Consider the following 144,179-nt stretch of genomic DNA (forward strand, 5'->3'; position numbering starts at 1 on the left):
TTCCAACTGATCAAGCTAAAGTAGCTTTCGTGCTTTCGTACCTTAGTGGCAATGCGGCAGACTGGTCGATCCCTCTAGTAAATCAAGATGATCCGGTCCTCCATGATTTTCAAGCTTTTCAGCTCAGTATGGAAAAACTGTTCGCAAGACATTCACAGGGGCAGGCCTTGGACAATGAGCTTCTTTCGTTGCGACAAGGTAATCAAGACCTTTTGGCTTATATTGCGTCTTTCAACAGACTGATAGTGGAAACTCAATGGCCTGAGGACAAAAGGATTACGCTGTTTTATAGAGGTCTACGTGGAGAGCTCAAAGATGTGTTAGCCCAAGTAGTGAATCCCCCACAAGATTGTTCGGACTATATAGACTTAGTCGTTCAAATAGATCACAGACTGCAGAACAGGAAGGCCGATCGTTCCAAGTTTGATGCTCGAGTATTTTCCAAACCGCCAACTCCTTCCAAAGGAGTAGACTCCGGGGAACCCATGCAAATCGGGGGTCTGAAAGGTCCTCTAACACAAAAGGAGCGGGAAAGGAGAAAACAGTTGCAATTATGCCTCTATTGCGGAAACTCAGGGCACTTTCTTCGAGACTGTCCGGTGAAACCTGCTAAGAAGGCAGTAGGAGCTGCAGTTACCAAAGTTACAAACTCTGAGCAGGGAAACGACCTCGCCCGACAAGAATAGAGGTCCTCTTGCCGAGCGTGAAAACCAGTTCCGTGACCTCGCATTTCGTGATACCTATGGTCCTCATTAGCCCTGATAATCCGGATCGATTACATGCAATTGAAGCTTACGTCGACAGCGGTGCCATCGGCAATTATGTGGATCATGAAATGGTTTTGAGGATGAATCTAACTCTTTGTCCCAAGGCTGTAAAGGACGTCATTACTACGGTGGATGGTACGGAGATAGCCTCCGGGCCAGTAACGCATACCACTCAAGAAGTGACGCTAATAAGTCAAGATGGACACCATGAGAAGATCGTGTTCGATGTGATCAAGGCCCCTCAGTTTCAGATTATTCTAGGAATACCTTGGTTAGAGAAACACAATCCTCTGATCGATTGGCGAGCAAGAACGGTCCAGTTTCCAGAATGTGTCTCTACTTGTCACCCTCCACCTGGTGTTGCACTGGCAGCAATTTCTTCAGAGACTCCCCAGTTACCTCCCGAATACCTAGAATACCAAGATGTTTTCCGGAAGGATCAGGCTAACTCCCTACCTCCTCATAGGTCTTATGACTGCCAGATAGACCTGATATCTGGATCTACTCCTCCTTGTAGTAGAATTTATGCCCTCACCGAGCCTGAGAACCTTCACCTTCGACAATACCTGGATCAATACCTGGCAAATGGGTTTATTCGTCCTTCCAAGTCCCCTGCTTCTTCAGCTTTGTTCTTCGTTCCAAAAAAGGAAGGAGACCTTAGAACTTGTATAGATTATCGCTCCCTGAACCAGATCACCGTTAAGAATAGATATCCGTTACCTTTGATCCCTGAACTCCTGGACCAAGTCAGAAAAGCATGCATATATACAAAGCTGGATCTTAGAGGAGCTTACCACTTGGTACGAGTAAAAGAGGGCGATGAATGGAAGACGGCCTTCCGCACCAAGTATGGGCTATTTGAATATCAGGTCATGCCCTTCGGACTTTGCAATGCCCCGGCCGCCTTTCAATATTTTATGAACGATGTCCTCAGAGAGCTCATAGATGTGTGTGTTGTTGTTTACATTGACAACATCCTCGTTTATTCTTCATCGGAATCTGAACATCGGAAACACGTGAAAATGGTCCTCGAAAGATTGCGTCAACACAAACTTTTCGCTAAGTTGGAAAAATGTGTTTTCAACGTGACTGAAGTTGAATTCTTGGGATTCATATTATCACCTGACGGAGTGCGTATGGATTCAAAGAAGGTCGATGCAGTTCTCAAATGGCCATCACCATCCTCCGTAAAAGGTGTGCAAAGCATGTTAGGCTTTGCTAACTTTTACCGCAGGTTTATCCCCGAATTCTCTCGAATAGTCCAGCCCATCACTGCCTTGTTAAAGAAAAACAAACGTTTTGAATGGTCTACCGAGGCGGAACAAGCTTTCCAGGATTTGAAGACTAAATTTATCTCTGCACCAATCTTAAAACACCCTCGCCCCGAACTCCCCTACATCGTGGAAACTGATGCTTCAAGCCTTGCCATGGGGGCAGTTCTATCACAAAAGGACCCGGTCACCAATCAGTTGCATCCCGTGGCATTTTGGTCCCGCAAATTCTCGCCTCCTGAAATCAATTACACGATTACTGACAAGGAACTTCTGGCTATCAAGTCTGCCTTTAAGGCTTGGCGGCATTATCTGCTGGGGGCCCGACACACCGTTACTGTGATTACGGATCACCCAAACCTGCAATATTTGAAAACCGCAAAAGCCCAATCCTCTAGACAACTCCTTTGGGCATTATTCTTTGCCGAGTTTGACTTCATAATTACCTATCGACCTGGTACAAAAAACGGTAAAGCTGATGCCCTTTCTCGGATGGGAGTGGAAGAACACTTGATCAACCCTAAACCTGTACCAATCATTCCCGAACAAAGAATTCTGGGTGTAATCGCCACACAATCCATAGAGGAAGTTAAGGATAAAGCCAGGCAACTTGTAACTCCAGCAGACATACAGAATTGGCATCTGCAAGGAAAGGACTTTGCAGTAAAGGACAACTTATTGTATTTCCAAGAACGATTATACCTACCCAGCACAGATTTACAGAAAGAAGTAATCTCTTGTTATCACGATTCTTTAATGGAAGGACATCCCGGTATAGCCAAGACCTCAGAAAAGATCAAGCGCTACTTCTGGTGGCCGTCTTGGAAAAAAGATATCAGAGACTTTATAATGTCCTGTGGAGTATGCGCCCAAAACAAGAGTCAAAAGGAAAGACCAGCAGGCCTCTTACGCCCTATTGACATCCCACCTCGCCCTTGGCATACGCTTTCTATGGACTTCATCACCGATCTACCTCCATGCTCCGGATACAATACGATTCTAGTAATCGTGGACTTATTCTCCAAGATGGCGCATTTCATTCCGCGCAAAGGCTTGCCAACAGCAGCAACTCTGGCCCGAGAATTCCTCGAAAACATCGTCCGACTGCACGGTTTTCCTTCGGTTCTAATTTCGGATCGAGGTAGTCAATTTATTTCTCATTTTTAGCGAAGTTGCTGTCGGTCGGCTCAAATTGATGTGAGACTATCGACCAGTCACCACCCTCAGACCGACGGACAAACCGAGAGGACCAATCAAACTCTGGAACAGTATTTACACTGCATGCTGCAACAAACTGAAAAAACTTGGAAAGACATCCTTTGGATAGCCGAATATGCCTACAATAACTCTGTCCATTCGGGAACTGGGAAAACCCTGTTTTTTCTTTTGTACGGCAGTCACCCTCGAACCTTGGAGTTGGATCCCCTCCAAGATCTTGAAACACCAGCAGTAGACTACCTGCATTCTACAATCACCCAAGCCTTTAAGGAAGCTGTTTCTCACCTTCAAAGGGCTAAAGAACAATATAAGAAAGGAGCAGATCAACATCGGAAGGAAGCCCCTCAATATCGAGTAGGGGATCAAGTCTGGTTATCCACCAAATATCTACCTCTAAAAGGGCCACGCACATTCAACCCAAGATACCTTGGTCCCTATTCCATCACTACCATAGTAAACCCAGTAGCGGTCAAGTTGGACTTGCCCCCGCACATGAAGATACATCCGGTCTTCCACGTCTCTCTATTAAAACCCGTGCAACCTCAAACCCGACTAACTAAATCTCCAAAACCTATCCTAGTTGATGGGGAACTCGAGTTTGAAGTCAAAAGCATTCTGGACTCCAAGATCTCCAAATCTAAACTATTTTACCTAATTGACTGGAAAGGCTACGGCCCCCAAGAGAGATCCTGGGAACCTGCTGAATATGTCCACGCTCCTCGCCTAATCAAAAGATTTCACCGAACATTTCCTGACAAGCCAAAACCCCCGCAGAAGCCCGGTTTGGGAGGGGCCTTGAGGGGGGGGTACTGTCATGATCTCTGCTTCCAAAAGGTCAGGGTTTTGCCAACTCCCTTGGAAGCAGATTCATAACCCAGGTTCCGAGTGCCAACCAGTCCCAATTGGGACCTTTTGGACCCAGTCCTGGCGCCAGTGGCACCAGGCTCATAAATATGCCCAGTCCCAGCGCTGGAAGCGCCGGGCTCATAATGCTTGGGTGGACTTACCTGCAGCAGACCATGCTGCTTACTTGCCTGCCAGTTGAGCCTCTGATCCTCTTCTGTTTGGAACTACTTTTCCTGTTGGGTGGGGCAGGAGCCACTCCCTAGGTTCAGAACACTGGAACTCTTCTGGAAAGCAGGAACTCTTTTCTTACCTAGGCGTGGCTGTGGAAGGAGGCTCCTAAGCACTACAGGAGGCTATTTAAACCACACCCGATGGATGAATCTTGCTTTGCGTTATTCTGCATCCTCTGCAGCAGAACGCTCATCGTGTCTTCTGCATCTGATCCTGGGCCTAAGGAAAAAGGCTTACCATCCTGAATCCAGTCTTCAGCAACACCTATAAAGACAAGAAAGAACAGGTTAGCATTACGGTCTTCAGTGACAACTCTTCACTTACCTGGGCCATCGGCTGTCACCAACGCCTCGCGCTGCATACTGAAAGACCAAGGCTTACCTACTCTTCGTGCGCTCCGGAGGTCTTCACACTGCATTCCGGCATCTGAAAGACAAAAGCTTACCAACTCTTTGCACGCTCCGGAGGCCTTCGGCGCTCCATCCCGCATCTGAAAGACAAAACAAGGTGCGTTTAAAGACATTGGGGAACTTTAATACTCACGTGCCATTACTCCTTTCCACATCTAACCCAGTGGGTATTCCGGCACCCTGCAGCCGCTCCGAACTTGTACCTGCAAAATAAAAAGACAGTTAGAGCGCATCGTGAAGCAGGCAACAAGCGCTTACTTACGTGCTTCCAGGCGCTTCTATTCATCACACGGCTCCATCTTCAACTCACTTCAGCCCGTCATCCACCATCGCCGGAACCCTGCAAAACAAGAGACATCATTACTAAAGACTTTAAAGACATTAGAATTACTCGAAACTTACCGTTCGTGCAGTAAACGACGGACAGCAGTCCTCTGAAGTCAAGAGGCCTGCTCCCCTTATCCAGTGAAGAAACTGGTTACAGCACCCTGCCCCAAGGCAGATGGAGAGCACGTCGTTCTCTTACCTAAGGTGAGAGCATTAACCTTCGGGGTTCTACAGGAGAAGAGAAAGGGAAGAAGAGAGAGACATTCAATAACCCAGTTCATTAGTCCCATATTTTCTATCTGCAGACATCTTACCCTTCGAGTCAAACATACAGTGCACAGAGGTCCAGCCCAAAGAGCCAGCCGTGTGTTACACATCACCTTTGAAGATACGGTATACGCCCAGTCAAGACCGGCGCCTCTACGGGAATCAGGTGAGTGTTACATAAAACCCCAGTTCATGCTCTGGGGCATTTCTGTGCTTTTTGAAGATGAGGAAGGCGAGTGGAAGAACAGTCGTTATGTTTTTGCCTCCCTTTTCGCCTCCACATCCACAAACTATTTGATACTTTGATAGGATGGCATTTTCACGCTGCTGTAAAACACAAGGGATTCATATGGAATCTGCTAGCTTTTTATATACATTGGTAAGGCTGCCTGCCATGCATAAACGGTGGGTGGCATTTACTCATTTTGCACTGCAGAGTGCAAAAGAGAGGATTAGCGACACTCCTACCACCATCTTTAAACAGAGTCTCTTCCCCTTGAGCTGGTGGGGACAACCAGTTTGCTTTCCTCTTCGCCTACCAGGACGTCTAGTGGTCGAATTGCCCGTGCCAAGCACCCCAGCAACCGGATAGCCACTTACCACTGAACTGCGAATAAAAGGACCGCTCCTTTGAATCGAGAAACTCTGCGGCTGGTTTCTTCCCTGGCAGCACAACGACTTCCTGCTTTCCTCCCCGACGAGATCTTCTCTTCTGCCGGACAAAGCAACGACTCGCAACCGCTGCCAGGAACAACTGCCCCCGCTGGAGTGTTCTCACCATTTCAAGGTACTGTGAACGCCTGGCCTCCCTTTCTATAGATTGCTACAAGGTGACAGTAAATCCTTAACCTTCTAGACTGGGCTGGTCTCTTGACCATCTAACTGGTCCCTTTCATTTGGTCCAACTCCTTTCTGAACCTTTTTGAGACTCTTGTGCACTTTTCAACCGTGTGACCTTGGACACATTTCGTTCTGATCCTCTTAAAGTGGATCCGGCTTTCTGGAACTCTAACTTTGCGGTTTTATTCTGCCTTCCTCTCTTGCTTTGTTCTTTTGAAAGTGTTGGGATCTGTTTCAATTTATGCTCTGCCTTTCTCTCCCTTTTAACAGAATTATTAGAGTGCCATCTGCGTTAAGCGCTCACCGCTGTCTGAAAATAAGTGGTGCTTTACTTAAGACTTGTCTAATATTCTCTTAAGGGAGTGCATATACTTGAGTGACTGTGTTTTTGAACTTGCTTGATATTAGTGCCAGTGTGTTTTTATAGATGAGTTTTTAAATAAATAATTATATATCTTTTACACCAAAGCTCTGGTCAGTGTTTGATTGCTCTACTGTATTTACCTGCCTTATTGTGTATGCTCGGTATACTGCCTAACTCTTCTTGAGAGAAGTCTGACTGCTCAGCCACAGCTACCAGGTAAATCTGGGTGGTGCAGACTGCTACCAATTGGGTTTACTGCTAACTCCTGTAGTCTTAAACTTTTTGCAGTGGTCTCTAAGGGAACTGCACAGGTTTCTGCCTAACAGTGAGTGAGATCAAACAAACTACGCCTCTGTGTCGACATGAGAGTAGCCAACACTGCCATAGAGAGGGAGAGACACTCAGGGCCCAGAATTGAAGACATGATTGTCAGCCTGAACTGCACCACAACATTCTCAAAACTTGACCTCAATCAGGGGTACCACCAGCTCGAGCTCCCCCCCCCCCGATTCCAGAGAGATCACAACATTTGCATGGCGTGAAGCCTCTTTCTGTTTAACAGCCACAAATTCCAGAGCTTTGCAAGACACCTATGATTCAACCATCAGCGGATAACACCACGATGGCTGCAGGCCAAAAGTATGGCGGAGTGGTTCGTGCAACCAATCAAAGGAACCATCAAAAAGGCAGCCGTCAAGGGGATGCCAATCCAACAGGCCCTATGCTGTATGCTCCATCACTACAGACACACACTAGATTTGGTGACCGGAGTGCCACCCGGGGACCTGATGAAGACATACCAGGCCAAGACTTGTCTACCCTAGGGGGCCATAAAGACTCAGATCAGCCTGGAAGACCAAGCAGCACTAGAAGACGAGGTCAGATAGCGGGATGCTGCAGCAAAGGAAGCAGCCAAAGAAAGGACAGACCAGATCCAGGGAGCAAAGGAGAAAACCTTTGAAGGAGAAGAAGTTCTAGTGAAACAACACAGGCAGAGGAAAATGGACACATGGTACAACAGCAACCCTCTCCGAGCAGCAGAAATAAAAGGGACCATGATAACAGCCGTCAACGCACAGAAGGACATCACAAGGACCACGTCATTCTTTAAATATTTCAAGCCTGAGGTCGACACTAGGCAAGGGACAAACATACCCGGAGAAGAGATCGAAGAGACAGAGGGACCTCCCCCGACCCCAGAGGGAGTAGGGGAAAGAGACCCAGCTGAGGGCCAGCCACGGCAACTCATCAAGAGACCATGCAGACTCATCGAAGAATTATAACATGGAGGTAAGGAGATATGTGAGGGGAAGAATTTATGAAAGAGAAGGAGGACCACAAAGGGTTAAATTAAGTGAGAGGTGGGAGGAGAACGAGGAGGAGCCTGCCAAGGGAAGGGAAGTCAGTTAATTAAATAAATGGGGAAGGGAGCAGACATGTCCTATCATCCTTCCATCCCTCATAAGGGACAAATGCTTCTAACACCATCCATACTCCCTATCAATTGAGCCTTTGCTTCAAACACTTTGGCGTCTGTAACTCTGGGCATTCATGAGCTGTTTCTCTCTGCTTTCAAATGACTTCAGAAAAATGGTGGGGAAAAAGTGAATAGGCATCTGAGTTGATAAGTTGCTTGTGCTGGAAATGAAACAAGGCACGTCTCGAGGTGATGTGACCTGCGTACAGATCCCATTATAGCAGGTCACACACATGCAGACGCCACCACCGCCCTCTGATCTTCCTCTGAGGACAGGAGTCTGAATATGTTTTTCTTTCATCCCTTCATCTATTATGTTCCTTCATTTGGCTTATTACATCCATCCTACACCTCAAGTGGTAGGCTATTTAGCTTGCACAGAGATTCTAATCATTGGGAGGTGTGAGCCATTTTAAAGCTGAGCGGAGCAGTCCCAGTTAGGTATTTGGGTTCATGATGTGGTATATTGATATTGTTGTATGGTGTGTGCTTGCCAGGGCCCACACCAGCATTCACACTCAGCCACGCATTCACTCGCCAGGGACCACACGGGACACGTGTGTGCTGCTCAGGTCCCCGGCTCGAACTGCCGGGCTGACCGTCTTTATTTTTAACATGCAAGCGCAAGCCTCATAGTCGCTCGCGCATGCGTAAACAATGCGTATGCACTACGCAACATCCCTCCTTTTCCCCCAAACAAGAACACGTTATAACAAGTAAACTTGGCGTTAACAATTCAAACTTAAACGCGCAGTCTTCCACCTGTTACCAGGCAGAGTCCATGATAAAGTCTTGAAACCTCTGCGGCGGCTTGCGCCCCGCCCGGCTCGAGTACCTGCGTTCTTCTTCAGTGGGCATCCCTGGTGTCCCTGGAGCCTCTGGCGGTCCATCGTTTCGTGGTGGATCTCCTGCGTCGGACTCTGGCTCATTCGCGTTACTCGCCTCAGGGTTTGGTGCTGCCTCTATCCGCTTGAAGAACGATGCATTCCTCGTGACAGTTCCTCAGGCATTGGCTGCGGTGATCATGGACCCCTTGACGTGGGTCACTCCCAGCGGCTGCGCCTCGTAGGGCAAAGACAACTTTCCTTCCGGCCTTCGATTCCGTACCAGCACAGTGTCCCCCACGGCAATCACCTTCTCCGGTAACCTTCGTCGGACACTCTTCCGCTCATTCTGGGTGGCCCTTTCCGCTCGCATCCGGTTGTTAACAATCTCCCCCAGAAAGCGGCCTTCTACCTCGGGCAGTAGCCCACGGGGAGCTTGTTTGAAGAGGGCCTCCGCTGGCGCGATCCCAGTGGACTGATGTGGGGTCGTGCGGTATTCGTGCAGAAAGTCAAACAGGTTTCGCCGAAGTTCCTCCCCTCCATTCAGTGATAGGCAGAACACCTTATTGAGAGTCTGCATGAAGCGTTCCACCTCCCCATTTGCTCTCGGCCAGAGTGGGGTGACTTTCCGATGCTTGATCCCTCTTTCCACACAGTACTGAGCAAACTGCTGCCCCATAAACGGCGCTCCGTTGTCCGAACATATCTCAATGGGGAAACCATGGGTGGCAAACATTTTCTCCAGGGCCAGGATGGTGTGGTCACTGGCTGTGGATTCAACCAGCTCCACCTCAGGATAGCATGACCACTGGTCTACCACCGCCAAAAAGTACACCCCTCGGCCAATGGATCCGAAGTCGGCATGCACCGTCCCCCACGGGCGTTCACTCCTTTCCATGGCCTGGATGGGCGGCCCTCTCTCCACTGGACTTGCTGCTTGGCAAGGTATGCATGCTCTCACAAACTCATCCACCCTACTCTCCAGGTCCGGGAACCATACTTTCAACCTGAGACGGGCCTTCATCTTCGCCGTCTCCTGGTACCCTTTGTGAGCGAGTTGCAGCACCTTGCCCACCAGTGCACGTGGAATCACAATCTGGTGCCCCCTCAGCAAAAGACCGTCCTCAGCCACCGACAGCTCATGGCGTGCCCTCCAGAGAGATTGTAGGTCCTTCTGTGTGCCAGCGTCCCTCCTGGCATTGTTCATGAGCACTTTGTGCCACTCTCCACTGGCCACAGCCTCCTTTATTATCTGGAATACATCGTCCGCATTCGATTCCTCCGCAATCTCTTGGCGCGCCAGGGTGACAGGCAGCGCTGATTCCACCACCAGGTGCACCGCGTCTACACAATCTGCCACTTCTGCCGAGTCTCGGGGGCGCCCCGCTCCCGGGTGGCAGGACAGATAGTCTGCTGGATTCTGGATGCCAGGACGGTACAGCAACTTGACCCTGTACTCCATGAGCGAGAGCATCCACCTCTCAATACGTGGCGGTGGCTTGGAGGATGCCCCGGACATGATTGGGATCAGGGGCTTGTGGTCCGTCACGACGACTACAGGCTTTCGTAAGATGTAGATCTGAAAGTGCTTGCAGCCCCACAAGATAGCCAGGGCTTTGCGCTAAATTTGCGAATAACGCTTTTCAGTCCGGTGAGCGCCTTGCTGGCATAGGCAATGGGTCGCATGATCCCCTGTGTGTCCGCCTGCATGAGGACTGCCCCTAGACCCACCGGGCTGGCGTCTACCACGATCTCCGACTCCCGGTCCAGATTAAAATGAGCCATAGTGTCTTGCCCCGACAGGGCGTTCTTGATGGCGGTGAATGCTCTTTGTTCATTTCCTGTCCAGGTCCAGGCCATATCAGTTCTGGTCAGCACCCGCAAGAGTTCCGACAGCGAGGCCAAATCGCGAATAAATCGGCCACAATAGTTGACCATGCCCAGAAAGCTCCTGATTTCTACAGGCGATTTCGGCGCGCCGCCTCTTGAATATCCTTCACTTTCTCCGGGTCCAGTGAGATGCCGCCGGCATGGAACACAAACCCAAAAATTCACTTTTGCTGGTGCAGGGTTAGGCCCAGGCTATGGAGTCTTTCCAGGGTGCACTCCAGGCACTTCAAATGCTCCGCTTCTGATCTTGCGAATACCAGGATGTCGTCCGACATGTTGATCACGCCTTTTAGCTATGACAGGGCTCCCCTAATGGCGTTCTGGAAAACTTCAGCTGCCGAAGAGACCCCGAGCTGAGCCTCTTAAACTGGTATAGCCCCTCGTGAGTCGTAAAGGTGGTAATGTATCTTGACTTGGGGTGGAGCTCCAGTTGATGGTAGCCGGACCTCATATCCAGTTTAGAAAAGACTCTCGCCCCATGTAGTTCGCCGACAATGTCATCTAGGGTGGCCGTGAGATGACGTTCCCTTTTGATAGCTGTCATGATGCCTACCCCCGAGCAGCAGGACAGGCCCAGCACCCCTGGGAGCAGGCATCATGCTCTCGGGTAAAAGCCCAGCGGCCCCTAATAGGGGCTCTTTGGACTTTGTCCTGGCGCCTTTGGCGCCAGGCTCATGTTGGACATCAGTCCTGGCGCCATAGGCGCCAGGCTCATAAAAAAGGGTGTTTGGTGCACTTACCTGACGCAGACCATGCTGCATGAAGCCTCAAGCCAAATGAGGCTTAGGAGGGACTATTTTATCAAAGGAACTATTTTACTTGGGTGGGGACCATCGAAGAATACTTACCTGGAACTTCTTCCAAGGCTATTTAAACCACGCCCGGACTGCCACACGTGCTTCGCGTTGCTCTGCATCTAGCAGTTGAACGCTCACCGTGCCTGCTCCTGCATCTTGCTTCCAGCCACGCCCGCCTCGATCTTGGGATACCTGAAAGGAAGGAAGGGAAGAGAAAAGGTGAAAACCAAGAACTTAATCTAACTTCCTACCTGTGTCCGGAACCATCACGCCAGCGATCCTGAAGATAGACATTCTTTAAAAGCATCGTGCTACTTGTTGCAGCGCAGCGCATCACTCACCTGCCTCGTGGGCTCTTCACTATCCACTGCGACCTTCTGGGCATTACGCCACATCTCTGCACCTGCAGGGGAGAAGAAGAGGCAAAAGGTGAGCAGGAGGAACAAATGAGGAAAGCCTGATTTTCCGTCACAAGACTTACCTGGCCATATTTGACGGAACCACTCCTCATTTCGGGTCGGCGCCACTTCTTGGCCTGGTACCGCACCCCGGCCCCTAAGGGGAAAAAAGAAAGACATTACTAGAGGGATTCAAAGACATTTAAAGGGATCATTTTATCACAAACTCACCTGAGTTTATCTCCGGCAATATCCCTCGAAGCATCACTTCCACTCTGCACCTGAAAATAAGGACAGATCGCAGGTTAAGAAAAGCAAACAAAGAGAAGACTCTACCTCTGGAACATTTTAAACTGCATACTTACGGCATTTCGCCTTCCGAAACCAGTGAAGTACCTGGTCAAATACGCGCCCCTGCACCAGAAGCAGGATTGAGAGCTCATCCATTCGAACATCAAGGTGAGCCTTGATTGGGGATTCCGGAGGTGGTCAGAGAAGAGCAAAGGGGAGGTGGTAAGCAATCACAATACTCTGCAGTCAGTTAATCCCCTTTCTCCACCTACAGAAAGATTTTTCTACGGGCCAGACAAGCCAGATTTGGGGGTCCAGTTCAGTCAGTGTTTCGAATCCTGCGCATCACGCTTGAAGAGGTCACAGCAATCCAGACCAGGTCAGCGCCTCCGTGGGAGCCAGGTGAGCGTTACAGAACGCGAAGCCTTCCTACAAATTCCCACCCAGGCACTATGGAAACCTCTGAGACTGATATGTTGGCCCAATTACTGGGGGAATTACGGGCCGAAGTACATGCCGCTCGTCAAGAGACTAATGCCCTCAGGAGGGAACTAATCGTATCTAAGGAACAAACTGATGACCTGGCTAGGCAGGTATTGCAAGGTCAAGCTGGGCAAACCCCTCTACCTGGTTCCGGGGGGAATTCTGTTCCTGTGGCTTCAAGTAACCCTGTGCAAATCAATCTACCTGGAAATATGCCGCTGGCCCCACCTGAACGCTTTGCTGGGGACCCCAAACGGTTCGCCGTATTCATGAATCAATGTCGTTTGCACTTCCTATGCAGACCTGGGGCCTTCCCTAATGACCAGACCAAGGTAGCTTTTGTGTTGTCATACCTTAGCGGATGTGCTGCCGATTAGTCAGTACCACTGGTTCCTCAAGATGACCCAATCCTCCGGGATTTCCAAGGATTTCAAGCAAGCATGGAGAGATTATTTGCTCGACATTCTCAGGGACAAGCTCTGGATGATGAACTTCTATCCGTGCGACAGGGCAACCAAGACCTCCTCTCCTACATAGCAACCTTTTACAGACTAATTGTGGAAACTGGGTGGCCAGAGGATAAAAGAATCACAATATTCTATTGGGGTCTACGCGGAGAACTTAAAGATGTCTTGGCCCAAGTTGTAAATCCGCCCCAAGAATGCACAGAATATATAGACTTAGTGGTCCAATTGGATCACAGGCTCCAAAACCGAAAAGCGGATCGGTCCAAGTTTGAAACCCGGGTGTTGGTCAAGACCCACATCACTCCCAAGGGTGCCGATGTCTCCGAGCCTATGCAAATTGGAGGGGTTAGAGGACCTTTAACCCAAAAGGAACGTGAAAGGAGGCGGCAGTTAAAATTATGTCTTTATTGTGGGAACTCTGGACACTTTCTACGAGATTGCCCGGCAAAACCGCCCAAGAAGGTGGTAGGAGCCGCTGATAAAAACCATGAAGACTCTGTTTCGGGAAACGACTCCGCCCGACAAGCGTAGGGGTCCGCTTTCCGAGCTTGAAAACTAACTCTCAGACCTCGCATTTCATTGTGCCAATGGTTCTCGTAGATCCGGAACAGCCTAAGCGGTTGCATGCAATAAAGGCATACATCGATAGTGGGGCTATAGGAAACTATGTGGATCGTGAATTGGTCTCTAGGATTAACCTCCCTCTGCGTCCAAAAACCAGCAAAGATGTCATCACCACAGTCGATGGAACTGAAATTGCCTCAGGACCGGTAACACATTCCACTACTGAGGTGACTCTTATTGGTCCGGACGGCCATCGGGAGGCAGTTGTGTTTGACGTAATCAAGGCCCCACAGTTTCAGGTTATTCTTGGAATTCCTTGGTTAGAGACACATAATCCTCAAATTGATTGGCGAGCAAAGAGAATAACCTTCCCGGATTGTGCACAAACCTGCTACCCAGAAAATCTGAAGATTAGTCTAGCATCTGTAACCTCTGTCTCCATGCAACTACCTCCGGAATACCAAGACTTTCAGGACGTCTTCCAAAAGGAACAGGCCAACACGTTACCCCCCCACAGATCGTACGATTGCCAAATCGATCTGGTGCCTGGTGCACAACCCCCTTGTAGCAGGATTTATGCCCTTACTGAACCTGAGAACCGGCATTTGAGACAATATTTAGATCAATACCTAGCCAATGGTTTCATTCGCCCGTCAAAGTCCCCGGCATCCTCGGCTTTGTTCTTCGTGCCCAAAAAAGAAGGCGACCTTAGAACTTGTATCGACTACCGCGCATTGAACCAGATAACGGTTAAAAACCGTTACCCTCTGCCTTTGATCCCTGAACTCCTTGACCAGGTGAAGGATGCTTGCGTATACACCAAGTTACATCTCCGGGGGGCTTATCATCTGGTGCGAGTAAAAGAAGGCGACGAATGGAAAACGGCCTTCCGTACAAAATATGGTTTATTCGAATACCAGGTGATGCCTTTTGGGTTGTGCAACGCGCCTGCTGCCTTCCAATTCTTCATGAACGATGTCCTTCGGGAACTTATCAATGTTTGTGTTGTCGTATATATCGATGACATTCTTGTGTACTCCTCTTCGGAATCTGATCACAGAAAGCATGTCCGGGCCGTCCTTGAGAAATTGCGCCAGCACAAACTGTTTGCTAAGCTGGAAAAGTGTGTTTTCCATACCACCGAGGTGGAGTTTCTTGGATTCATCCTGACACCTAATGGGGTCCGAATGGACTCACGGAAAGTGGAGGCCATCCTCAAATGGCCATCTCCTAGCTCGGTAAAAGGGGTCCAAAACATGCTTGGTTTTGCCAATTTTTATCGCAGATTTATTCCGGAATTTTCACATGTAGTACAACCCATCACTGCACTTTTGCGGAAAAATAAACGTTTCGAATGGACCAAGGAAGCCGAACAGGCCTTTCAGGAATTGAAAGCTAAATTCACGTCTGCACCTATTTTGAAGCACCCGCGTCCCGATCTCCCATACATAGTCGAAACTGACGCATCCAGTTTAGCCATGGGAGCTGTCCTGTCTCAGAGAGACCCTGAAACCAACCAACTGCATCCTGTAGCATTTTGGTCCAGAAAGTTCTCACCGCCTGAGGTAAATTATGCAATTACCGATAAGGTATTATTAGCCATTAAGTCCGCCTTTAAGGCTTGGCGGCATTATCTTCTTGGCGCCAGGCACACCATCACCGTGATCACTGATCACCGAAATTTACAATATTTATAGACTGCCAAGGCTCAATCATCACGTCAGCTCCGATGGGCTTTGTTCTTTGCTGAGTTTGATTTCGTAATCATCTACCGTCCCGGCTGTAAGAATGGCAAAGCAGACGCACTATCTAGAATAGGAATGGGAGAAATAGACAGTAATTCAGAACCTGTGCCGATCATTCCCGAACAAAGAATTTTGGGATTAACCTCCTTACAAACCTTTGAAGACATTCAAGCACGAGTAAAACAACTCCTGGACTCTACCGCCTTGCAGGATTGGATCCAAAGGGGGTCTTACTTTTCAGTCAACGATGGCCTACCTTACTTCCAAGGACGCTTATTTCTGCCAGAAAAGGAATTACAAGAACTGGTTATTTTCCGTCATCATGATACCCTGATGGAAGGACATCCTGGCATTGCCAAAACTGAGGAAAAAATTAAACGACAATTCTGGTGGCCTTCCTGGCGAAAGGATATTAAATCTTTCGTGATGTCCTGTGGAGTTTGCGCCCAAAACAAAGGCCAAAAGACAAAACCCGCCGGTCTTCTTCAGCCTTTAGACATTCCACCAGCGCCTTGGCACACCTTGTCACTAGATTTTATCACGGACCTGCCCCCTTGTAATGGCTCATTTTATTCCGTTGAAAGGATTACCTTCAGCTTCTGTCCTTGCTAAGGAATTCCTGGAAAATATCATCCGCTTGCATGGATTCCCGTCCATATTAGTCTCCGACCGGGGAAGCCAGTTTATTTCACATTTTTGGAAAAGGTGTTGTCAACTGGCACAAATCGACGTAAGACTCTCAACCAGCCATCACCCACAGACCGATGGTCAGACGGTGGTCAGACGGAGAGAACGAACCAGACCCTTGAACAATACCTACAGTGTATGTTGCACCAATCGGAGGGTAATTGGAAGGATTTGTTGTGGGTGGCCGAATATGCATACAATAACCCGGTGCACTCTGGAACTGGACAAAGCCCCTTTTACACCCTATATGGACATCACCCTCGTACTTCAGACCTGGACTCTCCTCTGAGCCTTGAAATGCCCGCAGTAGACCATTTGCATTCCACTATAACTCAAGCATTCAAGAATGCAACTGCCCATTTGCAACAAGCGAAAGAAAAATACAAGAAAAATGCAGATCTGCATCGGAAGGAGGCGCCTTCATACCAAATAGGAGACCAAGTATGGTTGGCTACCAAACATTTATTGCTCAAGGGACCTCGAACTTTTAATCCAAGGTATTTGGGCCCTTATTCGATCAAAGCTATCATTAATCCAGTGGCAGTCAAGCTCGATCTGCCAGCTAACATGCGGATTCATCCCGTTTTTCATGTGTCACTTTTGAAACCAGTGCAACCAGGACCCAGATTAATAAAGCCACCAGAACCAATTCAGATAGATGGGGAGCCTGAATTTGAGGTGAAGAACATTTTGGATTCTAAAATTTCAAAACCAAAACTTTTCTATCTAATTGATTGGAAAGGGTACGGGCCTCAGGAAAGGTCTTGGGAACCCAGCGACCACGTACATGCACCTCGGCTGGTAAAAAAGTTCCATCGGGATTTCCCAAACAAACCGAAACCTCTAGAGAGAACAACCTTGGGAGGGGCCTTGGGGGGGAGTGCTGTCATGATGCCTACCCCCGGAGCACCAGGACAGGCCCAGCACCCCCGGGAGCAGGCATCATGCCCTCGGGTAAAAGCCCAGCGGCCCCTAATAGCTCATGTTGGACATCAGTCCTGGCGCCATAGGCGCCAGGTTCATGAAAGAGGGTGTTTGGTGCACTTACCTGACGCAGACCATGCTGCATGAAGCCTCAAGCCAAATGAGGCTTAGGAGGGACTATTTTATCAAAGGAACTATTTTACTTGGGTGGGGACCGTCGAAGAATACTTACCTGGAACTTCTTCCAAGGCTATTTAAACCACGCCCGGACTGCCACACGTGCTTCGTGTTGCTCTGCATCTAGCAGCTGAACGGTCACCGTGCCCGCTCCTGCATCTTGCCTCCAGCCACGCCCGCCTCGATCTTGGGATACCTGAAAGGAAGGAAGGGAAGAGAAAAGGTGAAAACCAAGAACTTAATCTAACTTCCTACCTGTGTCCGGAACCATCACGCCAGCGATCCTGAAGATAGACATTCTTTAAAAGCATCGTGCTACTTGTTGCAGCGCAGCGCATCACTCACCTGCCTCGTGGGCTCTTCACTATCCACTGCGACCTTCTGGGCATTACGCCACATCTCTGCACCTGCAGGGGAGAAGAAGAGACAAAAGGTGAGCAGGGGGAACAAATGAGGAAAGCCTGATTTTCCGTCACAAGACTCAGCTGACCATATTTGACGGAACCACTCCTCATTTCGGGTCGGCGCCACTTCTTGGCCTGGTACCGCACCCCAGCCCCTAAGGGGAAAAAAGAAAGACATTACTAGAGGGATTCAAAGACATTTAAAAGGATCATTTTATCACGAACTCACCTGAGTTTATCTCCGGCAATATCCCTCGAAGCATCACTTCCACTCTGCACCTGAAAATAAGGACAGATCGCAGGTTAAGATAAGCAAACAAAGAGAAGACTCTATTCTGGAACTTTTTAAACTGCATACTTACGGCATTTTGCCTTTCCGAAACCAGTGAAGTAACTGGTCAAATACACACCCCTGCACCAGAAGCAGGATGGAGAGCTCATCCGTTCAAACATCAAGGTGAGCCTTGATTGGGGATTCCGGAGGTGTTCAGAGAAGAGCAAAGGGGAGGTGGGAAGCAATCACAATACTCTGCAGTCAGTTAATCCCCTTTCTCCACCTACAGAAAGATTTTTCTACGGGCCAGACAAGCCAGATTTGGGGGTCCAGTTCAGTCGGTGTTTCGAATCCTGCGCATCACGCTTGAAGAGGTCACAGCAATCCAGACCAGGTCAGCGCCTCCGTGGGAGCCAGGTGAGCGTTACAATCGCCATGTTTGGCAACCTCATGTCCACGCAGATACGGACTGCTCCCGGCTGTTTGGGCTTTGGAGCGACCACGATCGGAGAAACCCTCGGAGTCGGGCCTTCCACTCTCTCAATAATGTCTAGGTCAACAAGTGTTTGTAACTCCTTCTCCACCTGTGCCCTCAGGTGGAACGGGATGCATTGATGCTTGAGTGCTGTTGGTCTCACCGACTCATCAATGTGGAGCCTGATGGGGTCCCCTTTTAGCTTCCCTATCCCATGAAAGATGGTGTCAAAACGCAGCAGCAGGCGTTCTAGGTCCGTGTGATAAACAGCAAGCGTGAAATGCACAATATTTAGTGCTTCGGAGGCGGCACAGCTGAGGAGGGAGTGCGGGCTCACGCTTGTCACGAAGAATCTCGCCTTAATCCTGCTCTGTCCATGGGACACTGTCGCCACGAACACCCCCTGGATTGGAAGTGGCGTGTCTCCGCCGAAGGCATAGATCAGCGCCTTGGATTCCGCCAACTCGGGAGGGCCTGTGGGGTCTTCATAATGTTCAGTCGCTAGAACACAAACTGACTCCCCCGTATCTATGAGAACTGGGGTGGGGACCTCTCCAATGTTTACTGTGCATGTCGGTTGTCGGCTTCCTCTGGGACCAGTGGCAATGCTTGAGATGAAGAAGATTTCCTCTTCTTCCTCTTCCTCCTCTGCTATGTTCAAGTCCTGCAGGCCTTGCTCGACTGACGCCACACCCCTCACCCTTTGGGTATTGCTCCCACCAATTCTCGCTGGCCCTCTTGAGGCCGCTACCGCGGTGGATGCCCTGCACACCCTCGCGTAATGTCCCTGTGTGCCGCACCGGCCGCAGACCCTCGACTTCGCTGGGCACTCCCTCACGTGCAGCAGGTCATACCCGCAATAGGGACACGACTGAGTATTTCCAGGCGCTGAAGGGCCATCCCCTCTCCTTGGTGTCCATCTCTTTCTCCCTGGAGCAGAGCGTCCAATGGCAAATGCCTCTTCGCCCTTGTGGCGGCATCCATCTTCGCCCCCCTGGCCTCCGCCAGTTTGTACGCTCTCCCTGTGTCCAGGATCTGCTGTAGGTTCAAACCAGGCTCTCTCAACACCTGCCTCCTTAACTTTCCCGAACTGCACCCTTGCTGCAGCTGGTTTCGGACCATCTCCTCCTCATTCATCCTCCTGCAGGAACTTGCCAGGTGCCTCAGCTGCGCACAGAACTGGTCCAGCGACTCTTCCTCTAACTGCTTCTCTGCACACATGACAAACCTGTCAAAGTCCACATTTGCCATGGGTAGAAAATGGTCTCGAATAGCCTGTTTCACAGCGTCATACGTGACCACCGGGATGTTGAGAGAGTCATAGATTCTGTGGACCTCCGTCCCTGCAGAGTACACCATGATGGCAATTTTCGCTTCGTCATCCGTCTCCCCAGAAGCCCTGAAAAACATTTCTAGTTTCTTGACCCACAAGAGCCATTTCGGGCCTAATTTAGATGGTGGGCCAGTGGTATCAAATTCAGGCATGGGGGCTTAACGTGCTGTGCATCCTGCATGGGATGGGTGCGGGGGCTTCCTCTCCTTCGCCTTCCTCACCCATGGTGGTGGCTGGATGTAGTACTCACAGATTGCTGCCCCACGAGGGTGTAGAGATGGTTAAATCACCAGGTGTGACGGCGGAAGTCCAACACCACTTGTCGAGTATGGCACCAAACCTTGTGGGTGTAGGTGTGGGAAGGTCTGGGCTCTCCTCCAGTTCTTCTAGTCCTCCTTCTTCCTTTTTTTTCCCCCACAGCCCTGCTGCAGGCTAGGACTGTGAAAGGTTCCAAAAATTACTGTCCAGGCACTGGGGATCGCAGCCGGTGCACTAGCACCCTCCTAGCCGCTACCGGCGTGATTCGTGTGTGAAAACCAAGATGGCCGCCGGCCGTGCACGCGAGTCCGTGTCGACACGGAGCAAAACCCTCAGGCTCCGAAGCCGTCGGAGCGGAGATGTAAAACTCCGGAGTCGTCCTCGTCACCAATGTTGTATGGTGTGGGCTTGCCAGGGCCCACACCAGCATTCACACTCAGCCACGCATTCACTCGCCAGGGACCACACGGGACACGTGTGTGCTGCTCAGATCCCCGGCTCGAACTGCCGGGCTGACCGTCTTTATTTTTAACGCGCATGCGCAAGCCTCATTGTCGCTCGCGCATGCGTAAACAATGTGTATGCACTACGCAACAGATATGGACAGGGCATACTTCAAGCTGCTGCGCTGCCAATTTGTGTTTGTTGCTGTCCCCTGTTAAAGATTATTAAAACACTCGCTGATCTCACACGTGAGAGGTTTGAAAGGCTCTTGCTGTAGCATGCCACTTCCGAATTTTGGCTGGGCTTCAAATCCCCTCATCCCCAAGACAGTGGCTGGCTCGGCCACTGCCTAAGAAAATGGCCCAAAACCAAAGTAAGAGCCCTTAAATGGCGTTGTTGCAAGAAGTAACATGGAGAAAATAAGGCACATCTGAATGACAAAGTTAAGGACACAGCATGAAGTATTTCAAAGACTTTATTCACAGTGCCAGGTCAGACTGCTACATAAAATAGGCCAGGTACCAATAAGAAAGTGTCCCACAGTAGCAAATTGCTATTTGTTACTTTTTTGGCAAGAACCAGGGTACATTGCTGTTAAAATGTGTAACATACAGTGTATTTTAATGTACATTGGGTCACTAACACTGGTCACAACTACCAGTTCCAAAACTATCAGTTGCATCAACTCAGTGAACAGTCCCACATTGTAAACAAGAGTTGCCCACACTAGCTAAATAGTGCGGCCCTTCAGGCCATGTTCTGGTGACCCATAGACCAGCCTGACCCTGGATCTCCCAATCTATATGTCCCGAAACACCAGATTGTGGAATATCTACCCATTGATGTGTGCAGAGACCCTACAGAAGGCAAGTGACATTTACAACACACCCAGCAGGCTCAACCCTCTGAATAAAACCTTTCCAAAGAGAAATCTGTTGAGTGGCAATTTTCCACTGATGAAAGAGGAAAGGTGAGCGCCCTTCTGCTGTGTAGACCACAATTGATGTACAGCCTTTAAAGGTCATTAACATCCCTCTAATTTGAATAATTGTGTCCAATTATTTTTGATCTCCAGAAAATAATGATCTGTTTCACAATGTTCCATTTTTGGCTAATACATGTTTTTATTGAAAACTATTTCCTTGGCATTTAATCCCCCCGTGTTTAATGTAGGCCGGGCATACAGTTAACTGTTTTTGGAAACCCAATACAAAATGAGTGTGATAAGTGCATAATGAATACTTACATTTTTGTACATGTCAGTAGCTTAACATGGTGCTTGTTCCATGAAAAGTTAGTAGAGATTTTTCTAAACCAAGAAAAGGTTCCACATCATTTTCTTTTTTTATTTGACCTTTTATTTTATTGTGCAATGTTCTAGGGACAGCAAAGAGGTCAATAATTGATATAACAATCTATGTAAAATTACTTTCAATGGACTAAGTTTAAGAAGTAAGTGACTTTGAGAACCAGAGTGAAGTCTAAGGGAAAATAATATAAGATGAAAAGCACGAGAACCTGGGAAAGGTTGAGTTGGGCACCAAATTGGGGTAACCCCATGAATCACAACCTTAAAATGTCCGAATTCCATATACTAGATGGACCTATGAATGCATTTGAAACTAGAAATCCAGTTCATATATATACATAGGGCCTCATCACGAGTTGGGCCATAGCCCTTAAATGTGGCGGTAATGATATTACCACTCCATTTAAGGGCTGGCCCGATCACGAGTTGGGTGCTAAATGGGCTGTTTTGACTCCATCTTTTTTCTGAAGGTGAAAATTCCATTTAGTGCCCTGTATTACTGCTGGCTGTATTAGCATGCAGTATTAGCACCGAAAATGCCCCATTGGAACCAACTCGCGATCCGACGGTAATGATGCCGGACCGGTGGGCGCTAACGCTATTACAGTTGGGCGGTATTATACCTGGGATACCACCCAACTCGTGATGAGGGCCATAGTGTTTACAGTGCTACCTAATAGCCAAAACTAAAAAAAAACATATGCCTTATGTATAATTTTGAATGATGTCTAAAGAAAATTAAACAAAATTACTTCAAGCAGTAGACAAAATAGAACAATCTAGAACCCAATTGACAAAAAATGCATAGTACAAAGACTGCACCGCGCAAAAACGTGTAGCAGACGAACCAGCACACCAACCTGATTCACAGAATATAGTTAGAGCAGAATCCAACAGCGCAAAGGTACATCTATTGCTCCAGCCATGCCCACAACACTCCCCAAACGCACAACCACATAGTGTTGTGTATTCGCATTGCATCGAGATGGAAAGTGCTAAACAGGAATTAGCATGTGGCAATTATACAGAAGGAATGGACGAATTGCTTACTCATAATCACTAGTAATTCCACACCTACTCTTCCTCATCAAAGTATTTTCAACCTAACATGAAGGCACTCCTACATGAAGGTGCCCTCTAACAACCATGCACCTGGAAAGCACATTACTCCTACACCTACGCATCCTCCTCACAGTACATACGCCATGAAGGTGCTCCTATCATCCACATTACTTCTACACTTACTATTCCTCCTCACAGAAACTGCAGCATGAATGTGCTCCCTAGTAATCATGCTGCGGCTAGCCACATTACTCCTACACCTATACCTACACTTCCTCCTCACAGTACTTACACTATGAAGGCACTCCGGCACAGTCATGCACCACTCATCCAGATTACTAATACACCATCTCTTCCTCTACTTATACTAGAAAGATGTACCATGGCAATCATGCACCCATAATCCACATTACACATAAATCTATTCTTTCTCGTTGCAACACTTACGCTATGAAGGTACTCAGGTGCTCAAGCAAAATCATACTACAACACATAGATATTCTTAGCAAGTCGCTCATGGTGATTTCAGTTATTGTGAAATGCCAGTTAATGATCAATGCATTTAGGTAATCATAATGTGGAACAGAACATGAATTCTTCTGTTTTTTCATAGATACAAGTTGCGATACACCAAAAGACCGTGACATTTTTACTTAATTTGTATGCAAATTAATTACATTGACCAACAGAAATATAGGTTAGAATCCACTCTTTAACAAGGATGCAGAGAAAGCATTATCAACAAGGTACACTCGGATAACAGTAGGTGTGAGAGAACAGGGGCCAAGTTTCAAGTTCTCTACAAATTAGGGCCTATGGCTATCAAAGTTTCCTCTGTGCAGACGCTACATGCGTGTGAAATACACAAAAGTGGTGATGACATCCCAAAGAGGTATAATCTAAACCAGGGTCAATGCTAACCTGTAATGTAGAAGCTGTATACACTACAGTGAAAGTGTTACTGGATGTTTCGGCGAAGAAGGCATAGATCATTTGCCTTCGTCAGGACCATGTGCAAAGTTTAAAACAATGGGGCTATGAATAGCAAATATAGGCTGCCACTACAGATGGAAATTAGCAGTGACATGACTCACCATGTGGTAGACACATATGGGGTGCACATTCTCGTTTGAAGTGTAGGTGGCTTTGAATGATGTAAAATAGATCAAAATGTTGGAACTTTTGTGGTTGAAAAAGTTCTGGAGAAAAAAATAACAATGCTATGCCATCAAGATAATGAAACAAGTCTCATGGTTTGTTTTCCTGAGACTGACAAGGGAAGGTTATATTTTTGTGGTGAAACTGGTACTTACATTAGAGTCACGATTGTAGCTTACAGGTAGACCTGCAGATAAAGCAGAATAGTTTGCTATAAATCACATAGCTGAACTGTACATTTAATGGTGTCTCAAAATAGTCGTGAGCCCATGTGGCACTTACTTGAAATGTCTTAGAGGAAGAAAAGCTGCATGGAAGCATAGACTGTTTATGTGGAACGGGGTCCCCGATATTATGTATACCCGTATATATATATATATATATATATCAGCGAGAGATCTGGGATGTTACATGCTAGGGCATTAGTGAACATTTTGATAATTAAGCTATTCACAATGGGAAGGTCTAATATTGGCGGGGCAGCTGTTCGTTGTGACCTGACACGTGTGTCTGCATATGTTGAATCCACCAGGCTTCTTTGTGGAGGAGGGACCATTGTATATTGGTTGAAGATTTGAGGATGTCTAGTACTCACTAAAATATGGCATCTGGTGTGTGGTATTGTTCGACATATTGTGACACCATTGCTGCTGCTGTGCTCTTGCACCGAATTCAGGAATGGATTTCTGCTATCCTTATGTGTGCTGCATGACTTGGCGGTCCAATGTACCTTAGTCCACAGGGGCATTGGATGCAGTAAGTTATTTTTGTGGTCTTGCAGTTGGAGAGGTGACAGTGATTCCAATCCTTATTACCTACCGAGAATGTTTGCATTTTTGAAGAGATTTGCATGCCGTGAACTTGCCACAGGGGAAATGTCCCACCAGGGGGCGTAAGTCCCACAGTATATTTCAGGGTTTGTGTGTGCTGTATTGTGAGTGTACTAAGTATTCACATAGGTTTTCAATCATTTAAGTGCCACTCTGGGAATCGGTTCAGCTAGCAGGATAAGTAGTACAAGAGGCCTGTACTTTTTTACCAGTTATCTAGGATCTGAGGTTTTCGGGTAGTATGTCGGGACACATGTTATTCTTTGCTGGGGGGCCAGGTCTGTCCCTAGGTGTTAGTAGGAATTCCCAGGGGGTATATCAGGCCCTTTTTTGGAGTGTCTCAGCAGTTTTTTAGTTTATCCTCTTGAAGTCTGTCATTTAGGGTACTTGCATTAGAATGTAAATCTGTGAGGTCTGTGCAATTCCATTGCACCATGATTTATTGTTCGTAAGGCAAATTCTCTTTGAGGATCCTTCCGTGGAAGCTGTTAAAGTGTAGTATTGTGTTGCGATCTGTAGGCTTCCTAAATAATGTTCACCCCAGTATAATTATAATTACAGATGTTTTTTTTATAACGCGCTTATTAATAAGAGGTTTCTAAGCACGGACCCAGGATTGAACCTTTGTAACTTCGTGCCATGTTGCTTGTTGCCACTGAGCTATCCTCCAGACACATCCCTTTGCTGCTCTTCAGGGTGAGATCTAAGAAGTTGATGTGACTGAAGTTGCTTTACAGTGTCAATTGTATATCGGTATTTCTGTCATTTAGCCATTTTTGAAAATCTAACAGGCATTCAATAGTTTCTTTCCAAATGAAGACTATGGGCCTCATCACAAGTTGGGCGGTAACCCTTGAAAGTGGCAGTAACGGAATTAGCGCTGCCAATACCGCTCTGCCGGATCACGAGCTGGCGCAAATACCACTGACTGTAAAATCAGTCCACCGCTATTACATCCAGCACTTTTACAGCCGGCGGTATCTGCACCAGAAAGTTCAAGCGCAATCACAGTTGTATCACAAATCCATGTGCAGCCGTATTAGTGCCAAAAACCTGCACTATTATAGGAAGGCCGATAGACAACTCAGCATGCCACATGCACGAGAGCAATAGATAACCACAAGACACCCACCAGGAACACATGTCACCAACAGACACATCATAAAACATCTTTTGCAACGTAACAGGGTGCATGTGATGACAAATCAATGCATGATACCAGTGACACAGCATGAACAGCCATTGCAGGGGCACCTGCCATGGGATGAAGCCCCATATCCATGCACATGATGACAATTGCCATGATACTGTGTAGGTCCACCCCACACATTTCACAGTGACTAATGTCTGTGCCTCTCCCCATGCAGGTGACTCCGGAGACAAGCAGATGACTTAGCTAATGAGACGTGTGCATGATCCATGAACTATGCACAACATAGCCTACAACCAGGCACACAGCCGGACCCATGTGTGCATTGAGCATACCTTTGGACTCCTGAAGGCCTATTTTTGCTGCCTAGATCATCCCTTATGTATGCTCCAGAGAAAGTAGGAAAAATAGTGCTTGTGTGTGCCATACTACACTACATCTGCATAAGGAGGTATGTACCCCTACCCCCTGATGTGGACATGCCACCGCCAGATGATGATGATGAAGTGCCTGAGGCAGCGGCCACAGCGGGCAACGTCAGAGATGATGTGAGGGATAGGAGACCTAACACTGGTTGACAATTTCTTTTAGGTAATTTCCCTGGCACAAGCCATGCACCACTGTGTGACAGTCACTTCTGTAAATAAACTCCACAATGACACAATGAAGAATGTTCTTGCATTCATGTAGTTCAACTGTTTTATTCTAACTATGTACCCTGACTATCCCCCTCCCTCTTCTCACCACCAACTTCCCAGCACACTATCCTCCTCCCTCCTCCCGCCACCAACTCCCCAGCACAATACCCCCATTCCCTCCTCCCACCACCAACTCCCCAGCATGCTATCCCCTTCTTTCCTCCCACCACCAACACCCCAGCACACCAATCCCCTCTCCCCTCCCACCACCAACTCCCCAGCACACTATCCCCCCCCTTTTCCAACCACTAACTCCCAAGCTCAAAATCTCCTCCCTCCACCCACCAGCAACTCCCCATCATTGCCTCTCAGGGCAATAACTGTCTCAATGTTGTCTGCCTGCCAACCCCCAGTGATCTATGGTGCAGATGGCGCTCGGACTGACTCCTCGGTGTGCTCTGCTGAGACGTCTCTGTGGGAGATGTAGAACTGGGAGGGGTGCAGCCTGGCCCCTGGAGCTGTTGGTGTGTCAATGTGTTGCTCTGCTGGATGGCCTCAGCGAGTGCCGAGATACCTTCGGACATCTTACTGACCCCTGCCCGTATACTGTTAGGGTGGCTGTACTGGTAATTGCATCTGCCGGGCTGCTCATCATGTTCTGCATAATCCTGCGGCTGGCCCCTTGTAGGCAGTCACAGATTGCCTGCAGGTGTTCAGAGTGTGTGTGCCCTATTGCCTCGTTCTCCCTCTGTCTGTGCTCCATCTCTTCCACCCTCTGTGGCACAGTGCTGATTGGTGGTGTGTGGGTTATGGCAGAGGGGCTGTGCATTGGCCCTTGGCTGTATTCAGGTAAGCCATAAGAGGGTGTGTCAACATCCGGATCAGGAGTCTGAGCACACTGGCAGTGGCAAGGGCTGACCAGGGTCTGTGGGCACTGGTGGCGGGGAGGGATCTAAGGGGTCTGCGGATGCTGGCAGAAGGGAGGGATCTCCAGGGTTTGCGGAATCTCTGTAGGTGGTGACACTGGGCTCATGTCCCCCTGTGTCGCCACAGTCACCCTGCCAGCAGGTGTGGCCTTAGTGTGTGACCCTCCAGCTGTGGGAATGGGTGCAGTGTGGCCTGCTCTGGTTCTGGTGGGCTGTGGAGTGGACGTTGGCTTGGCCCTGCTGGGTTGCAGTGTCTCACAGCTGGACATCTGCCTTGGCTTAGCCTGACAGAACCTTTTCAGGGTGGTGGTAGTGGCAGACCTTGAGGGCCTGGATGAGCCACTCCCATATGGGCCTGTAACCTCCTCTTCCTCTAATGCCTCTGGCGATGTGTGAGTGCCTTTAGGGGACATAGGAAATATTGTCAGGTATGGTTCCACCACATGTGTTAACATGCAAGACACATCTGAGTGGGAACCTACACATATGAACAAATGGGCATGGTCAGTCAGGGGAGATTGCATGTGGGCCCATCATCATGGGGATGCTTGTAGCAATGAGTGCCCTGAGGACCTAAGGGCTGTGGACTCCTCTGTTTGGCTGTGGCGAGTGACCCTACCTGGAGGAGAAGTGGTGTATTGAGGTGTATTGAGGTGCGTGTGCCTGTACCTTTAACAACTGACCCAGGTCACCTGGTACAAAAGGCCGCCTCTGCCGCCCTTGCGGCGCTAAGCCCTGAGGACCAAAGGGCTGTGGACTCTACTGTTTGGCTGTGGCGAGTGACCCTACCTGGAGGAGAAGTGGTGTATTGAGGTGCGTGTGCCTGTACCTTTAACAACTGACCCAGGTCACCTCGCACAAAAGGCCGCCTCTGCCGCCCTTGCGGCGCTAAGCCCTGAGGACCAAAGGGCTGTGGACTCTACTGTTTGGGTGTGGCGAGTGACCCTACCTAGAGGAGAAGTGGTGTATTGAGGTGCGTGTGCCTGTACCTTTAACAACTGACCCAGGTCACCTGGTACAAAAGGACGCCTCTGCCGCCCTTGCGGCGCTAAGCCCTGAGGACCAAAGGGCTGTGGACTCTACTGTTTGGCTGTTTGGCGAGTGGCACAGGGTGCCTTCCCGCTGTGAGACACCAAGGATGGATACAGCCGTTCTATCTTCAAGAACTAGAGCCCAAATTAAACGCTTGGCTATACAAGAAGATCACCCTGTTAAGCAAGCACGACAGCAATAGGTGAGCCAGTACTTTTCATGTGGCTCAATAACTGAAATAACTGAAGAACCGACAGCAGTGACGGTTGAAGATGTTTGTGAAGTTTTCCAAACAGAAGCTATTGAACACCCTAGACTAGATTGCGAGCTATCTGTTCCTTTTGTACACTCACAAACAGGCGCTATCACCGCTACTCTGCCCCCGCCCCCCCTCCCAAATATCATTCAGTCAGTGGCGAGTACGAACGCTATATCAAGCACTGTTAACGATATTAATTGTACAGTACGGGATGGCGTCCACTCCGGCGGAGGTTGAGGCGGGCTCTGTACTGGTGCCGTGGTCATTGTCTGGGGGGAGCGGGGCAAGCATGGAGCCTATGGGTATTTTGTGTGGGGACGCCGTTGTAGCTCCAGCTCCGGTGGCTGTGTTGCTGGCCCCGGTCGCATCTGATGATGCAGCTGGGTGTGGCAAGGCATCAAACGCGGTGGCCGCGAGCTATGAGGGGGAAGTCTCTGAAGCCCTGCAGCGCCAGTTGGACATGGCAGAAGCGCGCCTGATCAGTCGATCGCACAGCCTCGCCGAGTTGGCGGGGGGCACCGCGGCTGTCTCTTCTGGGAGTTGCAGCGCGGGAAGTGCGGAAGAAATGAAAGTAAGTGCTATTGCTGATCTGCCTGTATGTTCAAACTCACAATTGAATGGAACTTCGTGCATCGGCCAATGTGAGGTAACCAGTGTACTTGTCTCACCAGAGATAGCTCACATAGCCCCTGCCCAAAATTTAATGGACCTTTATTCTAAACCAGCATTGTCCAATGTATCCAATGTATCATTACAAAACGAACGTTGGCAGGGGGTTGAAGGGGATGGCGCTTCTTATACTGGTAGAAGAAACTCCTTGGAGGTGGTTTCTTCAGTGCTACAAAACTTGATCGAATTAAACAAATCTCGTTCTTGCAAACGGATGTGCCTGTCTACCCCTGATCAGAATATGACACAAAAAGCTACTCAGAAAAGACAATGTATAAATGTGACCGATGTGAATAGAGATATATGGGGGTCTGGCAACAACAAAAGAGCTAAGACACGAGAGTTTGTGATGTTTCAGCGCAGTCACCGGATGGAAAGGTTGCTAACTCGCAGAAAAGGCTGTCCTTCTATAATGATGCAAGGCATTGCTTTAGGAGGCGACCCCAAATTCAATCTACTCAAAATTCAAATAGTGATGATTCATCAGACAAACCTATTTCCAGGGACTCATCATTTGTAGAGCGACCATTCCCGAAAGTTAGGAGGGAACGAGCCCGCTTTGCTCGAGCCGCACGTGATCCACAAGGAAGAGTTAGAGGTGGAGGTCTAGCCCCTTGTGTACATGTGCCTTCAAACGAACTCCTAATAGCCTTGACTTCTGCGATGGCAATTTCCCTCACACCATTCACTAAACTTTATGAAACACTAAACGAAAATGTGAAAGATGTCACGACTCTACTGGCCCTGATGAACTCAAAACTTTTACATCTAGAGGTAATCCATGGAGCTCAGAAGACCAAACAAGAAGAGATAAATCAAAATTTACTGGCGGGCCTTGAATCAGATAAAGATGGTAAACGAAACGATATGATTGATAAAAAATTGTTTGCAGAGGTCGCAAAGGAAGCGCTGTCTCTTTTCCGCAATTCACATATGGAACAAAGAGGTGGGGAGATGGGTGGTGTTGGCAATATGCCTCACATGTCAACGAAAGAGCAGTCATCCCCCTTGCTGCTCCCACCTAATACTGTAAGGACAGCAGAGAATATATCTGGTCAAAGGCAGTTATCTCAATCTGAGAACCATACTCCCCAACCCATCACGATTCCGGAAAGCCCTCTAATGGAATCTAATGGCCTATTGAATATGGTGCCCACGGGTCCTCCTTCTCAGAGGGTAACTGAGGTGGAAAATCCTAAGAATACGAGTGACGTACATGGCAAAGGTGAAGGTCAGAGTAACATACTTGAAACTTCGTTTCATACAGCATTCTTGCAAGATAGAAATGCAACAAATCCTGCCTTGCTGGATTGCCAAAAGGCATCTGTTTCATCGCTTCAAACACAAGCGGGGGATCAAGTACACAGTCCTAAAGAGGTGTCTGTTGACATCATAAAGCCCGCTGGCTTATTTTCAATCTTTGGAGTTCCAGAGGTTGAAGATCAACATAAAACCAATGGCGAAGTTAAAATAAATCCCCCCTAAATGAAAAAGCAAAAAAATATGCCAGCTCGTAAAGAACCTCAACAAAGAGGGGCCCGAAAATGTCTTCGCAACATCAATATGATTCAACTTGTGGACAAAGCGATCACAACTAGATTAAAGTTAGATGAAACAATTAAGGAGAATAAAAAGGCACAAATAGATTCAGTGGAAAATGATGTGAAAGCAGCCGAAGTCCCTCCTGAGGAAGCCGTGATGGCTGATCATGATGAGTTAATGGAACTATCAATTTATGAGGATCCTGTGGAAGAGGCAGGTGAACCTGTGAAAGTACCTCCTGATGCTTCGACCATCTTAGAAGTAGTCATGTTGCCAACGACAGCAAGAGAGAACAGTGAATCTAGGAACTCGATAACAGGTTCGCTGATTCCTAAACTGCCTATGCCAAAGGAGCAACAAGTACTACTAAATAATATAACACCAGAGACCAGAGGCAGGATGTGCGTGATAATTCCACCTGATGTACAGGTACGAATAGGGAGCCCGGAGTTCATTACTTTACAAGAAAAATGAGAACGCTTGAGGACAAGCTTGCAAACCATGCACCAAGATGGTGGGGGAATACTTCAGCCTGCTCGGAACGGTGTGAATTTTGCAAGAAGAAACGGGGAGCCAGTGGTGGCATTGATGGCTGCTGATGCATCCATTCCACGGAAAACTGAATATCAACAGTCGGAGGCGACAGCAAAAAAACAGAAGGCAGGAATAGACAGGAAACAGCCTGTGACTTAGAGTCGACTCTAGCGATCAAATTGATGCTGGAGAGGCTGGAGTGTGGTGATAAATTAATTTTGAACCGAAGAAATGTGCTAAGATTGCTTCATCACGTACCTCGCCTGCGTTCCCTAGAATCTAAAGACCTGAAAATCGGTGAATTCCCGGACGACCTATGTACTGACAAGGTGATTCTACATGTTAATTCCAACATAATTGCAAATGTAATCCTGGAAGCAGACGAAGAGCTGTTGTCGTTGGGTTTTGATACTTATAAAATAATAGAACCCGAAAGGTGCAATAAAGTGGAGACGAAAGATGGAGCAGGTGAAGCATGGGCCATGCAAAAGGTTAGCTTAAAGCCCATTGAGAGTTCACAAAAACATGCACAAATAGAACAAACCCTGCAGGAACAGCTTGGTCGGAATGGGCTGGCTCTTAAAGATGGGTTATCAGCCCCTGTACTCCAAAGTGCATTGGTATCTGAGCAGGAGGTGCCTCCCAGAACCAGTCCAATGGAGAAAATCAAAATCACCATAAATAATGGCTGCTCATCCAATAAGAACGTTTCTACATCAATAAGTAGCCTATTGGATAAAGAAAACACTCAAGACTGGAAATGGCTGGCCACGGCTTTGAACTCCAATACTTGCAGCTAATGCCCGAAGGCCAGCGGGGATCAGGATTGTTCCTTTGCTTCATGGAACACACGCGGCTTTATGCATTTGCTAAACAATGACTGGCTTCATGACCTACAATTAATTTGTCTACATGAAACCTGGATGTGCGAAATGCCAGTGATCTCAGAATTTGAATGCGCATTGAATCCAGCTATCAAGGCTGAAAAGGGGTGTCCATTAGCAGGGCTCTTAACTATGATCAAACAGTCTTCAGGCTACCGGTTGTTTAATTCAAAGAACCATACGCCCTATATTCAAGTCTGTGAGATAGGTAAAATCAACGATGCACTGAAAGTGTTGGATGTGATCCATATAATAAACCTGTATTGGAATCACTGATGGACGGGAACACACTCATTCATCGACCAGGTTACAACAATAATTGATAACCTGCTGGAGGTAAACAGAGGGGGCGCAATGATAGTTTGTGGTGATTTAAACATTTATTTTTTTAAACCACAGAATTCCGCCAAAGGACAACTATCCCAAAACTGGTCGGAAGAATTGAACGCAAGAGGTCTATCAATGTTAAATGATTGTACGCAAGGAGATATCCCGGCGAAGCCCACGTGGCACCGGGAATGGCAATCGTCAACCATTGAGTATATCTTTGTTTCGGACACTATGCATGCGAGGGTAACAACCATGAAAATTTGCATAGTGGGTAATAGTGATCAGGAAATGTTGGAGCTAAAATTTCAAGACTCAATATGTGTACAAAGTCAAAAATGGGGAACAAAAGTTCTGGTGGAATCAAATCGCCTACGTGTGATGCTGGATGAAGGTGATGCGGCTAATATATGCTCTCAATTCAAGTCGAACCCGGAGGAGATCGAATATGCTTCTATACTGTCGCAAATTAAAGCCAAAAACATTGGGCTGAAAAATTGGTCATTTCAGAGGAATCATTGCTTCGACTTGATGGTGATGCAGCGTAAAAGAACAATGAGAGCTGAAATTCGGAAAAACAAGCTTGGGCCCAGGAATGAAATACTGTCAAGTAACAGAGTAACTAAACAATCTTATAAAAACTGGATTAAAAGCCACACATTCCTACTACATCAGAAAGATGCTGAGGCAATGTTAAAGACCCTAACAAATAAGAACAGTGGAGAGTTCTGCCGAGTTATCAATCGTATGAAAAGTTCGCAGGAGGCCTTGCAAGTGTGCCTGGTACCAGAAGTTGAGTGGGTGCAGCATTTCACTGCTGTGTACTATAAAAATCTTGTTCCTAAATCTCCAACATATAACCAACCATCATGGGACTTACACTTTGCAAGGGAGGATATTCGAGAGGTAATCATGAGAGGTAAAAACTCTAGGGCCCCTGGCCCTGTTGGCCTGTCGAACTTTATGATTAAACAGTTCCCTGAACTTTGGTCTGTTCTGTGTTTTGATCTATTTGCAAGAATCAACATGCAAAAACAAGTGCCAATCTCATGGAAGACAGGGATAATTGTCCCAATGTTCAAGAAAGGAGACAGATTGTCACCGAAAAATTATCGACCTGTAGCATTGCTTGATATCTTGGGCAAGATTTATGCCTCTTTGTTACAAAAAAAATGGATCAACTGGGCCCGTTCAGTAAAAAGAGTGGATGAAAGACAAGCAGGATTCGTAAAATTTGTTTGGTGCTCTTTGAACCTGCTTGTCCTAAATCTACTGAAAATGGAAGCCCTGCGATCAAACACAAAAGTGTACCTTGCTTTTGTTGACTTTTCGAGTGCCTTTGATATGATTAATCGCGATCTACTTTGGCAAAAAATGGAATTGTGGGGTTGTCCGGCAGGCCTATTAGCGGCCATTAAAGAACTTCACACGGACACTTCCATAGCAATTCGTCTAGATCAATCAGGTTCCTTGTCAGCACAGATCAAGACGCACAAGGGGGTTAAACAGGGCTACCCGTTGGCAGTCGCAATCTTTAGTCTTTTCATCTCAGACATCGGAGAGGCTATACACTCAATGAGAGCGTTTCCACCAAAGCTCCACCTATCTCAGATAAGCTGGTTGTTGTATGCCGATGATTTAGTTATCTTGGATTCAACCCCGATTTGCCTACAACATAAACTTGAGGCAGTGCAAAGATATGTGAGCATGAATAACCTGAAAATCAACGCAGCAAAGACTGAAATACTGGTGTTTCAGAACTTAAGAGCAACTCAAAAGTCAAAGGCATCAAAGTTTGTATGGAAACTAGATCAAGACCAACTATGTATATCAAAAAGTGTAAAGTACCTGGGTATGATATTGAATTCCAGCATTTCTGATGATCCCTGAATAGTCGAATCCAAGAGGAAATGTGGTCAGCTGGCATGTCAGGGTCTATTGATACATAGAAAGTTTGGCCGATTTTCTATGTGACCGCTGCAAAACTTCTATGAACAGAAAGTGTCGCTGATCCTGACATACGGTACAGAAAACACTTTTGGATGCTCACCTAATCATTGGGCATCACTAGAACACATGTTCTGGACCAAAGCGTTAAGTTTACCGATTGGAATCTCGACAGCCGGTTTAAGGTATGAAATTGCCCTAATCTCATTGCATGCTCGGATCAGCTGGAATCAACTGGCTTTATTTCGGAAATCCAGAGCAGAGGAAGGAATTTTGCAATTTAAGATTTTGCACAATGCGACATCAAGAGGTTCTGACATTTTGTCTCAATGGGTGAAACGTTGTGAAGATCTTTTGCTAATATATAATATAAGCTTGGAAACTCTCCATTCAAATCCCACGGCAGCGAAAGTGAAGATCTGGCATGCCGATTGGGTGATTACGTGTAGTGAGCGCTATTCCGCCAGTGCCATGAAAGACTCACCTGCTGAAGCAAGAGGTTTTAACGTGCTTCAAAAATAGCTGCATCGATTTCCAAACTCGAAAGCCAGAAGACTTTTCATGCTATTCTGCTTAAATGCTATCAAAACCAAAGAGTGGACCAGCCACTGGTCATGTAACATAGGATCAAACTCCTCTTGTCGCTTTTGTGATGAAGAAGCTGAATCACTTAAGCATATCGTGCTATCTGTCCCGAACTAAAAGATGTAAGATCAATCCATTTGGGCCAGTGGAATGATAATCATCCGACTGTGTGCGCAGAAGAATGGTGGCAGAAAATGTGGAATGGAGTGGACATGCAATTAATTATGCCACTAACTTCTTTTTTGGCTGCAATCGAAGAGAGATTAAATGTGTTTGATCGTCCGCCAACTAACGATGTTAAGCAGACCTAAGGATGACTCATTTATGTCAAGTAAACTGCAATAATATGGCATTGGATGTGGGAAGGGAGGAGTATGTCATGTGATGTGTTAAGTGTGTGTTAATTGTTTGTGTTGTTTTGTGTAATATCTTAAAGGTTTGAATTTAAACCAATAAAATCATTAAAAAAAATTAAAGAAAAGTGTGTGACACATGGCAAGTTGATCATTGGTCTGTGTGTGGGGAGGGCAGGGTGTCCATGCTGGGGCAGCTGATCTATGGCATGCATGCTTGTGGTACTTCATGCACCCACATCCCCTTCCTGGGTGGCACTCACATGGTGGGGGTGTGGCTGGTGGCTTACTTCATGGCACTGGTATGGCTCTATGGGGCACTGCTGTACAGAGATTGGCAAGCTGATCACATGTCAGTGTAGGGGGATGTGTACTTCCCAGTGGCTTGTCTGCCTATACAACATGGGACTGGCCAATTGGGCTAGTAACATGCTGGTATGACTGCTGCACGGTGTCGTGGTCATTCACACACCACAATCCCGCTGGCATTGGGTGCACCAGCAGGGGTGTGGTGTGCATGGCATTTGGATAGGTCACTTGCCACCCCATCCTGCTGTTGTGATGCTCAGGGGTGCCCTTGTTGCCCTGCCACATGGCTGCTGGAATGTTGGAATGCCCAGATTCTGGGTCTGCTAACATGTGTCCATGTCCACTGTGGCATCTTATGATGGGCTGTCATTTGAGCATGCACTTGTGTTGGGGGGGGTCACCGCCTGCCTCCTGGCTGCTGACAGCGTCCTTCACACCGCTGACTCCCTCTATTACTTGCATATCCAGCACCGTGCTGTGGGATATATTGCCCCACTCAACAGTATTTCCCCACATCACCAAGATGCATTTGTGCAGGAACAGCAAAATGGCTGTGCTGGCTCCTGTGAGCGCCATGGCCTCAAACTGCATTTTGCAGCAACAAAAGGAAGGCTGCACCTTCTTGTCAAGAACACAGGGGCCACCATAAACTTCCAGGACACAAAAGTGAAAATTGCTATCTTGAAAAACTTTGAATGGACCAAGACAAAGAAAGTTCACATGCTCGTCAGACATTGTCTGTGCACACAGGGCTGAAGTGACAAAGGATTGCCATTTGCTTCCAGGACCATTTCATAAATGAACTTTAAGGACGTTTATCTCTGCAGCAGACTTTTTAAAAATTTTACAATTTTACAGTTTAAAATAGATTTTATGGGTTTTCTCTTAAGACATGGTAGAATTCACTGACACTTAGGGGACAGAAATGGCAAGGTATTGCGAATTACAAGAAAAGCATCTGGTAGAAGGGCGAAACAAGGTCTCACAAATTGGAGGATTGGACTGCCATGTACTGCATAAAATATGTAACCTGCTTATGTAAGTGTTTAGATGTTTCCACTGTATGATGGTGCCATTTAGGGCAAAAATGGATTTTAAGTAAAGTAATTGTGGGAGGTTTTGTACATTGCAAAACTCACATCATAAATCTGGCATCATTTTCCTGAAATACAACCAGCTGAGAGCAAGGCAGAGACTATCACCCTTGTCCAATCCCATTGTTATAGGCGTGTTTAGTTAAGCCTGCCCCAGCCATATACTTTGATGATGTGGCTATGGATTATAAATAAGAGTCCCTAACAAGACTCTAGACAGACACACTCTTCTTGATTTTCCTGCTCCGGCGTCCTGTTCAATTCATCATCTAGATTCCAGATCCCAACTACGAGGCCAAAGCATTGCTGACCATACTCCAGGGCCCACTGCAAAACCCAAGCATTGCTGATCCTATTCCCAGCAAGGCCTCAATTCTTAAAACTCACTAATCTCCCATTAAGAAGGGGAAAGCTGTGGTATTCTTTTGGGAAGCATTCTGAACCAACCTGGTTTGCTGCCACCTAACATCATGCCATCCTGCCATCTTGCCATCCTGCTGACCTTTAGCATCCAGTGACCAGAATTGCCATTCCAGTCCAGTACCATTTGGTGACCTGAACTGCCCAGCTGTTTGTTTGCCAGGCACGCTGCCGTGTGGTGACCAGAACCTATTGACGGTCCCAAAATCCCAAAACCAAAAGGTGGACTGTGAGTATAAATCACAACTCCATAGAAATCCATAGTATACCCTGTCTTGCATTGGTCCTTATTGCACTCTCTAAGTCATCCTATCCTTATCCTGATAACTTGTTGAAACTGTCAGACTCATTCTTGCCACCCTGCCCTTGATTTCTAGTGCTAGCGCCATCTCTAATAATGTTGCCTTGTGTAATCCTAAGCCATTAGTCCCTCTTTGTTGGGCTAGCCTTAATACTCTAGTTTAAAGTAAACTGTTCTTGTCACAACTGATTTCCTTTCCTATTTCACGGCTTCATTTTACTCAAAGCGACCTTTTTACATCTTGTATAGCTCCTCCAATTTACCAGCTAGAGACCTCGTTTCACGTCTATAGTATACCTGGGATATGTCTCTATCCACCAGCCCAAAAACACTCCAAATCAATGTATTTCACCCATTTTTTATTAAAAACCACTTTTAAAAAACTAATTTCAGGCGAGATTTGAAAAATGTGCAAAGTTTCCAACGTTTCCATTTTGCTGCAATCTGCTTTAAACTGTCCACTTGTTTTCGAACTGTATGCTTTTGGTAATCCATTCTTTGAGATTGTTAGTGTCTTTGCATTGTTTTGATTGTTTTGATTGATTTATTGATTGATATTTTATTTCTATCGCGCTCGTACACAAGTGTTTCAGAGAGCGACAAGGCAAGGGAGGGGAACATGGGAGAACAAAACAGCGATCTTACCAGGCCCAGTGACATTGAGAACGCACAAGTGCATTGGAGAGGGGGAGGGGAAAAGTTCATGGAAGGAGTGAGAAGTGGAAAGTGCGAAGCAGAGGAGAAACAGATAAATAACAATACATAAATAATAAAGGCAACAAACAGTGGTAATGCAGCCAGCAATTTGCAAGTGCTAGGTTAAAGGCAGCAGACAGGGTAGGTCCAATAAGTGCAGGAAGAAAAAGGGGGGGCTGTATGGGTACAGACCAACATAAATTGGATGAACAGAACAGGGAATAGCCTCTCAAAACATTTATTTATTCATAAATACCAATAAATGTTCAATTATCGATTTCTAAAAACCTTTATTCACATATCAACATTTCATATAAAATATAAATAAAACATTTTACAAAAACAAATATCTACAAAATACATTCATACAGATTCACTCCTACCATTCTTTCTACTCTTTACTTTGTTACCTTGTCATTGGCATATATGTCTTTTGGCCTCCTATATGGACAGCCTCAAATTCTATTTACACAGTGAACAAAAGTCCTCCATCCAATCATCTGATGGTACCGTCTGTGTGTTCCTAATCACACCGACCTATGTCTACACGTGTTTCGGTTGTCTTTTCGGGCATCAACATTCGTTGCCCCTTAGTTCTTGCAACCTTCTTCAGGACAGAAATTCGGGAGTTTCCTTATTCCCGTAAGCATCAAGTAGGGTGAGTATCACCACCTAAAATACAATACAAAATATCAAAACTCACATAAACCCACTCTATCATGAATATATTCTATCTAATCACCATAGGCTATTCCCTCTTATTTTTACCACACTTAATGTGAAGAAATGATTCTAAACAGTAATCATTGTATCAATGTCTATGAGTGATAGTTTTCTAACACCCATTTGCATTGTTTGCCGGATTAATCCTATCTGCATCTCTGCACGATGGCCACCCTAATCTATCCACATCCAAGATGCAAATAAACCAGTATAAGCATAGTTTTTCAAGGAATGCACTTACTCAAATTGGTTATATCTCAGTGTTCATAATTATTGCATTTCATAGGGACTCTGTCTTCAAGAGAGTTTCTTCACAATAAAACAGGGCTATTGATTGCAATTAGCTCCTACAAGGAAAGGGGGACTCATTCAGAGGAGATTTTTGGTAACCTTCACAATTATTATTAATGTTATTAATGAGGTGGAAAATCTGTTTAAAGGGGACTGTCATCATACTTACACCCGTCTCTGAACGTATTCTACATAGAGTGTTTTCTGATTTTCAACCTGCAGCCACAATGTTCAGCCATGGTGATAATCCTAAAACTGGATCTGCAAACAGATTTAAGGAACAGACTAAGTTCTGGCCTTTTAAAACTCACATCATTGCAATAAACAATTACTTCTAAATTTCAACTCCAAAATTAACATTAGGTTGATAGAGCCATATCTATATAGCCTGTCATTGCCCTTCTCTGTTCTTCATATATAATAACTCCCATCTCCATGTGTGCCCTCTTGTGCACTTCTAGTTAGTTTATAGAATATCTTATCCATATAGAGCACCTATCATAATTGTTCTTGGTGTTGAACACACTCACTCTATTATATTTCCCACTTAATTAATTTGTTATGTCCCGGACAACGATCAACCCTCTCCTGCTTACCTTGTTTGTATTACTTTCAGAGCCCGTCTGAGTACCGTCTCACGTTCGTCTTCCAGCGCTGTTTTAGTGCATGCATCGCGTGTTTACTTATACTCGCGCAACAGTCGAGGAAGAAAGAGGACTACCTCTCACGACTCTCTATTTGTTTACATGCAACGAATGCGAGATGGCATTCAGACGGGCTCGGAAAGTAATACAAACAAGGTAAGTAGTCCCTTCTTTGTGTTCATATATGGAACATTAGAGGTAGTCCTCTTTCTTCACCGATTTTCAGGAGAGCAATTTCTGTGCTTCTGGCAGCTCTGAAGCCAGACTGGTGGCCATGGAGACAGCCAATAGAATTGGAATGAAGGTTAAGCTGAGAGATGGCCAACTTTTCCAGGAGTTTGCCAAGAAAGGGAGCAATGGAAATTGGGCTATAGTTAGCTGGACAAGAAGGATCAGCTGTGGGTTTCTTGAGTAGAGGATGCACAAAGGAGTGCTTCAGAGGGGAGAGGAAGGATCCCAAGGCAAAGGAGTGGTTGCAAAAATCAGCAAGGGCCGGAGCGAGGGTGTCAATGTGGTCCTTGATGGTTTTAGAGGAACAGGGATGAACCTGTTTTGACGAGGCTTTCATAGATCGGACTTATCTAGTGACCTCGTCAGCGGTGAAAAGAGGAAAGGACGAGAAGGATGGTGGGAGGGTGGCTGAAGGAGGGTCAGCAAGCACAGATGGAGAGGGGAGAGGAGGGGTGTGGGTGGAGAGGGTGGACAGGATGTCCTGAGTTTTTTAAATGAAGTGGGCAATTGCCTGGGAGGCCACAGGAGGGGTACAGACTGCAGCAGGGTTGGCCAGCTCCTTGCAGATTTTAAAGAGTTCGGCCGAGTTGTTAGATGCCACAGAGACACAAGCTTGAATGTGTACTCTCTTCTTGGTGAGGACAGAGAGTCGCTATTGCCTTTGTAGCAGGCGACAGGCCAGTTTGTCAGAGGATGAACAGGAAGTCCTCCATTTCCTCTCAGCTGCCCTACACTTACGTTTAAGTGTAGCTAGGTCAGAGTCATACTAGGAATTGCACTTGGCTTTGGAATTCAAACGGATCCTCTTGACAGGGGCAAGAGCATCAAGCGTATCAGAAATTGAAGAGTAGAGCAGAGACAGGGCTGTGTCAAGATGTGAGACAGCCAAAAGTGGAGGGGGAAGAGAAAGTGGCGGCAAAAACCTCAACTGACACTGTTGCTTTAGTTAGGAATTATATTTGCTTCAAGGTTTTTAACACCATTCATTTTTTGTCCATTTCCGAGTGTCATTTCATATCACTGCAAGGGGTTTTAAATCTGTTTTTTTCCTCTTATTTGGGGAGGGAAGTTCAGATTTGGATTCGGTTTCCTGTTTCTTATTCCTGATTACCTGCTGGTTCTGTTTATCCACTCAGAACTGATTATGTGTGGGTTGGGGGAGCATTTCAGGGGGAAATCCTAACTTGGGTGCTATCTTTCCTAAATCAAAAAGTGCTCCTATTCCGCTGTGCTGTGTATATGTTCCACTCGAAGGTTAAACCCAGGCCATTGTTCACATTCCCATTGTAATTATCACCCCATTGGTGATTGCCTCACCATATTAAAAAGTGCATGATTTCTTTTGAATTTTAAAATAAATAAATAAATATTGCATTTTACCAGCCAGCCTCGTTCATGGTCCATTGCAACCCGGGGTATTTGAAAAGGGGGTGTGATATGAGTGGTGTACCATATCAAAATTGAATCTATATAATCTAAAGTGATAAGCATTTAACTTGTGCGCTCCATACTAGGCCAAGACCAAGGTATGTGTCGCCTGATTGAAATCCTTAACAGTGCTACACTTTTCCTCCAAGGCGGTGCAGACCAGTGGCTCCACAGTACCTCCTCCAGTAGCAAGGGACTCCTGGTGGTGTTGTGACAGCAGTCCCCGCACCCTGACCCTCAGTTCGTTCTACTGCTTACGGCAGTCCTCTCCGTCACAGGCCATTGCAATCACCTTCTGTCTGCCATATAGTTCATCACAGTGGGAAATGACCTCATCTGTGAGGACCACCAGCTCCCCAACACTAAACATCAGTTTCCACAGACAATTTTCTGCCACTGATCCTCTCCTGAGGCATTCTAGCTTCTTTCCAGGATCGGATGGCTGCAGGAAGTGGAGATATTCGATGGATTGCATTTTTCCAAATGGCCACCTCAATGCTTCCCATTCTGGCGATGATGCAATTTCCACTAGTGCTAATAGCGCCATGGGTCTGCGATAGTAGCACTATTAGCTATTTCAGCAGTAATCCTTATTTCGGCACAGTTTCTGCCCAGCGCTTGTACTGTTACCGCTGAAATCAGGCACACATTCTGGCCTGGATGGGGATTCAGTGCTAATACCGCCACATGACCCAGTGGTAATGCAATTTCCAATGGGTGGAAATTGCACCGGATTACTGCCGGACTTGTGATTGAGCCCAATGTCATCTATGTACCTTTTCCAAAGGAAAATATTTGCTCAAAAGAGATTGGGCCTCATTACAAATGTGGCCGTACAGTGACAACGGTGCCGGTAGTGATGCCGGCGCCATTATCACTGTACTGCCACAATTCGAGTTCTGCTAGCGGGTGGCGCTCTTCACGCCTGGTCAGACCAGGCGTGCAGAGCGGCACCTGTGAGCAGAACAGGATGGTATCAACGGTACCCTTATGAACAGTATCGCTGCTACATCCTCTCCATTCCCATTGAGCCCTATAGGGGCTCGAATGGGAATGGGGACGTACCGACTATGGGTCCCGTGAAAGCGGAATTACCAGGCCCTCCGAGGTTTGAATGGCGCGGTAATTCCCCTTTTGCGGGACCCGGAGCCAGATCCGAGTTTGGGGGCATGGCTACCTCCAAACTCGTAATGAGGCCCATTTTCTTGATGGAATATGCGAGTGTCTTCAAATGTGGCCATAAATAATATGGCCAAACTAGGAGCAAAGTCTGCTCCAATAGCCGTGACTTGGATTTGAAGGTAATTGTGTTCATCAATCCTAAAGAAATTGTCCTTAAGACCTATTAACATGAGTTCAACAATGAAGTTTGTGGGGACCCTATCCTGAATATTTTGTTATGTGAGGTGGTTACGGATACATTCTATGGCTTCCTCCTAAGGGATACTGGTATATAAATCTTTAATGTCCATAGTAGCCATTATTTCATTTTCAGGGTCAAATGGGGTTCCTTAAAAACTGTCTATAACCAATGTGGAGTCTTTTAAGTAGGAGGTGGTGTTCTGACTCAGTGACTTTAAGAAACAGTCCACAAATGTGCATACAGGTTCTGTTATGGACCCAGAGCCTATCAGCTTGCCTCGAAGCGTATGTGTGTCTTTGTGGATTTCGGTTATGGTGTAAAAAGATGGTATGTGCTCTTGTGAGTTATTTAGGTATTCAGATTCATGCTTAAATAGCCAATTGAGCCTCATTACAAGTTCGGCTGTAACCCGCCGGTGCTACAGACGGGTTGCTGACGAAGTCGTAACACCATTTTGGCTGCCTGATATCCCGGTGCCACTGTGACATTGCAAGTCCCGGCGTCCTGGGATATTCGACCGTGGAAAGTGGAGTCTCATAGTACTCCATGGGAATGGGGACATGAAAGCACTTGCACCATTGCTAACAGTGACGGTGCTTCTGTAACAACTCTGCCTCCCAGGACCATTGCGCCTGGCAGGTCAGACCCGCTGGGCGCAACAGCCCCAGAAGGAAGAGTTGCAGTGTAGAGGTCTGGAAAGGGGGCTGCTACGGTGCAACCGGCACCCTTATTTCCAGACTGCCACACTTGGAATGAACCCAATGTCTTTGGTATCCAAACAGAGTTGTTTCTGAAATGATCTGTGTAATGTCCTTAGGGGGTCCTTTTCTTAATTGGACCCACTCCTCAGTATCACTAAGGAGGTCTAGTACCATTTGTTTGTATTGGTCACTACTAAACACTACTATGCTGCCTTTTGTATTGGATGGTTTTATTACTAAATTGGGGTCTGCGCTAAAGGTCTTTAAAGCAGACCTTTAATTGTTGGTGAGGTTATGTCTAATGTTTCTGGGTTTGCATCGTTTGTTTTGAAGATTTTTCAGAACACATTTCTTGAAGGCTATAATCACCCTGGGAACCTGATTATCTGAAGGAGTAAAGGTGGATGCTGGGTGTAGGCCTACATCTTCCTCTTCTTCAGGTTTGCTGTGGTTCTGAAAATATGTCTTAAGCCTAATCATGTGGAAAAATAATTGTATTTCTGTTTCTGTTTGCTACCAGTTGGCTGGGTTGGTAGGTAAAAAGAAAGGCCTTTGGATAACACTGGTATCAGGTCTTATGTGAGAAACGTGGTGGATAGGTTAAACACCGGCATTGGTTATAGACTAGGTTACCATCTGGGGAAGCTCCTGTTTGGGCGATGTTGTCTCTGTCACTGATACTTGGAATCCTTTGGGTAGAATGGATCCCATTGGCGTCCTCTGCAACCTCCTTGTCCTAAATAAGGATGGGGGCCTGGTTGCTATAGAAAAGGAAGTAGCTATAATCATAGTGGTCTTCCGACTGTGAGTCTGAACTGGATGTGTTGAAAAAGGTAACCCACCGCCTGTGATTGCCTGGTCTGTCGTAGAGTGAGTTGGACCTTTCATTGTTGCAGCTATCCAGGTAGTCTTCAGCTATGTAGGGGTAAATAGTTTCTGCTTTCAATGCACGTATCTCTTTAGATTGTATCAAGTTTTTTTAATCTAAGATGGTGGATTTGAATTGGTTGATTTGTACATTGATTTCCCTGAGTTTTTCTCTAGCGTTGGTGATGGCGGAGTTGTTGCAACATTTTTGTTCCTCCTGATCTAGGTCTCTTTGTATTTTAGTGCTTATGCACCGCCCTGTTGTGATGATCAGTACCATGAGGTTTCGGCTACATTTGGTAGCAATGTAACTGAAGTTGGTCTTACATTCAGTGACATTGAGGAATAGGCAAGCCTCATTCCTTACTGAAAGTCTGACGGCATGATATTGGCATTAAGAAATTCACACAACAAATGCCAGTGTAATTCTGTGCGTAAGCACTTATTTTTTAATTTCAAATCTTCCTCACTGTAATTGAAGTTGGAGGTTGGCTGAGTACCTCCTGTAGGGTTGATTAATGATGGGCCATTGATAGCATCCGAGGTTCGTTCATTGCCATAGCTTAATATCGCTTGTTCAGCAATATTCTTTTTTTTTCCCCAACATCTCTTTATTGGCATTTTGATTTATCACAAAAGCGAACAGAATAACTAACCACACTACTAACCCCCTCACCCACTAGCCATTCACCATCGTTTCTAATCTCCCTTTCTCCCCCTCCTCCTGTGCAAGACTAGGCAGGCATGTCCAAGGTCTGGTTTAGCTGATGCACATGAGTCGTAGTTTGCGAGGGCAGTAGGGCTCATTATAGTTATCATGTAAGAAGGACAATACAAGCTCCCATTCATTAGAGAATTTAGCTCATTCCCCCTGTATTGTGTATGTGATCCATTTCATGCAAACAAAGTTCCAAACCTTGGCAAACAAGTCTTGAACATGAGGAACATCTTTGGATATCCTTGAATGGCAAAAACCTGTAGCATATGATTGTCAATTGCGACCCAGTATTGTTTCAGCTTCGGGCACCCCCACTTTATATGCAGCCAAAACCCCCTTTACCGGCAGTCCCTCCAAAATTTATCAAGAATTCCAGGATTCATTGTATGTAAGCATGCCGGTGTGTAATGCCATTGGGTCATTAGCTTGTACCAGAATGTGTGGATTTGTATGGAGCGTGTAAGTTTAGGGATGTCAACCCATAGCTTTTCCCATTCCTCTTCTGAGATAAGTACCCAGAGGGTGGATTCCCATTTGCGTTTGTATTTAACCGCTTCTTTGGTGGTTTCATCTAGTAGGAGTCTGTATAAGTTGGAAATCAGATGTTTATCCCCGGGTTCAAGAGCAGGAATTTCTCAAATGGAGTTAGAGGTCTGGTCGCTGCACTCTTATTGGGGGGCTATCAGCCAGTGCCGAAGTTGGAAATAATGTGGTCTATTTTCCTCTGAAAGACCTAATTTGGACTTGCATTGTTCAAAAGATTTAATGTCGACCCCCTGGAACATGTCCCTCAATTTTCTACAGCCTTCAACTTTCCAGAGGGCAAAGGAGCCCCCTCCATGCCCGGGGGGGAATTGCGGATTGTGGAATATTGAGGGAAGGGGGACGGAAAGGAGGTGAATCAATGTTGCTAAATAAGCCTGTCCCACATGTCATCTACCAATCTCATAATCAGGGGTGGACTGGGAACCAAAAGAGGCACTGGAAATATTTTGCTAAGTGGCCCCATGTTATACATAGCTGCAAACCCAACCCTTTTCCTATGAGAACATTAGAAAATAAAATAGGTTACCACGCAAAGTGGCCGAGGCTGCAGAGACCACTGGGAAATCTCCAGCGTTTCCTATAGAGCAGTCCATCACTGCTCATAATCCTGCTGATATGCATATTTTAAGGGTGGTAGGGTCTGTGTATCCATAGCGTCTCTCCCCGCTATCGCCTGTTTCATTTGTACCCATCTTTTCTCTAAGCCCTCCGTGAACCAGTCTTTTATCACCTGCAGTTGGGCGGCTTGATAGTATTTGTAGAAATCGGGTAGGCTAAACCCTTCTTTTTGTGTAGGTAGCACCAACTTTTTTAATGCTATGCAGGGGTTTTTATTGTTCCACACAAAGACCGATATCATTTTGTTCAGTGTGCAAAAGAAAGTGTTGCGGGCTGGAATGCAGAGTGCCTGAAACAAATAAAGGACCTTGGGCAAAATGGCCGCTTTATCTATGTTTATCTGACCGACGCAGGAGAATGCCGACGGCACCCATTTTTACAGTTGTTGCCTGAGGCTATGAAGGAGCGTCTGGTAATTTGCTGACTACAACTCGTTCAGTGTCCGAGTTATAGTGACTGCTAAAAGCTTAATGCCCCATTGAACCAATCGAAATTGGGTCGCCTCCTTAGCCCTGCTCAACCCTTCCTGTGTTAGTGATAGGTTCAAGATTTCAGATTTAGTGATATTGATTTGTAGTCCCGCTACAGCTCCGAACTCGCGAACGACCGTTGGCAGAGAGTGTTCGGGGGAAGTAGTAGTGAAAAGCATGTCATCTGAGTATGCCATAACTTTATGATTATCATTCCTGAGGGGGATCCCCTCACCTATTCGGACAATCGCATTTTGGTGAAAAGGGGTTCAAGGTGTAGTGCGCATGTAAGATGGGTGAGAGGGGGCAGCTTTGTTTGGCCCCTCATTGCAGTGGGATCGCTTTGGACAGCTGGCCGTTAATAAGAAGCCGGTCTGTGGGGAGTTGTAATTTACCCGAATTTTGTTTAGAAACTCTGCGGCAGCCCCATCCTTTCCCTAGTGTGGAAAAGAAGGGACCACTCGACTCTTTCAATGACTTTTCCGCATCTAACGATAGGAGTATAGCTGGGACTCTTTTTAGGGAAACTTTCTCTATTAAGTGGCAGGATCTCCGAATAGTGTTGTGGTTTGCCGCTGCTGAATAAACCCTGTCTGATCTGGTTGGATTAATTTCAATAATAGGGAATCTAATCTGTTGGGCAGTATTTTTGTGTATATTTTAGCATCCAGGTATATAAGGGCAATCGGCCGGTATGATCCACAGAGAGTACCATCCTTGTTGAGCTTGGGGAAATGTATCGTTTTGGCCTCTACAATTGAAGAGGTCATGTGACCACTGTTTCCAAATGAGTTAAATAACTGGACTAACTTCGGGACAAGTATGGCTGGATATGTCTGGACCTGGAGATTTATTCAACGGTATATTCCAGATTACATGTTGCTCTTCCTCTAGGGTGATAGCCCCTTCCAATGATTCCCTATCTGCTGGGGTGATCTGCGGCAAGGGAATGGATTATAGATATTCTCTCTGCAATTAGTGGTGTAGATAGTCCGACTTATAGAGTGAAGTGTAAAACTCCCTAATTGCGCTATGATCTCAGGTGCCGTCATGACTTCACAGCCATGTGTGTCCTCTATCCCCTTTACAGTCTGAGAGGCTCTCTCTTTTTGTTTCAGTTGTCTAGCTAGCAGCCAGTCAGCCTTACTGGCATGGACATCATATTTCTGCATCAAATGGATCAGGTTTTTCTCAGCTTTTTTACTTTGAAACAGATCTAATCTCCCTCTAGCATTCCTGTATGCTTTGTATAGGATCTGCTAGCAGTTCTCCTGGGAACCACCAGGTCCAAAGCCCTGGTTTCATGTGCCGAAGATTCATTTTCATTGAGATGGGAGAATGATCCGAGATTGTTATTGTGTGCAATTCTACGTGTGTCATGCTACCTAGTAGCATAGCTGAGGCCCAGACATAGTCAATGCGTGAGAAGGATCTATGTATGTGTGAATAGAAAGTATATCCCCTTCTCATTTCCCCTAAGTGAGGGCCAGACGTCCTTCAGTGCAAGGTGGTCTATTGTTGTTCTGAGGGATTGCATTGAGGGGCTGACCAAACTGTGTACTTGAGCTTCGGTGTCATTGCGGGACCCATGCTGGGTTGAAATCTACCATTACCAACAGCTCCCCTGTGCAAAAGAACTCTAATTCAGAGAGGACTGATCTCAAAAAGCAGTCTTGGCCCACATTTAGTGCATGAATAGAATGTAAGGGTCGGCACCCCTACCTGAATCTTGAGAAAGAGATATCCCCCATCCCCGCTATCTGCCTGTGTTTTCAGGTTCTGGATCGGGGTGCCTGACTTTAATGCTATGAGCATGTACGCTACCTTGCCCGATGCGTTAGTGTGGTATATCGTGGGATAATGTTTCAAAGAGAGTCTGTGCCTGTCTAGGCATTTGATATGCATCTCAAGTCTGGTTGTTGATGAGCGAGAACCCTTTCGAGCTTCTTCCTTTTAACGGGGGTGTTCAAGCTCTGTATATTAAGCGTTAGGCATGTGAATGCAAGGATCTAGGCCGTCGGGATGTACAGTCCTCCCTCATCCCTTCTTGGCATCTCAGTTAGACCACCGACCCCGCAGTGCATACGCATTTCCCAACCCCCGCAACATCCCTCCAAACTCCCTCCTCTCCAATACGCCACTCCCCACCCCAAATTGGGAATGTTCCTCCCTTGCCCCCCTGGTGCAAGCCATCGTACCTAGATTGTATGAGGGCTTGTGACCCGCAGTGATGACCTACCAACAGAATAAACTACCAGGGACAACTCATGCGGTATCCTAAAACCCTTGAGGTAACCTCTTGTTGGATTCCAGGGCGACGAGCTACCGCCACCGTTGTGACCTTCAGACGTGGTTATTGTTGTAAGGCTGTGTTTCAGAAGTTTGCCAATGTGACAGTCTGTCGGAGGGATTGCCTATAATTTCACTGGGTTGACCTTTTCATATTTACTCTATTCGACATTGGTTCCATTTTTGATTGTGACCATTCCCACCATTTAGTCTTCTGGAAGAGGCAAGTTCCCTCCATCCATTTAGGGCGTGCTGCCGCTTCTTTGTTGATCTATAATAGTTGGGTCCTCTCTTCCCTCATCGTTATCCTGTGTTGCCTGCTATCTCAAGTGAAGAGGAGACCAAAGGGAAAAGTCCACTTATACTTTATCTTTCTAGCTTGCAGTGTCTTGACCAACATACCTGTGTCTCTGTGCTTTTGCAAGGTGGATTGGGAAAGGTCTTGGTAGAGCTGGATCTCCAACCCTTTGCATGTATGGGCTCCGCTTGTCTGGCTGCCTGTAGTATCTGCAGTTTTTTGGGTTAGCGTGCTAGCGCTACCAGTGTGTCTCTTGGTCGTGCCCCTGGTTCCAGATGTTTGAGAACAACTCTATGGACCCTGTCTAGGGGGATATTAGTCACCTCATCCCCACTCAGAGATCGAGAGAACTCCAAGGACTTCCTCCATTAAGTCTGCATCACCCACCGTCTCTGGTAGATTCTTTATGCAAATGTTCAACCTTCTAGACCTGTTCTCAGGTCTTCGCACTGCAGCTCCACATTAATGGTGATCCTGCCCAGGTCGTCAAGGGCTTTGTCTGTCTTTCGGTTATCCTGTACCATCTCTTGTAGGGTCCTTTCAGTGATTTTCTGTTCGATCCCCCAGGGATGCAACCTCCTTTTTCAGTTCCAACAAAGCTTGTTTGACCTCTGACGTGAACATTGCGAACTGCGTCTGGAATGACAAAGTTAATTTCTCTTGGAAGCCAAGAAAGCATGTCTCAAAGTCAGCTTTTGTCACCATTATGCTGGAGGTGGTCTTGTGCCCTGCTTCCCCTTGAGGAATTTCTGCAGTGCCAGGGTGAGGTGGGGTTTCCTAAGGAGTGGCTGCTTGTGTTTGTTTGCCCAGGGTGTTCTTCTCTTTACCCCCGGCATTAGGCAGTGTTTCTTCTGGGGTCAGAAGGTTGCTGTTGGGACAAAACACCCTGTTGGTTGTCTTGGGGCCTGCGCCAGTTACTGAGTGCTGTCTGCCCCCGTGTGGTCTCCAAGAGGTTCTCCCCCAGAGCGTTGGACCTGGCCCCTCCTGCTCCTACAAGATTTCCACTTCAAGGCACTGTGATGCGAGGGTTGCTGGTGCGTAGATGATTGCTGCCTTCATGCCATGGTGGAGGGAAGCCCCTGCCATGAGGACCGCCCTTCAGCAGGGCCTACGTATTACACCGCCGCTGGTGGGTGCTGTGTCACCTTCCCCGAGCAGATCCTCGGTGCCCGGTGCCAGCCCCGATGGTCTGAGAGATGACTCCTGTGTCTTCCTCTGCCACCACTGACCACTGCTTGGCAGGATTGGGGGGCAGCAGTTTGAGTGAGCCCTGGCCCGTGCTGTGGCTGCTTTTTCCAGAAGGCATTGAACAGCAGATGATGGCTGCACGCCCGGGAGGTCTGTGTGGGTCTCTGTGCTGCTGCTCTTGGTGCACCCGACAGGGGCGGAGCAGTCTGCTGTCTTGGCTGGGTCGGGAGCTCACGGGAGACAAGGCGGGCCCTCCTGCCCAGCGTCAGTGATTGGGACTGTGGCAGAGCAGGTGTATGGGGCTCACCCCACCCGTTACGTGATCCCGTCTCTGTGTCTGCCTTCACTGACACACTGCTGTTGTTGCTTTCAGATCCAGAGTAGCCTGCCCGCTCTCCCCCACCAGCAGTCCTTCTCTAGTACTGAGGTGATTGTGGCAGCTTTGGGGGCGAAGCAGAGCTGTGGGTTTCTCCAAATAATGCCTTGCCTGACATCATAGGCCACCGCAGAGGCGGAGCATGGTTCTCACATGTCCATATTCTAAACAAGTGCTGGGTGTGCTTTAAGGTGAGGTCCTGGGATCAAGTAAGGCATCTAGCTGATGATTAGTGTTGTGGTTGGAAGTCGAGAATGCACAAATACGATGAAGGTGGGTCAGAGATGGGGACACTAGTGTTTGTGTTAAATTCAGCCTCTTGTACTGCTGTGGAGAAGAACAAAGAAACAAATCTGTTTAAAATGTTCTGAACTGTGTTTAGGTCTATTACAGATGCAATTTAATGTGAATAGAGTTCACTAAAGGGTAAGTCCCCTAGACCTAGGAAATCGGTACATCTTTGTTTTTCATTATGCTCTCGCCAGTTCCTACCTGTAGGGGAACTGCCGTTTAGTAAACTCAGGCACAATCATACACCTATTCCTCCCACTCACAGTACCCACTCCAGGAAGCATAGCAATCATGGAAATATTGGACAGGCACATATTAGCACAGCTATCAATTTCCATCCCCCTCTGCTCAATTGAGGCAATGCACATCCCATGGACAGACACAAGCACCCTCTACCCCCAAAGGGAGAGAGGGAACTGCAAAGAACATTCCTCACAACAGTAGACCCACCTGAGAGTGGCAAAAGCCTTTCACAATTGATAGACACATATGCAATCTGTTCAACAGGCCTATGTCAGGCTGCCCGAGGCTCGGACAGTCCAAATTTACACACCATAGAGAATCACAGAAGCCACAAGCAAAGACTTTGAAAGAAAGCAACCCTATCCCATGTCCCAACTCCCTGAGTCCTCAACAACAATCAAGCAAGAAAGCACCCCCTGCCATATAGAAGGGCAACAACAGCAATCTTATTCCCAGAGCCAGATCACCAGGAAGAGCTTTCCAGAAACATCCCCATCCAACAACATTCCCCTGTTGCTGAGTAAAAGTGAATCAAAAAGGATTCCAGGTGTGCTCTTGATGACAGAGCAACAGGGAAGATCAGCACACATAGGATTAGTTGGGTGGCATACGCTGATGACGTTTTATTACTGGATTTTGCTCCAGGAGGAATCCAGCAATTGTTGGGGGCAATGAGTGAATATGCAGACAAGAACGAAATGGTGATCAATCCAGGCAAGACCAGCATCATGAGGTTTGTGACAACCAAGAAGAAGGGGCCTTTGTTTAGATGGTCCATGGAGTTCAAATTTATCCAGACAGTTTTGGAAACCATTTATGTGGGTTTTAGACTTACATCTTACCCAAATAAGAAGCAGGTGGAGGTAATATTGAAAACTAAGATATATCAACTGGTTGCCCAGATGAAGTATATTCAAAGTAGTCTTTGTAGATTCTCCTTAATTACTTTGCTAACGTTTTATAAGGGCAAAGTGATCCCAACTATGTCCTATGGTATGGATCTAGAATCCCAGGCATGTCATCTTGACTGGGATCATTTAGAGGAAAGGCTCTGGAAAAAGGTCCTGTGCTGCCTTTATCCCTACCAATAGTCTTGCTCTGGTATGAGCTTGGTCTTAACTTACTTAGGGCAAGTCTGGAGTGGAGACTGTTACAAATGTATAGGTTAAACAAGTCGCCTAAGGAAAACTCTCTTTATATGGATATCCATGAGGAAGAGGCGAGACAATATAATCATTTCATGAGGAACTCAACAAAGAAATTGGAGGACGTTTTGGCGAATATTCCAAAAACAGTGGTTGATCTGATCCAAGATCTGACAAAAATTTAAAAGTTGCTATATGAAAGAGATTGGATTAGAACAATCACAGGAATGCAAATGTCAACGCTTCAGAGGAACCTTTCCAGGTTGGATGAACCTAGTGGGGCCCTGCCTAATTACATGATCAAATTACCAGATAGTCGAGGAAGACAAGCACTTCTAATGTTCTGGATAAATGTTCTCCCAACTGGTGAAACCCTGGCTTGTAGATCTAGGGTAGGACCAATTAAGAACTCGTGTCCTGTGTGTAAAAATGAAACTCGCCAGTCTTTGTTTCATATAATGATTGAATGTCAAGGGCTAAGAGAAATTATTACCTCTGCATTTAGTCAATTTGTAAGTGCCCAGTGGTGGCTACAGATGATGGACCTTTGGCACCGACTGTTCCCAGGGCATGAAATCTTCCTGTCACTAGAACTTGTAAACATCTTGAAATTGCTGGATTTGTATAATGAGTATCCCTGAGGACACTTTCTTTTTAGATATATTTAGTGAGGATAATTTTACATGGTGAACATTTTATGTGTCTTGTTGATATATGAAAAGTCAACTGTATTGCATGTTGCATATTAATAATTAAAAAAGAAAACAGGGAAGACACCTCCCAGAGAAGCATTGCTGGAGCTCATACAAGCCTGACCCTCACTATGGTCCATAAACAATGAACAATGGTCACTGGGGACAGAAAAGCCATGCTGAAGACTGCATACCCAGTGACATGTGCCTCAAAAATAGAAAGCAGGTCACCTAGGGCACCAACATGCATTTTCTAGAGCTGCATCTCATGTGAGCTGAACAAGCAGACATAAAGATGGCCAGAAACAGGAGCCAAAGTTCCCAGATTCTGATCCACATCCAACATGTTGCCCAAGCAGAAATGGTCTGCTACTGCTGAACGAAAGACATGAGGTACAGACCTACAGCACACCTCAAGGCAGGAGCCTCGCAACATTTCAAAATGGCGTACCCCACCACAGACCCTCCGATAATGCCTGCTGGCACCCAGCTTCATTGACTGTGGTGCCGACATACATGCAACCTGATTGGCCGCTTCCAAGATTTGTCCTGCCCCCTCCAAGTCGACCGGCAAAGCCGACTCATGCGAAGGCACGGGCAAAGCCTCACTTCACCAGCCTGTCTGCGCTTGTCCACACAGGGCAAGCCGCCTGCTGCAGACTTGATCCTCTCTGTGGGGTGCCCCTCTGCTTCTTCCTCCTCAGAAGCCACCCTCCACTTGCGTGATCAATCTCACTGCCCTGCTGGCCATGTTGCTTGCCTTCATTGCACCTTTAGGTAAGCCCTGTTGCTTGTTACTCTATCAAGCACTCATCAATTTCTCCTGTCTCCTTTCAAGCCTCTGAACTTTCACTGCCCTTCCCCCTCACCTACCACACTTCCTTGTCCCCCCATCTGCCAGTGTTGTAAGCACCTTCTACTCTCCACGACCCTCTCTCATGGTCCAACTACCGACCTAGTCAGACTGGCATCCCCTCAATTTGACTTTGCACAGCTTTTGCACTATGCCGTCACCCTTATCTTGTCAGCCTGGGTGGCCTCTGCAATCCCACCTACCTACTATTCATTGACTTCTGACTCTTACTTAGCTTGTGCCGTCAATACCCCATACCATGAGGCGAGGCTATGCCAGCATGTCAATCCCTAACTATTATGACTATTATGCCTACCTGCAAGCGTGAAACAGTGCGCCTTATCATGAGGTGAGGCTGTGCCAGTTTGTCAATGCCTAGCTATCATGACCATTAAATTTATATGCATGCATTAATTAGTCCCCCGTACCAGTAGGCGAGGCTGTGCCAGTATATAACTGCCTACCCATTATGACTATTATGCCCACCTGCATTGGTAAAACAGTCCCCCGTACCACGAGGCGAGGTTGTGCCAGTATGTAAATGACTACTTATTATGACTATTATGCCCACCTGCATGCATAAAGCAGTCCTCCATACCACAAGGCGAGGCTGTGCCAGTATGTAAATGACTACCTAATATGACTATTATGCCCACCTGCATGCGTGAAACAGTCCCCCGTACCATGAGGCGAAGTGGCACCAGTATTTAAATGCCTGCCTACTATGATTATTATGCCTATCTGTATGCATGCTGTAACTTAAACGTGTATTCTTGCACTTTGTAAATTATACCATGTACTATGCACTTTCTGTAACTAGCACCTAGATGCCTCAGGGCTTTGTGCGCTGAAATAAATAAATAAATAAATAAAATGAGGTGGGATTTTAAGGATGAGCATACCTAGAGTGAGAACGACCTCACACTCACAAATAAAAGAATAGTGTTGAAGGACTGACAGGGAGAAACCTATCAACTATGTTCCAAAATGCCAAACCAGGCACACTCACTACCATACATCAACAGCAGGACACATGCTTTCAGCAGCCAGAGGGTCTGACAGTGGTGTGCACACAGGGCTGTCAGAAGATGTGGTGAGGCCCTGGGCAAAACATTTGGTGAGGCCCCCTTACAATTTTTTGCACTCAGCCAGCGGTGGCACCTCCGCAAACAGGAGATTCGAGAAATCTTCCTTTGAGTTTGTGTGCAGGATCCCAAATATGGTTTATTAATACAACTACAAATCAACTACAGCAAAGTTATATTTCTCTACTGAAGAAAGGTTTATGCCGGACTAACTTTTGTATCATATGCATACATATATATAGGATGGCATGAGCTCTCCACTCCGCCACCTCCACTCTCTGAGGGTCAGTCACTTTTCCAAGCAAAGAGTTGAGTGTAGATCCCTTTCTTCGGCTGGGGCCTCCCTCTGAAAACAGCCTCCCTGCCTCTCTTAAACTTGAGCAGAACCATCTCCGGTTCCGGAAGCAACTCAAGACATGTCTCGTTGCTTCTGCCTTCTCTCTTCCTCTCCCTTGATGATCACCTGCCTGATCCATGCATTGGTCACCTGGTCAAGCTCTGAATTCGGACCCAGGTCACTGCCTGTCTTGTTGCAATCCTGCACTGCCTCTTGGCTCCCCTGCACTTGTGGTCTGTATCTGTAACCCTACAGTCCCTCTCTTGCACTTATTCTCCACCCGTTGGCTGCACTTATGAGTACCCACACTTGCCACCCATTGACTACACTCTTGTTTCTTCTTTGTTCCTGCACTTCGGCATGCATCCTATTCCTACCCCACCTTCTGCACTTCTACCCTCCCCCCTTCCATGCTCTTGCGCGATCTGAATGACACAAGGCCTAGTAAGATCTGTGTTTTGTCCTACTCTTTTGTTTCCCCTCCTTGCCTTGTCGTGCCTAGAAACACTTGTGTATAGGCACGTTATAAATGCCATATCATATAATTAAGGAGCACACTGCCCCTGTGTGCACATTACAACACACATCATACACAGTGACAAATGATGTACAGTGGAGGCTGGTACATTTCTGAACTTAAAAGGCTTAAAAGTTTGTGCCAATTAGGCATGATCAACAGAGCACAGTGAGGGAGCCCAAACCAAACAAGGGTTGCTTGAGGTGGGGTTCTCACTCACAAGAAAACGTTTGAAACATTGGGTTAACATTATGCATCTTACAGCACTTTCTTTGCAAAATTGGGTAGAAATCCATACAGTTTGAAATTGGTTTTGTATGGAAGCACAGGGATAATCCCAATAGTTGCAAATCACAAACCGTGCACAGGAAAACTTTCCAATACATTTCATGACGCCTTCCCACACAAGATATGCTAGTATAAAAATATATTCATGCTGGTTGTTCTCATGTATGTCCATACAGGCTGCATAAATATATGCCATTGTTACCATGTACGAACTCACAGCCAGTAAAAAATGCCCTGCCACAGAAAGTATATCCAGGCTGACTTGGTACCATAAGTGTTATTACTGGCTAGATTGGCCTACATTCAATGTGGCCAATTTAGCCAAGTAGTATGTTTGCTTTAACCTTGATGCATAGTCCTGTGCATCAAGGGTAAAGCAAAAAGAGCACTGGCAATGCTAACAGTTTGGGCATTCGTTTAGGCATGGGAAAGACACTTCTGTATTGGTATTTGCTGGCCATTAATAGTGCCGGTGCAAAATGGTTTGAGTACCTGAGCAGCTAATAGCAGTGCCTAGCAAAGGCCTAATGCTTATACACAAGCCAAAACTATAGGCTTTGCCAATGCTTGTTTTTAACAGGACTTCAGCGAAAGACGTGCAGGGTATTTTAAAATCGAGTGGCTAAAGGCAGACCTGATTAAGACATTTTTATTACACCAGTTCCGTGTTTACAACTCCAATGAAGTCATGAACTCTCAGAAGATTCTTTTGAGAAAACACTTGCAGGCACATTGAGGGCAACGTTTGATGGCAAAACGTGTTTAAAGCTAGCTCAAAGAGTTTCAGTGAGGAGGTGTTTTGGGTGGGGAGGGCAGGAACTTGGTGAGAATTGCCATAGGGATTATCCTGGCCATGAGAAGTCAATGGGTGGGCAAATGACTAAACAACATCTACAAGTCCCTCATCATATTGCATTTCTTCCTATCTGTACTCAATGCTATCATTGGGACGGATCTTCCCAGACCCAGGATCTGGCAAATAGTTACTCACCAGATTGGAACTACAGCTCCACAATCTGGGAAGTCTGTGCACTATATGTTTATTTTAGAATGCTCTGGTGTGTTCGTGCTTTAAACTATATTGGGCAGAGATTTAAACTGTGGCCGCTAGGTTCCAAAGTGAGACACTTCCCTACAAGACCACTTGAGGGTCTGAGCGGGACCCCTCTGAAATCCCTTGCAATGTTGCACTGCACTGGAAATATTGATGTGCATTTTTTAGGTTTAAAAGGGGTGCAGATTTTGAACTTTGCTGATGATAAATCCTCTGAGTGGAAGAGGCAAATGTTCATGAGATGAATAGGTAAAATACCTGCCCTACACCCTCCTAATCCTTCCGTCGCTGGGCCCGCCCTCTTTCACTGCGGTAGGAGGGATGCCCTAGAAAAAAAGTCTATTTCCACCACTGTCTGTTCGCTAAAGCAATAGTTTTGGCTTATTAGTGGCACACCTAATTTTAAAGACCGGAGGGGTGGTCTGCACTTCTGCTCTCTATATGGTAGAGGGGAGGCACAGAGACCCCTGCCAAGATTCTCTATTATTGGTACGTGGTCGAGCAATCAAGGCCTAGCTTCTCAGGAGGTGATGCAAGATGGTTTTTAAGTACAGTGTAGTCCCCAAGCACCCACAAAGGAATGTCCACACACTGTATCAGTTACAACACAGTCTTTATATAATTAATGTTCAAGGTCATATACACGATCACGATAACTCACTTTGTACTCCGAAAATCAACAATGGCAAATATGTACAATTCTAAAGTGGTACCACTAACGTTATTAGATCTCATTAAAGTGCATTCGGTCAGAATGACACCCAGATCAAAATAAAGAGGAAACCAGCAGTAGAGAGAGGAAGGAAAGCAAGTTGGTTGAGCAATAGGAAGAATACTGGTAACTACCGTTAAACACAGTTCTGTGTGGAGATTCCCCACCTGGGCAACCTGTAGAAGAAAGATACAAGATTGACGGCCCTTCTTGAGTGTTCTCCCTTTCAGGCAGGAGTCACGGGTCGTAGAACGTCCGACGGAGAACAGGTTGAGCTATGACGGCTGCGTCGTTCCTAGCAGTGCTCGTTGATGGGGAAGTGTAAACGTCCTGCCAGGAAGAGGCGTGCGGGGCACCTCGGTGTCGATAGTTCTGGACCGCAAAGAGTTGAAGAACTGTGGCCCAGCAAGGCCGTTGAGTCGTCGGTGTCTCTCTAGTCTTTGGGTGGCGGGAAACCCACCGGTGGATACTCCTCAGCGCGTCGACAGTCAGGCCTTCTCCAGCAGGATACAGCAGCGACGATGCGGACGAGAGCATCCTGGGATCAATGAAGTTCTTAGGCAACGGCAGCACGGCGGCTCCAGTCGGCGACGGCGGTCGTCGACAGTGGCGGACAACAGTCCGGGCGCTTCTCCGTGGAGTTCCGCAGCAATTCCCGTATCGGGTCGGCAGCCTGCCGAAGGTCTGCCTACCAGGGAGCTTAGGCAAAGATCAGCTGTGCACGATGGTCACTCGTAGCTCGGGAAGAGGGCACCGTACCAGGTCCTCTCTGGGTCAGTTCTTGAAGCACAGCAGCTTTCAGATTGCGAAGGAGAGCAACAGCAATTCTTCTTGTCCAGCAGGGTTTCAAGATCAAGCTTCAGTTACTCCAGTTACTCATCGTCGTGGACTTCAGCTTCTGAACATGATTCCTAGCAGTAAAAGGTCCCCAGATATACTGTTGATCTCCCATTCATTCCCCTGGGTCACACTCAAGCATCCAATCACGACTACGGTCATTCATGCAGGCAGGCAGCCAATCAGGCACACAGGGCATTCAGGCCATTCACTTCTCTCCAGACACTCACAACAAGTTATGTGTATTGGAACAAGTACCGAGCCATTCAACACTCCAAGCTGCATTCATACCGGTTTCGGGTAGGGCTGTCTCAACCATTGTGTCAACCACCAGATACTAGACAGCCACAACATAGAAAGTATATTCGTCACACACTCGATTTACCCAGGTCCCACCCACAGGCTTGCCCACAACATACAGTCGTTGAGAAGGCTCCAGCCAGTCTGGTCGGCACTTCCCCACACTACCATATATGGAACTTCCACCCAACAGCCAGTCAGGGGAAAGGGACTTTGGGAAGATCAAGGTAACAGGTGATGGAAGGCAAGAGGTCATGGGGGCCATCTTGTCTCCATCCGGAATCTACCGATTCCAATGACAGGGCCTGGGCATCCCAAGCTGCCACCAGCCCATACCTTGCTCTGTGGGTCACCCATAGGTGCCCAAAAACATACACTAGGGGCGCAGGGTTGCACCCCTACCCATGGGTGCCATAAGGGTATCCCATGGGTTGGTTCACCAAACCAAAAGAGAGAGAGCTGCTCTGCCAGGAGTCCCACATGAACTCCTGTGCAGAAAACACGACACAACACATGATAAAAAGCAGTATAAAAAAGGGTACGGAGGCCCTGTCCCTCCGATGCATTTCCAGCATCACAGTCGCCCCCCACAGACTGAGGTTAGGGTGCCTAATCTCCCATGGGATAGGCACCCTCATCCAGACGGTCAACATACCTTCTGGAAAGGCCATCTGCGTTATCGTGGCTCTTCCCTGGTCTGTGCTCAATGGTAAAGTCTAATCCTTGCAGACTAACAGACCACCTGAGCAGTTTCAGGTTTTCACCCTTCATCTGCATAAGCCACTTAAGGGGCTTATGATCTGTTTAGACCTTGAAGGTAGACCCGGTAAGGCAGGGTCTAAAACGCCTAAGGCTCCAAACTATACTAAAACATTCCTTTTCAACAGTAGCCCACCTAAATTCCCTACCCTTGAGTTGTCTAATATGATCGGATGTTCTCTTCCTTTGTCATCTAACTGGGACAAGACTGCACCAATTCCGGTGTCGCAGGCGTCAGTTTGAATGATAAAGGGCTTGCTGTAATCAGGCGCACACAACACGGGTGCCCAACACAGACATCCTTTCAAGCCATAGAAGGCCCTCTGACAGTCTTCCGTCCAATTAACCTTCCTCGGTTGCTAGGGTGAAGTCAGAGCTGTCAGGGGTGCAGCTATGGTTCCATAGTCTGCCATGAAATTGTGATAATACCCTGTGAGGCCCAAAAAGGCTGTCACCTGGGTTTCAGTAGTGGGAGTCTCCCAGTCCTGTACATCCTGTAGTTTACTGGGGAGAGGTTGGATCTGACCCCCTCCTACCTCATGACCAAGATATACGTGACTTTCCCCTGAGCTATCTGGCACTTGGTGACCTTGATAGTGAGGTTAGCCCTTTTAACGCTGCAACACTTTATCCAGATGAGTCAAATGCTCTTCCTAGGTGGAACTGTAGACGGCAATGTCGTCTAAGTAGGCCACACAAAAGGCTTCCAGCCCACTGAGCGCATGGTTGACTAATCTCTGGAAAGTGGCAGGGGCGTTCTTCAACCCGAAAGGCATGACTCTAAACTGGTAGAGTCCCTCTGGTGTTGAGAACGCCATCTTTTTCTTGGCATGGTCCGTCAGAGCTATTTGCCAATAGCCTGAGGTAAGGTCGAAGGTGCTCACAAATTTGGCAGCACCTATTGTGTCCACAAGCTCATCAGCCCGGGGCAGTGGGTGCGCGTCAGTTTTGGTGACGGCGTTGACTCCTCGGTAGTCCACACAGAACCTCCAATCTTTGGTACCTGCCTGGGAACTTGCCTTGGGGACAAGGACCACAGGACTGGACCAGGGACTGGTTGAGGGTTCAATAACACCCATATCCAACATCTTGGTGACCTCGCCCTGGATGTGGTTCTTGACGGTATCTGACATACGGTAGCACCTGCTTTTGACAGGCACACTGTCACCAGTGTCAATCTCGTGCCTACACCATGGTGTAAGGCCTGGTGTCAGTGAAAACAGAGAGGCGTACTGCCGGAGCAGAGCTCTGCAGGCCCTCTGCTGCTCTGTTGTCAGATCGGGAGAGAGATGTACTCCCTCCACGGAGCCATCCTGAGGGTTGCTATGTAGCAAATCAGGAAGGAGCTCACTTTCATCCTCTTCTTGCCCTGAAGCTAGCAAGAGGCATGAGACTTCGGCCCGCCTGTTGAAAGGAATGAGCCTGTTTAAATGGAGTACCCGAGCTGCTACCCCAGAGGCTCCCATGTCAACCAGATAATTGACTTTGCCCATCTTGGAGATGATCCTGAAGGGTCCAGTCCATTTATCTGCCAAAGCCTGAGGCTTGGTAGGCTCCATCACGAGGGCCTTGTGTCCCGGAGTCCAATCCACTTGCGAGATGCTTTAAGGTCGTGCCAGTATTTATTCAATTCCTGGCTGACCTTAAGATTCGCTTTTGCTTGACCCATCATCTGTGTCATCCTCCGTCTGAGGCCTAACACATAGTCCCCCACTTGGTTGGCGGGATCTGGAGGGGTGGCCTCCCAACCTTTTCGGATCAAGGCGAGGGGCCCCCTCATGGGATGTCCAAAGAGTAACTCAAAGAGGCTGAAACCAACACCCTCTTGAGGAACCTCTCTGTAAGAAAACAGCAGGCATGGCAGGAGAAGATCCCACTTCTTCCTGAGGGGCTCTTCCAAAACGCCTAACATTCCCTTGAGAGTTTTGTTAAATCTCTCAACCAAACGTTAGTCTGAGTTGGTAAGAGGTGGAGAATTTGTAAATTACTCCGCATTCTTTCCACATGGTTTTCATGTAACTTGACATGAAGTTGGATCCTCCGTCAGAGACAACCTCCTTAGGGAATGCAACATGGGTGAAAATGCTCAGGAGAGCCCTGGCAACCACCTTGGCCGTAACTGTCCAAAGGGGTATAGCCTCAGGGTACCTGGTGGCATGATCTACCAAGACTAGGATGAACCGATGTCCACCGACGTGGGAGGGTCAAGGGGACCGACGATGTCGGTGCCCACCCTCTCAAACGGTGTGCCAACCACTGGCAATGGTTGCAGTGGGGCGATGACTCTGCCTCCAGTCTTGTCAGACAACTGACAAGTTGGGCAGGTCCTGCAGTGGGACTCCACTTCTACTCCCATCTGTGGCCAGTAGAAATGGGCCGAGAGCCTCTGCTTCATCTTCTTGGTCCCAAAATGACCAGCTAAGGGAACCTCATGTGCCAACTGCAGCAGGAAGGGCCTTTAAACCTGGGGTACCACCAACCTCTTGAGGGCACCAGGTTCAGGCTTAGTGGGCTCACTAACAAAGAGCTCACCCTCCCAATAAATCCAAAATGTCCTAGGCACTTCTCCTTGTGCCTGGGACAGGGCCTGTGTCCTCAGACCCTGGAGAGAGTGGCACTCTCTCTGTCCCTTACAGAAGTTGGCACGGGAGGGTCCCCCTTCAGCCAACAAGCGTTGAAGGTCGGGATGATCCTCCGGGTTAAGAGCCTCTCCCACAGGAAAGTCTTCTGGCTCGTCTCCCACAGGAGTCGAGACAGGAATTACCACTGGACCCAGCCCGTCCGGAGCATGGATTCCAATGGGTGCTTTTGGAACAGCGGGACGAGCAGGGGCTCCCTCCACAGGGGCAGCCTTCTTACTCCTCCTTTTCTTTCGTGCCTTGGGTTTCCCCGATGGCAAGGGTACCGGGCTCGCAGCCGGACCCTGTGTGACCTGCAATCAGGTGACTGCCACAGCAGCCATGGGTAGACCATCCGTGATCATCCCCAATTCGACCAAATCGTTTCCCATTAAAATGTCTGCAGGCACGTTGTCCTGAACCAGGACCGGAAGCTTTGCTGTCTTGTCTCCAATCGTGATGTTGACTAAGACTAAGGCTACAGGTGATAATTTGGGAGGCCCACCAGCTAACCTGGTGGTTCTCAGAGGAGCACCTACATAGTCCTCTGGCTTGAGCAGAGTCCTGTCCACCACTGTCATGCTTGCCCCAGTGTCTCTCAAACCAGTAGAAGGCTGGCCATTCAAGAGGACACTTCTCAAAAACCTATGAGTGTTTTGTGGGATAGTCACCAGTACTTCTGCATATGGGTCCCAGGCCCCAAGGGACACTAAGGAAATCTCTACGGGAGCACCGAAAGTGATCCCAGTAGAGGAGGGGAGGACAGTGGCCTCCACCTCAGGTACGGAGTAGGGGTAGGTCAGGCTGGCAGCCTGGACTCCAAGTGCCTTACCCTTACACTTGGGGTCACCCCTTCGGTGGTCCAGAACCCCACAATCCCAACAAGTTCCAGGAGTGCGGGGTACGGAACTGGAGCCACTGGGACCCTGCTTTGCAGCAGGCGGACCACTACTCTTACTCTCACCCACAACAGACTTATCCCCACTAGGTTTTTGGGTCTTCGGAGAGAAAGGTTTTGTTTGGTCTACCCGACTGTGACTGCTTTTGGGACTCCTCAGCTTTCTGAGAGGCCCCCTTTTCTTTGTCCTTGTCCTTCCCACTGGAGTCCTTAGGGGACACCTGGTGGGAGACGCACTTGTCTGCCAACCTAGCCAGCTTAAAGGGATCCAAAATGTTCTGGTCAGCAACATACTGACGCAGCTCCGGTGAACACGCTTCTGAAAAATGCTAAAAAAACAAGAGGTAAGACAATTCAACAAATGTTTTCACTTTGTAACCATCAATCCACCCCATCATGGTCATGTGCGCAGCACTCACCCAGTCAATCCAAGACACATTCTCTCGTTTCTTAAAATCCCTGAACCGCTTAAGATATTGGGTGGGCGTTTTGCCAAACTTGGCGATTAAGGCAGACTTCATGCACTCATACTGACCCCTTTCTTCCACACTCAGTTTCAGAATACAGTCATATCCAGTTTGATGCACTCTGCTTAACAAACACTTAGCCCAATCTCTTTTATCAACATCGTGAATTGCACAAGCCATATCAAACGCTTCAATCCATTGGAGGATATCAGAACGCTCTGCATACACACCAACCAAATCTTTCATGAACTTGGTTGCTGGGGACCTGACACTCTCAACTGGTTTCGCTGAAGTCTCCACTCGAGCTCTCTCTAACTGGATTCGCTGACATTCAGTGTCCTTGTCTTTGAGTTCAAGTTCCCTATTTTTGAGTTCCACTTGCTGTGTCAACTCCTCTTTCTTAAGCTCAGCATCAATTTCCAACTTGCGATATTCAAAGGCCAACTTCATCCTTAATAACTGAAGTTCCCTGCTGGGGTTTGGAACAGAGGCAGCAGGAATGGTGGCATTCCCAGAATCAGATTCGACGACAAGCCTCGGGGTAGAGTCCTCATTGGTTGCATCCCCCCCTTCAAAAGTTTCACAATCGATCTGGTAGTCCACCAGGACAGCTATCAGCTCAGCCCTAACTCCCCACAAAGTCTAACTCCCCGGCTTCACAAGCACTCTGGAGAGCCTCTAAGCTCCTCCGAGTCAAGTTACCATTCGCAATAGATTCCATTGCTTGTAATGCAGTTATCTTGTACACGACTAAACCTTAATTTAACAAAGTGCAGATAGCCTTCGTAAGTGGCACGTTATACACTGAGTCTTAAAACCATAAGCATGCCACCAGCTGTAAAGACCGGAAGGGGGGTCTGCACTTCCACTCTCTATATGGCAGAGGGGAGGCACAGAGACCCCAGAGACCCCAGCCAAGATTCTCTATTATTGGTACGTGGTCAAGCAATCAAGGCCTAGCTTCTCAGGAGGTGATGCGAGCTGGTTCTTAAGTACAGTGTAGCCCCAAGCACCCACTAAGGAATGTCCACACACTGTATCGGTTACAACACAGTCTTTATATAATTAATGTTCAAGGTCATATACACGATCACGATAACTCACTTTGTACTCCAAAATCAACAATGGCAAATATGTACAATTCTAAAGTGATACCACTAACGTTATTGGATCTCATTAAAGTGCATACGGTCAGAATGACACCCAGATCAAAATAAAGAGGAAACCAGCAGTAGAGAGAGGAAGGAAAGCAAGATGGTTGAGCAATAGGCAGAATACTGGTAACTACCGTTAAACACAGTTCTGTGTGAAGATCCCCACACCTGGGCAACCTGTAGAAGAAAGATACAAGCCCAGTCCATATATTGTTCACACTAGACTTTCCAATAGTTCTGCAACCCCAAAGTCCCTGACGTTATAGTGTTCCGCGTAGGGGAATCGACGTTCCTTCTTGAGTGTCCTCCCTTTCAGGCAGGAGTCACGGGTCGTCGAACGTCCGACGGAGAACAGGTCGAGCTACGACGGTGAAGTGGCAGCATTGTTCCTAGCGGTGCTCGTTGACAGGGAAGCGTAAACATCCTGCCAGGAAGAGGCGTGCGGGGCACCTCGGTGTCGATAGTTCTGGACCGCAAAGAGTAGAAGAACTGTGGCCCAGCAAGGGTGTCGAGTCGTCAGCGTCTCTGTGGTCTTTGGGTGGCGGGAAACCCACCGGTGGATGCTCCTCGGCGCGTCGACGGTCAGGCCTTCTCCAGCAGGATACAGCAGCGACGATGCAGACGAGAGCATCCTTGGATCAATGAAGTTCTTAGGCAACGGGAGCACGGCGGCTCCAGTCGGCGATGGCGGTCGTCGACAGTGGCGGACAATAGTCTGGGTGCTTCTCCTTGGAGTTCCGCAGCAATCCCCGTATCGGGTTGGCAGCCTGTCGAAGGTCTGTCTACCAGGGAGCTTAGGCAAAGATCAGCTGTGGATGATGGTCCCTCATAGCTCGGGAAGAGGGCGCCTTACCAGGTCCTCTCTGGGTCAGTTCTTGAAGCACAGCAGCTTTCAGATTGCGAATGAGAGCAACAGCAATTCTTCTTGTCCAGCAGGGTTTCAAGATCAAGCTTCAGTTACTCCAGTTACTCGTCGTAGTGGACTTCAGCTTCTGAACATGATTCCTAGCAGTGAGAGGTCCTCAGATATACTGTTGATCTCCCATTCATTCCGCTGGGTCACACTCAAGCATCCAATCACGACTACGGTCATTCATGCAGGCAGGCAGCCAATCAGGCACACGGGGCATTCAGGCCATTCACTTCTCTCCAGACTCTCACAACAAGTTATGTGTATTGGAACATGTACCGAGCCATTCAACGCTCCAAGCTGCATTCATACCGGTTTCAACCATTGTGTCAACCACAAGATACTAGACAGCCACAACATATAATGTATATTCGTCACACACTCCATTCACCCAGGTCCCACCCACAGGCGTACCCACAACATATGGTCGTTGAGAAGGCTCCAGCCAGTCTGGTCGGCACTTCCCCACACTACCATATATGGAACTTCCACCCAACAGCCAGTCAGGGGGAAGGGACAGAGGCAGGGCTTCCCGGGACTTCGGGAAGATCAAGGTAACAGGTATTGGAAGGCAAGAGGCCATGGGGGCCATTTTGTCTCCATCCGGAATCTACCGATTCCAATGACAGGGCCTGGGCATCCCAAAATGGAGGACACTCAGGGCACCAGGCATTTCAGCACGGAGCTGCCACCAGCCCGTACCCTGCTCTGTGGGTCACCCACAGGTGCCCAAAAACATACACTAGGGGCGCAGGGTTGCACCCCTACCCATGGGTGCCATAAGGGTATCCCATGGGTCGGTTCACCAAACCATAAGAGAGAGAGATGCTCTGCCAGGAGTCCCACATGAACTCTTGCACAGAAAACACAACAGAACACACAATAAAAAGCAGTAAAGGACAAGCATATGGAGGCCCAGTCCCTCCGATGCATTTCCAGCATCACACTATAACCCAAACAAAAAGAATGCCAGGCAGATGCGCAACACCATTGAGCAGATCGGGCTCTAGCCCCTTCCTGAAATGTTGGGCTTTGTTGACCTGGCTCCATGGGCGGCGCCAGCCCCTGGCTACTTTGAGGCAGAAGGCCTCTTTCGATATGTCGCCAGCCCGTAGCACTCCTTAAGGAACAGCATCAGCATCAAACATGCAGAGCACACAAACCTATTCATGCGATATCAACAGACTCACTTTGATGAAGCCAAAGTCTTAACTTCTGGTCTCAGCTTTTAGATGGCCCACCTCTCCAGAGATTAGCATATCACTATGAAAGTAAACAGCCTCTGAATTGGGGTGAAAGTTACAACTTCTGGCCAAAGGGAAGGTGAAATAGCTTTTCAGCTTCCTAGCTGGGCTCAGGGAATTCAGAGGGAAATAGGAGCAGGGCTGGCTAAAGATGTGTCAGGGCTGGTGGGGTCCCATTTCTTTTTTATGTTTGGGGCACCCCTAACTGATTAGAACAATGGTCCAAGGCACCTGTGGAGTGCTTAAATCAATAGTAAAGTCAAAATAATACAGCAAAGAGGTTCAAAGCTGCATATTATACGTAGGTTTCTGAGTCATAGGACCGCCGACATTGGGGAAGCTACTTGGGTGCCCATTTCAACTTTAATAGGTGAAAGACCCAGATGCAATCCCTCAGAGGGGAGACCAAAAGTGCAATTGATTTATTGGCCGCACTCACAATCCATTTTCAAAACGGTCAACCAGCCTCTGCCAGACTAACCGGCAGAGCCGTGGTCAGACCGAACAGGACACAAACGTTAAATGGTGCCTTGGCTATTCTGTTAACAAAGGCCCTGCAATTACTAACATAAAACATTTGACTGTTAGCACCTGCATTCATATGCATACATTTTTAGGTGATTGAAATCGTGATGTGGGGTTAGCACTTGCATGCTAGGGGAGTGATTAGAAGGGAAGTGGTGACATAAGACATGCAGTCCTTAAGTGTGATGTTTCAGAAATGAAGGCGAGAGGTAGCTGCTTGTAAAATTGAAGCTTCACCAGAATAGTTAAATCGAGTGTGAAAAGATGTTAGATGGACCCACACAAGGAAGTCTGTCCCTCACTGCCTCTGATGTTAGCGCCTCTCCCAACATTTAAAGTGTTAGTCAACACCCCCCACCCACCTCTACCCCAGACATTTTAGCCTAGGTGCACCTCTGATGCCATGAACCCACCACCTAATGAAGTGGCTAAATTTAGGGGTGGGGCTGAACACACATTCACATAAAGCACTTTCACCCATGCATTCATCCACCAGTTACACTTCTCAATACATACATGCATGCATACATAAAACCAAACACAGCATTGACACAAACACCAACATGCATGCATGCATTCATACATACACATATACATACTAATTTATTTTAAATACACATATATACACATTTAAGTTAAAATAAAAAAACACTTACCTTACCTCCATTCACCCTTCAAAAGCATCCACGCAGCTGACACGTAGACATGCTGCCTGACAAGAGAGAACTCCTCTCCCATTAGTCAGCGTGATCACGCTGACACCATGAACACACTGACTGACAGGAGAGGAGTCCTCTCTAGTCATTCAGCATGTTCACGTTGTCAGCTGAATAACGGGAGGCAGAAGAGCTCAGTACTGAACCCTGCTGTCTCCCATTATTTTGCTGTTTGTTGCAGAGCCAAATGGCTTCGCAACAAACAGCAAAATCATTGCAGGGGCAGAGAGCAGACAGCACAGTCCCGCTGTGAATAAAGGACACGAGAGACTGTGCTGCCTTCTCCTTAGGAGAGGGGACCGCGAGGCCCCCCGCAAGCGTGAGGCCTGGGGCAGTTTGACCCCCCCTGCACCCCCCTTGTGATGGCCCTGTATGCACGTTGTGTGGCTGTCTATCCTAGAGGGCACTGAGGATGTCCAGGGTGGGGTGTGGGCAAGTCTACTACTAATTAAAAAGCATTAACAGTGTGTAACAGAAAATTAAAGCAGTGCAGGTGTTTGGAGCGGGTCCTAGAAACAGCAACAGCGGGGCGCCTTCCTCACATCATTTCTGAATTGTGATCAACAGTGAACTCTGGGGCTGTAGACTTGTATTGCTCACTCCTAGTGCCCTGCCCTTATATAGGCCTTGAGATATCCATATGCATCCTCCTACAGCCTGCCCACCCCTGGAACTCAGGCCAGCTGAAACTCGAGGTATACCCCAGACTCACCAACGCTGGGGCTGAGGCTGAGGTTGAAGCCCTGCATGGACTGATGGGAACTTATCAACCACATACGTAGACCCACGAAGGAATGCATTGTCATCAACCCTTTTGGAAAACAGACAACAGCCCGGCGGGCCTATCAAGGGTTCACTGTCCTAAAGGACAGAAAGCAAAACTGGAGGATCATGGGATTGTTCAGGTGCTGTCTACCCCAGGCATAGAAACGGAGGGTGAGAACATTTAATTCACACAAAATACATCTTTGGGTGAAGGGTACTGTTGGAAGGCAAAGTGCCATCATGCAGTAAGTATTTTGATAACAGGGAGGGATGTGAAAGCAATATTTACCCCTTCAAGCACCAGCCAAGAACAATCTGTTAGTGTGCGTATCATGCAAGAGCTCAACATAAAACACAAAGTAGTCCAGAAAGAGGCACTGGCAAGTGTGAGTCACCCCAACACACAGCAACACCAAGTGAAAGCCAATTACTTCACAAAAAGGGCAAACAATAGTACTCATGGTAGTAGTGTCTACGCAGCAGCTGGCTCTGAGGCTACATTGCTTACATTGAAAGACGCAGTCAGACCACACCTGCTGAGGCACATATGTGCCCATTGGATCCTAATGGAGGAAACGTAGAATGGCACATTAGGGTAATGCTCAATGAGCCATTGATCTTCCACTTTTGGTCACTTCGAAACTGCAATTACTTCCCAGACATCAGTGGTGAGGTGAATGTGCCAAGACTGAAGGAGATATGGATGATTGACAGCTAAGGGACCACTGCTGCAGGTAGGAAGGCCACCGGTACCGATTCAGAGAGGATGGGTGTGATAGGCTATATCCTGCCACTCAACCTATACAGTTACTTGTGCACATGATTATTCTTTTGCATGTGGAGCTACAGCATCCACAGCTAGTTGACACATCCCATGGCATGTCAATACTTTGTGTACCACTGCGTGAGCATGTTGTAGACACACCCCGTGCAACGTGTAATGGCCCCAATAGTTTTCTCACTTTGTTGCTCTCTTTGGCTATGTTGCTGATGCATCATTTGCACATACCACTGGATATAATGTAACTGTGTTTAGGGCATACTTACCTGAGGTACACATGGATGGTCAATCCTCCTTTACTGTTGCCTACATTGCAGAGGACGTTGCCTTCATTGTACCTTATTGTGGAAGTGCAAGGCTACAGGGGGAGTTGGCACACTGGTGCATGGTCGTCCATGTTGTCAGCAACACCGTTGAACATTGATTGGATCTTCAACTTGCAGTCATGTTATTTTCCCAAGCATGGCCCCATGAGAGGAGGATATACTTGAGGACTACCCTTGTAAGACATTGAATATTCTCATTGCATGTTGGTAGCCTTGGTGTGACTCGTGTGAAAGCCAATTCTCACTTTTGGTTAAATTGATTATGAGAATGTTTTTAGGGTGTGCATGGGAAGGAAGGGAATGTGTGTAGATTAAATATTGTACTGTGACTGGTCAGAGAGCCGAAAAGGCACTGGGCCCCTCAATACTGCCAATTGTAACTGGATTCCCATCAACATGGAAGACATGCAAAACATTGAGGAACAAGGATTAAATACATCATTTTGAGCAAGTCAGTGAAGTCAGCTATTGAACATTAACAGGCCTACAGGAGCAGTGACATGAAACTCAAGCTGACAAGGTATGTAGTTGAAAGTGGGAAGCTGAAAAGCACTACCAAAAACAAGCATTGGTGTAGAGGTACATTTGGTTTCATGTGCCCGAGCCATAGTGAATGAGTGGGATGACTCTCAACATCGTCCAGGGATGGACTGAATATAGTAACCAGTGGCCAAGATAGATGAGGACCTCTGGCCTGTGGATGTAGGTGGGTGACATACAGGCGTCAATCGTGAATGAGTACAAGTTGTGTGTGTGGATCAGCTTGCCAACATCTGATGCAGGTCATGTAGTTCAGTGTATGTAGGGGACCACCATTCCTCATGTAGTGGCGGCAGCTGTAGTGCAAATGTGTCCCATGGTGACATGTCTAAGGCATGTCTCCCCAATGGGATAGTGGCGCAGTTTACATCACCAACAACTACTCCCACCATCTCTTCTCCTGTGCAATGGCACGTGTCTCCCAATATGCCAGACACCTCTCCTTCAAGGTGCACAAAACAATAAACAAGGAAAAACATCACCAGTGATATGCACCCATTAAGAACCACAATTCCTTCATCCCAACAAAAGAAAGCATACCCGCCTTCCAAACTTTGGTTCCCTCCCCCATACATTCCCTCCATTCACCTCTCAAAGGTCATATGGACATCATCTGTACACACCAGAAAGGAGTACAGCATGTTGTGCCTTCTACCATGATAGACTGTGAATTCAAATACAGCAAAACAACCCTCATTAAAATGCATAGCCTCAAACTTCAAACAAAGGTCACCTTCAAAATAGGAAGTACCATCTACAAGCCTGTCTCCCTCAAGTCCCAAAGACACCTTAAAGATAACATATTCATCCCATCAGCCCTATAATCCTATAGAAGCACAGACATGTGCACACTTCCATTCTACTGGAGCAGGAAGGAAGGAAAGGGTCAAAGTCCTTTTCAGTCCATGACCATAGACCCTGCAACGCCCTTACAGACAACGTCTGACTCCACACCACACTTCAACCTATCAGGATTGAGCTGAAAACCATAGACCACAAGAAATGGCTCTTCCAGAACGCCTACCTACATACTCCCTCCGTTACCCTTCCCACCAAATCTAACATTGGAGCTCATTAATCCCATGCTATATCTCCTGCCTGCATGCACATTCCTTGTAGCATACTTTCCCGCGCTCACCCACAGTTACTTCCCCACAATCTTGCAATGGCCCCTTCCCAAAGGCCCCCATCAATTTCCACATGTCCATATGACTATGAAGTGCCCTTTACCTTCCTGAATCAAACTCTACCCCAAAGAAACACACGAATGAACTCAATAGGAGGTAATGAACTATGCTTATAACAGCCAACATACCCTCCTCAACCTCCCACCCACCCAAACAACACGTACAGCAAGTAACTTCCTACATGTCTACCAAACATTGTGCGTTGCAAGGCAAGATAAAGAAATGTGTTGGGCAGATACTCTTGAAGATCAGAACCGTAAATATGTCATCTGCTATCAATACTCAATAACCATCTATGTACAGTGCACATGATACCCCAATGCATACCAGCATGCTGCCAAACAGCATGGACATATGTACTGTAGGAACATGTTAATTACAAGTATGGCCCACAGAGTATACCATCTAACCTTGTGACACTCATTCCACAGACCGTGGAACATGGAGATGATGTGCCAAAGAGATAGAGGCATGCACACAAAACCACAAAGACAAACACACATCAGCAAGGAAAGATATGCACTACATGCTACAATACCAATGCAACACCTGATATTGAAATATAAACTGAGAACTGCATAAAAGAAAGAAAATGAAATGATGAACATATTTACAAAAATACATCTAATAAGTCAAAAGGACGCCTAAGCCTATTTGTCCCAAGTCATGTCAAAGTGACGCTCTATTGCAGCCTATGCCTGTGCAAATGTCAACTACCCCCTCCTCCCCAACGTCTACTGCCATTGGTGAGGCTAGTTCTCCCTCCAGTAAGCTCAATGGCCGTGGAGAGAGGAACCCATACCTACACTGTTTGGAGTACATGATTGTCCACCACAGCCTGTTCTCCACTGGGCACCATGGTAGATCCAGATACCACCTCATCTGCCTCAGTATTTACTCCTATGTCCAGCAGGCACAAAGGCACATCCAACGTGCACAATGGTGGGGCTGCTGCAGAGGAGCCCGAGCTGATGTCAGGAGTGTTTGCCCCACTTCAGGCCATCTGGGGCACAGATGTGGAGGAGAAGGAGGGGACCATTAAAGTGACATGTCCAAAGATTCCACCGCTGATCAGTGCATCTACTAGGTAAGAGATTAGGTGGAGCATTTCTCTGTGATGCAGTGCAACTTCCACGTGAGTCACTTATTCTGCATCATGTAGTGGCGGCAGCTGTAGTGCAAATCAGCAGGGGCAACACTGCATCATGGATGGACTCAACAACCCAAGGAGCAGAAGTTGTCTTGGTGGAGGCATCATAGATGGTACATAGTGTTACAGCAGATGGGCCTGGGGCAGGATGATGGGCTGACGCCACCACTGTCCTGCTGAGCCTCCTGCCTCAGGGCCACGATTTCATCCTGTGCAACACCCTCTAATTCTCTTTCTGATACTGAGGGCCGTCCTCCTCATCCTGCCCCCTCAAAATCCAACCCTGAGATCCCAACTGAGGCCACCATGCTACGTGCTGTCTGAATACCTTGCCCCTGGCATGCAGTTCCTTCTCCGGTGTGGGACCCTCATGATTTGCTGAAGACAATGAAAAAGAAGGACAAGAGAATATAATACCATAGGTATGTGCTTACTCAGTTCCATGTGTATGTATGCCAAGTTGAAAGCTATTAGGCAAGCTAATAAGACACTAGCCATCTCTATTCCACACATACACACAGCACCCCATTGCAGAGTCAGCAAGAGTCAATTCTCACAAGGCTATGGCTAATGCTAAGTGAAAATCACAAGCTGCACACATCTCAACAGGAAACCTTAATATGAGGCCATGCAGTCATTACACCAACTTGTCTGATATTATCTTGGTACTGAACCACTTCCCTAATGTTTGTATGCCGACAGCCTAATTGAATGCGCTCCTGGCCAAATGGGATTAAAATCCCTTTGTGATAACTGTCCATCTTGATATGGCCACCCCTCACAGTCTTCGATGAATGTATGTGATACATGTGCTACTGGCAAGAGTCTGCATCAGATATCAGACACATGGAACCGCCAGGAAAAAAACACCAAATGTAACCAAGTACCCTGACACTCTAAAAAACCTTCTTGCTACATCTGTTACATAGTGAAAGCATGTCCACATTTATGGAGACTGAAATAGCTACCAAACATGGTATTGTAAAACAAAGTATGCCCACCCATGCATATGATGCACTAGTGTGCCAATATACACTCCAGTCACATTGACCTCTCACACCACAGCATGGCTACCATCCCTCACATACATGTGACATGCTGCACCCCATAGTTGTACTGTGAGAAGACAATGAAGGTACATGACCTTCAAGACTACCGCTGTGTGAACATCAAACCACCTGATTTGCATACAATAGAAGAAATACACATGCACACAGGTGCCCTCACAATTTAATAGACACAAGCCTTGGTCATCACCTAGAGCTTGCTTCCACTACTTCACTACTCAGCCACTAGGCCTATGTTTCTCTTACCATTGTTGCGGTATACTAGTGAGCCGCCACACAGATCACATGTTTGACAACATCCAGTTAGCAGTAGATATACTCTCCCGCTCCCTTCATGCCAGAGCATGGATGACACTAGCCACTCTGTCCCTTCATAGAGACAATGGATGACAATATACCCTCCATGGTTGTCACTATAAATCATACAAGGGCAAGATGAACCATGTATAAGTGGGACCCCTGTGTAATTAATGACCACATGACTCTATACGGTGGATCAAACATCAAGTATATTTGTATTTTTTTTAATTTTATATAGCGCCTTACACCATAAGAACAGAAAACAGTACAAATAATGAAGTCAATAAAACACAAAGGGCCTCATTAAGAGGTTGGTACTAATCATGGCGCTATTAGCGCCATGACTAGCACCATTACCGGTACCGTGTCCGCCCTCGTTCAATGGGGACTTACCGGTCTAGTCCGACCTTTGCGGGACCGGTGAATCCCCATTGAAAATGTCAATCCCCATTCCCATTTGATCCCCCATAGGGCTCAATGGGAATGGGGAGGGTGCTAATAACGGTACCGTAAATTACGGTACCGTTATTAGCTCTGAAGTTCCTTTGCGGATCACGTCCATAACGACTGGTAAAAGCAGGCGTTAAGGACGGGGCCGCAAAGGGACCTGGTAGTAGGGCGCAAAGGGTTTACCAGCACCAATGTCCTTAATGGTGCCCGGTATCCCTTTGCGCCCTACTCGGAAAGAGGCCCCAAGTATTTCAATAATTGCAAAAAATCCTCATTAACCAGATAAGAGAAGGTGGGATCGTAGAGAGACCTGGAAGAAAGAATAGACAGTGATGGAGCGTAGAGAGAGAGGGAGAGCATTCCAGTTTTTTTGAATTTTTTTTAATTTATTTGTCCATGGTTCAAAAATTAACCTTTACAAAATATCCATATTAGAAAAATATATACATAAATTTAAAAGAAAAACTTTAAAATATCTAAAAAGACAAATTTATAGACATATTTAAACATCTCAACCAATATAAGATTCAATTTCTTCTCAAGTATCTTGTACATCAACGTTATTCTTTCCCAATTCCTTTTCAATATGTTTGAAACGCCATCCCAAAGCATAAATCAATGGCCGATAATTACAATTCATCATTCTGTTCCACAGAACTTCTAAACAGTCCTCAAATTGATTATTTGCAAACTTCATCAACTGGTTGGTCCTCTGCATTTTGAAATGATTACAATATAATGCAAGATGCTTCAGTGTTTCCACTGGTTTATTACAGGGAGGAAAGCAACATTTTAACATGTTCACCTCACCTGTTACACATCGCCGCAAGTGGTCTCTGTGGGCACGGACCCGCTTGTGTGGCGCTTTGATTCCTAACACCTCCAAGTTGGAAGCTCGTGATTCTCCCCGACCGGCTAGTAGCGGTCTAGTTGTTGCAAGCTCCCTTGATGTGCGGCCGATCGATCACGTGATCCTTTATCCGGAAACGAAGCGGCCAGTGCTTTGCCTCGCTTCTGCCTTTGACGCTCTGTGAGTTCGCTTCTGAATCCTCCTCTTTCTCCATGCTTTCATTTCCCTCTGTGCTTGCGGTTCCGACTTACCCTGTGTTTACTTTCCCTCTTCAGATCCTTCCCTCAGCTTTCGCTAGCTTCGTTCTCAGTCAGCTTTGCGGATCAATCTCATTTGTTTCCCGTTCTGGCCAGTATCCCATCTGAGTAAGTTCCCATCCTCTAGGGTTCCCTTGTGTATTTCTACCTGGTTCTCATCTCCCGTTATCCTTCCAGATTCTCCCGAAACTTTCCTACTCAGCCAGGTTCCAGATCCGAACTCTCGTCCTCTTCCCTCAGTCCTTTTCGGGTGAGAGGATTTCCATTGATCTCTCTTTCCTTTTCTTTCCTTGGGCTCTCCTCTAACCTGCTCCCTATTTCTTCCTTTCTCATAACTGCAGACAAGGTGTCTTGTGTGATTCCCGGGGGTTCCTGTCAGAGACGTCCAACTTTCTACCATCAGCCTGATCTGCACGAGCGGGGATTTCGTCCAGGGTTTTCTTCCCATTGAGGGTTTCCCTGGGAGTCCTGCCCTCTCTCCTGGGTCACATTACCCTGGGCTGAGTGGCCAGGGCTGTCACTGGGAAATCTTCCCATCTGCTTTTGTTCTCCCAGTTGGAGTCATCGATTGCCAAGGTGAGCTGTGTGTGGGTTCTTACCTAAATATGTGCTACAACAGCTTTAATTACTTTTATATACATTGGATTAACAGTAAGCGATGCCCGAAAGAATATTGGCAATCGTAGTTCCAAATGGAACAACAAATGCAGCAGCTAATGGCGGCCATGCAGGCCATGTCATTAGAGGTACAATCCTTAAAATAGGATAATGCTCAATTACGACATCAAGTAGCTAGAGCCTTTTCCGACACTCCCCCATCGTCCTTACATTCCGTTATGTACGACGGTGACCCCTACAGATTAAAGGAATTCCTTGACAGTTGTACCATCCAATTCACTTTCAAACCTCGCTTTTTCCCTACCGATAAAGATAAGGTAGGCTATGTTATTTCACATCTTTCTGGGCCAGCTTTAGCTTTGGCGACCCCTTTAGTTACCTCCAACAATGTCGATTCTTACACCGCCTTCACTAACAGCCTCAAAACCATGTTTGGAAGAAAGGAGATATCGGTTGCCACACAAGAACGGCTTCTCCATCTAAAACAAGGAAACCATGAATTACTTTGGTATATCACTCAGTTCAAGCAACTATCCTCTGAACTAGGCTGGCCAGATGAAGGTCTCCTCACTATTTTTCAGAGAGGTCTCACGGATGAACTCAAAGATGAGGTCTCTAAAGTCCCTCGTCCCGCTAATCTGACTGATATGATCACCTTAACCATGCAAATTGATTACCGTATGCATGAAAGGACATATGAAAAGAAAAAGGGGAAAGGAACACGACCACAGTTGGAGTATTCCCCTACCATTCAGAAATCTCTGTCTTCTACTGAAGAACCCATGCAAATTGGAACCGTTCGAGGACCGATTTCGGCTACTGAAAGGGAGAGGAGAAGGTCTTTGAAACTATGTACATACTGTGGGTCCTCTGCTCATGTTTTGAAAGACTGTCACTTGGTTCCTCCTCGTCGCTCTCCTATTCCTAAATCGGGAAACTTCAAAGCCTTACCGTGAAGGGAAGACCGGTAAGTGCCCAGCAACATTCTTCCCCGTATCAGACCAGTATGTCACTTGATAACTCTCTCTTCAATCAGTCCATGGTGGTAGTTTCTCTTTTCATCCTGTTACCAGAAAGTGTCATCCCAGGTATTCCAGCTTTAATAGACTGTGGAGCGGCTGGTAATTTTGTGGATGTGGAGTGGGCGAAATTACACAGTATCTCTCAGGTACCGAAGACGTTGGTTACTCCTATTCAGGGAGTAGATGGTACCCCTCTGAGTTCGGGTCCCATTAAAGAACAAACCATTCCGCTCACTTGCATGATATCCAGTCATAAGGAAACCCTGGTTTTTGATGTTATCAGGACTGCCCATTACCCAATCATTCTAGGGCTCCCTTGGCTGAGACTGCATAACCCGTTCATAAACTGGGCTGCTGGAACCCTTTTTCTAGGGTCAGAGTATTGCGTCCATCATTGTCTTTCTCAAGAATCAGTGGGGATCCGAATACCTTCGGATGAGACTCTCAAACCAGCTGTATCTTCCATCAGCCAACTTGAGATTTCTGATTGTCATGTGCCTTACCGATTAGTGTTTGAAAATCCTGAATTTCCTACTCTGCCTCCTCATCGAAGAGATGACTGCCACATAGATCTGCTTCCCGATCAACCCATCCCCTTTGGTCGCATGTACTTTCTTTCTCAAAGAGAAAAGTCAGTATTAAAAGAATACCTTCAAACCCATTTACGGAATGGTCTCATTTCTGAGTCGGTGTCTCCTGCAGGGGCTTCATTATTCTTTATTCCCAAAAAGGACTCAGATGAGCTCCGTCCCTGCATTGATTATCGTGGTCTCAACAAGATAACTACCGCTGACAAGTATCCCATGCCTCTCATCACTGACATTGTTGAAGCTGTTCGAGGGGCTTCTTGGTATACCAAGTTGGATCTTCGTGGTGCATACCATCTTATTTGTATTGCACCCGGAGACAAATGGAAGACCGCATTCCGGACTCCCTTTGGACATTATGACTATCACGTAATGCCATTTGGTTTAGTAAATGCTCCTGCGATATTTCAGAGATTCATGGACCACCTATTTGCTGACATATTTTTCCAGTTCGTTATCATCTATCTCGACGATATCCTTGTTTATTCCAAAGACCAAGAAGAGCACATTCATCATGTTAATACCGTGCTAGAACGCCTTCAATCCAACCATCTCTACTGTAAAGCATCTAAGTGTGAATTCCATCAGAAACAAGTCACCTATCTAGGCTTTGTCCTATCTTCCCAGGGTATTTCCATGGACCCCAAAAAGATATCTGCAGTTGTGGATTGGCCTATTCCAACAGGGATAAAAGACATACAGAGGTTTTTAGGGTTCTCAAATTTTTATCATAAATGTATTCCTTCCTTCTCAGAAATCATACTTCCCTTGACTCGACTTCTCAAGAAAGGTGTCTAATTTGTTTGGAATGAATCAGCTCAGAAGGCATTCGACATTTTGAAGGAGATGTTTACTTCCGCAACCATTTTGATCAACCCTGACCAATCCAAACAATTCATTGTTGAGACGGACGCTTCCCAGAATGATTTAGGAGCTGTGTTGTTACAGTCATCAGAGCAAGGTGAAGAAAGGCCGGTGGCATACTTATCCAAGACATTTAATTCTGCCGACGTAAATTATTCTGTACTCGAGAAGGAACTGATGGCTATCAAGCGCGCCTTCGAGGAATGGAGGCATTTGCTTTTGGGTTCCCCCTTTCCTGTCCTGGTGCGCACGGATCACCAAAATCTCAAGGTTCTTCAAAATGCTTACACCACAAATAGTAGACAAGCACGTTGGGCTTACTTCTTCTTACCCTTTCGGATAGAATTTATTTACTGGTCTGGCAGACATAATTTAAGAGCAGATGCTTTATCCCGCAAAGATTCTCCAACTTCTTCTTTTTGCCCAGAAAAGACGTTTCCGAATGCTCGGTTCATTGCAGTACTTACCGATTTCCTTCAAGAGGTACGAACAGCCACCACTCTTAATAAAACTTTCTGTGAAGACCTGGCATCTACTTATCATCTCTCCAAGGAAACTGAATACTACTTTCATGGTACTCAAGTTTTGATTCCAGTTCCTTCATTACAACTGGAGGTGTTAAAGATTTGTCATGACTCACGAGCTGCAGGACATAGGAGCGTACTTCCCACATTGGAACTCATCCAACGACATTTCTGGTGGCCTTCCATGAGATCTGACGTCCGGGACTATGTTGCCGCCTGTAAAATTTGCGCTCATGCCAAGACTCTTCGTTCACCACCGTTAGGGTTATTAGCAAGAATGCCCATACCAGACCGTCCTTGGCAGATCATTTCCACTGATTTCGTATCTGATCTACCGCCATCAGCGAATATGACTACTATCATGGTAACGATCGATTATTTCACCAAGTTAGCACACTTTACTCCTTTGCGAAGACTACCCAGTGCTCCTTTCATGGCCAAGATTTTTCTCTCTGAAGTTTTTTCTCACCATGGTCTACCAGACACTATTGTGTCAGATAGAGGTCCCCAGTACACCTCTCTCTTTTGGCAACAGGTTTGTTGCATGCTGGGTATTAAACGTGCCCTCTTGTCTGGATACCATCCCCAGACGAACGGTCAAACGGAGCGATTGAACCAAACCCTCGAGGGATACTTACGGTGCTTTATTTCTGCAGCTTAAGACAATTGGGTGGAACTGCTTCCATTTGCAGAATTTGCGTACAATAACTCTTTGCATTCTGCTCTCCAATCCACCCCCTTCTTTTGTACCTATGGTTATCACCCTTCCTTTGCTCTGAATGTGTCTCCCTCCGATTCTGGCTGTCCGGGTGTGGATTCTCTGATTGCAGATATCCACGAGGGACAGACACTTGCTAAGCAGTCGTTACAGAATGCTCAGGATCGAGCGAAGAAGTACGCAGATCTTCGTCGTCGAAACTTTAAGGAACTGACCATCAGGGATTCGGTCTGGTTGGCTTCCAGATTTCTTCCTCGTCATTTGGTCCCGTCTAAGCTATCTCCCAGGTACTTTGGTCCCTTTCTAGTTCTCTCCAAGATTGGGACTGCCACTGTCCGACTTGCCTTACCTGCTTCCTGGTCTTGGATTCACCCGGTTTTCCACCTGTCCCAGATTAAGCCAGTGGTGCGGGATCGTTTTCATCGCGATTGGGGTTCTCTACCGCCTCCGGTTCTCAAAGACAGTGGCCCTGAATTTGAGGTGGCTGCTATCTGTGATTCACGATTCCGTCGTGGTCGATTGCAGTTTCTGATTGACTGGAAGGGTTATTCTCCTGCTGAAAGAACTTGGGAGCCAGCTTTAGGGGTTCACGCACCCCGTCTTTTGTGGCGTTTTTTCCTGCTTCATCCGGGTAAACCCGGGTTGCCCTCCCGGAGGAGGGGGCATACTGTTACACATCGCCGCAAGTGGTCTCTGTGGGCACAGACCCACTTGTGCGGCGCTTTGATTCCTAACACCTCCAAGTTAGGAAGCTTGTGATTCTCCCCGACCGGCTGGTAGCGGTCTAGTTGTTGCACGCTCCCTTGACGTGCGGCCGACCGATCACGTGATCCTTTATCCGGAAACGAAGCGGCCAGTGCTTCGCGTCGCTTCTGCCTTTGACGCTCTGTGAGTTCGCTTCTGAATCCTCCTCTTTCTCCATGCTTTCATTTCCATCTGTGCTTGCGGTTCCGACTTACCCTGTGTTTACTTTCCCTCTTCAGATCCTTCCCTCAGCTTTCGCTAGTTTCGTTCTCAGTCAGCTTCGCGGATCAATCTCATTTGTTTCCCGTTCTGGCCAGTATCCCATCTGAGTAAGTTCCCATCCTCTAGGGTTCCCTTGTGTATTTCTACCTGGTTCTCATCTCCCGTTATCCTTCCAGATTCTCCCGAAACTTTCCTACTCAGCCAGGTTCCGGATCCGAACTCTCGTCCTCTTCCCTCAGTCCTTTTCAGGTGAGAGGATTTCCATTGATCTCTCTTTCCTTTTCTTTCCTTGGGCTCTCCTCTAACCTGCTCCCTATTTCTTCCCTTCTCATAACTGCAGACAAGGTGTCTTGTGTGATTCCCGGGGGTTCCTGTCGGAGACGTCCAACTTTCTACCATCAGCCTGATCTGCACGAGCTGGGATTTCGTCCAGGGTTTTCTTCCCATTGAGGGTTTCCCTGGGAGTCCTGCCCTCTCTCCTGGGTCACATTACCCTGGGCTGAGTGGCCAGGGCTGTCACTGGGAAATCTTCCCATCTGCTTTGGTTCTCCCAGTTGGAGTCATCGATTGCCAAGGTGAGCTGTGTGTGGGTTCTTACCTAAATTTTTGCTACAACAGCTTTAAATACTTTTATATACATTGGATTAACATCATCTCCCTTCTTTTTCCAGTGATATGTTCTTTCTCGTGTATGATATAAATTCATCCTGAATCTCATATATGCTGTTCTCATATTCTTACATGGAAATAGTTCTAAATAACCTGGCCGGGGAGTTCTTTTCCTCAGAAATTTAGCATATTCCGCAAACATTTTAAAAGTACCTATCTTTTGCACAGTCCTACAGCAGTCAAACTCAAATAATTTCTTTTTCACATGGCCTAGTCTCAAACATAAATCTGCAGGTGGTATCTCAGCATTAGATAAATATGCCAGCATCTCCTTCTGATACATATTTAATGAGGGTACATTCTTCAACTGTAAGTTGGTTTCCAAGTCCTGATATAGGGAATTTTTAGATGGCATTATCATTTTTGCATAATTAATCTAATTGCCTCCATTTCCTTCTCATGGAAAGGGCAATCAACCCAAACTCATGTCTGAATATATCATTTGGAAGAGATAGTGGTAGGTGAAGAGCCAGTTTCAATAAGCAACCCTGAGGAACATCTAAATATTCACCCATGTCCAATAAACAAAATGTCCAAAGAATATAGGAGAACATTTTCAATTTTTAGATTCAAAAAGTCAATCAGGGGCACTAGAAAATATTTATAATATTTCGCCATAATTATTTTTAATTGCGATAGAAGTGGTCTGGCTTTTATATTCAATTGATCAGCCCATAGCTTAATCAAATTCCTCTCTGCCAAATGATAACCCAGATAGATAGTTTCCGCTATTAGCGGAATAGTAGAATTCAATATATGCCATCGAAAAGGTTTATTCTTCTTATTCATATGACCAAATGTCAATATAGCGGTTTTCGCTGGGTTCGGGCTCAAATTATGTTCTTCTGCAAACTTGTCAAGAGCATTCCAGTTTAAAGGTGCTAGAAGAGAAAAAGATCGTAAACGAGATTGTGTACAAGGGGGACGGGAAACGACAAGACGATAGTGAGAGGCAGACCGAAGGGAGCGAGAGGCGAAGAAAGATAAGGAGGAAAGAGTCATAAAGAACTTTAGAAACAAAACATACAAAATTAAACTTTAAATGGTGATGAAAGGAGAGCCATCTCAGTGGAGCCAAAGAACAGGAAATAGAATGATGAGAAGTGTACCACATGACCTTTTTGTGCAATAGTATTTTCCCTTTTTGTACCTACTAGCATCTTGGATCTGGGCCTACAGATCAAGGACCTGGATATGAAGCGCTGGATTGACCTGCTCCAGTATCCGGAGCTGCAGAGGTGTGACAGGATGAGGGCCACCAGAATGCACCTCCATGGCACCCTTGCCTTCTTCTGGTCCCAGATAACCACGTTGTCCTTGCACTTCTTGATGTTGGCAGTCCAAACTGCCAACCCCTCTGTGTTGATGACAGCCATGATGTTATCGCAGATCTGTCAATGGGCAGAGGCACCAAGCTGCTTCTCAGAATCGAAGAGGGACTTATAATCACTCAGGACCTCATCACTCAGGATACCAACTTCAGTGGCCAAGAAGTTAACATCCCACAGCCTCACCTCCTGTGTGGTGCTTGATGATCTTCTAGACATTGTAGAAGTGAAGCCGCTGGGGTGACAGTGGGTCCTGAGAATACCTGTTCAGTGGAGCTGCGCTGGTACTATGGCGGTGTGTTTGTCCAGATGAGGCAAATAAGATGGCCATAGGGTATAGTTTGAGATTTGAACAAAAGGCAGCAAAGTGAGAAAAATCGAGGAAATGCCCTCAACACTGAAAGTTACATGCGTTGCACGCTATACATGTGCAGCGTAATTGTATAACGCTAAGAAAATGAGGGCCCATGTGCAGATTGCTATTACGTGGCACAGTCACGGAGGGCACATACATGGAAAACGTTTTGAGTGGACACGTGCTGACTGCATTTGGATTTTCAAAGAGCGTGGAGAGTGCGGCGCAAATCAAGGACAAGGGAGCCTCTTGCAAGAGGATGCTTTCTGAATCTGTGGAAGAGCATCACGTGGGCCTATATGTTTGGGCTGGCAGTACACTTATGACATCAAGTGACTGATCAGATAGATGCCTGTGGAGTAGAACATCACACTGCCAAGGAAGTCTATATGCGCATGGGAGATGTCGATAGGAGACCAAAACCAATTTTATGCAGTTGGCCATGGCAACTGCTCGAGGCCTTCCGAGGTGATGGAACTGACACCACTTGAAGAGGTTGTGAGTGGGGTCATTTCCAGAAAGCAGGTGCTGGGGTGGGAGGCCTGGACTCATATCATGTCTGCATGATGTCTGTGTTGCTCACTGTGACCTGCTTTTCTGCAAATGGGCTTTGTAGGTGATGGCCGCTCCATTCCTGTCCGGAGGAGTGATTTGTGCATAATGTCTCATGGCCAGATGCACATGTATGCAACTTCATAAATTGGCATTGCTGTCAGTTTCCACTGTCATCCTTCTGTATGGTCCATGTTGTAAACGTGAATGAGCACCTTGAGACTAGCCATTATGTCAAGTTGTTTTTAGGGGACATGTACAATTGCATTAGGTGCCTCACCTGTAAAGGTGCTGAATGGGAATTAGGGATACCATTTGTACGACTCCTGCTGTTCCTATCAGCAATCTTTATGTCATGTGCACAGCACCGGACCCATGTTGTATGGTATACACATCTGATGAAGGCAAACCTCCCAGGGACGGTGTTAGGTTGCAGTATTGTCATGACTGATTCAGTCATTGACACAGGTGACATGCAACATGATTAAGTAAGTGACCTGGTAAAGCTACTCAAAGGTTTCGGTGGACAATGGAATTGTTGTGGAAGTACATGTGTCATTATACAGATGTCTCAATGCTCAGTACACTTTCACTGGGCCCATGTAGGACGGATGTAAGTACAGTCCATGTACGATTATGTGGTACATTTGATGTTTGATGCACCACATGGAGCCATGTGGTCATCCATTGCAAAGGGGTTGCACATGTATAGTACAAATTGCCCTTGTAAGATTTTCAGTGAAAACCACAGTGCCTACGGCCATCCATGGTCTCCATTCTCCACTTGGAATCTCATTGAAAAAGTACTGGGTACATGTGAGACTGTGCTGCAACCCCAGTGAAGTCATGTACATGATGACACGCTATGTGACAATGAAGATGTGATTGCCACATTACTTGCAGCAACATTCGGGTGCTAATGCATGACAGCTGAGACTCATGGACAGTAGCTGGGGGGTTCGTATGCATACGGGCATAGCATTACATGAATGATAGGGCCAGATAACCTGGCCAGCAGGAGAAATCACTTGTATTTGAGTAGGCCATTGGGCAGGTCTTTAAAGTGGTTTGCTAGAGTGCTAGCATTGTCATGACCTTTGCCCTGTGCAATGTGTGGGTGCGTTACACCAATGCTCCTTTTATTTGCCAACAATGTGCATGTGGCCCACTACATGCACCCATGGGCCACATTCCCACCCAGCTAAGGTACACATTAGCAATATGACACAGGTGGGAGGTGTACCTTGGCATGCTCCTCAGCCAGTGTCTTGTCAGGCATTCATTGGTCCTGCATGCTGTGCGCACATTGCATAGTGTTCAGTGAGTTATGGGGGTAGAGAAACAAAGCCTCCGATATTGCTGTGCATAGTTGAAACAACCAGTCACCTCACAAAGGGTGGGCTGATGTGTGGCAAAGGCCTTACAGTGAATGCATGTAAGTCAGCCTCCCCAAACAATTGTATCATTAAGCCCATGGTGAAGGGACAGGAAAAGAATGGATAAAAATTAACATTACTATTTGAAAGCTCTTCTTCTGTGCAATTCACTCATGCTGGCATTTGTAGAGGTGTGGGCCAAGTTGTGTGCTTTCATGTAAAACACCTAAAAGGGGCCTCATTACAACTTTGCCGGTGCAGAATTTACATGCCGGTATTACCGCATACCGGGACTTTTATGCACCAGCAAAGTACAAGTTTGTACTCCCTACCTGCAAATAATAGCTGGTTTTACCTGCACCGGTATTACCAGTGCCAGTAATACCAGAAAATCCCCCATGGAGTCCTATGGGTCTCCATGGAATGGGGATTTACCACCCTTACCAGCACTCATAATCTGACGGTAATTCCACCAGGATACTGGCAACTTGTAATGAGGCCCCATGTCTTGTGAGTTATGGGCAGGTAATTGTGTAAGGTATAGCGAGAAGGAAGGCTGACGTGGCTGACATGCTTCATTGACTTACAGCAATCTTCTTCACGCCTACTGGTATCAGAGCAGAATGAATGGCTACCGATTGAGCCCTTTGAACAATTTTGATTTCATTAGTCCCTTAAACCCCATCATCTCAAACTATAGGCTGGTCACCTGTCCTACCCCATATATGTCATGTGTATGTTAACTGTACTGGCGTGGGGTCTACACTGGGGTGATTGATTTTGCGTTTGTCACTGTTACGAGGATGAGTGAGAAAATGAATACTGAGGATTAGCAGTAAGAAATCAGGGAATATACATCCTCCAACACCATTTTCCTTGTCACTGTATTTTCTCTATGTTAATTAGCTATTGCAAAATATGGGACCAGCACATCCTTCAACTCACACTAATTTCCTCACTCCACACATTTGGGGTAGTGTGCTGAACATTGAGGGACGCATTCAATCCCTGCCCAGTGGATCACAAGGTGCATGCATGTGTTCCCATACAACAACCAGAAAGTGTGATAAGGCTGATATGTAGGATGCACACATGTCCTGTCGGCAGTGCAGGTCTTATTAAGTCAAGACAATGGGCCTACCTGAGAATAGCTCCAGAATAGCTGGAGTCACAAGCAAAACATCTCCCACTGTAGGATACAAGTTCAATGGATGAGCCTAACAAAATGACACCGAAGTAGATGGTTGCAAACTCTGGCTTGTCAAAATAGGACCATTTGACAGAAGAATGTTGGCCAGTACCTATAGATCAGGGAAATTCACTGACTAATCCAACTTCACCAATTGTAACCCTAACACTAGCAGCCTGCAGTATTGCATGTGTACAAGGGGAAGCATTCCAAATGCACAAAGCCCGTCAATGTCTGGTCACCGTTCTGCAATCCAGCCTTGCAACAACTATGGAGGGACCAGGTAAAAAACACGACGATGATCCCATTTTTGACAGCATTGGTGATCTGAGTGAGAAAGACCTCTCTGACGGAGGGTGCTGCACCAAAACACTCCTACCCACAAGGTGATGTCTCACTTATGAAAGTTAGATAATCCTGCAGTCCTGCATATAGTGCCTAGAGATGCATGTCATGTTAACTGAAGGAGCAGATCCAGCAAGTGTGAAGTGGCTGGTAAAAAGTGGTGCAATTGCAAGCAACTTACTCAACTCCTGACATGTCAGACCACATGCAAAATAGAAGGCACCAAGGTAAGGATGATGGTGAGTAGCCCACTGGCAAAATCAGGATAAACAGTGCTAATGCCATTTGATGACCCAGGAGACATCCCTGCAGCGGCACAGGCTGATCAAGTACTTAAGGGGCAAGGCATGTAAGGCATAAAGGTGACTCTGAATATATTTCTTAGCAGTGGACATTATCAGACCAAGCATTGCTGGGAGTTTTGTATGACAAAAGGCAGATCAAAGGCAGTAGGCTTCCACCAACATATATAATCCACAGCCAGCACCTACATGCCATGTGAAAAGGACACCAGCCTTCTAGTGGTGGAAGCTATGAATTTACATATTGCCTGCACACTCCTGTTTCCTTGGCATGCAGGATGATGAGTTGCAGGGTCAACCCATTGTAGGGAGCATTTAAAGGCCCCAAACAGAAGTACCTTTATCCTGAACAACAGCATTTAAACACTGCAACCAGAAATGGTCCTTCTTTGCTTTCCCTGTCACCTGAATGGCAAGAAGTTATACACTGCAACCAAAACCTTCCTTGCTTTACTTATATTTCACATGAGTGGCAAGAATGTCAACACTGCAATCAAAAACGGCCTTGCTTTACTTTTATTTCACATGAGGGGCAAGAATTTAAACACCGCAACCCAAAACGTCCGGCCTTACTTTCCCTTTCACATGAACAGAAGCATTTGAACACTGCAACCAAAAGCAGCCCTGCTTTGCTTTCCTTTTCACATGAACAGAAGCATGTAAACACTGCGACCAAAAACTGCCCTGCTTTGCTTTCCCTTTCACATGAACAGAAGCATTTAAACACTGCAACCAAAACGGCTCTGCTTTGCCTACCCTTTCACATGAACAGCAGCCCTTTAAACACTGCAACCAAAAATGGCCTGGATTTTTCTTTTGTGCTTGTGTAAAATTAAAGTACCATGTGGAAAGGGGCCTACCTATCATCATCTATGGACAAGCAACAATGTGAATTCATCCAAGGAGAAGGAATCAAAGAATCCTGTGGCCTGCAAGACAGGATTTTTAAACATTAAAAGCAAAAACGGCCTGCACTTGTATTTGCAAATAAAACAGCTTTAAAAAGGCACAATGGAAAAAGATAGCACTGCTCTCAGAAAAATGGTGAAAAGCCAAACCTGATGTGGCGGTTGGGGGTGACCAAAGCAAATGTACATTATGGGCCTCATTACAAGTGAGGCGGTAAGGGGTTGACGACTCCGGTAAAGGTGCCGGCGTGGTTAACCCTGTACCGCCTCTTTACAAGGTTCCATTGCGGGACCCTCTCTGGATGTCTGGTCAGACCAGACATCCTTTGCGGGTCCTGTGAGGGGGCCAGCATGCTAACAACGGGCCCATCATTAACTGGCCCATTGTTAGCATGCTCCCCATTCCCATTGAGCCCTATCGGGGCTCAAATGGGAATGGGGATGGTCTGGGTTCCCTGAATGGGGAAATACCGGGCCCTCCATAGTCGGAATGGCCCGGAATTTCCCCATTTAGGGACCACAGACCAGGACCAGAGTTTGGAGGCAGCCATGCCCTTATTAAGAGCATGGCTGCCTCCAAACCCATAATGAGGCCCTATGTTTCCCCAAAAAAACTCCGGTAAGATGTGAAAAGGAAAAACCTGTTTTGGCTTAGGCAGGAACTTCACGATGACAAACCCCTCATCCAGCTGGATTTCACACATATCCTCTAACAATCCTGCAATAAAATGTGATTCTGCTGAGGGTGTCACAATTCCCTATTCTGCAGACATGATGGCAGGAGCTTAGAGATTTCAAAGAAGGTAATATGTGCCTGAAGCATGACAAGAAGGTGTGAGTCATTGTAGCACCAACTCCAAAGAGCAAACTGCCAATTTTAAAGGGACTCATAAAAAACCCTCTGGTCACAGGCTGACTCAGGGGAACAGATGGCTGTGGGGGATAAGGAGGCCCTCCCACATGTTGAGTAAGACACTCACAATTAATGAAAAAAGACTATTTTGTTTTAGGCATTTTGCGCAGCTATCAGACTAAGGATTTATTTCAATTTCATTAAAAGAAATTGTAATTTCCAGGCGGTATTGGGGATATAATTTGCAATTACCTGGGAGATTGGGGACTGTAATGACCAGTTAGACTAGTTTTCTGGCTGATCTGAACATATTAAAAATGTGAGAGTTGGTGGAAAGATGGGAAATGAAATTAGGAACATGCTTGATCATTTGCAGATTCATAGCGGTTGTACATTTTATGAAAATGACAAAAATGTGCCACAAGGCCATGCTACATCGTACAGATCTGGCGATTCACTTATCTAATTCCCCATGACCAGCTAAAACCAAATATTTGTTTCATATGATAGTTGCTAGTATAATTATAAATTTATGATACATAACTAGTTTTTGCCAAAAAGTTGAGCTGAGAACAAAGCAGGGTAATAAAGGGGAAAGATAGATGGTGCTCCAAAATCCCTGATCCAATCCTGACTGGGGGTGGAGGGACAGAGAGAAACTGTCCAATTCTGGCGGCAGGAAAAATTACAGGGTACTCCCCCTAGATTGTAGAATAAGTGATGTCATTTCTGCTATACAAGGGGGGCTGTACTAGGACTTAACACACACAGGAACTAGGGAGACAGGGGAAGGAGGCAGAGAGAAGGCTGCTGAACCTTATCATCTTTGAGAGTGCAGTGACCAGGCCCTTGCCTTATCTGTCCAGAGTGTCCTAAGATCCAGCTGGCTTTCCTGAATCCTAAACCAAGGCTTGCTTTGTAAGTAGCATATAACCCCAGCCCTAAATTGCACAAGCCCTTCATTTTTGTAGTAGTACATCCAATATTTCCCACTAAAAACCCCAAAAGCCATGTAGCCCAGTCATCACCCCATAGAAGAATCTCTTGTTTGCCTGTGTATGTTAGCAGATCTCCTTTGAAAAATGTCTCATTTGTCTGTGTAAATCATTATTATTTTTTTAAGCAAATCAATCAATTCCCTCATTGAAATTCACAGTACAATATTGTTGCAATTAGAAATCAACCATCTTGTTCCTGGCGTTTAAAAACAAAAATTATTATAGTCATTAAAGTGTTGTCTCAAGAGAATTATTCTCCTTGTAACTAAAAACAGAATCTGTCCGTGTATTTTGTGCATTACCAAACAAATTCCCAATTGCATCTGTCAGTTTAAACCACATCTGGGTTTATTAATGTGAGCAATCCCTTTGCCTAGAAGTCTACCTGTTATGTGTCTCTGTCCTTGTCACTGAAAACTGGTTTTCCTATTGTAAGCTAAACCCCTTTCCTGAGCTGTCTGTCATTGTAAGTCCTAGTGCAAATGAATTTCTATTTGTCACTGTATTTTCCCCTTTGCATTTGCTTCCTCCCAAAAACCGATTTTCAAACTTCATGTCTATTTTGCCCTGGTGTGTAGATTAATATTCTCTAAAACTTTGTGTATCTCCTAAGTTTAAGAAATACACATTTTCTTTTAGTCTGTCCCTTAGCAGTTTTGAGAAATAATGAAAACCCCATTCTTCCATTTTGCTCCAAAAAAAGGTTTTCCCTTTCTTTGCTGTCTTCCCATCTTGTGGTGGTGGGCTTCACCCAAAATCCGATTCCCCCTCTTTATTCCTACTGCCTTCCATTCAAAGAATGAAGTTTAATTGAGGTTTGGACCATGGACTCCCAATTCTAAGCCATTGCTGCAAATATGTTAGTATGGCCGTGCTCGACATATCATCTGAGGTGCAGCAATGGAGGGCAACCCAACTGTTTAGTTCACATGACTACCATGCATGTCACGCTACAGCACACTTGAATCAGGGTTTGTAATTGATTAGAATGGTTTGTATACAAAACAATTTACTGTCACGTTACCCATGGGTAGAAACAGCAACGTGTGGGTCCTCTAATGCCAACAGGGGGTCTCTAACACTATTGCAGTGACCATATAGCCATTCATATTGCTATAAAGGGCAAGCTAGATGTACCTTCTATAAATTGTATCTGTTTGACGAAGCACGATTGGTGCTACGGTGTGCGTGTGACTATGAAAAGTGGCAACGGCATACACAGTTTTGTGAAATGGCATTATGAATGCAAGGCTGTTCTTTGTTGGATAGTACTGAAATTAGTTTCATATTCAAGATGAAGAGTGCATGGTTTAAATATGTTGCAACGAGCAAGTTGGTCACCCGCCACAAGGATTCTGTTGAGTCTGCAAAGCTGTCTGCGAGTGAGGTTGATGAATCTGTGCAGGTAGTGTCACATGGTTAAATAGTGACATCACATAGATAGTTCACTAGTTTACTTGCACCTCCTGCACTTTGCAAGTCACACTGAACAAGCATGGTGCTCAGAAGAGCCCCCCCACCCCCCATAGCTGTGTCAGGTTCTCAAAATGAGGTGTGGCGCCACCATGAATGATGTTCTTTTACTACATCAGATGGGAGACTTCTGGCAGCGGTGCTTGCTAACATTTCCATTCAGTCTCAATCACGGGGCAACACAACTGGCTGTGTTTGTACACCTGAGATGTGTTTTTCCCTTCAATGACCTTGGCATGTGCAATGTACTGTGAGGGTAAATGACAAACCAAGTGCTTGGTCTGTCACTTTGTCAGAGACATTGGGTAGCTGCTGTTGCCACCAGAATGGCACACCACAATGACATGTACACATGTGCTGATATTGTGAAGCCTCGCTTCACCTAGAAGAGGGTTTGTTCATGAAAGACATGTGCACCAAATACATATGCACAGGGATTGTGTTTAATTTCCTTTACCATGTAACCTGTTCCAATATACAGTGACCATGCAGTCATTAACACATACTGTGGCCTCTAGGATCACTGGAAGTGCATGCACTATCCTCAAATCCACACGTAGTGCTCCTTCATTTCCTGCTGACACAGGCACAGGCACCAGTGTCCTTCAGTACTCGTCTGCTCTCCAGTTCATCAATCCATTCTTGCTGGTTTCCTGCTGTTGGAGGGAGCTCTATCTATAGCCACACATGTTAGGGAGAATTCTCTTATAAGGCTAATTTCCCAGACCTAGTGAGTCCCCCAGCAGCTTTGCTGGATTTTTGGGGTTTGTTTTTTTCTCCTGCTAAGAGTGAGACTCTTTTACTCCCACTCTTAGGCATGATTTGAGGTATGTCTTTGACTTGCTATGTGCTTATGGGCTATGGGGTTTCTTTTTACCCCGTAGGGTATCATCTGTTTTTCTATATGTGTGGTACACAGCACCCTCAGTGCAGTACCACAGGGGTGTCACAGTGACCCTCAAACATAGACTCCATACCCTGGGACTGACTACTGTCTCCCAGGGCATGTAAAGTCACCATTGGCTTTACTAGTCCAAAATTGTGAACAGAACCAGTACAAACCAACATATTGTGGAAGTACTGGTAAGGGGTAATTCAATTGCCCCTGTGTCTGTTTTCAAGGGGGCACTGTCCAGTCCCCCCTTGTCGAGTTTCTGGCTGGTGGCAGTGGTTACCACGCAAAATATTCCACCGGAATATTCTCTATGGGATTTTCCAATTGATTTTAAACGCACCACTTTTTGGTGCAACGATAAAGATACCGCTGGTTTATTTATTTAATATTAAATCACTGGTTGGGTCTTTTTGCCAGAACTCGATTATAAAATGGTGTTTGTGTCCGTCTCTGTAACTCTGACCAAGGTCGAGCCCTTTGTTCCACTATTTTGGCAGGCTTCTCCACAGAAGCCCTCCAAATGGTGCCACTCTGTCTGGGTTCCAAAGGAAGGGTGGCACCCTGGACTGCGTTGCCTTAGCAACCCAAGTCACACTCTACTCTGATTGGCCCAGTGGTGAGCCATGTGTGATTGACAGCTAGGCTGATGAATGGGGGTTTTTCTGCATAAAAGCAGGGCCTTTGGGACTGGAACTTCAGAAGTCGCCACAGGATCTAAGAATCAGAAGAGGGAAGAAGCTGAGCCATCTGCAACAACGACACCATCGGCGAAGCCCTTCTGCAACTACCTCACCACTTTCCCGACGACAAGAGAAGATCTTCTACTGGACGAGTCTTCTTCCCCTGAGCTGGTGGGATCAACCAGATCGCCCTTTTTGCCTTCCAAAGACATCTCTCAGTCAAATCGGCCGTGCCACGCACCCCGGCGGCCGGATAGCCAAGCTCACCACTTTTGACTGCGAATAAAAGGACTGCACCTTTTAATCGGGAACTCCACGGCTGGTTTCACCCTGTGCAGTGCAACGAATCCAAATTCCCTCCTCGACGAGATCTTCTCTTCCCCTGGTCAGAACCATGAACTTCAACCACTGCCAGGAACAACTGCCCCCACTGGAGCTTTCTTTCTCTTTAAGGTACTGTGTCCTGCCTGGCCTCCCTTTCTACAGATTGCTAAAGGTGACCCTTAAATCCTTGGCTTCTAAACTGGGTTGGCTCCAGGCCTTCTAACTATATCTTTTGAATCTCCCCAACCTCTTTTGAACACTCTGCAAAGACTTTCAGTGCACTTTAAACCGTGTGATCCTGGGCACATTTTGCTTTGCTCCATTTAAAGTGGGCCTGGCCTATGAACTTTGGCTCTACAGTATAACCTGCCTTTCTCCCCTTGCTCTGAATTCCTAAAAGGGTTGGGAACTATTTTATTCTTATGCTCTGCTTTTTTCTCTCCCTTTAACTACATTATCAGAGTGCCATCTTGGTTAAGCGCTCACATCTGTTCTAACAAATAGTAGTGTTTTAACCCTGACGTGTCTGATAGTTATCAAGGGAGGTGTGTATACTTACCTGACTGTGTTTTAGATTACTTTTCATTGAGAGTGCTAGTGTATTACCTAAAGTGTGTTTTAAATAAATAACTATATACTTTTTATACAAAGCTCTGGTCAGTGTTTGCTTGTTCTACTGTGTTTTGGCCCTATTGTGTATACTCTGCATACTGCCCTACTCTTCTTGAGAGAGGTCTGACTGCTCAGCCACAGCTACCAGGTAAATCTGGGTGGTGCAGACTGCTACCAATTGGGTTTACTACTTACTCCTGTAGTCTTAATCTTTTTGCAGTGTTCCCCAAGGTAACTGCACAGGATTCTGCCTAACAACACACATGGCTGGATACCTCTCACCCTTAGCACTGCTGAACTGCAGTTATGCTCGATAGTCACCTAGCCAGGGCCAGCCTACCACAGAGTCAAATAATGGCAGGGAGCGGGTGACAATGACATACGGCATTCACAGTCCCACAAAGCCCAGCATGGTGTAGAGGAGGAGCCAAATGCTTCTACCAGAAGTCCCACCCCTATTCTGCCTATATGTTGGAAGCCGGGTGACATGCACAACACCGATAATGATACCAATACCGCGAAAGATCTTTAAAACAAGTTATCCATTGAGAAAGCCCTATAGGATGTACAGGCAGAGAGATGATAGCATTTTAGGGGAGGTCCCTGAAGAAGTGTGAAGCAGTGAATGCAAGAGGTTGGTGACATCACAAGAAATGAAAGTGACGCACAGATGAAGATGATCACAGAAGAGAATGCATAGATCGTATGGAAACTGATGACGAGATAAAGAATCGAGTGACAGTTTATGTGCGAAATGAAGATCACAACTACGGAGAACACTGAAGAAAATATAAGTCGCTTTATAATTGTACAGATGCTGCAATGCAAGTAGAATAAGTAATCATGAAGGCTGGCTATACGTAGTGAATAGACTGCAGGTGGTGCTGCCAATATACATATATGTATAGAGTCTGGTTATTCGATGTCTCAACTTTAGTATGCCAGGACCCATGAAATAGAAAAGACAGAAAGTGTGGTGCAGTAGAGAAAAGCAACTGAAAATCATGGAAGGATCGAGAAGGCTGCCTGGCCCAGTGTCAAGGGTTGCGACAGCCATGAACTGGTTATCTGTTCAAGGAGATACAAAGAACGTGAGAAACAAGGCGAGGTCCTGTTAAGGTGCAACAGAAACACTTTGAGTTGCAGGTTTTATTATTCTAATATCATTAAATATGAAGAAAGGAGCTCAAAAGCGGTCTCCTGTCACGTGGGATGAATGGAAATAGAAAATGGGCAAGCTGCATTGAGACTTGGAGATAAGAATGTGCTTGCAATCCCTTGTATTCTCAGGAGCAGTGATACTTTGCAATGCCGAGTTCAAAGACAATTCGAATAGTAGACGGCATGAGTGATGATGGATGTTCGGCTAATTGGGTGGGGAGGCATGGTCAAGTCCACCCACCAGCACTTGGGGTACCAGCTTACATGCTGCTAGCAAGTCGAATATTCCAGAAGGGTACATGCATGCTAACCAATTATAGAGGGCCATGTATTAAAGAGACCTATAGTTTGAGAGCCAATGGTGTGCCATGTATCTAACAAATATTGAGGATGACTTGCACAAGGTGAGCTGTTCACCAGATTATAGAGACACAATCACAATCCAATCCCCTACTGAAAGTATGGGGTACAGATACCGAGAAGTGAAGCCCTTATATGGGTTGTTGCGCACACATTATGATTGGTTCACTCAAAAAGTGGTTATTCTAGTATAAACGGGTCATTAGCAGCAGTAGCAGAGCTTAGAAGGGTAACTTCTCGACTCCCCTTCTATACAATAAGCAATAAGAAAGGTGATGCCTGCCTATCTGCGCTACCCTAGCCAGACAGTAATCCAAGGTTAGTTTTGTAGCAGAAATTAACCCAATGCCACACTATCGTGGGTTATACAGCAAGTATTTTTAATTAACAAAAGCAAATCAACTCTACACGCCAACACGTGTTTCAGCCCTCTCTGGGCCGTCCTCAGGGCGTTTGTATATTACAATTAAGTGTAACTTAAATTGGTTGATATTGCCAAATAGGTGTCCTATGTAGGGTAGATAGGTTCGAATCACTGATAACAGTGTTGTCAAGCGTTATCCCGATAAAAGGGGTGTGTTGCTGCAAGTCTATTGTCAGTAAAGTACGAGCGTCATCATAACACGCCTGAATGCGTTCCTGCACGGTAAAAGCTTTATCAGTATTAGTATCCATTGTGATACACTGTGAAGTACGGTGACAACTTAATCAAACTAACATAACCTGGAAAAGTAGTGTGATTTACAAGGACGTATTGAGCCATCTTGTTTGTTAAATGGTGTCTTAAAGTTAACAAGCATATGAGGTATGTAAAATGATTGTACAAGAGTTGCAGTATAATTCCCATGCTTAGTGAGAGAATAGGTTAACATGGAAATTAATATGGGACTTGCCAAACAATTAACTTACGTGGATCATCCATAAATTATCGTTCTAATAACGAAGTCAAAAGCAGCACACCTCGAACTAAGGTATAGTTTAAAGTAACATGTAATGGTAAAATGAGTATATACTGAGCTGCTAAGTACAAAAGCAAAGAAAAGATCAATATCCTGTGGATGGTATGGGAATTGGTTAATGGATTGGACCAATTGTTGTCCTCTAAGGTGTAACGACTTATTCAAAAACAATGTATATAATAATACTCTTTTATACCAAATAAACTAAAATTAAATCACAGAAAAACATTAAGTTCATGTTCTTGGTTGAGTCCCATTTGAATACATCTTAATCTGCATATCATGCGGGCCTCCGCTTGTCGAAGAAGAAGTTGTCTGTTTCCCCCTCTGGCATGAGGTTTAATGTGTTGTAGTCCAACAAATCTAATTTCACTCTTGTGTCCCATTTGATGTTCTTTTTGCCAGTGGGTTGCCAATGGTAACTTGACATCTTGACTGTTGAGGTTTGCTAGATGTTCTCGGATTCTGATCCTTAGTTCCCTGATGGTGCTGCCCACATACACTTTTTTACAGACACAGATGATACCATACACTATATATTTAGAGCGACAATTAATGAAGTCCTGGATTTTCGTATTCAAATTACCGTGGCAGATAAATTCTTTAGTGGGTGCCAAAGCATATTGACAAAAATTACAGGTCCCACATTTGTGGAACCCTACAGGTTTAAGACTTTGCGTCAGCCAATTCTCCTGTCTGCTGAAACCAGGTTGCATGAAGGAGGGACATAGTAAGTTTCTGAGTGTTGGTGCTCTAGAAAAGATTATTCTCGGTCTTTCTTTAATGTAGGTTTCCAAATCTGGGTCAAGTTGTAAAATATTCCAATGTTTATTAAGAATATGGTAAATGAATTTTGAATCACTACAATATTTCGTAATAAAGCTCACATGTGATGGAAACCCTTCAGGTTTTTTGCTTTTGGGCTCGGTAAGAAGTGACGGTCTTGTAACCGTTTGCACACCCTTAAGTGCATGGTAAATATTAGATTTGGTATAGCCTCTTTCTTGGAACCTGGTTCCTATAGACTTACATTCTGCAATGAAGTGAGAATCCTCGCTACAGTTCCTCCTTGCTCTAAGTAATTCTCCTCGAGGAATGTTTTCAATACAATTTCTTCTGTGACTACTCTTAGCATGTAAAACAGAGTTAACTGCTGTAGTTTTGCGAAAGGTACTGGTTTGCAGGGTATCATTAGTTATATAAATTCTGAGGTCCAAAAACTCTATTTCAGTAGTATCAATTTTACCTGTGAACTGGATTCCAAATTGGTTCTGATTGAGATATTGCATAAACAATTGGAACTGCTCAGTTGTGCCTGACCAGATTGCAAAAATATCATCAATATATCTTTTCCAGACCGGTATAAGGTCTGAGAATGGGTTGTTTTGAAAAATGTATGAGTCTTCAAAGAATGCCATAAAAAGGTTTGCCAGTGCTGGGGCATATTTTGCTCCCATAGCAATCCCCTTTGTTTGGGTATAGTAGTCTTGATTAAAAATGAATTGGTTGTGACTGAGGGTGAAATCAACAAAGCTTTTCAGCATTTGTACATGTGCTGTGTGTGAGGCAGAATGCAGCCTAAAGGAATGGTCCAGGGTTTTAATCGCTAATGAATGTTCAATTGATGTGTACAGGGCAGTAACATCTAGGGTAACTAGCTGATAATGTGATTCCCAAGAAATGGTATTAAGGATCTGTAAGATATGGGTAGTATCTTTCAAAAAAGCTGGGATTTTGGGAACAAGGTCCTTGATACAGGAATCAATATAGGTTGCAAGGTTCTCTGTGGCACCTCCTTGTCCACTCATTATCGGTCTAACTGAAGGGAGGTTATCAAATTGTTTATGTATCTTGGGTAATAGATACAAAGTAGGCATAAGTGGAGTAGTATTGGTGAGAAACTGTTTCTCTTCATCCGTCAGCAGCCCTTGTTGGTACCATTCTTGAATCAGAGTTTTAAGCTCTTGAACTGTCTGTAATGTCGGATTGTTCTGAAGTTTAAGATAGCATCCTGGTGTATTTAAATGATCTTGAGCCATTTTGATATAATCTAGTTTGTTCAAGATAACAATATTGCCTCCCTTGTCCGCCTCCTTGATCACTATTGTATAGTCATTAGATAATTCCTTGAGAGCTTGTTGTTCAATAGTTGATAGATTACCTTTCTTACTGAAGAAGCCTTTATATTGGCCATCAATATATTGGTGAATATCCCTGGTAATAGACCTGTAAAATACATCTATAATGTTATCACCTGCCAATGGAGGCATGAATTTGGATCTATTCTTGTGTTCCACAATATCCATGTTGCGTTGGTGTATCCCTAAGTCTCTTTGGATATCTCTAATTGATAACGTAGTGTCTGTAGTGAGGTTCGCTAGGAGGTGAACATTTTCTATCTCCTGTATACTCTTGCTACTAATAGGTGGTAATATTGCCTGTTGTTGGTAGTTCATGGGTTTATTGTGAAAATATTTTTTCAATTTGAGTTTCCTGATAAATTTATAGAGGTCAATTTGGACCTCAGTCATATCGGCTTGGGAGCTGGGTGCAAAGGAGAGGCCATAATTGAGAACATGAATTTGTTGAGGTGAAAGTTGTTTGGTCGAAAGATTAATAACTAAGTTTTGAGAATTGGTCTGGGTTTGGATGGTTTGAGACTTGATCTGGTAAATCTTTTCCTTATGTCTCCGGTTCCCTCTGCTCTTGGCTCCTCTTCCTCTTCCTCCTCTGAAGTTGTGGGGTTGGTTGTCATATTTGGGCCTAAAGGGAAAGATTTCTGAAACCGTACGTTCTTGTAATTAATGTTCGGATTTTGTGCGTTGCCCTTTTTAAATCTTTTGATTTCTGCCATAAATCCTCTTCTGTTGTGACGTTTTTCCTCAGCAATAAGAGCCTCATCTGAACTTGTTGCTATTGGTTCCTGATCAGAGTCAGGATCTGATGTAGCTGGTGATACATTGGGGGTTTTGATATGTGTTTGGTCACCATCATATTTGGCCTGAAAAGTGTACACTCTATCATTAATATAGTCACGTTCATCACGATAAAATTTTCTGAACTTCCTCATTTTTATATCATCTTGATACTCTTCTAAGATATTATGCATTTTCTTATAATTATTGTCTTTAGAGGTTGCCGGATTAGGCATTTCTGTGATCTCTTTTTGGATCTGCTCCATTTCAGTGGTTATTCTTGTGTGTTCTCTCTCTGCATGGCATACAAGGATTTTCATCATGTTCTCTGAGCTCACCATAAGGTTGGCTTCCCAATCAGAGGCAAGGTCTTGGTCATCCTGGTGACTAAAGTCTGGGAATATGAGTATTCGTAAGCCTCTAGGGATAATCTCTTGTTTAAGATAATTCTTCAGTGATACTTGTTCCCAATATTTGTTAATTTCTTTTTTACTCAACCTTTCAAGTTTAATAAATTTTTGAATTAACGTTTCTGTTTTTTGTAATCGATTTTTGAAAGGGTTGCTATCCGTGCCACGTGGGGCAAAAAGAGCAGCGCTATCCTCATCTCGATTTGTCAAATATTTGGCCATAATAATGCTAATTAATGGTCCCTATATAGGTGTTGTGCTGCACTCCCAAAGGGAAAGAAAATGAGGTACAGATACCGAGAAGTGAAGCCCTTATATGGGTTGTTGCGCACACATTATGATTGGTTCACTCAAAAAGTGGTTATTCTAGTATAAACGGGTCATTAGCAGCAGTAGCAGAGCTTAGAAGGGTAACTTCTCGACTCCCCTTCTATACAATAAGCAATAAGAAAGGTGATGCCTGCCTATCTGCGCTACCCTAGCCAGACAGTAATCCAAGGTTAGTTTTGTAGCAGAAATTAACCCAATGCCACACTATCGTGGGTTATACAGCAAGTATTTTTAATTAACAAAAGCAAATCAACTCTACACGCCAACACGTGTTTCAGCCCTCTCTGGGCCGTCCTCAGGGCGTTTGTATATTACAATTAAGTGTAACTTAAATTGGTTGATATTGCCAAATAGGTGTCCTATGTAGGGTAGATAGGTTCGAATCACTGATAACAGTGTTGTCAAGCGTTATCCCGATAAAAGGGGTGTGTTGCTGCAAGTCTATTGTCAGTAAAGTACGAGCGTCATCATAACACGCCTGAATGCGTTCCTGCACGGTAAAAGCTTTATCAGTATTAGTATCCATTGTGATACACTGTGAAGTACGGTGACAACTTAATCAAACTAACATAACCTGGAAAAGTAGTGTGATTTACAAGGACGTATTGAGCCATCTTGTTTGTTAAATGGTGTCTTAAAGTTAACAAGCATATGAGGTATGTAAAATGATTGTACAAGAGTTGCAGTATAATTCCCATGCTTAGTGAGAGAATAGGTTAACATGGAAATTAATATGGGACTTGCCAAACAATTAACTTACGTGGATCATCCATAAATTATCGTTCTAATAACGAAGTCAAAAGCAGCACACCTCGAACTAAGGTATAGTTTAAAGTAACATGTAATGGTAAAATGAGTATATACTGAGCTGCTAAGTACAAAAGCAAAGAAAAGATCAATATCCTGTGGATGGTATGGGAATTGGTTAATGGATTGGACCAATTGTTGTCCTCTAAGGTGTAACGACTTATTCAAAAACAATGTATATAATAATACTCTTTTATACCAAATAAACTAAAATTAAATCACAGAAAAACATTAAGTTCATGTTCTTGGTTGAGTCCCATTTGAATACATCTTAATCTGCATATCATGCGGGCCTCCGCTTGTCGAAGAAGAAGTTGTCTGTTTCCCCCTCTGGCATGAGGTTTAATGTGTTGTAGTCCAACAAATCTAATTTCACTCTTGTGTCCCATTTGATGTTCTTTTTGCCAGTGGGTTGCCAATGGTAACTTGACATCTTGACTGTTGAGGTTTGCTAGATGTTCTCGGATTCTGATCCTTAGTTCCCTGATGGTGCTGCCCACATACACTTTTTTACAGACACAGATGATACCATACACTATATATTTAGAGCGACAATTAATGAAGTCCTGGATTTTCGTATTCAAATTACCGTGGCAGATAAATTCTTTAGTGGGTGCCAAAGCATATTGACAAAAATTACAGGTCCCACATTTGTGGAACCCTACAGGTTTAAGACTTTGCGTCAGCCAATTCTCCTGTCTGCTGAAACCAGGTTGCATGAAGGAGGGACATAGTAAGTTTCTGAGTGTTGGTGCTCTAGAAAAGATTATTCTCGGTCTTTCTTTAATGTAGGTTTCCAAATCTGGGTCAAGTTGTAAAATATTCCAATGTTTATTAAGAATATGGTAAATGAATTTTGAATCACTACAATATTTCGTAATAAAGCTCACATGTGATGGAAACCCTTCAGGTTTTTTGCTTTTGGGCTCGGTAAGAAGTGACGGTCTTGTAACCGTTTGCACACCCTTAAGTGCATGGTAAATATTAGATTTGGTATAGCCTCTTTCTTGGAACCTGGTTCCTATAGACTTACATTCTGCAATGAAGTGAGAATCCTCGCTACAGTTCCTCCTTGCTCTAAGTAATTCTCCTCGAGGAATGTTTTCAATACAATTTCTTCTGTGACTACTCTTAGCATGTAAAACAGAGTTAACTGCTGTAGTTTTGCGAAAGGTACTGGTTTGCAGGGTATCATTAGTTATATAAATTCTGAGGTCCAAAAACTCTATTTCAGTAGTATCAATTTTACCTGTGAACTGGATTCCAAATTGGTTCTGATTGAGATATTGCATAAACAATTGGAACTGCTCAGTTGTGCCTGACCAGATTGCAAAAATATCATCAATATATCTTTTCCAGACCGGTATAAGGTCTGAGAATGGGTTGTTTTGAAAAATGTATGAGTCTTCAAAGAATGCCATAAAAAGGTTTGCCAGTGCTGGGGCATATTTTGCTCCCATAGCAATCCCCTTTGTTTGGGTATAGTAGTCTTGATTAAAAATGAATTGGTTGTGACTGAGGGTGAAATCAACAAAGCTTTTCAGCATTTGTACATGTGCTGTGTGTGAGGCAGAATGCAGCCTAAAGGAATGGTCCAGGGTTTTAATCGCTAATGAATGTTCAATTGATGTGTACAGGGCAGTAACATCTAGGGTAACTAGCTGATAATGTGATTCCCAAGAAATGGTATTAAGGATCTGTAAGATATGGGTAGTATCTTTCAAAAAAGCTGGGATTTTGGGAACAAGGTCCTTGATACAGGAATCAATATAGGTTGCAAGGTTCTCTGTGGCACCTCCTTGTCCACTCATTATCGGTCTAACTGAAGGGAGGTTATCAAATTGTTTATGTATCTTGGGTAATAGATACAAAGTAGGCATAAGTGGAGTAGTATTGGTGAGAAACTGTTTCTCTTCATCCGTCAGCAGCCCTTGTTGGTACCATTCTTGAATCAGAGTTTTAAGCTCTTGAACTGTCTGTAATGTCGGATTGTTCTGAAGTTTAAGATAGCATCCTGGTGTATTTAAATGATCTTGAGCCATTTTGATATAATCTAGTTTGTTCAAGATAACAATATTGCCTCCCTTGTCCGCCTCCTTGATCACTATTGTATAGTCATTAGATAATTCCTTGAGAGCTTGTTGTTCAATAGTTGATAGATTACCTTTCTTACTGAAGAAGCCTTTATATTGGCCATCAATATATTGGTGAATATCCCTGGTAATAGACCTGTAAAATACATCTATAATGTTATCACCTGCCAATGGAGGCATGAATTTGGATCTATTCTTGTGTTCCACAATATCCATGTTGCGTTGGTGTATCCCTAAGTCTCTTTGGATATCTCTAATTGATAACGTAGTGTCTGTAGTGAGGTTCGCTAGGAGGTGAACATTTTCTATCTCCTGTATACTCTTGCTACTAATAGGTGGTAATATTGCCTGTTGTTGGTAGTTCATGGGTTTATTGTGAAAATATTTTTTCAATTTGAGTTTCCTGATAAATTTATAGAGGTCAATTTGGACCTCAGTCATATCGGCTTGGGAGCTGGGTGCAAAGGAGAGGCCATAATTGAGAACATGAATTTGTTGAGGTGAAAGTTGTTTGGTCGAAAGATTAATAACTAAGTTTTGAGAATTGGTCTGGGTTTGGATGGTTTGAGACTTGATCTGGTAAATCTTTTCCTTATGTCTCCGGTTCCCTCTGCTCTTGGCTCCTCTTCCTCTTCCTCCTCTGAAGTTGTGGGGTTGGTTGTCATATTTGGGCCTAAAGGGAAAGATTTCTGAAACCGTACGTTCTTGTAATTAATGTTCGGATTTTGTGCGTTGCCCTTTTTAAATCTTTTGATTTCTGCCATAAATCCTCTTCTGTTGTGACGTTTTTCCTCAGCAATAAGAGCCTCATCTGAACTTGTTGCTATTGGTTCCTGATCAGAGTCAGGATCTGATGTAGCTGGTGATACATTGGGGGTTTTGATATGTGTTTGGTCACCATCATATTTGGCCTGAAAAGTGTACACTCTATCATTAATATAGTCACGTTCATCACGATAAAATTTTCTGAACTTCCTCATTTTTATATCATCTTGATACTCTTCTAAGATATTATGCATTTTCTTATAATTATTGTCTTTAGAGGTTGCCGGATTAGGCATTTCTGTGATCTCTTTTTGGATCTGCTCCATTTCAGTGGTTATTCTTGTGTGTTCTCTCTCTGCATGGCATACAAGGATTTTCATCATGTTCTCTGAGCTCACCATAAGGTTGGCTTCCCAATCAGAGGCAAGGTCTTGGTCATCCTGGTGACTAAAGTCTGGGAATATGAGTATTCGTAAGCCTCTAGGGATAATCTCTTGTTTAAGATAATTCTTCAGTGATACTTGTTCCCAATATTTGTTAATTTCTTTTTTACTCAACCTTTCAAGTTTAATAAATTTTTGAATTAACGTTTCTGTTTTTTGTAATCGATTTTTGAAAGGGTTGCTATCCGTGCCACGTGGGGCAAAAAGAGCAGCGCTATCCTCATCTCGATTTGTCAAATATTTGGCCATAATAATGCTAATTAATGGTCCCTATATAGGTGTTGTGCTGCACTCCCAAAGGGAAAGAAAATGAGGTACAGATACCGAGAAGTGAAGCCCTTATATGGGTTGTTGCGCACACATTATGATTGGTTCACTCAAAAAGTGGTTATTCTAGTATAAACGGGTCATTAGCAGCAGTAGCAGAGCTTAGAAGGGTAACTTCTCGACTCCCCTTCTATACAATAAGCAATAAGAAAGGTGATGCCTGCCTATCTGCGCTACCCTAGCCAGACAGTAATCCAAGGTTAGTTTTGTAGCAGAAATTAACCCAATGCCACACTATCGTGGGTTATACAGCAAGTATTTTTAATTAACAAAAGCAAATCAACTCTACACGCCAACACGTGTTTCAGCCCTCTCTGGGCCGTCCTCAGGGCGTTTGTATATTACAATTAAGTGTAACTTAAATTGGTTGATATTGCCAAATAGGTGTCCTATGTAGGGTAGATAGGTTCGAATCACTGATAACAGTGTTGTCAAGCGTTATCCCGATAAAAGGGGTGTGTTGCTGCAAGTCTATTGTCAGTAAAGTACGAGCGTCATCATAACACGCCTGAATGCGTTCCTGCACGGTAAAAGCTTTATCAGTATTAGTATCCATTGTGATACACTGTGAAGTACGGTGACAACTTAATCAAACTAACATAACCTGGAAAAGTAGTGTGATTTACAAGGACGTATTGAGCCATCTTGTTTGTTAAATGGTGTCTTAAAGTTAACAAGCATATGAGGTATGTAAAATGATTGTACAAGAGTTGCAGTATAATTCCCATGCTTAGTGAGAGAATAGGTTAACATGGAAATTAATATGGGACTTGCCAAACAATTAACTTACGTGGATCATCCATAAATTATCGTTCTAATAACGAAGTCAAAAGCAGCACACCTCGAACTAAGGTATAGTTTAAAGTAACATGTAATGGTAAAATGAGTATATACTGAGCTGCTAAGTACAAAAGCAAAGAAAAGATCAATATCCTGTGGATGGTATGGGAATTGGTTAATGGATTGGACCAATTGTTGTCCTCTAAGGTGTAACGACTTATTCAAAAACAATGTATATAATAATACTCTTTTATACCAAATAAACTAAAATTAAATCACAGAAAAACATTAAGTTCATGTTCTTGGTTGAGTCCCATTTGAATACATCTTAATCTGCATATCATGCGGGCCTCCGCTTGTCGAAGAAGAAGTTGTCTGTTTCCCCCTCTGGCATGAGGTTTAATGTGTTGTAGTCCAACAAATCTAATTTCACTCTTGTGTCCCATTTGATGTTCTTTTTGCCAGTGGGTTGCCAATGGTAACTTGACATCTTGACTGTTGAGGTTTGCTAGATGTTCTCGGATTCTGATCCTTAGTTCCCTGATGGTGCTGCCCACATACACTTTTTTACAGACACAGATGATACCATACACTATATATTTAGAGCGACAATTAATGAAGTCCTGGATTTTCGTATTCAAATTACCGTGGCAGATAAATTCTTTAGTGGGTGCCAAAGCATATTGACAAAAATTACAGGTCCCACATTTGTGGAACCCTACAGGTTTAAGACTTTGCGTCAGCCAATTCTCCTGTCTGCTGAAACCAGGTTGCATGAAGGAGGGACATAGTAAGTTTCTGAGTGTTGGTGCTCTAGAAAAGATTATTCTCGGTCTTTCTTTAATGTAGGTTTCCAAATCTGGGTCAAGTTGTAAAATATTCCAATGTTTATTAAGAATATGGTAAATGAATTTTGAATCACTACAATATTTCGTAATAAAGCTCACATGTGATGGAAACCCTTCAGGTTTTTTGCTTTTGGGCTCGGTAAGAAGTGACGGTCTTGTAACCGTTTGCACACCCTTAAGTGCATGGTAAATATTAGATTTGGTATAGCCTCTTTCTTGGAACCTGGTTCCTATAGACTTACATTCTGCAATGAAGTGAGAATCCTCGCTACAGTTCCTCCTTGCTCTAAGTAATTCTCCTCGAGGAATGTTTTCAATACAATTTCTTCTGTGACTACTCTTAGCATGTAAAACAGAGTTAACTGCTGTAGTTTTGCGAAAGGTACTGGTTTGCAGGGTATCATTAGTTATATAAATTCTGAGGTCCAAAAACTCTATTTCAGTAGTATCAATTTTACCTGTGAACTGGATTCCAAATTGGTTCTGATTGAGATATTGCATAAACAATTGGAACTGCTCAGTTGTGCCTGACCAGATTGCAAAAATATCATCAATATATCTTTTCCAGACCGGTATAAGGTCTGAGAATGGGTTGTTTTGAAAAATGTATGAGTCTTCAAAGAATGCCATAAAAAGGTTTGCCAGTGCTGGGGCATATTTTGCTCCCATAGCAATCCCCTTTGTTTGGGTATAGTAGTCTTGATTAAAAATGAATTGGTTGTGACTGAGGGTGAAATCAACAAAGCTTTTCAGCATTTGTACATGTGCTGTGTGTGAGGCAGAATGCAGCCTAAAGGAATGGTCCAGGGTTTTAATCGCTAATGAATGTTCAATTGATGTGTACAGGGCAGTAACATCTAGGGTAACTAGCTGATAATGTGATTCCCAAGAAATGGTATTAAGGATCTGTAAGATATGGGTAGTATCTTTCAAAAAAGCTGGGATTTTGGGAACAAGGTCCTTGATACAGGAATCAATATAGGTTGCAAGGTTCTCTGTGGCACCTCCTTGTCCACTCATTATCGGTCTAACTGAAGGGAGGTTATCAAATTGTTTATGTATCTTGGGTAATAGATACAAAGTAGGCATAAGTGGAGTAGTATTGGTGAGAAACTGTTTCTCTTCATCCGTCAGCAGCCCTTGTTGGTACCATTCTTGAATCAGAGTTTTAAGCTCTTGAACTGTCTGTAATGTCGGATTGTTCTGAAGTTTAAGATAGCATCCTGGTGTATTTAAATGATCTTGAGCCATTTTGATATAATCTAGTTTGTTCAAGATAACAATATTGCCTCCCTTGTCCGCCTCCTTGATCACTATTGTATAGTCATTAGATAATTCCTTGAGAGCTTGTTGTTCAATAGTTGATAGATTACCTTTCTTACTGAAGAAGCCTTTATATTGGCCATCAATATATTGGTGAATATCCCTGGTAATAGACCTGTAAAATACATCTATAATGTTATCACCTGCCAATGGAGGCATGAATTTGGATCTATTCTTGTGTTCCACAATATCCATGTTGCGTTGGTGTATCCCTAAGTCTCTTTGGATATCTCTAATTGATAACGTAGTGTCTGTAGTGAGGTTCGCTAGGAGGTGAACATTTTCTATCTCCTGTATACTCTTGCTACTAATAGGTGGTAATATTGCCTGTTGTTGGTAGTTCATGGGTTTATTGTGAAAATATTTTTTCAATTTGAGTTTCCTGATAAATTTATAGAGGTCAATTTGGACCTCAGTCATATCGGCTTGGGAGCTGGGTGCAAAGGAGAGGCCATAATTGAGAACATGAATTTGTTGAGGTGAAAGTTGTTTGGTCGAAAGATTAATAACTAAGTTTTGAGAATTGGTCTGGGTTTGGATGGTTTGAGACTTGATCTGGTAAATCTTTTCCTTATGTCTCCGGTTCCCTCTGCTCTTGGCTCCTCTTCCTCTTCCTCCTCTGAAGTTGTGGGGTTGGTTGTCATATTTGGGCCTAAAGGGAAAGATTTCTGAAACCGTACGTTCTTGTAATTAATGTTCGGATTTTGTGCGTTGCCCTTTTTAAATCTTTTGATTTCTGCCATAAATCCTCTTCTGTTGTGACGTTTTTCCTCAGCAATAAGAGCCTCATCTGAACTTGTTGCTATTGGTTCCTGATCAGAGTCAGGATCTGATGTAGCTGGTGATACATTGGGGGTTTTGATATGTGTTTGGTCACCATCATATTTGGCCTGAAAAGTGTACACTCTATCATTAATATAGTCACGTTCATCACGATAAAATTTTCTGAACTTCCTCATTTTTATATCATCTTGATACTCTTCTAAGATATTATGCATTTTCTTATAATTATTGTCTTTAGAGGTTGCCGGATTAGGCATTTCTGTGATCTCTTTTTGGATCTGCTCCATTTCAGTGGTTATTCTTGTGTGTTCTCTCTCTGCATGGCATACAAGGATTTTCATCATGTTCTCTGAGCTCACCATAAGGTTGGCTTCCCAATCAGAGGCAAGGTCTTGGTCATCCTGGTGACTAAAGTCTGGGAATATGAGTATTCGTAAGCCTCTAGGGATAATCTCTTGTTTAAGATAATTCTTCAGTGATACTTGTTCCCAATATTTGTTAATTTCTTTTTTACTCAACCTTTCAAGTTTAATAAATTTTTGAATTAACGTTTCTGTTTTTTGTAATCGATTTTTGAAAGGGTTGCTATCCGTGCCACGTGGGGCAAAAAGAGCAGCGCTATCCTCATCTCGATTTGTCAAATATTTGGCCATAATAATGCTAATTAATGGTCCCTATATAGGTGTTGTGCTGCACTCCCAAAGGGAAAGAAAATGAGGTACAGATACCGAGAAGTGAAGCCCTTATATGGGTTGTTGCGCACACATTATGATTGGTTCACTCAAAAAGTGGTTATTCTAGTATAAACGGGTCATTAGCAGCAGTAGCAGAGCTTAGAAGGGTAACTTCTCGACTCCCCTTCTATACAATAAGCAATAAGAAAGGTGATGCCTGCCTATCTGCGCTACCCTAGCCAGACAGTAATCCAAGGTTAGTTTTGTAGCAGAAATTAACCCAATGCCACACTATCGTGGGTTATACAGCAAGTATTTTTAATTAACAAAAGCAAATCAACTCTACACGCCAACACGTGTTTCAGCCCTCTCTGGGCCGTCCTCAGGGCGTTTGTATATTACAATTAAGTGTAACTTAAATTGGTTGATATTGCCAAATAGGTGTCCTATGTAGGGTAGATAGGTTCGAATCACTGATAACAGTGTTGTCAAGCGTTATCCCGATAAAAGGGGTGTGTTGCTGCAAGTCTATTGTCAGTAAAGTACGAGCGTCATCATAACACGCCTGAATGCGTTCCTGCACGGTAAAAGCTTTATCAGTATTAGTATCCATTGTGATACACTGTGAAGTACGGTGACAACTTAATCAAACTAACATAACCTGGAAAAGTAGTGTGATTTACAAGGACGTATTGAGCCATCTTGTTTGTTAAATGGTGTCTTAAAGTTAACAAGCATATGAGGTATGTAAAATGATTGTACAAGAGTTGCAGTATAATTCCCATGCTTAGTGAGAGAATAGGTTAACATGGAAATTAATATGGGACTTGCCAAACAATTAACTTACGTGGATCATCCATAAATTATCGTTCTAATAACGAAGTCAAAAGCAGCACACCTCGAACTAAGGTATAGTTTAAAGTAACATGTAATGGTAAAATGAGTATATACTGAGCTGCTAAGTACAAAAGCAAAGAAAAGATCAATATCCTGTGGATGGTATGGGAATTGGTTAATGGATTGGACCAATTGTTGTCCTCTAAGGTGTAACGACTTATTCAAAAACAATGTATATAATAATACTCTTTTATACCAAATAAACTAAAATTAAATCACAGAAAAACATTAAGTTCATGTTCTTGGTTGAGTCCCATTTGAATACATCTTAATCTGCATATCATGCGGGCCTCCGCTTGTCGAAGAAGAAGTTGTCTGTTTCCCCCTCTGGCATGAGGTTTAATGTGTTGTAGTCCAACAAATCTAATTTCACTCTTGTGTCCCATTTGATGTTCTTTTTGCCAGTGGGTTGCCAATGGTAACTTGACATCTTGACTGTTGAGGTTTGCTAGATGTTCTCGGATTCTGATCCTTAGTTCCCTGATGGTGCTGCCCACATACACTTTTTTACAGACACAGATGATACCATACACTATATATTTAGAGCGACAATTAATGAAGTCCTGGATTTTCGTATTCAAATTACCGTGGCAGATAAATTCTTTAGTGGGTGCCAAAGCATATTGACAAAAATTACAGGTCCCACATTTGTGGAACCCTACAGGTTTAAGACTTTGCGTCAGCCAATTCTCCTGTCTGCTGAAACCAGGTTGCATGAAGGAGGGACATAGTAAGTTTCTGAGTGTTGGTGCTCTAGAAAAGATTATTCTCGGTCTTTCTTTAATGTAGGTTTCCAAATCTGGGTCAAGTTGTAAAATATTCCAATGTTTATTAAGAATATGGTAAATGAATTTTGAATCACTACAATATTTCGTAATAAAGCTCACATGTGATGGAAACCCTTCAGGTTTTTTGCTTTTGGGCTCGGTAAGAAGTGACGGTCTTGTAACCGTTTGCACACCCTTAAGTGCATGGTAAATATTAGATTTGGTATAGCCTCTTTCTTGGAACCTGGTTCCTATAGACTTACATTCTGCAATGAAGTGAGAATCCTCGCTACAGTTCCTCCTTGCTCTAAGTAATTCTCCTCGAGGAATGTTTTCAATACAATTTCTTCTGTGACTACTCTTAGCATGTAAAACAGAGTTAACTGCTGTAGTTTTGCGAAAGGTACTGGTTTGCAGGGTATCATTAGTTATATAAATTCTGAGGTCCAAAAACTCTATTTCAGTAGTATCAATTTTACCTGTGAACTGGATTCCAAATTGGTTCTGATTGAGATATTGCATAAACAATTGGAACTGCTCAGTTGTGCCTGACCAGATTGCAAAAATATCATCAATATATCTTTTCCAGACCGGTATAAGGTCTGAGAATGGGTTGTTTTGAAAAATGTATGAGTCTTCAAAGAATGCCATAAAAAGGTTTGCCAGTGCTGGGGCATATTTTGCTCCCATAGCAATCCCCTTTGTTTGGGTATAGTAGTCTTGATTAAAAATGAATTGGTTGTGACTGAGGGTGAAATCAACAAAGCTTTTCAGCATTTGTACATGTGCTGTGTGTGAGGCAGAATGCAGCCTAAAGGAATGGTCCAGGGTTTTAATCGCTAATGAATGTTCAATTGATGTGTACAGGGCAGTAACATCTAGGGTAACTAGCTGATAATGTGATTCCCAAGAAATGGTATTAAGGATCTGTAAGATATGGGTAGTATCTTTCAAAAAAGCTGGGATTTTGGGAACAAGGTCCTTGATACAGGAATCAATATAGGTTGCAAGGTTCTCTGTGGCACCTCCTTGTCCACTCATTATCGGTCTAACTGAAGGGAGGTTATCAAATTGTTTATGTATCTTGGGTAATAGATACAAAGTAGGCATAAGTGGAGTAGTATTGGTGAGAAACTGTTTCTCTTCATCCGTCAGCAGCCCTTGTTGGTACCATTCTTGAATCAGAGTTTTAAGCTCTTGAACTGTCTGTAATGTCGGATTGTTCTGAAGTTTAAGATAGCATCCTGGTGTATTTAAATGATCTTGAGCCATTTTGATATAATCTAGTTTGTTCAAGATAACAATATTGCCTCCCTTGTCCGCCTCCTTGATCACTATTGTATAGTCATTAGATAATTCCTTGAGAGCTTGTTGTTCAATAGTTGATAGATTACCTTTCTTACTGAAGAAGCCTTTATATTGGCCATCAATATATTGGTGAATATCCCTGGTAATAGACCTGTAAAATACATCTATAATGTTATCACCTGCCAATGGAGGCATGAATTTGGATCTATTCTTGTGTTCCACAATATCCATGTTGCGTTGGTGTATCCCTAAGTCTCTTTGGATATCTCTAATTGATAACGTAGTGTCTGTAGTGAGGTTCGCTAGGAGGTGAACATTTTCTATCTCCTGTATACTCTTGCTACTAATAGGTGGTAATATTGCCTGTTGTTGGTAGTTCATGGGTTTATTGTGAAAATATTTTTTCAATTTGAGTTTCCTGATAAATTTATAGAGGTCAATTTGGACCTCAGTCATATCGGCTTGGGAGCTGGGTGCAAAGGAGAGGCCATAATTGAGAACATGAATTTGTTGAGGTGAAAGTTGTTTGGTCGAAAGATTAATAACTAAGTTTTGAGAATTGGTCTGGGTTTGGATGGTTTGAGACTTGATCTGGTAAATCTTTTCCTTATGTCTCCGGTTCCCTCTGCTCTTGGCTCCTCTTCCTCTTCCTCCTCTGAAGTTGTGGGGTTGGTTGTCATATTTGGGCCTAAAGGGAAAGATTTCTGAAACCGTACGTTCTTGTAATTAATGTTCGGATTTTGTGCGTTGCCCTTTTTAAATCTTTTGATTTCTGCCATAAATCCTCTTCTGTTGTGACGTTTTTCCTCAGCAATAAGAGCCTCATCTGAACTTGTTGCTATTGGTTCCTGATCAGAGTCAGGATCTGATGTAGCTGGTGATACATTGGGGGTTTTGATATGTGTTTGGTCACCATCATATTTGGCCTGAAAAGTGTACACTCTATCATTAATATAGTCACGTTCATCACGATAAAATTTTCTGAACTTCCTCATTTTTATATCATCTTGATACTCTTCTAAGATATTATGCATTTTCTTATAATTATTGTCTTTAGAGGTTGCCGGATTAGGCATTTCTGTGATCTCTTTTTGGATCTGCTCCATTTCAGTGGTTATTCTTGTGTGTTCTCTCTCTGCATGGCATACAAGGATTTTCATCATGTTCTCTGAGCTCACCATAAGGTTGGCTTCCCAATCAGAGGCAAGGTCTTGGTCATCCTGGTGACTAAAGTCTGGGAATATGAGTATTCGTAAGCCTCTAGGGATAATCTCTTGTTTAAGATAATTCTTCAGTGATACTTGTTCCCAATATTTGTTAATTTCTTTTTTACTCAACCTTTCAAGTTTAATAAATTTTTGAATTAACGTTTCTGTTTTTTGTAATCGATTTTTGAAAGGGTTGCTATCCGTGCCACGTGGGGCAAAAAGAGCAGCGCTATCCTCATCTCGATTTGTCAAATATTTGGCCATAATAATGCTAATTAATGGTCCCTATATAGGTGTTGTGCTGCACTCCCAAAGGGAAAGAAAATGAGGTACAGATACCGAGAAGTGAAGCCCTTATATGGGTTGTTGCGCACACATTATGATTGGTTCACTCAAAAAGTGGTTATTCTAGTATAAACGGGTCATTAGCAGCAGTAGCAGAGCTTAGAAGGGTAACTTCTCGACTCCCCTTCTATACAATAAGCAATAAGAAAGGTGATGCCTGCCTATCTGCGCTACCCTAGCCAGACAGTAATCCAAGGTTAGTTTTGTAGCAGAAATTAACCCAATGCCACACTATCGTGGGTTATACAGCAAGTATTTTTAATTAACAAAAGCAAATCAACTCTACACGCCAACACGTGTTTCAGCCCTCTCTGGGCCGTCCTCAGGGCGTTTGTATATTACAATTAAGTGTAACTTAAATTGGTTGATATTGCCAAATAGGTGTCCTATGTAGGGTAGATAGGTTCGAATCACTGATAACAGTGTTGTCAAGCGTTATCCCGATAAAAGGGGTGTGTTGCTGCAAGTCTATTGTCAGTAAAGTACGAGCGTCATCATAACACGCCTGAATGCGTTCCTGCACGGTAAAAGCTTTATCAGTATTAGTATCCATTGTGATACACTGTGAAGTACGGTGACAACTTAATCAAACTAACATAACCTGGAAAAGTAGTGTGATTTACAAGGACGTATTGAGCCATCTTGTTTGTTAAATGGTGTCTTAAAGTTAACAAGCATATGAGGTATGTAAAATGATTGTACAAGAGTTGCAGTATAATTCCCATGCTTAGTGAGAGAATAGGTTAACATGGAAATTAATATGGGACTTGCCAAACAATTAACTTACGTGGATCATCCATAAATTATCGTTCTAATAACGAAGTCAAAAGCAGCACACCTCGAACTAAGGTATAGTTTAAAGTAACATGTAATGGTAAAATGAGTATATACTGAGCTGCTAAGTACAAAAGCAAAGAAAAGATCAATATCCTGTGGATGGTATGGGAATTGGTTAATGGATTGGACCAATTGTTGTCCTCTAAGGTGTAACGACTTATTCAAAAACAATGTATATAATAATACTCTTTTATACCAAATAAACTAAAATTAAATCACAGAAAAACATTAAGTTCATGTTCTTGGTTGAGTCCCATTTGAATACATCTTAATCTGCATATCATGCGGGCCTCCGCTTGTCGAAGAAGAAGTTGTCTGTTTCCCCCTCTGGCATGAGGTTTAATGTGTTGTAGTCCAACAAATCTAATTTCACTCTTGTGTCCCATTTGATGTTCTTTTTGCCAGTGGGTTGCCAATGGTAACTTGACATCTTGACTGTTGAGGTTTGCTAGATGTTCTCGGATTCTGATCCTTAGTTCCCTGATGGTGCTGCCCACATACACTTTTTTACAGACACAGATGATACCATACACTATATATTTAGAGCGACAATTAATGAAGTCCTGGATTTTCGTATTCAAATTACCGTGGCAGATAAATTCTTTAGTGGGTGCCAAAGCATATTGACAAAAATTACAGGTCCCACATTTGTGGAACCCTACAGGTTTAAGACTTTGCGTCAGCCAATTCTCCTGTCTGCTGAAACCAGGTTGCATGAAGGAGGGACATAGTAAGTTTCTGAGTGTTGGTGCTCTAGAAAAGATTATTCTCGGTCTTTCTTTAATGTAGGTTTCCAAATCTGGGTCAAGTTGTAAAATATTCCAATGTTTATTAAGAATATGGTAAATGAATTTTGAATCACTACAATATTTCGTAATAAAGCTCACATGTGATGGAAACCCTTCAGGTTTTTTGCTTTTGGGCTCGGTAAGAAGTGACGGTCTTGTAACCGTTTGCACACCCTTAAGTGCATGGTAAATATTAGATTTGGTATAGCCTCTTTCTTGGAACCTGGTTCCTATAGACTTACATTCTGCAATGAAGTGAGAATCCTCGCTACAGTTCCTCCTTGCTCTAAGTAATTCTCCTCGAGGAATGTTTTCAATACAATTTCTTCTGTGACTACTCTTAGCATGTAAAACAGAGTTAACTGCTGTAGTTTTGCGAAAGGTACTGGTTTGCAGGGTATCATTAGTTATATAAATTCTGAGGTCCAAAAACTCTATTTCAGTAGTATCAATTTTACCTGTGAACTGGATTCCAAATTGGTTCTGATTGAGATATTGCATAAACAATTGGAACTGCTCAGTTGTGCCTGACCAGATTGCAAAAATATCATCAATATATCTTTTCCAGACCGGTATAAGGTCTGAGAATGGGTTGTTTTGAAAAATGTATGAGTCTTCAAAGAATGCCATAAAAAGGTTTGCCAGTGCTGGGGCATATTTTGCTCCCATAGCAATCCCCTTTGTTTGGGTATAGTAGTCTTGATTAAAAATGAATTGGTTGTGACTGAGGGTGAAATCAACAAAGCTTTTCAGCATTTGTACATGTGCTGTGTGTGAGGCAGAATGCAGCCTAAAGGAATGGTCCAGGGTTTTAATCGCTAATGAATGTTCAATTGATGTGTACAGGGCAGTAACATCTAGGGTAACTAGCTGATAATGTGATTCCCAAGAAATGGTATTAAGGATCTGTAAGATATGGGTAGTATCTTTCAAAAAAGCTGGGATTTTGGGAACAAGGTCCTTGATACAGGAATCAATATAGGTTGCAAGGTTCTCTGTGGCACCTCCTTGTCCACTCATTATCGGTCTAACTGAAGGGAGGTTATCAAATTGTTTATGTATCTTGGGTAATAGATACAAAGTAGGCATAAGTGGAGTAGTATTGGTGAGAAACTGTTTCTCTTCATCCGTCAGCAGCCCTTGTTGGTACCATTCTTGAATCAGAGTTTTAAGCTCTTGAACTGTCTGTAATGTCGGATTGTTCTGAAGTTTAAGATAGCATCCTGGTGTATTTAAATGATCTTGAGCCATTTTGATATAATCTAGTTTGTTCAAGATAACAATATTGCCTCCCTTGTCCGCCTCCTTGATCACTATTGTATAGTCATTAGATAATTCCTTGAGAGCTTGTTGTTCAATAGTTGATAGATTACCTTTCTTACTGAAGAAGCCTTTATATTGGCCATCAATATATTGGTGAATATCCCTGGTAATAGACCTGTAAAATACATCTATAATGTTATCACCTGCCAATGGAGGCATGAATTTGGATCTATTCTTGTGTTCCACAATATCCATGTTGCGTTGGTGTATCCCTAAGTCTCTTTGGATATCTCTAATTGATAACGTAGTGTCTGTAGTGAGGTTCGCTAGGAGGTGAACATTTTCTATCTCCTGTATACTCTTGCTACTAATAGGTGGTAATATTGCCTGTTGTTGGTAGTTCATGGGTTTATTGTGAAAATATTTTTTCAATTTGAGTTTCCTGATAAATTTATAGAGGTCAATTTGGACCTCAGTCATATCGGCTTGGGAGCTGGGTGCAAAGGAGAGGCCATAATTGAGAACATGAATTTGTTGAGGTGAAAGTTGTTTGGTCGAAAGATTAATAACTAAGTTTTGAGAATTGGTCTGGGTTTGGATGGTTTGAGACTTGATCTGGTAAATCTTTTCCTTATGTCTCCGGTTCCCTCTGCTCTTGGCTCCTCTTCCTCTTCCTCCTCTGAAGTTGTGGGGTTGGTTGTCATATTTGGGCCTAAAGGGAAAGATTTCTGAAACCGTACGTTCTTGTAATTAATGTTCGGATTTTGTGCGTTGCCCTTTTTAAATCTTTTGATTTCTGCCATAAATCCTCTTCTGTTGTGACGTTTTTCCTCAGCAATAAGAGCCTCATCTGAACTTGTTGCTATTGGTTCCTGATCAGAGTCAGGATCTGATGTAGCTGGTGATACATTGGGGGTTTTGATATGTGTTTGGTCACCATCATATTTGGCCTGAAAAGTGTACACTCTATCATTAATATAGTCACGTTCATCACGATAAAATTTTCTGAACTTCCTCATTTTTATATCATCTTGATACTCTTCTAAGATATTATGCATTTTCTTATAATTATTGTCTTTAGAGGTTGCCGGATTAGGCATTTCTGTGATCTCTTTTTGGATCTGCTCCATTTCAGTGGTTATTCTTGTGTGTTCTCTCTCTGCATGGCATACAAGGATTTTCATCATGTTCTCTGAGCTCACCATAAGGTTGGCTTCCCAATCAGAGGCAAGGTCTTGGTCATCCTGGTGACTAAAGTCTGGGAATATGAGTATTCGTAAGCCTCTAGGGATAATCTCTTGTTTAAGATAATTCTTCAGTGATACTTGTTCCCAATATTTGTTAATTTCTTTTTTACTCAACCTTTCAAGGATTGCTATGGGAGCAAAATATGCCCCAGCACTGGCAAACCTTTTTATGGCATTCTTTGAAGACTCATACATTTTTCAAAACAACCCATTCTCAGACCTTATACCGGTCTGGAAAAGATATATTGATGATATTTTTGCAATCTGGTCAGGCACAACTGAGCAGTTCCAATTGTTTATGCAATATCTCAATCAGAACCAATTTGGAATCCAGTTCACAGGTAAAATTGATACTACTGAAATAGAGTTTTTGGACCTCAGAATTTATATAACTAATGATACCCTGCAAACCAGTACCTTTCGCAAAACTACAGCAGTTAACTCTGTTTTACATGCTAAGAGTAGTCACAGAAGAAATTGTATTGAAAACATTCCTCGAGGAGAATTACTTAGAGCAAGGAGGAACTGTAGCGAGGATTCTCACTTCATTGCAGAATGTAAGTCTATAGGAACCAGGTTCCAAGAAAGAGGCTATACCAAATCTAATATTTACCATGCACTTAAGGGTGTGCAAACGGTTACAAGACCGTCACTTCTTACCGAGCCCAAAAGCAAAAAACCTGAAGGGTTTCCATCACATGTGAGCTTTATTACGAAATATTGTAGTGATTCAAAATTCATTTACCATATTCTTAATAAACATTGGAATATTTTACAACTTGACCCAGATTTGGAAACCTACATTAAAGAAAGACCGAGAATAATCTTTTCTAGAGCACCAACACTCAGAAACTTACTATGTCCCTCCTTCATGCAACCTGGTTTCAGCAGACAGGAGAATTGGCTGACGCAAAGTCTTAAACCTGTAGGGTTCCACAAATGTGGGACCTGTAATTTTTGTCAATATGCTTTGGCACCCACTAAAGAATTTATCTGCCACGGTAATTTGAATACGAAAATCCAGGACTTCATTAATTGTCGCTCTAAATATATAGTGTATGGTATCATCTGTGTCTGTAAAAAAGTGTATGTGGGCAGCACCATCAGGGAACTAAGGATCAGAATCCGAGAACATCTAGCAAACCTCAACAGTCAAGATGTCAAGTTACCATTGGCAACCCACTGGCAAAAAGAACATCAAATGGGACACAAGAGTGAAATTAGATTTGTTGGACTACAACACATTAAACCTCATGCCAGAGGGGGAAACAGACAACTTCTTCTTCGACAAGCGGAGGCCCGCATGATATGCAGATTAAGATGTATTCAAATGGGACTCAACCAAGAACATGAACTTAATGTTTTTCTGTGATTTAATTTTAGTTTATTTGGTATAAAAGAGTATTATTATATACATTGTTTTTGAATAAGTCGTTACACCTTAGAGGACAACAATTGGTCCAATCCATTAACCAATTCCCATACCATCCACAGGATATTGATCTTTTCTTTGCTTTTGTACTTAGCAGCTCAGTATATACTCATTTTACCATTACATGTTACTTTAAACTATACCTTAGTTCGAGGTGTGCTGCTTTTGACTTCGTTATTAGAACGATAATTTATGGATGATCCACGTAAGTTAATTGTTTGGCAAGTCCCATATTAATTTCCATGTTAACCTATTCTCTCACTAAGCATGGGAATTATACTGCAACTCTTGTACAATCATTTTACATACCTCATATGCTTGTTAACTTTAAGACACCATTTAACAAACAAGATGGCTCAATACGTCCTTGTAAATCACACTACTTTTCCAGGTTATGTTAGTTTGATTAAGTTGTCACCGTACTTCACAGTGTATCACAATGGATACTAATACTGATAAAGCTTTTACCGTGCAGGAACGCATTCAGGCGTGTTATGATGACGCTCGTACTTTACTGACAATAGACTTGCAGCAACACACCCCTTTTATCGGGATAACGCTTGACAACACTGTTATCAGTGATTCGAACCTATCTACCCTACATAGGACACCTATTTGGCAATATCAACCAATTTAAGTTACACTTAATTGTAATATACAAACGCCCTGAGGACGGCCCAGAGAGGGCTGAAACACGTGTTGGCGTGTAGAGTTGATTTGCTTTTGTTAATTAAAAATACTTGCTGTATAACCCACGATAGTGTGGCATTGGGTTAATTTCTGCTACAAAACTAACCTTGGATTACTGTCTGGCTAGGGTAGCGCAGATAGGCAGGCATCACCTTTCTTATTGCTTATTGTATAGAAGGGGAGTCGAGAAGTTACCCTTCTAAGCTCTGCTACTGCTGCTAATGACCCGTTTATACTAGAATAACCACTTTTTGAGTGAACCAATCATAATGTGTGCGCAACAACCCATATAAGGGCTTCACTTCTCGGTATCTGTACCTCATTTTCTTTCCCTTTGGGAGTGCAGCACAACACCTATATAGGGACCATTAATTAGCATTATTATGGCCAAATATTTGACAAATCGAGATGAGGATAGCGCTGCTCTTTTTGCCCCACGTGGCACGGATAGCAACCCTTTCAAAAATCGATTACAAAAAACAGAAACGTTAATTCAAAAATTTATTAAACTTGAAAGGTTGAGTAAAAAAGAAATTAACAAATATTGGGAACAAGTATCACTGAAGAATTATCTTAAACAAGAGATTATCCCTAGAGGCTTACGAATACTCATATTCCCAGACTTTAGTCACCAGGATGACCAAGACCTTGCCTCTGATTGGGAAGCCAACCTTATGGTGAGCTCAGAGAACATGATGAAAATCCTTGTATGCCATGCAGAGAGAGAACACACAAGAATAACCACTGAAATGGAGCAGATCCAAAAAGAGATCACAGAAATGCCTAATCCGGCAACCTCTAAAGACAATAATTATAAGAAAATGCATAATATCTTAGAAGAGTATCAAGATGATATAAAAATGAGGAAGTTCAGAAAATTTTATCGTGATGAACGTGACTATATTAATGATAGAGTGTACACTTTTCAGGCCAAATATGATGGTGACCAAACACATATCAAAACCCCCAATGTATCACCAGCTACATCAGATCCTGACTCTGATCAGGAACCAATAGCAACAAGTTCAGATGAGGCTCTTATTGCTGAGGAAAAACGTCACAACAGAAGAGGATTTATGGCAGAAATCAAAAGATTTAAAAAGGGCAACGCACAAAATCCGAACATTAATTACAAGAACGTACGGTTTCAGAAATCTTTCCCTTTAGGCCCAAATATGACAACCAACCCCACAACTTCAGAGGAGGAAGAGGAAGAGGAGCCAAGAGCAGAGGGAACCGGAGACATAAGGAAAAGATTTACCAGATCAAGTCTCAAACCATCCAAACCCAGACCAATTCTCAAAACTTAGTTATTAATCTTTCGACCAAACAACTTTCACCTCAACAAATTCATGTTCTCAATTATGGCCTCTCCTTTGCACCCAGCTCCCAAGCCGATATGACTGAGGTCCAAATTGACCTCTATAAATTTATCAGGAAACTCAAATTGAAAAAATATTTTCACAATAAACCCATGAACTACCAACAACAGGCAATATTACCACCTATTAGTAGCAAGAGTATACAGGAGATAGAAAATGTTCACCTCCTAGCGAACCTCACTACAGACACTACGTTATCAATTAGAGATATCCAAAGAGACTTAGGGATACACCAACGCAACATGGATATTGTGGAACACAAGAATAGATCCAAATTCATGCCTCCATTGGCAGGTGATAACATTATAGATGTATTTTACAGGTCTATTACCAGGGATATTCACCAATATATTGATGGCCAATATAAAGGCTTCTTCAGTAAGAAAGGTAATCTATCAACTATTGAACAACAAGCTCTCAAGGAATTATCTAATGACTATACAATAGTGATCAAGGAGGCGGACAAGGGAGGCAATATTGTTATCTTGAACAAACTAGATTATATCAAAATGGCTCAAGATCATTTAAATACACCAGGATGCTATCTTAAACTTCAGAACAATCCGACATTACAGACAGTTCAAGAGCTTAAAACTCTGATTCAAGAATGGTACCAACAAGGGCTGCTGACGGATGAAGAGAAACAGTTTCTCACCAATACTACTCCACTTATGCCTACTTTGTATCTATTACCCAAGATACATAAACAATTTGATAACCTCCCTTCAGTTAGACCGATAATGAGTGGACAAGGAGGTGCCACAGAGAACCTTGCAACCTATATTGATTCCTGTATCAAGGACCTTGTTCCCAAAATCCCAGCTTTTTTGAAAGATACTACCCATATCTTACAGATCCTTAATACCATTTCTTGGGAATCACATTATCAGCTAGTTACCCTAGATGTTACTGCCCTGTACACATCAATTGAACATTCATTAGCGATTAAAACCCTGGACCATTCCTTTAGGCTGCATTCTGCCTCACACACAGCACATGTACAAATGCTGAAAAGCTTTGTTGATTTCACCCTCAGTCACAACCAATTCATTTTTAATCAAGACTACTATACCCAAACAAAGGGGATTGCTATGGGAGCAAAATATGCCCCAGCACTGGCAAACCTTTTTATGGCATTCTTTGAAGACTCATACATTTTTCAAAACAACCCATTCTCAGACCTTATACCGGTCTGGAAAAGATATATTGATGATATTTTTGCAATCTGGTCAGGCACAACTGAGCAGTTCCAATTGTTTATGCAATATCTCAATCAGAACCAATTTGGAATCCAGTTCACAGGTAAAATTGATACTACTGAAATAGAGTTTTTGGACCTCAGAATTTATATAACTAATGATACCCTGCAAACCAGTACCTTTCGCAAAACTACAGCAGTTAACTCTGTTTTACATGCTAAGAGTAGTCACAGAAGAAATTGTATTGAAAACATTCCTCGAGGAGAATTACTTAGAGCAAGGAGGAACTGTAGCGAGGATTCTCACTTCATTGCAGAATGTAAGTCTATAGGAACCAGGTTCCAAGAAAGAGGCTATACCAAATCTAATATTTACCATGCACTTAAGGGTGTGCAAACGGTTACAAGACCGTCACTTCTTACCGAGCCCAAAAGCAAAAAACCTGAAGGGTTTCCATCACATGTGAGCTTTATTACGAAATATTGTAGTGATTCAAAATTCATTTACCATATTCTTAATAAACATTGGAATATTTTACAACTTGACCCAGATTTGGAAACCTACATTAAAGAAAGACCGAGAATAATCTTTTCTAGAGCACCAACACTCAGAAACTTACTATGTCCCTCCTTCATGCAACCTGGTTTCAGCAGACAGGAGAATTGGCTGACGCAAAGTCTTAAACCTGTAGGGTTCCACAAATGTGGGACCTGTAATTTTTGTCAATATGCTTTGGCACCCACTAAAGAATTTATCTGCCACGGTAATTTGAATACGAAAATCCAGGACTTCATTAATTGTCGCTCTAAATATATAGTGTATGGTATCATCTGTGTCTGTAAAAAAGTGTATGTGGGCAGCACCATCAGGGAACTAAGGATCAGAATCCGAGAACATCTAGCAAACCTCAACAGTCAAGATGTCAAGTTACCATTGGCAACCCACTGGCAAAAAGAACATCAAATGGGACACAAGAGTGAAATTAGATTTGTTGGACTACAACACATTAAACCTCATGCCAGAGGGGGAAACAGACAACTTCTTCTTCGACAAGCGGAGGCCCGCATGATATGCAGATTAAGATGTATTCAAATGGGACTCAACCAAGAACATGAACTTAATGTTTTTCTGTGATTTAATTTTAGTTTATTTGGTATAAAAGAGTATTATTATATACATTGTTTTTGAATAAGTCGTTACACCTTAGAGGACAACAATTGGTCCAATCCATTAACCAATTCCCATACCATCCACAGGATATTGATCTTTTCTTTGCTTTTGTACTTAGCAGCTCAGTATATACTCATTTTACCATTACATGTTACTTTAAACTATACCTTAGTTCGAGGTGTGCTGCTTTTGACTTCGTTATTAGAACGATAATTTATGGATGATCCACGTAAGTTAATTGTTTGGCAAGTCCCATATTAATTTCCATGTTAACCTATTCTCTCACTAAGCATGGGAATTATACTGCAACTCTTGTACAATCATTTTACATACCTCATATGCTTGTTAACTTTAAGACACCATTTAACAAACAAGATGGCTCAATACGTCCTTGTAAATCACACTACTTTTCCAGGTTATGTTAGTTTGATTAAGTTGTCACCGTACTTCACAGTGTATCACAATGGATACTAATACTGATAAAGCTTTTACCGTGCAGGAACGCATTCAGGCGTGTTATGATGACGCTCGTACTTTACTGACAATAGACTTGCAGCAACACACCCCTTTTATCGGGATAACGCTTGACAACACTGTTATCAGTGATTCGAACCTATCTACCCTACATAGGACACCTATTTGGCAATATCAACCAATTTAAGTTACACTTAATTGTAATATACAAACGCCCTGAGGACGGCCCAGAGAGGGCTGAAACACGTGTTGGCGTGTAGAGTTGATTTGCTTTTGTTAATTAAAAATACTTGCTGTATAACCCACGATAGTGTGGCATTGGGTTAATTTCTGCTACAAAACTAACCTTGGATTACTGTCTGGCTAGGGTAGCGCAGATAGGCAGGCATCACCTTTCTTATTCCCTACTGAAAGTATACCTAGATATTCCACATATTCCTATCACAATCCCAAATACGTTTTCTTAGTTTGCAACATAGTATGCCGTCACTTATGATGAGTTTTTGCTATGTAAGGATGTTTTTTCATGTGATGCTTCGAGATCATGCTGTGAGATGTCCGTTGATGTCCATTGTACTCCCTGGTTTTCGACAATTGACAATAAAAACAGCTTTTGTTTGTCAACTTCCTGAGCCTGTCTGGTTATTGGTGTGAGAGCTATTCTGCACCCCATACATGTAATGACGCAATTCCTCATTTAAAAAGGACCTAGCGGTTCACGTGGTAGCATGTCGGTGTTACGCTAACCTGGTCTCTGCAGAGGCTTTGGGGCACGGTTGCAGCCCTCTCAGGGGTGAGGTCACTCGGGTCTGACTTCGCCCTCTGCGCTTATGTGGTGACTGGTGGTAATAGGTGATGCTGCTCGGGACTGCTCCTGCATGGAGAATAGGGGGCGTGAGTATGCCAGCTTGTGCGCCTGATCCCCTTCCAGACCCCTTCTCCCAAACTGTGGTACCCGTGGGATGCGCTGTCCCTGGAAAGCTCATCTGTTGATTAGTTTTGGCGAGCACTCCGTCCTGCTGCTTCTGGCAGGGGCGCTTGTATGATCTGGACCGAGTTCCTTCACTGGTCCCTTGCACGTGGTGGTTCAGTCCTGCTGCGACTAAGCCACTATACTTGAGGTAAGTGTTCCTGTTTGCCTTTGTCTTTCTTCGTCTGTTTTTGTTGTATTGTAAAGTTTGTTGTCTTGTATTGCTGTCCGTTCCACTTTTGATGTTTGCTCTTTTGCTTTCTTCCCTTGCAGGTGATGTTGCCGGCCTGGCAGAAGCACCGGAGGTAGAGGCGGCAGCCGGAGGGAACGAGGAACAAAGCTGCAGTGGTACAGTAGCTGGTAAATTGTTAACTAGGGGGCATGCAGGGTTCAAATGCGGCGCGGCCCTAGGACAGATGTTCCAACCTTGTCTTTCTTCTTCTTCATAGGGTCCAAGTTCATGGATGTGGAGCGCGGTGCTGCAGCACTGGATGTCAGGAGATGAGTCTGCAGATGAAGCGATGAAGCACTGGTTTCCTGGAGGTGAGTATGCAGGAGAACGCCTGGTATAGGTAAGTAAACTGGTCCAAGCGGCGGTGAGTGTCACGTTGCGTGCAAGTGCACAGTAATGCGATGCACTGGCCTTAAGGATGGAGCAGCTTATATAGCTGAGCTTCTGAAACCACGCCCACCAGGTTCAGCCTGCCTGCCACACCCTGCCACACCGGATGAGTCAGTACATGAAGTCCACACCTAGGGAGCCACACCCAATGAGTCAGCACATGAGGATGTATCATTTCCTGGAAAGTTCCTGTAAATTAAAAGCACTCCTGCACTGAAATAAAGTGTTCCTGCTCACATCTCTATATGAGCTTGGCGCCAAAGGCACAAGGACTGAGTCCAGCTAAGGCCCCTGTGTTTATGGGTCCCAAAGGGACATACGTGAGTCAAGTGACCCATTGCCCCCATCACTAGATGGTGTGATTTTTGTGTTCTGGGGCTTGTGGCCATGATAGTCGGATGGTTAGCGGCCCATCGATTAAGCAGAACTCAAGAATTTCAGATGATCGAGCACCCTTCGTCATCTAGCAGGGTTTCCTGTGGAGAGCGGCCAATATAGAATTCTTGCAAGAAAATTGATACAGGTGGGACAGACCCCTCTTTGAAAAAGTCACTCCTGGTTTCCACAGGCGCTTTGTGGACTGAAGGCGAAAGTGGTTGATTGGAGAGGGGTGCTGATACCGAAGGTCTTGAGCAGAACGAGCGAATGGTGAGTAGACTGAGGTCAATGGCAAACAGTGGGGATGGGATTGTGATAGTTAGAAAAGTAACAGGGTTGATTATAAAAGTGTAAAGAGCATTCAAAGAGTATTTTAAAGAAAACAAAGAGCGTTTTAAGAGATAAGGCCTGGGATTCCTAACTCAAGGAGTTTTAGAAGAACTTGGCTCACACCCTAGTCAGGGTAAACTAGGCTGCGCATAAACAGGTTTATGTTAGGAGACAAGTTAAACTCTAGTTAGAGTTATTTTAGAGGCAAGACGGAGAAAAAAGAGTACCATGATGTAAATGTAAAAGAGTCGACTAGTGTGTCTGTCTGTCTATGTGTTTGTTTAAAAAAGGTGTCGAAGAGCAACAAGAATATGTTGCATAAAGTTGAAGTGGAGATCAAAAGTTAGTGCCTATTTTGAAGCACTATGCAAAATGTGTCATAAATTGTTATATAGATTCCATATTACGTATGAGCAAATTAGAGAAAAGCAAAAAAGAAATTTCCACTAAAACCCCTCCGGAGGTGAATTGACTATAACGCAAGCCAATACAATACAGCATAATGCTTTACATAAGGAAAAGATATATTGTATGGTTAGGTTAGGAAAAAGAGTTGGTATGAATCATTTTCAAGGTGAAAATGGTCAGTTGTGTAATGTATTTAATTGACACTAAAACGTGAGGGCAAAGGCCGCTTTTTCTCAACAAACTGTGGGGGATGTCACTCACTAAGGTTACTAACCACACCTATATCTGTTGTGATACTTGATACTCGATATATGTTGATGCAAGTACTTTGCCTGATACCGATATGTTCTAATTGGACAATTTCTTTTCGATATGTATGTTTTAGTTTCTGTTGATGTTTTAACTAACACTGTTTTATGAAGATGCTTTAATAAAATGTGATGTGTATATGCAACTGACCCACTGTACAATTTTGTAATTTAATTATTATTAATGTACAGCATTCCCTTTGTTACTATTTTTTTCCCCCACCCGTTATGTAATAGCCGGGTTGCTATCTCTGGAAATTGTGTGCGTACTCTTATGCCTATTTTAAAGGTCATTGTCAGTGCTGACCAAAAAGTAGGTTGAGGTTATTGAGAAACAGAGGTTTCGAGTGGCTAGTGTTGGAGCGTGCTCATATTTCTTGATTTTTTATAAATGTATCTGTGTAAACGCTGGTTAGAATTGACAGTCAATTGAGACATGTCACAATGGAGATATTACTCCACTGATGCATCTGTGTAAAATGTTGCCAAAGCACATGCTTAAGCTCAAACAGTACAGTGCAGAGTGGGTAAAGGGCACAGCAGATAAAATGTTCATGCCATGGCCACAAGGGGGATTGCTGTCAAAGGCAGTATTGCAACACATGACCACATACTTGCATGCTGCGTACATGCAGAAAACATTGGAAAAGAGTTTAGTTATTTTAGAGCTCTGGAAAATGTACAAAGAGCAGAGAGAAGATCCACCGCCTGAGGAATGGATGCTTACTAAGTGTAGGGAGAAAGGTGTTGAGCCTTCTGCTCCCCTAACCTCACCTGAAGTGAATGGTGAAAGTACAAAAGATGTAGAATTGTATCCGTTGACGGAACTGATGGTGGCAACACGGTATAGTAATACAATATATGAACCGTCTGCTTATAGAAGTGACGATAGTCCAGAAGAGACCAAAAGAAAGGAGGAGATCATTAAGAACATACAAAACAAAGAGGAGAAAAGTGAGCGATCGAATATGGCAACAGACATAGAACAAGAGATTAAGAGATGGAAAGGAGAGAAGCACACGGCTAATGAGGTAACGCTCGTGCAGAGCAAATAGATGGGAGGACAGATATTGCTCAAGCACAATGGGAAAAGTATTGAGGAAATCAGGCAAAGGGAAGATCAAGACGAGCAGAACGAAAAAGACAGGGAACAAGAAAAAAGATTGAAAGACGATGAACATAAGAGAAAGCATAGACAGAGGCGAGAGCAGATATATCAGGGAGAGCAACAATAGAAAGAAGAAAGGGCAGAGGAGCAAAGAAAGTATGACAACAGGCAGCAAGCAATCAAAGAACAAGATAGGCAAGAAAGGAAAAGAGAAGAGGAAGAAGCATAGAAATTGAGAGATAAAAGGATACAGAGACAAAGGGAAGAAGAAGAGTGTAGATCAAACACAAGAAGAGAGGAGAAAAGACAAGAAGAGGAAAGAGTTAGATGGGAAGCGAGAAAGCTAAGTGAATTAGATGAAGAATTAGAATGAAAAAGGAGACAGCAGGAGTTCGATATTAATCGCATTCAGAAGGAGTTAATGGAACCAAGTCTAGTAATATCATGGGGTAATACATAGGAGTTCCTTCCGTTTAAGGAGGCAATGCCAGGGCCATCTAGAGAAGCCCTAGAAGAGAACTTTGATATAGGGAGCATCAGAGATAGGATTGATAAGGCCTATCAAGACTTGAGAGAAGGTAACAAATCGGGAAGCCGAGGGAAAGGAGATCGATCCCTGATCTTCCAATCACGAAGCAAAGAAAGAGACCTATTTAGTCTCAAGCCTACAACCTTGTCGTTAGATAGGCTGACCTTAGACAGGGGTGAAGGGGATGAGAGTCATACCAGCTGGGGACTAGATATGACAGACAAAGAGAGAGAAACCTTCAGAGGGGAAGTGGGAGGTAGTGCATGCGGCCCTGATGGATGTCTGCAGACAGACAAGGAAGTAAGATGGTCTGATTTAGAGAAACCTAAGGATAAGAAGCCAGCTCCTGTAGCATATCCAGAGCACCCCAGAGGATGATCGTATAACGAGAAAAGAGTGCCACCACCATATGTGAGCAGGCTGAGGTCATTGCCTGGTAGAAGGCGATCAGGAACCATTGTCCCCAGAATGGATAGGCAAACGATGGGAGCCCATTTCGGGTTGGGATTCACACAGTTCCCTTTATTGCAGAAAGAAGGAGCGAGACCGCAGTATATTCCATGGCCACAAATGGATAAGGAACATTTAAGTTTGATGGCTGGTGTAAGAAAATGGATTTATGAATTAGAGAAAATGGCAGGGGGAAATATATTGGCAATAGGGGACATTAAGAGTCTCCTATCAGCCATTCTTGGGGAATGAGTTGATGCCATTTGGACAAGAGCAGGCTATTCAAGTGTCACGGCACAGAACACAGCGCACAATGGAGTGTCATTTAAGAATTGTAGAGCAGATGTCTGGAGAGCTCTCAGAGTGCAGTATCCTGAAACATGAGATATGGGTGCAATATTGACACGTAAGAGGAAAGAAGACAAGGATCCAATTGCTTACATTCAGGATATTCAGGAACACTGGACTCTTGAAACTCGATAGCCGTGGGGAAAAACAGTGGCAGTATTGTACCAGATTTTATGTCAGTGATTGCCCGATCAGGTACAAGGCAACTCAAGAATTTAATGAGAATGGAAGCGAAGCCATGGGCAGAGATACAGTTAACTATAGTGCATCACTGTCGGCTGTTACATGAGAACAATGGGATGGCGGAAGATGCTAGAAAACTTGAGGAAGCCAAGTTAGTTCAGAAGAAATTGTCAAAATATGCCATAGTAGGGTGGTATTGACAAGCGGAGAGGGACTGGGAATACAGGAAGCAGTGGGCGCATCGCAGGCTAACAATCAGCGCCAAATGGATCAAGGAGGCAATGGGTTTGTGCCACAAGGCAGAGGAATGGTCTACAGACAAAGGGGTGGTTTTCAGAATAACCAAGGCAGTTTTTAGAATATGCAGAATGATAATCAGAATGCACAAGGAGGATTTAACCAAGGGGGACTAGTCAGAAGAGCCCCTCCTATATGTTAGACTTGTGGGATGATAGGGCACATTGCATGCACCTGTGGGAGTCAAGGGAATGTACAGAATGGGAAATTATCATCAGGGGGGACAGATTATCCTCCATCATATAGCTTGCAAGCTAGGGATGAGTTTGCCCAAGATCAGAGAGGGCATCAGGCACAAGGGCTGTTAGGCAGAATTATATGTCGTATCCTGTGGGAACACCACACACAATTAAGACTATAAGTGACAGTACAAATTCACCTTTGGTACAAGCCTGTACTACACAGTGAAGTGGTAGTGATGGCTGAGCAGCCAGACTTATCTCAAGAGCAAGTGAGCAGTATCAATAGTTACACAAAGGACAGCAATTACTATGATTCAAACAAACACTGACTCAAGGTTTCTGAGTAAAAGAATATACATTTATTTACACATCAGTTGTATAACATCTCACTAAAGTAAAGCAGTTGAAAAATCACACTCTTAATACACCACACCACTCCCAATAGATTCTGGACAAGTTAAGCTAAAAAATGAAGTGTGAGCAAAACGGCATTCCAACAATTTAAAAGGGAGGGAAAGACAAAGTTAGATACAAATTGAGCAGCACCAACAGGTAAGTAAGCAGGACAATCTAGAAAGAGGAAATACAGTCATGGAATCAAATCAAAAAGGGCCAAAGTCAATAGCACAAAGTATTTTGCTCAAGATCACACAGTTCAGGGTCGTTCGCGGTTAAGTCTTTGCCAAGCGTTCTGGACGAAGTTGGTCGGCAGAAAAGTTAGTGTAAAGAGTAGAGAAGGACAAGCCCTCGGATTGGCGAAAGGTTTCACACACCTTCACCGCGGCTGGACGAAATGAACAACGGATTTGCACAGTACCTTTACATGGAGAAGAAGCTGTAGATGAGGCGGATGTTCCTGGAAGGTCCTGCAGGCTCACGGTTCCTGAAGCGACTGTCGGACTGACACGAAGTAGGAAGACTGGGGGTCCTGCACTGCCCAGGAAAGAAACCAGCAGCAGAGCAAAGCAACAAATAAAAGTTGCACTCCTTAAAACCCCAGCAGGGTCCGACCTTCCTGGCTATCCGGTTCACTGTAGCTCTGTACAGCAAATTCGACCAGAGGAGGGAGTCCTGGCTTGCAGTTTTGGCATACTGGTTGGTCCCACCAGCACAGGGGAAGAAGATTCCTGGTAAATCTTCTCTGTCATTGGAGTCTGAAGATTCGGCGGACCTGCAGCAGGGCTTCACCAGGCGGTTCAGTCATTGTAGGGGTCCTCTTCTGTCAGCTCCTTGTCGATTCTTTCATTCCAGTGGCAACTCTGCCTTTCCAGACCCAGAAACCTGCTTTTTATGCAGTTTTCCCCCATTCACACAGCATGGCTGTCAATCACACAGCAGGGCGGCTGTCCTGCAGGGACAGTAACCTAGCCAATCAAACAGGAGTGTGACTTGGGTTACCAAGGGAACCCATGCAGGGGTCCTAAAATCCCTCACTCACATCCTGCCTACCCAGACCTTCAGGCACCTAAGGAGGGCTTCTGTGGAGAAGCCCGCAAAACGACAGTGAACAAAGGAACCAAACCTGGTCTGGCACGCAGAGTAAAACACGAGAAAGACATTTTCAACAAGAAATGGTGAATAAACCCAGCCAGAACCGTATAAGAATGTATATGGTCCAGCAGGTTTAAGTTTGAGGCTACTAAGATAGCCTAAAACAATACCAAGTTTATCTAAGAGAACCGCGGTAGGATAAATAGGGTAGTTACCACTGCCACCAGCCAAGTGTTGATGAGAAGGGAACGAAACAATGCTCCAAGAGAAACAGACAAAAAGGGATAAGTATTAACCCTTTCCAGTACCCTATGTAAGATAGTTTGTACCGGGTCTGTGGATTTTTAAAGAGACTAATAAAGTCAATGGCAACTTTACATGTTCTGGGAGACAGTAGTCAGTCCCAGAAAATGGAGTCTGAGTTGGGAAGTCTAAAAGACAACCCTGTGTCAGTGCACTGAAGGTGCTGTGTAATACACAGTAAATAAATATGATGCCTATGGAGTAGGTGAGGCTCCACAGTCTAAAAACACAAGAATGTTAAACACACACAGTAAAACACATGTAAGAGTGGGAAAACAGGCTCACACTCTTACCAGGTGAAAACATAAAACCTAAAAATCCAGCAAAGCTGCCGAGGGACTCAGTAGGTAAGGGAAATTAGCCATTCTGGAGAATTCTCCCTAACAAGTGCTGCAAATAAAACAAGCCTTGCAGCCACAGAAAGCACCATTGAACCCACTGCAAGGGCAGTCGCAGCATGCACCCATGCAGATACAGCAGAACACAAACATGGGACAATTACTGACACCTAGAATAGGGGCTGTCACTGTGGTGGAAGAAAGTTCTTTCACAGGTACAGGGGTATGTATATATCCACAATAGGACAGCTCACAGGGTGACTTGATGTGTTCAGTACTATCAGTGACACCAGACCCATCAAGAAGAACCAAGGGTTGATGTGACGATAGGAGGCAAATCTATTTCTTTTCTAGTAGACACTGGGGCTATTCGTTCACATATACGAGAGGGAAAATACCCAATGTCGGGGATTGCCATGAATGCTCAGGTATTCTCTGGAGCCACGAGTCGAGTTCATTTTACTGACAAGTTACCAGTCTCCATAGGAGAGTGTGACATGTCTGTTCCATTATTGTATTGAAGGCAGCCACCAGTTAATATTCTAGGACGAGATGTAATGATCAAGCTTAACATGATGATTTCTTTTACTGATGAAGGCATAGTGTGCTCTACTCCAGGGATCCATTATATGAATGTGGATGAATTAATATTGACATTTACAGGGCAATTGGCACTGCGAGGAATGCCTCTAGAGCCAGAAGTTGTTCTTTATGGTGTACGCATTCTGTTGACATGGCTACCCGGCTTAGTGGGAAGGATTATGAGAATACCTGATGAATTCTTGTTCAGGCCACAGATATCTATGGACGAAGAGGGGGGACAGACCATTCCCCTAGAGTTAAATGCAGCCATAGTAAGAGTGGAAATGGCAATGGTCGAAGGAACAGATGATGAGGGCAGGCCATGGAGAACAGTGATTGCCATTGGAGAAGGGTGTAGACTGACTGACGTCACTGACAATGATATGTTTAGAGATCATCCGACAGATGATGAAGTAATATTTGATATGAGTAGTACATATTGGTTTAGAATAGAAAAAAGAGAGATCCCACAGCGAATGACAATAGTGCAGCATCGCCGAGTGCATTTTGATGAGGACTTGGAAAAGGTGCCAAGCACTTTATGGACTACATGCCTCTATAACATAGGCCTATTGAAGGGGATAGGGGAGGTTAAGATAAAGTTGAAGCCAAGAGCAATTTTACCTCGAGCAAGGCAGTACCCCATGTCTCGAAAGGCAGATGCAAGGATTTTTAAGACAATTTCAGCACTGATGGAGCAAGGGATTCTGGTACCGTCAGAATCATTGTGCAATACTGCTGCGTATCTTATCAAGAAATCATAGGCCGGGGTCGTGGAGATTCATACAAGATATGAGACCAATCAACAAGATTGTAGAGGCAGAGTTTCCTCTAGTTCCTAATCCATTGATGATACTATGCGGAATTCCAGTAGAGGCACAATATTTTACAGTGATTGATCGGAAAAATGCATTTTTCTCAAACCCGTTGCACAACAACTCACAAAACTTGACATCCTTTTCATTCCTCCAGACTCGTCTGAAACATACTAGCCTGCCCCAAGGGCACTGTGAGTATCCATCAATCTTTAATAGGGTCCTCCAGATAGACCTAGGCAATATTGATTTCAAGAGCATTGTGGTACAGCACGTAGATGACATTCTGATTTGTAGCACTCCAGGAGACGAGTGCAGGCAAGACTCGACTCAGTTAATGACTATCCAAGCAGACCAAAGATATAAGGTAGACAAAGAAAAAGTTACAGTATTGTCAAGAAGAGGTGTTGTACATAGGCCAGTTGATCTCACATGAGGGAAAGAGGGTCACACCTGAGAGCGCTGAGGCAATCATGAAAACAGCAAAACCGCACACGGTAAAGCAAATGCAGCAGTTTCTGGGGCTATGCAATTATGTTAGAGCATGGGTATTTGATTATTGTTCATACACAAGACCTCTTTTGCAAGTTCTAAACGAAGCACAGGTAAGCAATGAGAAAATAAAATAGTCTGAGGAAATGGAGGGAGGGTTTGAAGAATTGAAGAAAGCAATTTGTACAGCTCCAGTTTTTGGAATTCCCAATTATGATGAGTTCTTTTTATTTGTACACACAAATGGGGCAGTTATGACAGCAATACTTACAAAGAGGTCTACATTAGGTTATAAACATTTGGCATATTACAATGGGATTCTGGATCCAGTTATGAAGGGACACTTACTTTCCTTGAGAACAGTCGCTGGCAGCAGCCGTGTTCGCAATTGAGAAGTCTACCAGTATTGTGATGTGGTGTTCTATGACACTCTTTGTGGAGCATGCTTTGTTTGCCATTTTGGAGACACCTAAGGGTAAATTGACATCTCAGAGAGCTTCATCATATGAGGTGATCATATCAAATCTAGCGATTAAAATAGTCAGATGTAAAATAGTGAACCATGCCACAATTTTAGCTGAGCCTGTGGCAGAGGGCGAGCAAGTGCATGATTGCACGAACTACGAAGAATTCTTCGACGACATCCCGGGCGTAAAGGAAAATGTGTTAGCAGGGGGGAGGTTGATTATTCTTCGAAAATTGATCAGACTAGTGGGGAAAGGCATTCTGGTGCTGCTGTAGTGAGACATAGGGCCTCATTCCGAGTATGGCGGTAAGGGATAGCGGCCACCGGTAACGAGACCGGTGGCGGTGATCCCTTACCGCCATACTCCAAGTTCCCTTTGCGCCCTCGCCCTTAACGCCTGCTTTGAGCAGGTGTTAAAGTCGAGGGCGCAAAGGGACTTCCAAGCCAATAACGGTGACCGTAATGAACGGTCACCGTTATTTGCATCTTCCCCATTCCCATTGAGCCCTATGGGGGCTCATTTGGGAATGGGGAAGAGCCTTGGTGAATGGGGAATTACCGCCCCGCCAACCTTGGAATGGGGCGGTAATTCCGCCATCCACCAAGGTGCTGCCGGTCCGGGTACTGCGTCAACCAAGGCGTTAATAGCGCCATTGGTTAGCGCCGTACTCGGAATGAGGCCCATAGAGCAAATGGCAAATTCGAGGTTGTAGCAAGTGCAAGACAACCTTCTCACTTTTTAGTGCAAGCAGCAGAATTGGTGGGGCTTATTATTGTGCTCAAAAATCAAGCAGGGCAGGAAGTGACGGTGTACAGTGACTCTGCCTATGTGACGTCAACCGTGCACACAGGATTAGCATGTTGGAAAAGGAGGGACTACCTCCGAGCAGATGGCACTCCAGTGCAGCACGCATCCTTATTGGACATGCTTATTAAGGCACTACAATTCCCAGTAGCCATAGCAATAGTTAAATGCGCAGCACATACTAAGCAAAGTGACTTTATCTCTCATGGGGATGAAACAGCAGACGTAGAGGCCAAAGGGGTTGTATATTAGCCATATACTTCATGTTTTGATACTCCCAATGTAAAGGACAAAGCAGTCACGATTATGGTAGTAAATAAAGGGTTTAATAATTTACCGAGAACACAGTTGATGGAAATTCAGGGAAGTGCACCACAGGAAGAGCAAGAGTTATGGAAACAAAGGGGCTGTTCTTTATCCCCCTCTGAACGGGACCGGCAATACTGCGCCCGGCAATACCGGGCCCGGAAGTAACGTCATGGCGCCGGAACGGGAAATCCAACAGTGGCCATGTTGAAAAACACAATACATTGCAATCCTCCACAAATAGGACCTGGATCCCCAAACCACCACATACATCACCACCAGGATGCCAAAGGCCATCAAGAAAGGTGCCTCCCGTAAGCGCAAGGTACTCTTCTCCGAGGACGAATTGAATATGTTGGCGAGCGCGATGGCCCAGAATGCTGATGTGGTCTTCGCAGCAGACCTCAGGTGAACTGCTCAGATCAAGAAAAAGGAGACATGGGAGGAAGTGGCCAGAAAGGTCAGTGCAGTCAGCACCACCACTCGCACCATCAAAGACGTGAAAAGGTGGTGGGATGACCTACGCCTCCGTGTGCGGAACATTCTATCGGCCAATCGGAGATAGGGTCTAGCAACAGGCGGTGGGGCCCACTCCCCATCAAACTCACCAGATGGGAGGAGACATGTGCCAGTAACATCGGCATGGAGGCGATTGAGGGAGTCGGAGACATGGAGCGTAGGTTACCGTCATCAGCAGATGGAGGTGAGTCTCCACACAAACCACTGGAATCCAAAGCATGATGTTGGCCTACAAATGTGACATTGACATAAGCCAGTGTATGGGCCATCACACACACATGGACACATCCCTGTCTAGATGCTGTCCCCAGAACCGTCACATCAACATGCATGCAGCATGCCAATGCCATACCTGAAACACACCCCACAAACAGCTAAATGGCTTGCATTACACTGCACACAGTCCACAACACAAGGCATGTCACACAGCATGCACCACCTTACACATATGAGAACCTGAGGTATGCCTGAATAATCCCCCCATATAGCAAGCAACCTGCATGCCACAACTCCAAGACAGCAAATCATCACTTGTGTACAACTGCACTAATACCAATGTATGCATGATGCATGTACAACCATCACTGATGCCGTGACTCTCTCGGTCCCCCACAGGCACAGATTCCGACAGCAATGGTGAGGATACTGCGGCACAGGCCAGGACACCATCTAAAAAAGGCCAGGGCCAGGGATGACGGCACCAGGCCATCCACATCTAAGGCCACTAGCAAGCAACAACTGCCTCCCAAACCAAAACCAACACAAGATGCCAAGGCACAGGGGCGGCAAAGAACTGCTGCAAAACCAATAGAAGGAAAACAGGTGGAATCCACTGATCCTGAGGCAGTGGCAGACAGGACCCTGTCAGCCACAAACAGCCCCATAGGGGAGGCAGCTTCCACAACGCCCCTTAGTGGAGACGAAGGACAGTGGGAGGTTGAGGAATGCCTACCTGAGGATGACAACCTGTCCATGGATGTGGTACACATACCAAGCCTCGAGCAAACCCCCAAGCACACCGCACTGAGCACCCCAGATAGCACCCCACTGGACCAGTCAGGAGGAGAGGCAATCCAAGAGGCCTGGAGCCCCCCAGAGGACAGACCTGCATTGGGCCCGTCGGCAGATGTCCCGTCCACCTCAACAGGCATCCTGGATGGATAGTGGTGCATGGCACAAATGGAGGGGCGGCAGCAGGAGCTCACAGAGATCGTCAAGCAGTATGTTGCCGATGGTGCCTTGACAAGGCAGGAGGCACATGAAAACACTGCGGCAATGACAGGGGCCATGGAGTCAAATACCAGGAAGATTTGCGAGGAGCTGTCAACGGTGACGCAGGACCAGGCCAGGATTGCCCAGGCCTTGGAGGTGCAGCGTCCTGCCCCAACAGTGGAACATGCGGGCACAGCGTCATCCACCAGCTCAATCCAATCGAGCCCCGTGCGTAGGTCTACACGCACCACATGGCGCTCTGATATGCAGCCCCCGGAGGCCGACAGAGGCTGCCAGTAGTAGGGGCAGCCTGCATGTGTAGACTCATATTGACTCATATTGCATAGAATGACTATGATTGCACATCATGTGTGGGGGAGTTGTGGGGGGAGGGGGTGTGTTAGGGAGTTGTGGGGGAGGGGGAGGAAGGAGAGGGTGTGTGGGAGAGTTGTGGAGGAGGGGGCGGGGGAGGAAGAAGGGGGTGTGTGGGGGAGCTATAGGGGAGGTGGGAGGGGCGTGTGGGGGAGTTGAGTGGGAGGGGGAGGTGGAGGGGGTGTGTGTGAGGTAGAGGGTCAATGAACTTTGTATATATCACCTGTTTAATACACCCGTTGTGTACAAAAAAACACATGACTGGACATTGCTTATTGTGTATGTGTGCTTTATTGGTTTACAGTGCACAGTGTCCATGCACCCCCACACCCAGTGCCCAGAGTCCCACATCCATGGCACCCTCTGCATCCATGTGTCTTAGAAATTTTGGCCTATCACAGACTGGCGCACAGCACATCCCTCATGTGCATCGCCACTTGGCTGATGTGCAACCCCTTCTTCTTCATCATCTTCATCCTCACCTGGTGGTTGCTGGTCAATGTAGGCGGCAAAGGCACTTTTCCGTCAGATGCACATGTTGTGCAGCATGGCCATGATGATCTTGCCCACCTTCTCTGCTGCAGTTCACGGACTTCATCCGATGACACCCTTTAGTCACGTGACCAGGATTATGATTACGTGACTATAACCCAATAAGTGAAAGAGCATTACACACAGAAAATGTAGGGTGTAATGGCGCTGTGTACCAATGCGCCACGTTGTAAAATGCCACTGATAGTATTTAACAATCCCATCATATTCATCCGATACACTCGAGGTCTCGAGGATTGCTTGTATCTCGTGGTCGGGATCGCGATCACGTGACTGGAATCACTTGGGTCCCGTGATCGAGAGTGCGATCACGTGACACAAAGAGGAAATATATATCAAGTGAAGAGCCGTGAAATAGAATATTGAAGGCTCATGTTGTGAAGGCCTCATAGGTATACCCACTATAAATAAAATATTAATTTAAGGATTCAGGAATCCAAATCCAGGAGTGGCTTGACGCTACGTGTCATGTGATCAGAACGCTGATCACGTGACATAATTAGGAAGTAGTTAAAACCGAAGCCCGGGATGGGAGGCTGCTCATGCAGCTGTTCTTCCTGTTCCCGGTCTTCAATTTCTTAATGAAGGCATAGATTGGTGAGTACCAGAAGAACACACTTTTTCTTTAGTTTTCTTTTTGCATTTTTTCCTTCATATCATTTTTTTTTATTCCTGTTTAGTTTTGGAGTAGTTGAACAAATAAGATAATTGATTGTGGAATCCAGCAGGCTTACCAGCCTGGAGCACCATGTACCTCCACCGCGACAATCCTGCATAAAATGTAAACACATATTAATAAAATTCATAAATTACATTTCCTGTGCCTATCTGTCGGGTGGGTGGGTGGATCCTTTCTTGCTCCGTGGTGATGAGGATTGAGGCTGCATCCCCCCAATTCCTGTCCCTTTAAGCTCTGCCAAAGGGGATGTCCTGGCTACAACCACCCCCCCCTTACCCACCTATTCTTCACACCTTTTCTCCCCCAATCCCCCAACTGAAGCTTGGCGCCCTTAGGCCGGGCAGGGGGCCCCTCCCCACTCACTCTGTCTGCGTAGGGGAATGGGATCCCCTTGTTCTCCCCGGAAATGGCTTGTGGGGGCATCTCGGCTATGGCCGTGTCTGGCTTCTGCCCTCACTTTGTTTGGCGCATCCCCGGGCTTAGCCACCACACCCCAAACTGGGCCATCCTGGGTCCTGTCTTGTGGTACATGTGACGTGCAGCGACCTTGCTACTTCGGCTGCCCCCCAAACCATTCCCTCTCCTCTCCCTATCACCATCCCCCAACCCTGCCTACAGCTGGCACCTAGACCACTAGGGTCCATCTACTGCCTCAGAGGTTATTCATGCTATAGAGTATGGAAAGGACTGTATAGGCAAAGGGTCTTGCCATGAAAAGAATAACAAGTGTTAAAAAGTTGGTTGGTAAATGTAACCCTAAGAGTGAACAGTTACAAAAGTTATTACTTACCTTAGAAATGTTCTGCCATTCTGAAAAGTATATGTAGCATCTTTCTTTGCTTAGAAACTGTTTCACCATTCTAAAAGAACATAGATGTAAGGTTATATTACTCACCTGTGATTTGGTTGTGCCTCTTCCCAAAAGTAATGCTGTTAAGATAAATGTATGAGTGTCCCCAACTGGGTCTTGCTTCCCCTGACTTGCTGTTAGCCTCTCCAGAATAAGTCTGCCTAGGTCATACTTACCTTTTAGGTTGCTGGTAGCTCCTTACACAATTATATAGGATTTTCTGACCTTGAGTATAACTGTGTTATCTGAATATAAGTTAGAGTTATTGATTCCCTTAATTTGTGAACTGAAAAGCAACTGTAATTGAATATTACACCCCAAGGTCCAATGCCCCTAGAATAACTGTGTTATCCTGGATCAGGGTTATAGGTGTTTTACTGTTCCTATAATAAGAGTCCCACTATTCTGAAAAGTATATTGTCAAGTTGATGGACTATGTGATTTCCTTGTTGCACGTCACTGCATAACTGACAGGGTCTACTATTTATCTTTGCTTCAGCTTTTTCTCCTCCTCTCCCTTGCTGACCTCCTGGCTGCTGACACTGATATTGCACTGGTCACCTGGTCACCCTCAGATCTCCGGCCCAGGTTCCCTCCCCCGCCAGTCGCACTCCTGCAAGGCCTTCCTGGCAACCCCTGAACTTGTGGACTGTTCCTGTATACCTACAGTCCCACAACCAGCACTTGACATTTGATGTCTGCACTTAACCTTGCACTTGCCACCTGCTAGCCGTACCTTTACTTACTCTTATTTATTATTTATATATATATTTTTTTCTTATCCCATGTACTGCACTGTCCACTCCCCCTTCCCCCCCGCACTTCTCCTTATTTCCCCTTCCCATGCACTTGTGCGATCTGAATAAAACCTGGCTTAGTAGGATTGTTGTCTGTCTTCCCTCTGTTCTCCCTCCCTTGCCTCGCTGCGCCTTGAAACACTTGTGTATAGGCGCGTTAAAAATGCCATATCATAACCCTATACGCGCACATGGACTTGGAATGGGAGCTAACATGTGAAATTACTGATTGAAATCCTTTATCTTTTTTAACAGATAGGTTAATTGTAAAGTAACATCCATACCTGAAGAAGGGGACAAAGGACCCCGAAACGCATCATATGATGTGTTGATCAATTTGCTGATGAACAGTATGAAGGAGATATTGTTAGATCGACACAGGATTGTTACTGGATGTTATTGGATTCTATCATATATATCTGTTTGAATGTTTTTTTAATTGATTATGAAAATATATGTACCTCCTTTTTTCAAATTGATTATGCTATATTTGTTTCGTGCTGTATTCCACACTCTGAATTATCTTGGAAAGTGTGCAGTTGAGTGAAACAGGATTCTGTTATTAAAAATTGAACTATATTATTTGAAGAAAGTTGTACTTCATAAAAACTGTTAGGTAATTGTAGCTAAATTTCTCTACAGGCTAGAACATTTATTTGAAGAGGATTGTGTCCTCGTTGGAGTGACCAGGTTATCATCTCAGTGTTTTCTGAGGTGTTGTCAGTTTCTTGATCTTGCCCACCTTCTCATGCCCGTACAGGAGTTCCCCACCCGACCTGCTGAGGCAGAGAAACCATGCCTTCAACAGGCCAAAGGTCTGCTCGATCACCACACGGGTACGGGTATGAGCCCGATTGTAGTCCTCTTCATGCCTGTGCTGCGGGTTCCGAACAGGGATGAGGAGCCACTGCTTCAAGGGATAGCCAGCATCACCTGCATGGGAGCAAAATGAGGTATTTGTGAGTCCATTTCTATCATGACACCTGTACTTACCACTCTCATGCCTGCAGATATTTGTTGTTCACATGCACATGTCCATGGATGTCTGCACACATGTTTATTTACCACAATGTGTGCTGTTCCATGGTCTACAGGTGTGGGTTGCGTGGTCCAGATGATGCAGGGTGTCCACTTTCATGCTGTTGCTCATGTACTGTGGATGCCTACCGCTGTATTTTCAATCATATAGGTGATGTGGAGGGATTCGTATGTCTTTTTACTAGCAGCATTGGCACAAGTTTCATCATGATTTGTCATTCATTGGTTAATATTCCCATGGTGACATGCAGCGCTACTGTGGTGGTGGGCCAGTGACAATCAGTGTATCCCCTTGGTGGGATTGATTGTGCGCACTCATGGATGCATGTCCTGTGTTGTGCTTTTCTGCGGTCATGTACATTGTGCATACTCACTGCATGTTGCTGCATTGTGTTACAGAGGGTACGGTCTGATGATGTGCAGTGGACGTATTGAGGGATGTGGGCTGGTTGCAAGTCTGGCATATTGGCATTGGTGTGCAGCATCCATCATTTCTATGACATTTAGGTGTCATGTTCAGGTTGGGATGTTTTGGGGCACAGTGTTTTGCAGTATGGGCATTGTCCAGTCACCATCCCAATCTCACCCAGGTGGTGTGTGCATCTCCCCCCATTACACTGCCATGTGCCTGTCATGCAACTTACCAAGCAGCCAGGCACGTCATCCAGCATGTCGCTCCATGTAGCGTGGTATCGTGGAGTTCTGTAAGACCATTGAATCATGAGTTGATCCGGGATATCGGGCACAACAATGTGTGATGAACTTGCTGGAGTCACATACCATCTGCACATTGACGGGGTGGTATAGTTTACGATTGCGCTACGCCACCTCCATGGCTTGTGGGACCACCAATTCCACATGGGTGCAGTCGAGGGCAACAATACAATTTGGCATGCCCACCAGTGAATGGAAGCCAATATTTGTGTCAAAGATCTTCTGGGCAGTCCGTGGTAGGGATATGTAGTCGCTTGCGTGCTTCAGGAGAGCATCCAGTACTTGGTTCAGCATGCGTGAAAAAAAGGTTGTGATATGCCATGCATCTGCCCCATTGCGTGCTGGTAGGTGCCTGTGGCCAGGAAGTGAAGCACAGACACTACCTTCAGTCGAGGGGGGATGGCGGTGCGGATTTCAATCAGGCTGACAATGTAGTCGTGTATCATGTCCACAATGGCGGTGATGGTGTCCTGGTCCAGGCAGTACAGGGTATGGATCTGCACAGGAGTTAGGTTGAAAGGACTGACTCTGATGCGAGGGATTGGTGGCTGCCTGTGTGGTACCCCTGGCTGCACTGGTGGGACTTGCTGGGCCTGTTTCACCCTCCTTCTCCTCCTGCATCTCCTCTGTAGTGCCTGGTGTAGTTGTTGCTCATGGAGTATCAATGCAAGCATGTCTTCCAGCCCCAATATCGCAACAGCAAGCAGGATCATTTTGGTGTGGGAAGGGGTGTGGTGAGTGGGTGTGCTCCTTTTATGCTGTGCCAGACTCCATTGACTCCACCTGTGCTGATTGTGTGCACCTGTGGCAGTTGGAACACAGCACATTGCTATTAGCGGGTGATCCGCGATGCTGGTAATGCCGGCATTGCGGTATCCCTAATTACCGCCTTCGAGATGCTGGTAGGTGCATGTCCGCATGACTTGTAATGTCCTCCTGTTAGCAGCATCCCGGTATTGCCGGCCCGAAGGGGCGCGTGCCTGCGTAAATGCCGGTATGGAGGGGCACGGTCTCAGCGGTGGCGCTGATACCGGGATCTCTACTT

The sequence above is a fragment of the Ambystoma mexicanum genome, chromosome 6p (assembly GCF_040938575.1).
Source record: "Ambystoma mexicanum isolate Mex_15411 chromosome 6p, UKY_AmexF1_1, whole genome shotgun sequence".
NCBI lineage: Eukaryota > Metazoa > Chordata > Amphibia > Caudata > Ambystomatidae > Ambystoma > Ambystoma mexicanum.